We start from the raw sequence: 121,645 nt of genomic DNA, 5'->3' as shown, positions 1-121,645 counted from the left end.
GTCAGGCTGGTCTTGAACTCCTGACCTCAGGTGATCCACCCGCCTCGGCCTCCCAAAGTGCTGGGATTACAGGCCAGCTTCGCCCTTTTCAAAAGAAAAAATTGAGTCTGTGGGAGACAAGGCAACACAGCCTGTGAATGGAAGTCAAGACTAGAACCCAGGGGCCAGGTGCGGTGGCTCATGTCTGTAATCCCAGCACTTTGGGAGGCCGAGGCAGGTGGATCACCTGAGGTCAGGAGTTTGAGACCAGCCTGGCCAACATGGTGAAACCCCAGCTCCACTAAAATTACAAAAATTAGCTGGGTGTGGTGGCATGCAGCTTTAATCCCAGCTTCTCAGGAGGCTGAGGCAGGAGAATCAGTTCAACCTGGGAGACAGAGTTTGCAGTGAGCTGAGATTTAGTCACTGCACTCCAGCGTGGGCAACAGACTGAGACTCCGTCTCAAAAAAAAAAGACTAAGGGCCCAGCACGATGACTCACACCTGTAATCCCAGCACTTTGGGAGGCCGAGGCCGGTGGATCACGAGGTCAGGATATATCAACATCATCCTAGCCAAAATGGTGAAACCTCATCTCTACTAAAAATATAAAAATGAGCTGGGCATGGTGGTGTGTGCCTGTAATCCCAGCTACTCAGGAGGCTGAGGCAGGAGAATTGCTTGAACCTGGGAGGCGGAGGTTGCAGTAAACTGAGATTGCACCACTACACCCCAGCCTGGGTGACAGAGAGAGACTCTTTCTCAGCCAGGTGTGGTGGCTCACGCCTGTAATAAGCACTTTGGAGGCCAAGGCGGGCAGATCACCTGAGGTCGGGAGTTCAAGACCAGCCTGACCAGCATGGTGAAACCCGGTCTTAAAAAAAAAAAGAGAGAGAGAGAGACTCTTTCCAAACAAACAAACAAACAAAAAGACTAGAACCCAGGGAGATCAGAAATCCTGTCCAATGTACTTTGTACCACACCACATTGCCTCTTGCAATCTTATTAGATTTGTCACTTCCTTTTCACCACTGTTGCCACCTCCCTAGATTAAACCTTCGTCATCTCACGCCTGGATTGTTGACACAGCATCCTACCTCCCTTTGCAGGCTCTAGTCTACCCAGTCCCCAGTGCATCCTGCCAAGTTAATCACCCTAAAGCATTATTTCCACCTTGTCATTCTCACTGAAAAGCTTTTAGTGGTTCCTCACTGCCTACAAAATAAAATTCAAATTTCCAAGCCAGGCACTAAAACGCCTCCAAAATCTGGTGCCAGCCCACCTTCCCATGCCTCATTACCCACACTACCCTTTTATACCCTATGGCTCAGCCATACCCAATACTCTGTGTTCCTTGAACAGCTTATGCACTTTCATGCCCTGTGCCTTTTTACACACTGTCCTCCCAACTTCAAGCGTTCTTCCTTTGATTTTCTCCTGATCCAATGCCTACTACTCACCTTCCAAGGCTCAACTCAAGTGTCCTACTGCATGAAATCTTTTCAGATTCCCCTAGTCAGAATTAATCTCTGTGAAAACATGTGTGACAGGACTTGCTGTCATAGGTCTTTAGTAAACGTGCCTTCCCATCCCCTTTCCCCTTTTCACCTGTGTTCCCACAGCATATTGCTAATACCTCTGTTTAACACTGATTTCACTTACCTTGTAGTAGAGTTACTTATTTAAACAACCAGTGAGACTCATCTCATTCATTTTGCATCCTGTACAGCCCCTAACAGAGTTCCTGGTACACAAGAGGTACCAGGAACATAACATAACAAACAGTTATTGAAATTAAAATTGTGGTGCCAAGTCTCATTAGTAATTCTGCAGTACCCACTCCTGTTGCTGAACATGGAGTGATATGTTGAGAGAAGAGAATCTGGGAAACCTTGTTGGCAAATTGCTAACAATTTGCTTCAGAGCAGCCTTGGTAACTTTCAACCTGACAGTTTGCTTGAGGGCGATGAGGTAGGAAGGGTGACAGCTCAGATAAGGTTCTTGTCCACGAATTCTTTAAAATCAGCTGAGGTCAATGCAGGTCCATCACCGCGAGCCAGTGGGTTACAAGTAGCTGGAGACAGCAGTGACTGGTGCTGAAGAGGTGAGGAAGTAGAAGCAGAAGCTCTTTGGAACCATTTGGAAAAAGAGGCTATCACAATCCAGAAGTTAATCTTTCCGTGGAAAGGGATTCTTGACCTTGGAAGAGTGGGTAACCATGATGGGCGATGCAGGTCAAGTAGGTTGGCATGTGTGACACACCTTTATGGTCTCTCCAGGCCATTCTGGACACAACTTTTATAATAGCTAAGGCTGCTGTGCAGATCATTCCAGTTCTGGAAGTGCTGCCTGGGATGTGGCCAAGATAAAAAGACAACTGGATTCTCATGCTGACAGCTGAAGGACAGCTTGAAGGCCTCAAGTCATTTCTCTGTTGATCACTTTCATTCATTCATTCAATTATCATCAAACATATTCTAAACACCTACTATGTGCCAGGCACATAAGTGCTGATACAGAGATGAATGGTGCCCTGCCCTTAAAAAGAATTTTGTCTAGGCCAGGTGCAGGAGCTCATGCCTGTAATCCCAGTACTTTGGGAGGCCAAGGCGGATGGATCACTTGAGGTCATGAGTTCAAGACCAACCTGGCCAACGTGGTGAAATCCCATCTCTACTAAAAATACAAAAATTAGCCAGGCTTGCTGGCACATGCCTGTAATCCCACCTACTGGGAACGCTGAGGCAAGAGAATTGCTTGAACCAGGGAGGTGGAGGTTGCAGTGAGCCAAGATTGTGCCGCTGCACTCCAGCTTGGGCCACAGAGCCAGATCCTGAAAAAAAAGAAAAAGAAAGAAAGAAAGAGAGAGAGAGAAAGAAAGAAAGAAAGAAAGAAAGAAAGAAAGAAAGAAAGAAAGAAAGAAAGAAAAGAAAAGAAAAGAAAGAGAAAAGTAAGAACAGAGGATGGAACTCTGAGTAACATCAACATTTAAGGGGCACAGTAAGAAGAAAGCATGAAGCAGTCACAGATATAAGAGAGAGATCAGTAGAGAAAATTGTAACAAAAGTCAAATGAGAGCTGGGGGCAGCAATACTGTAGTCCCTGTAGTCTCAGCTACTTGTGAGGGTGAGGCAGGAGGATCACTTGAGCCCAGGAATTCAAGACTGCAGTGAGCTATGCTCGTGCCTGTGAAAAGCCACTTCACTCCAGCCTGGACAAGATAGAAAAACCTCATCTCAAAAAAAAAAAAAAAAAAATCAAAGGATTGGGAGGCTGAGGCAGGTGGATCACCTGAGGTCAGGAGTTCGAGACCAGTCTAGCCAACATGGTGAAACCCCATCTCTACTAAAAATACAAAAATTAGCCAGGTGTGTTGGTAGGTGCCTGTAATCCCAGCTACTCGGGGTGGCTGAGGTAGGAGAATCGCTTGAGCCCGGGAGGCAGAGGTTGCAGTGAGTGGAGATGCTGCCACTGCTCTCCAGCCTGGGACAGAGCAAGACTCCATCTCAAAAACAAACAAACAAACAAATTTAAAAAAATCTCATATGATGACAATTTTATTTTAAAAGCATATGAATATATTTCTTATTGAAAAATGAATTTAAGGGGCTGGGAGCAGCGGCTCACTCGTGTAATTACCAACATTTTGGGAGGCCAAAGTGGAAGAAATGCTTGAGCCCAGGAATTTGAGACCAGCCTGGGCAACAAGGTGAGACCTTATCTCCACAAAAAATTAAAAAGTTAGCTGGGCATGGTGGTGCATGCCTCTAGGCTCAGGTACTCAGGAGGCTGAGATAGGAGGATCACTGGAGCCAGGAAAGTCGAGGCTGTAGTGAGCTGTGATCATGCCACTGCACTCCAGCCTGGAAGACAGAATGAGACTCTGTCTAAAAAAAAAAAGAAGGCTGGGCGCGGTGCCTCAAGCCTGTAATCCCAGCACTTTGGGAGGCCGAGGCGGGCGGATCACCAGGTCAAGAGATCGAGACCATCCTGGCCAACATGGTGAAACCCCGTCTCTACTAAAAATACAAAAATTAGCTGGGTGTGGTGGTGCACGCCTGTAGTCCCAGCTACTCGGGAGGCTGAGGCAGGAGAATTGCTTGAACGCAGGAAGCAGAGGTTGCAGTGAGCCGAGATTGTGCCACTGCACTCCAGCCTGGCACCTGGCGATAGAGCGAGACTCTGTCTCAAAAAAAAAAAAAAAAAAAAGCCAGGCACAGTGGCTCAAGCCTGTAATCCCAGCACTTTGGGAGGCTGAGGGCGGTGGATCACGAGGTCAGGTCTTCAAGACCAGCCTGGCCAACATGGTGAAACCCCGTCTCTACTAAAAATACAAAAATTAGCAGGGTGTGGTGGTGCGCGCCTGTAATCCCAGCTACTTAGGAGGCTGAGGCAGGAGAATCTCTTGAACTTGGGCAGTGGAGGTTGCAGTGAGCCAAGATCACACCACTGCACTCCAGCCCGGGCGACAGCGTGAGACTCCATCTCAAAAAGAAAAAAAAGAAAAGTGACTTTAAGGTTTCACATCTGTTAGTAATGTTGTTTTTTGTTTTTTGTTGTTTTTTCGCTCTGTCTCTCGGGCTGGAGCGCAGTGGCGCAATCTTGGCTCACTGCAACCTCCGCCTCCCGGGTTCCAGTGATTCTTGCGCCTCAGCCTCTGGAGTAGCTGGGATTATATGCATGCACCACTATGCCCAGCTAATTTCTATATTTTTAGTGGAAACAGGGTTTCACCATGTTGGCCAGGCTGGTCTCAAACTCCTGGCCTCAAGTGATCCGCCTACCTCAGCCTCCCAAAAGGTAGGGATTATAGGAGTGAGCCACTGCACCCAGCAACTATTTTTATTTTCATCCTTATGGTTTTCTTTTTTCTTTTTCTTTTTTTTTTTTTTTTGAGACAGAGTCTCACTCTGTCACCAAGCTGGAGTGCAGCAACACAATCTCATCTCAGTGCAACCTCCACCTCCAGGGTTCAAGAGATTCTCCTGTCTCAGCCTCCAGAGTAGCTAGAATTACAGATGCGCGCCACCATGCCCAGCTAATTTTTTGTATTTTTAGTAGAGACAGGGTTTCACATGTTGGCCAGGCTGATCTCAAACTCCTGACCTCAGGTGATCCACCTGCCTCAGCCTCCCAAAGTGCTGGGATTACAGGTGTGAGCCACCATGCTCTGTTTGTTTTCCTTTTTTTATTTTCAATTTCTTATTTTATTATAAACCATTTTAAGTTCTTTATTTTTCAACTTTTATTTTAAGTTCAGAGATACATATGCAGGTTTGTTACATAGGTAAACTTGTGTTACGGAGTTTGTTGTGCACATTAAACCTAGTACCCATTAGTTATTGTTCCTGATCCTCTCCCTCCTCCCACTCTCTGCCCTCCGATAGGCCCCAGCATGTGTTTTTCCCCTCTGTGTCCATGTGATTTTCTTTGTACTTCCCAGTTTTTCTGTAAAGAACAGGCATTATGGCCAGGCAAGGTGGCTCACGCCTGCAATCCTAGCACTTTGGGAGGCCAAGGCAGGCAGATTGCCTGAGTTTAGGAGTTCGAGACCAGCCTGGGTAGCATGGTGAAGCCTTGTCTCTACCACAAATCCAAAAAATTAGGCAGGCATGCTGGCATGGGCCTGTAGACTCAGCGACTGGGGAGGCTGAGGCACAAGAATCACTTGAACCCAGGAGGCAGAGGTTGCAGTGAGCCGAGATTGTACCACTGCATTCCAGCCTGGGCAACACAGTGAGACTCTGCCTCAAAAAAAAAAAGAGTAGGCATCACTTGTGTAATCAACATACGCAAAAATGAAGATAAAAAGGAGAAAAATAGGCCGGGTGCAGTGGCTCATGCCTGTAATCCTAGCACTTTGGGAGGCCAAGGCAGGCGGATTGCCTGAGATCAGGAGTTCCAGACCACCCTGGACAACACGGTGAAACCCTGTCTCTACTGAAATACAAAAAATTAGCCAGTCGTGGTGGCAGGCACCTGTAATCCCAGCTACTTGGAAGGCTGAGGCAAGAGAGTTGCTAGAACCCAGGAGGCGGAGGTTGCTAGAATTGCCTGTAATTCTAGCAGCTTGGGAGGCTGAGGTTGGCAAATCACTTGAGGTCAGGCACTCGAGACCTGCCTGGCCAATTGGTGAAACCCTATCTCTACTAAAAATACAAAAATTAGCCGGGCGTGGTGGCAGGTGCCTGTAATCCCAGCTACTTGGGAGGATGAGGCAGGAGAATCATTTGAACCCAGGAGGTGGAGGCTGCAGTTAGCTGGGATCGTGCCACTGCACTCCAGCCTAGTGACAGAGGGAGATTCCGTCTCAAAAAAAAAAAAAATCTTCCCCTCCACCTCTAACCCTGTCTGCAAGCTTGAGATGAGTATGAACTAGTTATGGAAGGTCTTATGACTCATGTGACAACAATAAGGGCTTATCAATATGTGTAGCTCATTTGCATAGACAATATTGTTTCTCTAGGAATACACCAAACCCCAGTGTATTCTATCGCTCGACCCAGCCCCAACACTGTGAAGTGGAATGTCAGCAGTGAGAAAAAGCTGTTTACGTTGATTGGAAAGCAGTAGCTCAGATTCAGAAATCGGAAACTGTTTGACATTCTGCAAAGTGCCCTCATGCTGGCAAATGCAATGCCACTGAACACCCATTTCCTAGGAGACAATCAAGTAGCTCAATTATCCTTGTCTTTTGTAGGAAGAAAACAACCAAAACGGAGGCATCTTCACAGAATCCACAGCCCTTACTTTATATCTGAAGCAGGGGCTCCAGAGACTGTGGAATCCTTATTCTGGATGTATCTGCTTCTGGGATGAGCAGAGGGAGGAGGATCCTACAGGCATCCAGGTAGAAGAGCTTTTCACCCGAGGACATCCAGGGTGGCAAAGGCATAGAGGAAAACCGTAGTCGTCAATCAAAAGGAAAGGCAAAGATGAAAATAAAAGGGAGGCCAGGCATGTTGGCTCACGCCTATCATCCCAGCACTTCGGGAAGCCGAGGTGAGATGATTGCTTGAGTCCAGGAATTTGAGGCCAGCCTGGGAAACATGGCAAGACCCCCTCTATACAAAAATAAAAATAAAAAATCAGCTGGACATAGTGGCATGCACCTGTGGTCCCAGCTACTCAGGAGTCTGAGGTGGGAGGATGGCAGGAGGTCGAGACTGTAGTGATCTGTATTTAGGCTGCTGCACTCTAGAGCCAGAGTGATAGTGAGATGCCCTCTCCAAAAAAAAAAAAAAAAGATAAAGAAAAAAAAAAATTGCTGACACCTGTAATCCCCAACACTTTGGGAGGCCAAGGCAGGTGGATGGCTTTGGCCCAGAAGTTTGAAACCAGCCTGGGCAACATGGTGAAAACCCAACTCCACTGGAAATACAAAAGTCATCTGAGTGTGGTGGCGCCCACCTGTAGCCCCAGCTACCCAGAAGGCTGAGACAGGAGAGCCATTGCACTCCAGCCTGGATGACAGAGCAAGACCCTGTCTCAAAAAGACAAAGAAAAAAGAAATAGGGAGACAAAATCTTCGGCTGGAAAACTTGGGAGCAAGATTGTTCTGTTCAAGTGCAAGACACAAACTAAGGCCAGGCACAGTGGCTGACGCCTGTAATCCCAACAATTTGGAAAGCAGAGGTGGGAGGACCACTTGAGCCCAGGAGTTTGAAACCAGCCTGGCCAGCTTGGGTGACATAGCAAGACCCCGTCTTCAAAAACAAAAACAAAATAACAGTTTGAGGAGAGTAGGTTAGTTAGAAGATGAATGTAAAGTCCTGAGTCAGGCACAAGAGGGGAGAAAAAAGATGGATGTAAAAAATGAAAGGCCAGGCGCCGTGGCTCACACCTGTAATCCCAGCACTTTGGGAGGCTGAGGCAGACAGATCACCTGAGGTCAGGAGTTCGAGACCAGCCTGACCAACATGGTGAAACCCTGTTGTAGGGAAGTGGAGGGGGAAGAAAAAAAAAACCCTGTTGTAGGAAGAAAACAATCAAAATGGAGGCGTCTTCAGAGAAGATGCCTGTTGTAGGGACCAATATCACAGTTTAAATAAAGTATACAAGGGCTAGACACAGTGGCTCACGCCTGTACTCCCAGCACTTTCGGAGGCTGAGGTGAGTGGCTCACTCTACAAAAATACAAAAATTAGCTGGGCATGATAGTGGATGCCTATAATCCCAGCTACTCAGAAGGCTGAGGCAGGAGAATCACTTGAACCCAGGAGGCGGCGGTTGCAGTGAGCCGAGATCCCACCATTGCACTCTAGCCTGGGTGACAGAGTGAGACTCCATCTAAAAAAAAAAAAAAAAAAAAAGCCGGGTGCGGTGGCTCACGCCTGTAATCCCAGCACTTTGGGAGACCGAGGCGGGTGGATCATGAGGTCAAGAGATCAAGACCATCCTGGTCAACATGGTGAAACCCTGTCTCTACTAAAAATACAAAAATTTAGCTGGGCATGGTAGCGCACGCCTGTAATCCCAGCTACTCAGGAGGCTGAGGCAGGAGAATTGCCTGAACCCAGGAGGTAGAGGTTGTGGTGAGCCAAGATCGCGACATTGCACTCCAGCCTGGGTAACAAGAGCGAAACTCCGTCTCAAAAAAAGAAGAAGAAGAAGAAGAAGAAGAAGAAGAATGAAGATGGGCCGGGCTCAGTGGCTCACACCTGTAATCTCAACACTTTGGGAAACCAAGGCAGGAGGAGCACTTGAGCCCAAGAAGTCAAGGCTGCCATGAGCCATGATCACTGCTCCACTGTACTCCAGCCTGGTTGACAGAATGAGACCCTGTCTCAAAAACAAAAACAAAAAAGAATGAAGATGTATTAGAGCTCCCAGTTTATATGGTGCTCAAAGCCTGTTGTAGGGACCAATATTACAGTTTAAAGAAAGCATACATAGGCTGGACACAGTGGCTCACGCCTGTACTCCCAGCACTTTCAGAGGCTGAGGCGAGTGGATCACTTGAGGTCAGGAGTTTGAGACCAGCCTGGCCAACATGATGAAACCCCATCTCTACTTTAAAAAAAAAAAAAATTAGCTGGGCATGGTGGCTCATGCCTGTAATCCCAGCTACTTGGGAGGCTGAGGCAGGAGAATCGCTTGAACCTGGGAGACAGAGGCTGCAGTGAGCCGAGATTGTGCCACTGCACTCCAGCCTGGGCGACAGAGGAAGACTCCATCTCAAAAATATTAAATAAATAAAAAACAAAGAAAGATAGAAATTTTAAAAAGAAAAAAAAAAGGCCAGGTATGGTGGCTTACGCCTGTAATCCTAACACTTTGGGAGGCTGAGGCGGGTGGATCATCTGAGGTCAGGTGTTTGAGACCAGCCTGGCCAACATGGTGAAACACCGTCTCTACTAAAAATACAAAAAAAGAGTAGCCAGGTGTGGTGGCGTGTGCCTATAATCCCAACTACTAGAGAGGCTGAGGCAGGAGAATTGCTTGAGACTGGGGCACAGAGGTTGCAGTGAGCCGAGGTCGTACCACTGCACTCCAGTATGGGTGACAGAGTGAGACTCTGTCTCAAAAAATATATCTATCTATCTATTTGTCTATCTATCTATCTATATATAGATAGATAGATATATGTGACAGGAACCCAAAAATTTCAATTTCACTTTTTTCTTTTTCTTTATTTTTTTTTTTTGACAGTCTTGCTCTGTCACCCAGGCTAGAGTGCAGTGGTGCGATGTTGGCTCGTGGCAACCAGGCTCAAGCAATCCCGCCACCTCAGCCTCCCAAGTAGCAGGGACCACAGATGCACACCAGCACGCCCGGCTAATTTTTGTATTTTTAGTACAGACAGGGTTTTACCATGTTGGCCAGGCTGGCCTCGAACTCCTGACCTCAGGTGATCTGCCTGCCGTGGCATCCCAAAGTGCTGGGATTACAGGCATGAGCCACTGCGCCCAGCCTATTTCACATTTTTCACTTGATTATCTAGTCTAGCAAAATGATGTGGAACTTTCTGGAGTCTTTTGCAAGCACAGCTTCTGTTGGTCCAATAATCAGACATCAGTGAAATATAATACCATTTCTTAAATCCAAAATTAGGGCCTTCATAAAACACAGTAACAGGGGCAAAATGAATTCCAAGTTGCAGTGAGTAGATATGGTGCTTAAGGCCCTCATTCCCAGGAAATCTATAGGCTCCAGGCAGCACCACCTCACTTGTAGACCTTACTGCTGGCTGAATGAGCGTACCATCTTGACTATGTGGGGCTGGTTTTAGAATATTTCACACAATTAGGTTTTAGAAGGAGGGAAACGGAATCAACTTTGCTTTTGTTCTCCACTCCAAACTGTCCTTAGAGCAAATGGTATATGTCTAACCCTCAAGTGAATTGGGGCACTATCTGGTACAATTCTTTGGAAACCTCTTTGGGAAAATATTGATAACACCCTCTAGCTGGCTTCTTCAAAGAATATGAATTTCTGGGGCATAGATTCATTCATCTAATCATGTGATTTTTGAAAAGGATTTGTGAGATACAGTATCAGTTATGAATCCAGGACCACTTCCATATTTCCCTTGCAGCTCTCACTGGGAACAGTTCGCATGACCTTCCACAGCCTGAGCTGGGCTGGGATTTGGGAAACATTCTGCAGCTTCTCAGGGTTAGCCATCTCCTTAAGCCTGTGGACCCACTTGGGAAGAGTTTTTGCCTGTGTGTCATGAACAACATTTACATTGGAAGCTGTCCCTTTGATTTCTGAGCTATACAGCTATGCTGTCTCATTGATCAAAGCCATACAAAATGCCATATTTTGTTCGGTAATGAGGCCCAGGGACGAGCTGGATGATGGACTCCACATGCGAGGCTGTGCTGCTGCCTGCCATCCCAGAAAGCCTCAAGATTGCTGTTGCTGAGGCAGCCGCCACAACTCCCTGATGTAATGAGCAGAGCTCTCACCAGGCTGCCGATTCTGTTTATGAGGCCTGAAGCTCTGAACTATGACGATGTCAGTGGTAAGATGTGCTTTTAAATAATGTGATCAGTTTGCTCCATCGACTCTCTCGGTCTTGGTGGAACAGGAATGAGGACAGCCCTTGTTTGCGCTGATATTTGAGCCATGCTGGAGACAGCAGGCTTGTGTTTAGGGTCTCTTACCTTGAATGTCTCAAGATTTAATGAAGATTTCCCCGAGAGAATCTCAGAAAATAAGCAGGCTGAGGTAAAGCTTTTAAATATTCCCCCAAAACATTCATTGTAAGGAGAAAGTCTGGGCGGAGCACCTGTAATCTCAGCACTTTGGGAGGCCAAGGTGGTCAGATCGCTTGAGTTCAGGAGTTCGAGACCAGCCTGGTTAACATGGCGAGATCCCCATCTCTTAAAAAAAAAAATAAAAGTTAGCCAGGTGTTGTGGCACACACCTGTAGTCCCAGCTACTTGGGAGACTGAGATGGGATGATCGCTTGAGCCCAGGAGGTCAAGGCTGCAGTGAGCTGTGACAGTGCCACTGCATTCCAACCTGGGTGACAGACCAAGACCCTGTCGCAAAAAAAGAAGAAAGTCTACTTAGGATTCCGGGTAGCAGCTCAATTCAGCTGCATCACAGGAGCAAATGGATTTACATTGTTGAGTGTAGTCATTTTCCACCTCTCCTCTTTAATTTCCCTTTGCCCTTCCCTCTTTTCCCTCCCTTCTCTCTCCTTGCCTTTCCTCTCTCTAGCAGCTGCACTCCATCCAGAAGATATGCTCAGGTAACAATAAACAGGCAGCAGACAGGCCAATTCTAGCAACAGTATACTTTATACAACTACGAAATATCCAAATATCCTTCTATACCTTAAAACTATAAGCATTGCAAAGAAATCCTGCCAGAACTCCAAGGAACAATGAGTACACACTAATATTAACATGTAGTTTCCCTTCCTAGGAACCCCACTATATATAGGAGCTCTCTCTTCCGGTCAAACAGGTCTGCCCACCATTCCCTAAACACATCTCACAGCTTCCTGTCACCTAGAATGTTTGTCCCTCCATCTCCTTTATGACCCACGTCCAACTGTGCCTTTCTGTTAAACCTACCCTTTTCTTCTGTGTCTGAACTTCTGGCATCTCATATCTTCATATGGCATTTAGGAGAAACTCCCTTGTAGTTACTCAGGTGTGTGTCTCACCTGTCCTGTTAGCTTAGGATCTTCTGCAGTCAGGGACCACCTCTAACTCAGATTCTCAGTGGGACCTTGTAGAGCTCACCAGTTGTGATATAGTGGCCAAGTGAACAAGTTCTGGAGCCAGACTGCCTGGGTTCAAATCCAGCTTTGTTAGTTACCAGTAGCTGGCTAACCTCAATTATGTCACTTAACCTCTGTGTGCCTTAATTCCCCTGTAACATGAGAATATTAATAGTGCCTACTTTGTAGGGTTATTTTGAGGATCAAACAAGGTAATACTCACGAAGCACTTTGAACATTGCCTTTTATACATTAAGTACTCAGGAAACGCTAGTCCTCTTTATCCACTCCAACCTGTACGCTCAGCGGGAAGAATGGCATTCAGCCTGGCCCCCACCCACCATGGTGTCCAGCTCAGTTTTGCCTTTACCAACTTTACCAGGCACGCACTAAAGGAATTCCCTATCTGGCTTTAAATGTCCTCCACACTCTAAGCCTCTTAACTGACAGTTTCCTCCATAGCCCCTCAACACAGTCCTGCCTCCTTACTGGCTCCCAGACATGCTTTGCTCGTTCCTACTCTGTGCGTTCACTCACACTGTTCCTTCTAGCCCTGTCTTTCCCCTTCCATCTCCTACCTCTTATACTTTTCCACTCAAACCTCACCTCCTGTAGGAAGCCTTCCCTGATTACTTCAGTTTACTCTCATCATTCCCTTCTCTGGATTCTCTCAGCAGTCAAAGTTAGAACCACACAATTGAATACACACTGATATTTTTCACAGCAATTTCTTGGGTCTTGGTCCCCTCTCCTCAAGAAGTTTGGCAGGGCAGGATGGCTCACGCTTGTAATCCCAGTGCTTTGGGAGGCTGAGGCAGGTGGATCACTTGAGCCCAGGAGTTCAAGACCAGCCTGGCCAACGTGGTGAAACTCCATCTCTACTAAAAATACAAAAATTAGCCTGGCACCTGTAATCCCAGCTACTCGGGAGGCTGAGGCAGGAGAATCGCTTGAACCCAGGAGGCAGAGGTTGCAGTGAGCCAAGATTGCACCACTACATTCTAGCCTGGGCAACAGAGCAAGACTGCATCTCGAAAAAAAAAAGAAAGAAAGAAAGAAAAGGAAGTTGATACATCTTTTATGAACAGTTGGGATGATTTCACCTTCTTTGCCACCTGCCCCCCAGCACATAGCCCTATGCTGGGTTCCTAGTAGGTGTCCAGTACTCATGGATTGATGTATCCATATGCTCAGGTTTGGCTAAGGGAAGCTGAGGCCCCGGCTCCGTTTCTAGCAGTGAGCTCAAGCTGGAGTGAAGAACGGAAGGCAGGGGACCACTTTCTCTGCTGACTTCCCTTATTTGTCCACTGCCATTCAGGTCACAGAACCCAACAGGGTCTTCAGATAAGTCATCAGTGGTGCAGACCTTGAAACCGGACTGATCTCTCAGTTAATGGTTGGCATTCTCTGTTTATCTTCATGATTGCCAAGATTCATTGCTGCACATGATACACTTTGCAGTTCAACTGCCTAGGCCTTGAGGGTAGAAAGCAATTTCTGAGGTTTTAGGGTTCTGGGATAGGATTAGAGATACTTGGGTGCGTCCCCAGCCACTCAGGATGTGGACAATAAGCAAGTGATGAAAGGGCACCCTGGGACTGCCATATGGGTGGGAAGCACTGCCGGCTGCCACCTTGACCTCAGGTGCCAGTAGGCATTACCCATGGTTTTTTCCTCCCCATTGTCATATAATGTGTTTATTTATTTATACTTTTTGTAGGGATGAGGCCTTACTATGTTGCCAAGGCTGGTCTCAAACTCCTGGCTTCAAGTGATCCTCCTGCCTTGGCCAAAGTGCTGGGATTACAGGCCTGAGCCACCATGCCCAGCCCTGTCATATCGTTTTAGATGCTGGGAGCTAGAAGGAGTGACCAGGATGGCAGCCAGTACAGGATCCCTCTCTGCAACTTGCCCGCACTGTGGATCTCGCTAAGGCCAGGGTGTGGGGGAAGACTGAGGGATGCTGAGGAGCAAAGGTCCAGCTCAGTCTCCCAGAGAGACTAAACCTGGGTGGGTGACAATGATGCCTGTCTTCCTCCGGGTCAGGGCAGTGACTCCAGGCTATGTGATCTGTCTCTCCAAATCCATTGGGAGCTCAGAGGATCAATCCTGTTTAATGATTCTGTGTGTGAGGAGGTGGGGCTGGTTAATGTTTGTCTGGTTCCTCCTGGGCTGTGGGCCATTTCTGGCTCCGGCCCTGGGCTCATTGTCCCTCCCCTGGGCTGGGCTGACAGTACCTGGTGGCATAGGGCAGACACGCCTGCCGACATTCTCTGGGAAAGGGCAGCAGCAGCCAGGTGTGGCAGTGACAGGGAGGTGAGGAGACTGGGGGCTGAGGGAGGTGAGGAGACTGGGGGCTGAGGGAGGTGGGCCAGGGAGGGCTGATGTGGCTCAGGGGACTGGAAATGGGGTTGGGTCTTGCCTTCTCTTGACCTCCACCTTCAACCACCTAGGTCCCTTCCATGCTTCCCTCTGAAGCTGGGGTGAGGCCCGTCCTGCCAGGTGCCAGGCTTGCTTAGCCTCTCTCTGCAGCCTCTTTCCAGGTTCAAAGTTGCTTCTCCTCTCACTCTTTTTCTTCCAGCCAAAGATTCCCCTCATTCCCATAGGGACAGATTTGCAGGAAGACTTGAGGGACCCCCTAGGTGCAAGGTGGCCAAGTTTGTCTCTCTGAGACATTTCCTGCCACACAGGGTTAGGGTTTGGTGCGAATGTTGGGCACTGCCAGGTGCTGTTTTCCTTCCCTGATTACAAGGCAAACCAGGCATGCACCCAACACGGGGCTGCGGGTGGATGAATAGAGGAGCGTGCTCAGCAGGCTGCAGAGGGTTAGCCAACAGGGCCAAGGATTTGGGAGCATGTGTTTCAATTTTCTTGAAGGAGGCAGACTGACTCAAGCTGAACTTGGAGTAATTGATGGTTTGGAGATCTAAAGGAGGGATGTCCCCCAGCTGTTTGAAAGTTGTTGCACCTGTTGGGAATGGCACAGCAGAATGTGTGGACTTAGAAAATGAGATAAGGAGAGGAGAATATAGACAAGAGGGGTTTTAACGGAGAGAAGTATAGATGAGAATGCAGCCTGGCAATGGAAAAGGGACCCAGGCTTGTGTGAGGGGCGAATACGATTCCTACGCCGAGCTCCAGCACTTGCTTACCACCTGTGTAATAAGTTAATCAGCTTCTGTGAGCCTTCATTGCCTCACCTGTGAGTTGCAGACAATAGCTCGTGGCTCACAGGGTTGTTGTGAGCATGAGAGTCTGTGAACATACACGCAGGGCACTCCATCAATGGCAGCTGTTATAATAACCCAAGCAGAGAGCAACAGCAAGTCAGGTGGGTGATGGAGGAGTAAGAGAGTAGTGTCCAAACAATGGGGAAGGGAGCTGGCATGAGCAGAAGCTCTCTGAAAAGACCGCAGCAGAGAGGGGGAAAGAACAAATTGGAATGAGTTAGACTGGACCTGACCCAAGCCTGGCCACAGAATACGTATGGCAGGGTGGAGAGGCTAAGTCCAGTGACTGAGATACTGTAGAACCGCAGGGCAGAGGCAGGAGAGAGAAGCAGGGGAAGGGGAAGAGGACTGGAGGAGTTTGGCCTTAGCCACATCAAACTGATGAAGGCAGCCAGAAATTCCTAAGGAAATCTCAAAGAAAGCCCCATGTCCCTTCTTGACCAGTGACTGCCCGTGAAATGGGGAAGGGAGCATGGGACCGAGGCTGAATGCAACCTCATCCAGCCCAGCCCATTCCTCTTCCCCAAACCCCCAAATACAAGCATATTCCTGTAGTTGGAAGGAAGGATAAGGAGGAGGTGGGGGCAGAAAGAGAGACAGAGACAGACTAGACGAATGTGTGTGTGTGTGCGCGTGCGCACGTGCCAGCACACGCAGGAAAGTGTATAGGTTTTTGAATAGTAGGCCTGGTCTCAGAATGCAAACTTCTTAAAGGAAGAGAGGCTACCATAAGCAGTGCTGTATACAAAGACTTTAAGGTAAGAAAATAAATTTGGAATTTAATTCTACCACTTAGCAGCAGTGCAATTGCCATTGAAGGAAGTTACTTAACCTCTCTGAGTCTCAACTTCTTTGTCTGAAAAATGGGGATAATATTACAGGACTGCTGTAAAGACTAAGTGAGATCACCTGATTTTGAACTGTGCTTGAGTGCTAGGACAAATCTAAATTTGGGGACCGGGCCAGAGACTGACAAGGCCAGAGAAGTCCTGTCTAATTAAACATGAGAGGAGCAAAACACGCCTGGAGCAACACGGAGTACATCAATACCTGGACTTTAACCCAAAGTCACAAAAACAGTTTGGATTTCAAAATCAGGTCACTCCCCTGGATGTTTTTAGAATGAAATCCTTGAGGTATCAATGTTGACATAGGGATCAGTTCTCCTTCCAAAGGGAACAGCAAAAATTGAGATCACAGCACCCAAACAAGGGTCCTTAAAGGCCCCACGGGGAGCTACTGGCTATGTCCCAGAAGTCTCGAGAAGAAAAGAGGCGGAGAGCTACAAGAACCTAGAAACTCAGGGGTGGCCAGGATGTCCGTGGCACACCCCTGAAGGGCAGAGAAAAGAGAACAGCTAAGGTTTGCTTTAGAGTTTGAGGAAACACCTCAAGAAAAGTAAGGAAAGGAAAAGCAGACCAACTCAAGAGGCAGCAGAAAATTCTGGGGCAGAAGGAGAGGAAGAGAATTGTCAATTGCTACAACAAAAGCACCTTAGGAAAAAAAGCTGGGCCAGGCACAGTGGCTCAAGCCTGTAATCCCAGCACTTTGGGAGGCCAAAGCAGGTGGATCACCTGAGGTCGGGAGTTCAAGACCAGCCTGACCAACATGGAGAAAACCTGTCTTTATTAAAAATACAAAATTAGGTGGGTGTGGTGGCACATGCCTGTAATCCCAGCTACTCCGGAAGCTGAGGCAGGAGAATCGCTTGAACCCAGGAAGCAGACATTGTGGTGAGCCGAGATCACACCATTGCACTCCAGCCTGGGCAACAAGAGCGAAACTCTGTCTCAAAAAAAAAAAAAAAACAAGTGCTGGGATTACAGGCATGAGTCACCACACCTGGCCAGGTTATTCTTTTATTATTTATTTCTTCTATTTTTTTTTTTTTTGAGACAGAGTCTTGCTCTGTCACCAGGCTGGAGTACAGTGGCACCATCTCGACTCACTGCAAGCTTCGCCTCCCCAGTTCAAGCAATTCTCCTGCCTCAGGCTTCCCAGTTGCTGGGACTACAGAGGTGCACCACCTCAGCTAATTTTTGTATTTTTAGTAGAGACAGGGTTTCACCATGTTGGTTAGGATGGTCTTGATCTCTTGACCTCATGATCTGCCCACCTTGGCCTCTCAAAGTGCTGGGATTACAGGCGTGAGCCACTGCACCCAGCCTTTTTTCTTTTTTTTTGAGACAGAGTCTCATTCTGTCACCCAGGCTGGAGTGCAGTGGCACAATCTTGGCTCACTACAACTTCTGCCTCCTGAGTTCAAGTGATTCTCCTGCCTCAGCCTCCCAAGTAGCTGGAACTACAGGCATGTGCCACTACATCCAGGTAATTTTTGTATTTTCGGTAGAGATGAGGTTTCACCATGTTGGTCAGGCTGGTCTCGAACCCCTGACCTCAGGTGATCCACCTGCCTCAGCCTCCCAAAGTGTTGGGATTACAGGTGTGAGACCCTGCACTGGCCATTTCTTTTCTTTTCTTTTCTTTTTTTTTTTTTAATATAACAGAGACGGGGGTCTCACTATGTGGCCCAGGATGGTCTCCAACTCCTGGACTCAAGCAATCCACTTACCTCACCCTCCCAAAGTGCCAGGATTCCAGGTGTGAACCACTGCACCTGGCCTACGTTATTTTTATTTTTTATTTTTATTTTTTGAGATAGAGTCTCACTCTTTCCCCCAGGCTGGAATGCAGTGGCACAATCTTGGCTCACTGTAACCTCTACCTCCCGGATTCAAGAAATTCTCTGCCTCAGCCTCCCGAGTAGCTGGGATTACAGGCGCCCACCACCACACCCAGCTAATTTTTTGTTTGTATTTTTAGTAGAGATGGGGTTTTACCATCTTAGCCAGGCTAGTCTTGAACTCCTGACCTCTTGATCCATCCACCTCGACCTTCCAAAGTGCTGGGATTACAGGTGTGAGCCACCACACCCGACCCAGTTATTCTTAATAATTCTCTTTGGCCACTTGTTTTAGAGTGTAACACATCTCACCACCTGAAGCATTTCTTCATGGCTAACTGTGGTGCCTAGTGCAGCAGCTTTGCATGTAGACTCCGAGGCTTGGGAGAAAGGGCACCCATACATACCCCTGCTTCCCCATGCTAGTTGGCACATGACATGAACTTACTAAGCCTTTTAATTAATTTATTTATTTTAGCTAAATGAAGAAACCTTGTTTTGAGAAGTAATCTATGTCCTGTGAACTGTCCTTCTTTCCCCAGATTCTTTCATCTCATTTCCCAACTTTTGCAGTTGTTGGTTTTTTTGTTGTTCTTGTTGTTGTTGTTGTTTTTTAATAAAGACAGGGTTTCACCATGTTGGCCAGACTGGTCTCGAACTTCTGACCTCAGGTGATCTGCTCGCCTCGGCCTCCCAAAGTGCTGGGATTACAGGCGTGAGCCACCGCGCCCAGCCAATGCAGTTGCTGTTACCCTACCCCTTTCCTCTGTAGCACAGAGGACCACCCAGGGCTGAATATGAGGCTGCTTCCACAATCACTTGCCCTACTGTGGAGCAGGCTCTGGGGTCAGGAAATGACTCCAGGGACCATTGCATTTCCTGTGGTCCAGGGCTTCAAGTCCCCTTCACATCCAGTTTCCTGCTTCTAGCATGATCTCCTTGCAACTTCATGGCAGAAGTGACAGGAGGTGGGAGAAGCCTTCTTAGCCTGCCTAAGGGATGGAGGAGAATTTCCTCTTTAGAGCAACTGGCAAGCTCCTGAAACCACGAGGTTGCAATATGCACTTGGGGCTGGGGGATGGGCAGCAATGGGGTGTCAGACAGACCCTATGAGTCAACAACAGGATTGGGGGCTGCTCAAGGTGGCTCACGCCTGTAATTCCAACACTTTGGGAGGCAAAGGTGGGAGGATCGCTTGAGCCCAGGAGTTCAAGACCAGCCTGGGCAATATAGCGAGCCCTCCATCTCTACAAAAAAAAAAAAAAAGAAAGAAAGAAAGAAAAATTAACTAAGCATGGTGACACATGCCTGTGGTCCCAGCTAATTGCTCTGTCTCCCAGGCTAGAGTGCAGTAGTGGGATCGTGGCTCACCGCAACCTCCGCCTCCCGGGTTCAAGCGATTCTGCCACCTCAGCCTCCTGAGTAGCTGGGATTACAGGCAAGTGCCACCACACCTGGCTAATTTTTTTGTATTTTTAGTAGCGACGAGATTTCACCATGTTGGCCAGGTTGGTCTTGAACTCCTGACCTGAAGTGATCCACCTGCCTCGGCCTCCCAAAGTGCTGGGATTACAGGTGTGAGCCACTGCACCTGGCCCCTGAGAAGATCCTTAACCCCTTTGGTCACCAACTATGATCCTGGAACTGGGCTAAGAACTTTGGCAGGTTGTCTCATTGAACTTCACAATAATCCTGGGTATTAACCACATTTATAGATGAACAAGCAGGCTCGGAGCAGTTCAGTAGCTAGCCCAAGGTCACATTAAGTGAAGAACCAGGATCCTAAACCTAAAGCTATGTGACTGTAGGTAAGAGTCACAGCCTGATTCCTGACCGTCTGTTTGCTCAGTGACCTTTTGCTTTCTCCTTCTGGCTTATGCTCACCATGTGCCCAACTGACCACCCCCTGCATGAGTTCCCTTTCCTGAAACTCAAAGAGACGGTCAAGGTTTGCTCTGTGACACTGGAGTTGGAATGTGCTCACAGATTCGCCTTTGCTTTTTTTTTTTTTTTTTTTGAGAAGGAGTGTCTTGCTCTGTCACCCAGACTGGCATGCAGTGACTCAGTCTCGGCTCACTGCAACCTCCACCTCCCAGGTTCAAGTGATTCTCCTGCCTCTCAGCCACTCAAGTAGCTGGGACTAGAGGCGCGTGTCGCCACGCCTGGCTAATTTTTTTGTATTTTTAGTAGAGACGGGGTTTCACCTTGTTAGCCAGGATGGTCTCGATCTTCTGACCTCATGATCCGCCTGCCTCAGCCTCCCAAAGTGGTGGGATTACAGGTGTGAGCCACCACGCCCAGCGTTTTTTTTTTTTTTTTTTTTTTAATGGCTAGCCTTTGCCTTTTGCAGACACTACCTGCAAAGCCACAAGGAGCCTGCTGTAGAAAGACTTTTGTCTCAGATACATTGTTTCATCCTACCTATCCTACTGCTTTATAACAGTATGACCTTGAGGAGTTACTTATCTGAGCTTCATCTTCCTCATCTGGAAAATGGGATAACAGGCTTGCTAAATGAGTCGAAAGAAAAATGTATGGAACAATGCTCAGCGCAGTTCCTGACTTGATAAATATGAGCTCTCTTTCCTCTCCATATTCTGGAGGGGATCTAAGCCTCAGGGAAAATCCTGCTGACCTTAAGTTTCTGATGGGACCATGGGGGAGGGACTCAGCCCAGAGCCTCCCGATCCCCTGGGGTCCCCTCTTCACATGCACCTGCCTGTGTTTCAGCTCCCTCCCCCCATGGCCATTCTTCTGGTGGGGCTATGGGGCGGGTGCGGCGATGGACCGGGCGGGCACAGAACAGGTGGGTGCAGGCTGGGTGTCCGGCTCTGGGACACAAGTGCTCTGTGTGTAGGGTGGGCGGAAGTCAGGGCGTTTGATCTGAATTCTAAAGGGCGTTGTTCAGAGCCCCACAAAGGTCTCATTGTGCAGACACTGGGTATAAAGCAGCATATGACTCCCCAGCACCGGGCGGTGATGAATTGGGACGCAGGCGCGGAGCCCAGGGACCACTCGCCCTGCACAGACATGAGACCATAGGGGACCTGTCTGGGTGGCCTCAGGGATAGGCGCTCCCCAAGGTAAGAGGGCTTTGTTGAGTTTGCCCCAGATCTGGAGTTAAGGAGCTAGGGGACAGCCATAGGGAATGGCTGATATCGGAACAAGATGGGCTTGGCAAAGAGAGGGGCTGGTGAGGAAAGAATGTTGGATGAAAGAAAAGAAGGGGGATGGGGCTCAGGGAGGTCAAGTCAAGTGAGTGAGGAGGAGGAGAGGCTGGCAAGGGAGATGGGGTGATGAGAAAGTCATGACCATCCTTCCTTTCCTGCAACTGGCTATTGGAAGAGTTGCGGGGCAGGCAGTGCTATGATGCCCGGCTTTCTGCCCCAGCTTTCTGACAGCTTGCTTCATGGCTGGTGTTTTGCAGGTGTGAATGAGGCAGGATGAACTGGACAGGTTTATACACCTTGCTCAGTGGCGTGAACCGGCATTCTACTGCCATTGGCCGAGTATGGCTCTCCGTCATCTTCATCTTCAGAATCATGGTGCTGGTGGTGGCTGCAGAGAGTGTGTGGGGTGATGAGAAGTCTTCCTTCATCTGCAACACCCTCCAGCCTGGCTGCAACAGCGTCTGCTATGACCAGTTCTTCCCCATCTCCCATGTGCGGCTGTGGTCCCTGCAGCTCATCCTAGTTTCTACCCCAGCTCTCCTTGTGGCCATGCACGTGGCTCACCAGCAACATATAGAGAAGAAAATGCTGCGGCTTGAGGGCCATGGGGACCCCCTACACCTGGAGGAGGTGAAGAGGCACAAGGTCCACATCTCAGGGACACTGTGGTGGACCTATGTCATCAGCGTGGTGTTCCGGCTGCTGTTCGAGGCTGTCTTCATGTATGTCTTTTATCTGCTCTACCCTGGCTATGCCATGGTGCGGCTAGTCAAGTGTGACGTCTACCCATGCCCCAACACAGTGGACTGCTTCGTGTCCCGCCCCACCGAGAAAACCGTCTTCACCGTCTTCATGCTAGCCGCCTCCGGCATCTGCATCATCCTCAATGTGGCCGAGGTGGTGTACCTCATCATCCGGGCCTGTGCCCGCCGAGCCCAGCGCCGCTCCAATCCGCCCTCCCGCAAGGGCTCGGGCTTCGGCCACCGCCTCTCACCTGAATACAAGCAGAATGAGATCAACAAGCTGCTGAGCGAGCAGGATGGTTCCCTGAAAGACATACTGCGGCGCAGCCCTGGCACCGGGGCCGGGCTGGCTGAGAAGAGCGACCGCTGCTCGGCCTGCTGATGCCACATACCAGGCAACCTCCCATCCTGCCCCCGCCCCTGCCCTGGGCGAGCCCCTCCTTCTCCCCTGCCGGTGCACAGGCCTCTGCCTGCTGGGGATTACTCGATCAAAACCTTCCTTCCCTGGCTACTTCCCTTCCTCCCAGAGCCTTTCATTTGAGGAGCTGGAGGGCTGGGGAGCTGGAGGCCACCTATGCCAGTGCTCAAGGTTACTGGGGGTGTGGGCTGCCCTTATTGCCTGCACCCTTCCCTCTCCCTCTCCCTGGGATCACTGGGGACAAGAGACGGGATGCTCCGACAGCGTCTCCAGTTATGAAACTAATCTTAACCCTGTGCTGTCAGATACCCTGTTTCTGGAGTCACATCAGTGGGGAGGGATGTGGGCAAGCAGAGTGGAGGGCGGGGGTGCTGTGAACATGTGGGTGGAGAAGGGAGGGTGGCGAGCACTAGTAAACGAGGAACAGTGCTTGCTGGCCACAAGGAAAAGGAGGAGGTGTCTGGGGTGAGGGAGTCAGGGAGGGAGAAGCAGGCGGATAAGTTGGAGTGGGGGTTGCTCAGGGCCGCCTCTGCCTCTAGTCCCCAAGGCCTCTCTCTGCCTGAAATGTTACACATTAAACAGGATTTTACAGTAAATGAAGAGGTGGCTTGTGTGTTTGTCAAGTTCTTTCTCCTGCAACGTCTGACCTCCCCCAGGATGAGCTGGCCTTGGTTTCTTACTGATTAAGAAAGGAACAGGGCAAAATAAGTAGTTACTTGAGTAGCTGAAGCTGCAAATGAGGAACCGCTGCACTTGGAGCCGCAGAGCCAGCCCACGAGCCATTCCGCCTGTTGATTTTGTTGTGGTGGTTCTTGTCTTTTTCGTTGTCTGATAACAGATTTATTGGGATTTCATTTACATACCTCCTTCCTCTGATTTTAGAAAGATTAAAAATGACAATTCTCTCTGGAGAAACAAGAAATGATCGGGAAATTTCTCACGCCCCAGAAGGTGGCACACATTCCCTGGGTACCTTGGCAAGAACCCCTCCTCTACACACCTGGAGATCTATCTCCTTACTCCCTCTAAACTCAGCATCCTCTACAAGCTGATGCCCCACAGACCACCTGTTGGGTTGCATGATGACCCTGACCCCTTTCCTCTGGACATAGCCCCTAATTCCATCCACTTTCCCCGTTTCCTTCTCTCAGGAATTAATGCCTCCCACCCCAGAGATGCCTCCACCACAGGTCAAACACTTCACAGCAGCAGTTTTCTCACCAGCATCACCCTCCCCTGTCAGCTGTGGTCGGAAAAGCCCCAGGCTGAGACTTGGAAAAGCTGCACTTCCATCCTGGTGCTGTCAATTAGCAGCAAGGCATTCCCTTCCCCTAGCCTCAGCTTCCTTATGAGCAAAGGAGAACTGCCCCAGCACCTCTCCCAGCTCCCTTCAACACTTTGTGCTTCTGGGATTCCTAAAAGACTTCCCCAAGTAACAAGGCCTTGCAGGGGTTTCCTCAGAGTCACTGCCCCCACAAATAGCCCATCAGAGTAAAAGTTTCCCCCCAAGTTTCCCTCCTCAGCTTCCTCACCTCTGAACAGGAGAAAATTTTTTTTCTTTTCTTTTTTTTTTTTTTTTTTTTTTTAGTTTTGAATGGGAGAAATCATTTGCCACTTCCTCTCAGAGTATGTGGACTCCATGTAGGAAGTACTGGATATCAGAAAGGAAGAGAAAATCAGACACAATCTCATCTGAATTGTTCTCCCTTGAAACAGTTTGTCTTCTTCAGAGAGAAAAGCATGGAAGTTTTCCTTATTTGAGATTTCTCCTTTAGAAAAAAAAAAAAGGAAGGCTGGATGTGGTGGCTCATGCCTGTAGTCCCAGTACTTTGGAAGGCCAAGGGGAGAGGATCACTTGAGCCCAAGAGTTTGAGACCAGTCTGGGCAACATAGGGAAACCCCATCTCTTAAAAAAAAAAAAAAAAAAATTAGGTGTGGTGGCATGTCCCTGTAGTCCCAAGCTATTTCGGAGGCTGAGGTGGGAGGATAACTTGAGCCTAGGAGGAGGTTGAGGCTGCAGTGAGCCATGATCATGCCACTGCACTCTATCCTGGGCCAGAGAGTGAGACCCTGTCAAGAAAGATAAGGAAGGGAGGGAGGGAGAGAGAGTAAGGAGACTTTGGGAGACCAAGGCAAGAGGAATTCTTGAGGCCAGGAGTTTGAGACTAGCCTGGACAGGATAGCAAGACCGTATCTCTATTTGTTTTTAAATTGAAAGAAAGGAGAGAGGCTGGGTGTGGTGGCTCACACCTGTAATCCAAGCACTTTGGAGGCCAAGGTGGGTGGATCACCTGAGGTCGGGAGTTCAAGACCAGCCTGACCAACATGGTGAAACCCTGTCTTTAAATTAAAAAAAAAAAAAAAGGAAGGAGAGTATTCCTTTCCACCACACTTAGCAATCCCTGAGAGAGAGCTTCCTCTCCCTTAAAAGAGGAACATTCCTTTCCTGAAAGAAATTTCCTTTCCCCTTAGAAGCTGACATTATGTTCCATCAGAGGAGAAGTTCCCACCCCCTCACAGTGGGAGAGATTCCTTTTGTTATTGAAATCCATCCTCTTCACCCACAACAACACAACAAACACAGAGCATCCCCTCTCCATATAATATGCCATCAAGAGAAAGATTTTCTTTTTAAAAATCTATCCTGGTCCTGGGCGGAAGCAGGGAACTTCATGCCCTCTCCACATTAAGAAATGCTAACCCCATCATCATGTCAGAAATGTAGTTTCTCTTAAAAGATTCTACCAATCCTCCTTGGAAAGAGGCTCCAACTTCAAATCAAGGCTTTCCTCTCCAGGGGGCAGTGGTGGGACAATAAAGCTGTCAGGCTGGGTGTTACAGCCCAAGTCGGGGACACAGGATTCCTGGGTTCCGTGAACCAGGTAGGAGCAGGTCCAAGGAACTTTGAGGGAAGCTTCTGGACACAATGTCTCAGGGAGGTAGGAGGCAGAGTTAGACTGACGTCAAGCCTGACTTTTCAAATCTGAGGCTCTGTCACAAGAGTATGAGAGAGAGACAGCTGGGCGCAGTGACTCATGCCTGTAATCCTAGCATTTTGGGAGGCCAAGGCAGGCAGATCACAAGGTTAGGAGTTCCAGACCAGCCTGGCCAATGTGTTGAAGCCAGATCTCTACTAAAAATACGAAAATTAGCTGGGCATGGTGGTGCGTGCCTGTAGTCCCAGCTACTCAGGAGGCTGAGGCAGGACAATCACTTGAACCTGAGAGGCAGAGGTTGCAGTGAGCCAAGACCCCACTACTGCACTCCAGCCTGGGTGACAGAGTAAGATTCCATCTCAAAATAAATAAATAAATAAAACAAAATTGGCCGGGGGCCGTGGCTCATGCCTGTAATCCCAACACTTTGGGAGGCTGAGGCAGTCGGATCATGAGGTCAGGAGTTCGAGACCAGCCTGAACATGGTGAAACCCCGTCTCTACTAAAAAATATAAAAATTAGCTGGGTGCGGTGGCAGGTGCCTATAATCCCAGCTACTCGGGAGACTGAGGCAGGAGAATCGCTTGAACCCACAAGGCAGAGGTTGCAGTGAGCCAAGATTCCGCCATTGCACTTCAGCCTCAGAGACAGAGCAAGACTCTGTCTCAAAAAAAAAAAAATGAGATAGAGAGACAGAGAAACATCGAGGCTAATGGCAAATCAGGCATGCTCTCTGTCACGCAGTAGAAATTCAATGTACTGAGTGACCTGGGTTGTGGAGAGGGCACTGGAATTAGGAGACCTCGTTCTTCAGTGATGAGCTCTGTCCCCTCCCCTTGGACACATGATATTTACCCTCTCCAGATCAGTTTCCTCATCTCCAATAGATAGTTAATAATAACCCTCTACCTCCTTCACAGAACATTGTGAGAATCAGACAAGATGGGTTCAAAAGCTGGTTATGAACTAACTGTAAAGTAAGGTAAGATAGTATCATAAGCACTGAGACCATGGCCTTAAGCTAGAATTCTCAATGAGCCAGAAGGGAGTGAGGCTGGTTCAGGTAGGCTGAAGCTAGTGGAAACAATTTGGCAATAGTAGTGTTGGCTCCCCCAGGGAGTGGACAGCAGTCCAAACAGCAAAGTCCAAGAGAGGTTGCAAACCTGAGCATGATTCATTTAAGGGTCAATATTCAAGGGGTCTGATTGGGAGCAGAAAAGGCCTAGTAACAGGAAGTTCTTGCATACTGTGGCTCATGGAACTGGTCCTTTTAGGAATATCTATGATCTTTTAGAGGTGTCTATGTGCAGAGATGCCAGGAGCTGGGGGGCAAGGGAACAGAGGCAGATGAGCTAGGATAGTAGTCAAGGCCTCCAGCCAGCTGAGCTGGGATTTCAAAGCAAGCTGCGGTATCCATAGAGAATTGGCATGGCAACCACAAACTGGTTCAGATGCTCAATCAGATAGCCTGGGTGCACACAGTGGGGGCTAGAGGGGAATGCTTGCTCCATTTACTGATTCCACAGTACTTAAATGCCAGACCTGGCCTATGGTGCAGAAGGGGCTACACAATCGTACCAAGCTGAACTCCTCTTGATTCCTGGACTAGGCCAGGGGGAATGTACAGGATCAAGTGGAGAAAGGATTGAGGACATTCCAGCAAGGGGCAAATAAAAGAGGCAAAAATACCCTACAGATATGACAGGAGTTGCTGGGTGCAGTGGCTCATGCCTGTAATCCCAGCAAGTTGGGAAGCCAAGGCAGGCAGATCACTTGAAGCCAGGAGTTCAAGATCAGCCTGGCCAACATGGTGAAACACTGTCTCTACTAAAAATACAAAAATTAGCCAGACGTGGTGGCACACGCCTGTACTCCCAGCTACTCAGGAGGCTGAGGCAGAAGAATTGCTTGAACCCGGGAGGTGGAGGTTGCAGGGAGACAAGATCACGCCACTGCTCTCCAGCCTAGGCGACAGAGTGAGTGAGACTCCGTCACCAAAAAAAAAAAAAAAAAAAAGGCCAGGCACGGTGGCTGACGTCTGTAATCCCAGTAATCCCAGCACTTTGGGAGGCCGAGGCAGGTAGATCCCCTGAGGTCCAGAGGTTGAGACCAGCCTGGCCAACATGGTGAAACCCCGTCTTTACTAAAAATATAAAAATTAGCTGGGCGTGGTGGTGGGCACCTGTAATCCTAGCTACTTGGAAGGTGGAGGCATGAGAATTGCTTGAACAGGGGAGGCAGAGGTTGCAGTGAGCCGAGATCACGCCACTGCACTCCAGCCTGGGCAACAGAGCAAGATGTTTTCTCAAAAAAAAAAAAAAAAGTATGATGGGGTGATACTTTCAAACTTGTATGTTTGGAAGCTTAGCCACCAGCTGCATGGAGACTGAATTGGGGATTGAAGACAGATTGACCAGATACTGCCAGGCTCAGTGGCACACCTGTAGTCCCACCTACTTGAGGTGGGAGGATTCCTTGAGCCCAGGAGTTTAAGACCAATCTGGGCAACATAGCGAGATTCTGTCTCTTTTTGTTTGTTTGTTTTCTGAGACGGAGTTTTGCTCTTGTTGCCGAGGCTGGAGTGCAGTGGCATGATCTTGGCTCACTACAACCTCCGCCTCCCAGGTTCAAGTGATTCTCCTGCCTCAGCCTTCCAAGCAGCTGGGGTTACAGGCATGCACCACCATGCCCAGCTAATTTTGTATTTTTAGTAGAGACGGGGTTTTGCCATGTTGAATAGACTGGTTTCGAACTCCTGACCTCAAGTGATCCACCCGCCTCCGCCTCCCAAAGTGCTGGGATTACAGGCGTGGGCCACCAAGCCTGGCCGCTGTCTCTTAAAAAAAAAAAAAAAGACCTGTTATTATTGAGCTGCTGCAATAGCCCAAGTGGGACCTGTAGGACTAGGGCTGTGGCAGAGGAATATGAAGGAGACAGGTGTGAGAGACATTTTGGATGCAGAACCTACAAGAGGACTTCACGTCTGAGTTGCAGGGTGTGGAAGAGCCAAAGGTAATTTGGAGGTTTCCTTTTCTTACTTTGACTGGCAAACTCCTAATCATTAAAAACTCATCTCAAAGCTTGTTTCCTCTGTGAAGGCATCAACTCTTCTCTCCCCACTGACCAAGTCCCTCGGAGAGAATGAGTCTTCCCCTCCACTCAATTCCCACAACATGATTGTGGAGTATGTGATAAGAGCGCCTATCACATTATGTGGTGCCAGGTGCAGTGACATGCATTGTAACCCCAGCTGCTCAGGAGGGTGAGGTGGGAGGATCCCTTGAAGAGCAGCATGGGCTACACAGTGAGACCTCATCTCTAAAAAATACCGCCACGACCAACACACACACACACACACACACACACACACACACACGAATAACACGCAGGCCAGGCGTGGTGGGTCACTCCTGTAATCCCAGCACTTTTGGAGCCTAAGGCAGGCGGATCTCTTGAGGCCTGGAGTTCAAGACCAACCTGGTCAACATGGCAAAACCCTGTCTCTACTAAAAATATAAAAATTAGCTGGGCTTGGTGTCAGGCACCTGTAGTCCCAGCTACTCAGGAGGCTGAGGCAGGAGAATCGCTTGAACCCAGGAGGCAGAGGTTGCAGTGAGCTCAGATCATGGCATTGTGCTCCAGCCTGGGTGACAGAGCAAGACTCTATATCCAAAAAAAGAAATAAAAGAAAGAAAGAAGCCATAGTGTGGTAATCACTTGCATAAGCTTAACACATAGTAGGTGCTTAGTAATCTGTGAAATTCAGGGCAGCTGGGAAGAAAACATAGGCATGTGCACAGGTTCAGAGTCTTGAGAGAGTAGAGTGTGTTCACTGTGACTAGAGCCGAAAATGCATGGGATGGGGAGTGGGGTGGTTTCAGTAGGAGGTGAGACTGGCAAAGCAGGTCGGGGCTGGTCAGTGAAGATGCTCATAGAAATGCATGCAGGTTTGCATAGGAGTCTGGACTCCAGTACCACGTGTAGAAGCCCTTCTGACATAAAAGCTAGGGCCCTACTAGACTAACAGGCAATTCTGTACTCATGATCATAGACAGACTGTAGAGGTCTTCAGGAGATCCAGATTAGGGCCGGCCTTTGCACAAACAGATGTGTTAAGGTTGACAGTGAAGTACGGAAGAAAGGCCAGAATGATTTCAAAGTGGACTTCAAGGAGAAAGGGTAATTTACACAGAATGGTGACCAACTGTTCTCCATTTTTTTCACCACAACTGAAGCCCCTGTGCAGTCAGTGTAACACAGTGACTAAGAGCATTGTTGGCCGGGCGCGGTGGCTCACGCCTGTAATCCCGGCACTTTGGGTGACCGAGGCGGGTGATCACCTGAAGTCAGGAGTGCCAGGCCAGCCTGAGCAACATAGAGAAACCCCATCTCTACTAAAAATACAAAATTAGCGGGGCGTGGTGGCGCATGCCTGTAATCCCAGCTACCCAGGAAGGCTGAAGCAGGAGAATCACTTGAACCTAGCAGGCGGAGATTGTGATGAGCCAAGATTGCACCATTGTACCCCAGCCTGGGCAACAAGAGCAAAACTCCGTCTCAAAAAAAAACCAAAATCATTCTACTATAAGGACACATGCACACGAATGTTCATTGCAGCACTGTTTACAATAGCAAAGACCTGGAACCAACCCAAATGCCCATCGATGATAGACTGGACAGGAAAAATGTGGCACATATACACCATGGAATATTATGCAGCCATCAAAAACGATGAGTTCGCGTCCTTTGTAGGGACATGGATGAACCTGGAAACCATCATTCTCAGCAAACTGACACAAGAACACAAAATCAAACATCACATGTTCTCACTCATAGGTGGGTGTTGAACAATGGGAACACATGGACACAGGGAGGGGAGCACTACACACTGGGGTCTGTTGGGGGAAATAGGGGAGGGACAGCAGGGGATGGGGAGTTGGGGAGAGATAGCATGAGGGGAAATGCCAGATATAGGTGAAGGGGAGGAAGGCAGCAAATCACACTGCCATGTGTGTACCTATGCAACAATCTTGCATGTCCTTCACATGTACTCCAAAACCTAAAATGCAATTTAAAAAAAAGAGCATTGTTTACTTCCTACCTGTGTGAGTTTGACCATGTTACTTGGCCACTCTAGACCTTAGTTTCCTCATCTGTAAAACATGAATACTTGTGCCACAGGGCTATAGTGAGGATGAAATGTGTCCATTATATATAAAGCGCTTCAAACATGGCCTGGTCAATATTGAGCTCTACACAAGGGTGTGCTGTTACTATTTCATCTCACCATCTTCGCCATTTCTCCAGCTATTCACCAACTCTCTCAAACACTGAGTTAAACTCTGTCTCACCTAATTAACATGCTTGCTTTTTTTTTTAGACAGTGTCTCACTCTGTTGCCCAGGCTGGAGTGCAGTGGTGCCATCATAGCTCACTGGTACCCCAAACTCCTAGCTCCAGTGATCCTCCCTCCTCAGTTTCCCAAAGTGCTGGGATTACAGGCATGAGCCACTGTGCCTGGCCTAACATATCTTCTTGACTGTCTAACTATCCACTGTCATGTGCGTGTGCTTAAGCAAGCAAGTCTGTATGTTTGCATGCATATGTATTATTGTATTGGTACATATGACCACATTCGCATGTATGTGGAAGGATGGCAGTGAGGGGAGTGCCTTTTTTTTTTTTTTTTTTTGAGAAGGAGTCTCTCTCTGTTGCCCAGGCTAGGGTGCTATGGTGTGATCTCGTCTCACTGCAACCTCCGCCTCTCTGGTTCAAGCGATTCTCCTGCTTCAGCGTCCTGAGTAGCTGGGATTACAGGTGCTTGCCACCACACCCGGCTAAATTTTTTGTATTTTTAATAGAGATGGGGTTTCACCATGTTGGCCAGGGTGGTCTTGAACTCCTGACCTCATGATCCACCTGCCTCTGCCTCCCAAAGTGCTGGGATTACAGGTATGAACCACTGCACCAGCTGTGCCTTAACTCTTAATGTAGTTTTAATGAAAAGGATGTGTCCCAATCATAATATGGTCTGAAACCTTATTATCAGACTTAGAAATGACTTAGGCGGGTCAAGCACTGTGGCTCATGCCTGCAATCCCAGTACTTTGGGAGGCCGAGGCAGACAGATTACCTGAGGTCAGGAGTTTGACACCAGCCTGGGCAACAAGGTGAAACCCCATCTCTACTAAAAATACAAAATTTAGCCAGGCTTTGTGGCAGGTGCCTATAATCCCAGCTACTTGGGAGGCTGAGACAGGAAAATCTCTTAAACCCCGGAGGTGGAGGTTGCAGTGAGCTGAGATCATACCAGCGCACTCCAGCCTGGGCAACAGAGCAAGACTCTGTTTCAAAAAAAAAAAAAAAGAGAGAGGAAAGAAAAGAAAGAAATGGCTTAGGTGGACGAAAGGAAAGGAGACTAAGGAGACTGTGTTTATGGAGCACCTAGTACGTGCCAGATTTGGTGCTAAATTAAGCACTGACATGTATAATCTTAGTACTGGCAGGGTAGTTATTATTATCCCCATACTTGCAGATGAGGAAATGGAGACTCAGAGAGGTGAAGTAATATGTCCAAAGGTTGCACTGCAGAGCTAGAATTAAAACCTAGTCCCGTTCTAATCCAAAACCTGTGCTGTTTCCACTAATCCAAAGTAACCACTCTGGCCGGGCACAGTGACTCACGTCTGTAATCTCCGCATTTTGGGAGGTCGAGGTCAGTGGATCACTTGAGGTCAGGAGTTCCAGACCGGCCTGGCCAACATGGCGAAAGCTCGTCCCTACTAAAAATACAAAAATTAGCCAGGTGGTGGGCACATGTAATCCCAGCTACTCAGGAGGCTGAGACACAAGAATCACTTGAACTCGGGTATGCCTGTAATTCCAGCACTTTGGGAGGTTGCAGTGAGCCAAGATCGTGCCAGTGCACTCCAGCCTGGGTAACAGAGTGAGATTCCCTCTCAAAAAAAAGTAAACACAACAACAAACAAACAAGGCTGGGCGCGGTGGCTCACGCCTATAATCCCAACCCTTTGGGAGGCGGAGGCGGGCAGATTACGAGGTCAAGAGATGGAGACCATCCTGGCCAACATGGTGAAACCCTATCTCTACTACAAATACAAAAACCTGGGCATGGTGGCGCATGCCTGTAGTCACAACTATTTGGGAGGCTGAGGCAGGAGAATTGCTTGAACCCAGGAGGCAGAGGTTGCAGTGAGCCTAGATCGCGCCATTGCACTCCAGCTTGGCGACAGAGCGAGACTCCACCTCAAACAAACAAGCAAAAAAGCCAAAGTAACCACTGTATGCTGCTTTAGGAAGTGTTTCAGGATGTAGGGGGTAGGGTGGAGGTGAGGAGCTCAGTATGATGTGAAAATATCCCTAAGTACTAATACGCTGGAAAACAAAATGTTTGTACAGGACCCCTAAGGTTAAGAGAGAGAAATGGTGAAAGTTGAGGAAGGGGCTGCTCTGCATTCAGGCAGGGAAGGGCGCTTTTGCGGGGAAAGGGCCCTTCCTGGGATGTCTACCTGAAGCAGGATCCAGAAATTGTCCTTCCCCGGGAAGGAAGGGAGGCAACTTGGGGAGTGCAGGGAAGATGGGGAGAGGCAGTTATTCAGAATCCCTTACCCTTGTTTGGCCTAAGTTAAGATAAGCTTTTGAAACTGTCACCCTTTCTCTCCCTTCACTTTAGGGGTCCCAAACACATACTTTGTTTTCCTGCAGTCTCCCTAATCCCTTTCGGTTTCTGCTCCAGCTTTCTTCAAAGGACAAAGCCTTTCATTCTTCAGTTAGAGATAATTGTCTTGAAACGCAGATACCTGGGAGAACTCATTTACACTAAACTATAATCCACTAACTGATAAACAAGTTCTGGTAATTCTGCTTTTCAAATCTTTCTCCAATCCCTTTCCTCCTCAGCGTCCCCGTTGCCACTGCCACTTTCCTTCAGGCCTTGCCAGAATCTAACTGATAACGTGGATGAGAGTGAACTTGGATTAAAACACTTGCTCCATGCCCGGCACTGTGCTACATTACCTCCTTTAATCCTCACTATCGCTGAGGCAAGATCCATATTGTTCCCATTTTACAGATGAGGAAACGAAGGCTCAAGTAGGTTAAGTAACTTGCCTTGGTCACATAGGAAAGAAAGGGCTGAGCCAGGGAGGTGGAATTCACATCTGGCAGATGCCAAAGGTGAAGCACTAACCATTTGTCTTTTGTTGCTGTTTTTTTGTTTTTTTTTTTTTTTGAGATGGAGTCTTGTTTTGTTGCCCAGGCTGGAGTGCATTGGCTTGATCTCTGTTCACTGCAACCTCCGCTTCCCAGGTTCAAGGGATTCTCTTGCCTCAGCCTTCTGAGTAGCTGGGATTACAGGCGCTTGCCACCACGCCCGGCTAAAGTTTTTCTATTTTTTAGTAGAGATAGGGTTTCACCATGTTGGCCAGGCTGGTCTTGAACTCCTGACTTCGTGATCCGCCTCCCTTGGCCTCCCAAAGTTCTGGGATTACAGGTGTGAGCCACCACACCCAGCCAGCACTAACCATTTCTATACCATACTTCATCCCTGTAACTGGCCCCTCAAGTTTCTTCAGCACCCAGTTCTACATCTCCCCTAGACATGCTAGAGTCACCTTAAAACATGAAGCATATCCTGCCAATTCTTAGTGAAAGTCTTTCATAGCTTTCCACTGCTTCTAGGAGAAAGTGTAACAGGAAGACTATCTAGGATAAAGTATGGCCATCCCAGCTTGCCAGGACCGAGGGGTTCTCAGGATGCTGAACTTTCATTGCTAAAACTGGGGAAGTCCTGGGCAAACAGAGATGGTTGGTCACTCTAGCAGGGTGTGGCATGGCACAGCATTCAATGCTTTTCACAACCTGACCTCTATTTTCTCAGCAACACCTCCCATCACCCTCAGCCTTTCCACTATGTCCTCTCTACCGCCTTTGCAGCCCAGCCACCCTTTCCTGCAGACACTTGGTACTGTTACACCTCTGTGCCTTTGTTCACACTGATCCTTGCAGCTCTACTCTGCCTGACGAGCTATTGCCCACTCTTCATGAAACCCCAGCTCCCATGTCACCTCTGTAATCTTTCTCTTTTTTTTTTTTTTTGAGATGGAGTCACATTTTGCTGCCTAGGCTGGAGTGAGTAGTGCCATCTCAGCTCACTGCAACCTCCACCTCCTAGGGTTCAAGCGATTCTCCTGCCTCAGCCTCCCCAGTAACTGAGATTACAGGTACCCACCATCATGCCCAGCTAATTTTTATATTTTTAGTAGAGACAGAGTTTCACCATGTTGGCCAGGCTAGTCTCAAACTCCTGACCTCAAATGACCTGTCCACCTTGGCCTCCTAAAGTGTTGGGATTACAGGCATGAGCCACCGCACCTGGCCACCTCTGTAATCTTTCTTGATTTCCTGGGAGAGAGTGAGAAACAATTACATTGTACCTTGGCTATTTTATTGATATGTGAGTCTTTTCCAGGGTCAGGACTAGGGTGAGGCAATTGAGGCACTTAGAATGCAACTGTAAGGAGGCACTCCCTCTCAGGGTCATGCAAATGCCAACCCCATACTTGTGTGACCCCGAGAGCAAGTGCCCTCTTATATTTTTCACCGTAGGTGCCTCAATTGCCTCACCCAGTGCCAGCCCTGGTCTTTCCTGTCAGACTAGGGACTTCTCAAGAGTAGACCCCAGGTTCTTTTTTTCTTTTTCTTTTTTTTTTTTTTTTGAGCTAGAGTCTCACTCTGCTACCCAGATTGGAGTGCAGTGGTGCGATCATGATTCATTGCAACCTCCGCCTCCTGGGTTCAAGCGATTCTCCTGCCTCAGCCTCCCGAGTAGCTGGGACTACAGGCACCATGCCCGGCTAATTTTTGTATTTTTAGTACAGGCGGAGTTTCACCATGTTGACCAGGCTGGTCTCGAACTCCTGACCTCAAATGATCCACCCACTTTGGCCTCCCAAAGTGCTGGGATTACAGGCATGAGCCACCACGCCTGGCCGACCCCAGGTTCTTATTCATCTTTGTATTCATAGTGAGTAAGACGAGGCTCAGCACAGAGTACATATCTAGTTGAACAAATGACATCAGGCCCTTCTCTGTTTCAACAGGGAGGGAGGTAAGAGGAAGAGGATGGTTTGGCACCCTGTTGTGAATGCAAGAAGAAGGTAAATTTAAGACTTCATCTTGGCCTGGACTGGAAGGACAGTTTTTCATCAGGTAGCTTTTGGGGCTCCTCCAACTTCTCTGGTCTCTCCCTCTCAGTGCCTTTCTTTGGTTAACTACAGACATTCTCCAAAGTACTGTGGGTTTTTTGTCTTCTTCTCTCTTCACTCTATTTTCCCAAGTGACCTTGTGTACTCCCAGAGCTTCAGCAAGGAGCTCTGCAGATGACTTCTAAATTAACACCTCATCTCTCCTAAGCCTCAGACTTGAATTTCTAACTGCCTAGTACATACGGTAACATGTAGCATCAATATTTGCTCTTTTGTGTTCGTTGTCTCATCTGACCTTCCCAACACTTCTGTGAGAAAGTCAGGGCGGAATATGAACTCTTTTTTTTCTTTTTATTTTTGAGATTGAGATTCACATCATTGCAAATATGAACTCATTTTTTAGGTGAAGCTCAAAAAGGTTGTCTTGCCCAAGATTTTATGGCAGACCTATAGAAACTCAAGTCTGGGTGTTCTCTCTGCTGTGCCATGTTGCATGGTGCACCACAAAGTTGTTTCAATGGAGTCTCGAAACCAATGTGATAAAAATTTCAACTTATTACTGACCTTCTCCTATCCCTGACAGAAAACACACACACACACACACACACACACACACACACACACACACACACACACAAACAACCTTTAAGAAAACAACCGGGCACGGTGGCTCACGCCTGTAATCCTAGCACTTTGAGAGGCTGAGGTGGGCGGATCACAAGATCAAGAGATCGAGACCATCATCCTGATCTTGAAAAGAAAATTTAAATTTAAAAAAAAAAAAAAAAGAGTTCAAGATCATTCTGACCAACATGGTGAAATGCCATCTCTACTAAAAATATGAAAATTAGCTGGATGTGGTGGCACACATCTGTAGTCCCAGCTACTCAGGAGGCTGAGGCAGGAGAATCGCTTGAACCTAGGAGGCGGAGTTTGCAGTGAGCCGAGATCACACCACTGCACTCCAGCGTGGTGACAGAGTGAGACTCCATCTCAAAAAAAAAAACAAAAAACAGAAAACTTGTCCCTGTGCTACCCATCTTGGTTAAAGGCATCTCACTCTCCCAGTCATCAAGGCTAGCAACCTGGGGTTCATGCTCAATTCTTCCCTTTTCCTTAACTGTTTTTGTTTTTTTTTTTTGAGATAGAGTCTCACTCAGTCTGTCACCCAGGCTGGAGTACAGTGGCATAGTCTCAGCTCACTACAACCTCCGCCTCCCAGGTTCAAGCAATTCTCCTGCCTAAGCCTCCTGAGTAGCTGGGATTACAGGCACCCACCATCATACCTGGCTAATTTTTGTATTTCTGGTAGAGATGGGGTTTCACCATGTTGGCCAGGCTGGTCTCGAACTCCTGACCTCAAGTGACTCACCTGCCTCTGCCTCTCAAAGTGCTGAGATTCTAGGTGTGAACCCCTTCTTTTTTTGGGGGGGCATTCTTGATCGAATCTTTTTTTCTTTTTTGAGATGGAGTTTTGCTCTGTTGCCAGGCTGGAGTGCAGTGGCATGATCTTGGCTCACTTCAGCCTCCGCCTCCCAGGTTCAAGCGATTCTCCTGCCTCAGCCTCCCGAATAGCTGGGATTACAGACACCCACCCACTCCCTGTTCTTCATATTGTTCTGGGGATTGTCTCTCTAAACAGATCTGAGCCTACTGCCCCTTGGTTGGAAAAATCTCAGCCTTGCACTTCCCACCCCTATCTCTGTGACCTCCCAACCCTTTCCACTTTGTCTTTGAGGCCCAGGTCTAATGCCATCTCCCTTAGTAAACCCTCACATAGCCTCCCTATAAACGTGTTTTGTCTTTTTTTGAGACAGTTTCACTCTGTTGCCCAGAATGGGTGCAGTGGGGTGATTTCGGCTCATTGCAACCTCTCTGCCTCCTAGGCTCAAACCATCCTCCCCAGCCTCAGCTTCCTCAATAGCTGCAACTACTGGTGTGCACCACCACACCCAGCTTAATTCTTGTACTTTTGTTAGAGATGGGGTTTTGCCATGTTGCCCAGGCTAATCTTGAACTCCTGGGCTCAAGGGATCTTCCCACCTTGGTCTCCCAAAGTTCTGGGATTACAGGTGTGAGCCATGGCACCCAGCCTCCCTGTAAACCTGAAGTGAGTGCTTTATTCCTCTGTTCTCCCATAGCACTATTTATTTTATTCTGCCTGTATTCGGACTAACTGTGTACTATTTGGTCTCCCCTATAGGCTGGGACCCTGCTGGGGATTGGATCCTGGTCTAACCAGTCTGTCTTTTTTGAAGCATGTAATCTAGGTCTTTAAACATAATAGTTTCTTAATACATGGCTAGTGAATATTTTTTTTCCTTAAGTGTTTGGAAACTTGTTATAAAAAAGACCACATCCCCAGTAGATTCATTCAGTAAAGTAAGAACAATTCTCAAACACCACCTGACTTCTTTATACTTGGAGAGATTTGAAGTTCCAGCGTTGCTCCTCTATATCCATCACCCAGAAAAGACAAAAGACAATTTTAACTCTTTATTTGAAACAAACAATTTCAGAGACAGGTTAGTCGTGACAACAGCTTCTCACTACAACACAAGGGTGGGCATGGCTCACTGAAGGGACAGGCCAGGCGCCTCAGAACAATATATACAATTTAAACAGTCGCTAACTGGTGACAGTTATAAAAACACAAAAAGGAGCCTGGGAAACAGCAAAGTCAACAGGGAAAGAACTGGGTACCCCCTTTGCCAGAAGCTAATCATTTTCTGGGACCTCAAAGGCAAGATGGGGAAGAGAAAAGATGTAGGCAGTGGGGGCAGGCCCCGCGCCCACAGATCCTCACCTGTCCTTCGACCACAGATCCCATCCTGCATGACTCAAGCCCCCACAGGCTTGGCCTGGCTCTTATGATGGGGGTGAGGGAAACAAAAGAGGGGAACCCAGCCTCAACCCAAGTCAGAATGTAGTTTTTGCCTTGGGAGCTCTGTCCATTGAGCTAAAGGGAGGCAGTTACAGAGGGGGCTAAGCATGTTGACACCATGGCTCATGGCAACCTAAGATGGCAGAGAGACAAACACAGAAACCAAGGGGACAGGAGTCTGCACAACAGGAGTCTGCTCTCCGTACTTAGTCATTCTCTGCCTCTGAGGAAAAGAAGGCATTTGGAAAATTTTTTAAACGGCAGCACCAAGGGTCAGTACTTGCCGGGGTGGGTATGCAGTGGTGAGAGGGTGCCAACAACCAATTATTTCATGGAAGGGGAAAAGTGTCTAAGCTTTGTGTTTTAGGTAAATGGTCCCCTCATCACTTTCATAGTTTATTTCAGACCTTTCAGATAAGACCGTTTTGCATGGTTCTGGGGAAGAGAAGGGAGTGGGCGCAGGGCAGAGAAGGCAGCTGGGTTTTTCCCTAGGTCATACCGAGGAACAAGAGGCTTTACCTATGTGGGATGGGTCAGGAAACCCAAAGCCAATAGGATCACCAGAGCTATTAACACTCCACCCAGAGTATGGACCCAGAAGGAGGGGTTTACTCTGACGCATAAAGAAAACGGGCGAGCTGGCTTTTGCCCATCACTGGGAGACCAGCCCCTGAGTACAGAAGACCGGGGCCCCGTGGTTGTCAAGTGGTATGGAAGAAGGTAAAAGCCAGGGGTTCCTAGAGAAGGCAGGGAATGGGTGAGCGGAAGGGGGCAGTCAGGGCCCTTCAGAATGAGTAGCATTGGTTCCTGGGCCTGTCACCCTGAGGGGACATGGCCGCAGGACAGACATTGATGTGAAAGATGGATATGGATGGCACATGAGCTCAGTCCAGGTCTTCTTCCCCAGGACGACCCAGTTCCTCATAAATCTCACGCACAGCGAGGATGCGATTGAGCATGCTCTCCAACATGCTGCGGTCCATGGGGATCACAGAATACCAGAGAGGTGACTCGGCGATGCAGGACCGTTCGGGTTGCAGATAGAACACGTCGTTGCGAGTCCGGAGGCTTTCAGGACTGCAACATCAGGGGTGGGGTGGGGGTGGCAGGACAGAAGATCAGTACCGAGGCCAAGTAGATCCCTCGGGTCCCCATGCTAATGCTCTTCCTGCCAACTCACCAACTCACCATTTTGAGAGATAGAATTCATAGAACTTGACAGGGCAGCGGAGGGGATTCATGCGGTTCTCACGCTGCTCTAAGATAGGGGCTTCATCTTCTCTCTTCCGTTTTCCAGGACCCGTGTCTGTAGGGGAGGGAAATGACTCAGACTCGTTAAGAGCAGAGGCTCCATGAGCCACATCCAAGAGCACTGTCCAAGGTACAGGGAGATGGTGTCATGACACAAAATACAGTCTCATCAAGTCTCATCAAGACTGAGGTGGAAGAAGAGGTCAGTCTCTCCCACGCCAGCCCCACATCCTGTCAGGCTGTTATTACTCGGCCCTCCCCAGTTCCCACTGCCAAACTCTCTCATTAAAAACTCTCCCAAGTTGCTCTCTTGAAAAGGTGATCTCTGAAGTTATTTAAAAAAAAACAACTAGGCCGGGCGCGGTGGCTCACGCCTGTAATCTCAGCACTTTGGGAGGCCGAGGCGGGTGGATCACGAGGTCAAGAGATGACCATCCTGGTCAACATGGTGAAACCCCGTCTCTACTAAAAATACAAAAAATTAGCTCGGCGTGGTGGCGCGTGCCTGTAATCCCAGCTACTCAGGAGGCTGAGGCAGGAGAATTGCCTGAACCCAGGAGGCGGAGGTTGCAGTGAGCCGAGATCGTGCCATTGCACTCCAGCCTGGGTAACAAGAGTGAAACTCTGTCTCAAAAAAAAAAAAAAAAAAAAAAGAGATCGAGACCATCCTGGTCAACATGGTGAAACCCCGTCTCTACTAAAAATACAAAAAATTAGCTGGGCATGGTGGCACGTGCCTGTAATCCCAGCTACTCAGGAGGGTGAGGCAGGAGAATTGCCTGAACCCAGGAGGCGGAGGTTGCGGTGAGCTGAGATCACGCTATTGCACTCCAGCCTGGGTAACAAGAGCGAAACTCCGTCTCAAAAAAAAAAAAAAAAAAACAACCGATAAAACAGACCCTGTTGCAAGGGTGAGCTTGCCTTCTGGGATAGAGAAACAGCAATGACCCCAACCCCTTGTGCATTAGTCCAGTAGAAGCATGGATCCAGAGAAGGGACCTTGGGAACTATACTCAGACAGGACAGAATTCCAGGGACAGAAAAAAATGGAAACCAAGGTGCAGTTGTTGTTAGGCTCGATAGCAAAGAATCACAGAAAGCCTGTCATTCATTCAGTCTACCGTCCCCTACAGCCAAACACACCCAACGGCTTCCTCCTTGTCCACCACCCAGAAAAAGCAGCAAGCAAGTAGTGTCTTAAACTAGGAAAGGCGGGAATCAGGCCACAGGGTGACCTCCTATTTATGCGACAGCCATTGCCCATCAGGTAGGAAGACTGGCCGTTTCTACCCTTTCTGCACACAGGAACGGAAGGAGAAGGAAGCTAGGGGCCAAGGAGAGGGCCGATCTGGCAGGTATGGTGGGTTATAGCGGGTCATGGAAAGGGAAGGCAGAGAAGGGGCAAAAGCACAGGGGAGGGGGCAGCCTCGTACCTCGCCCTTTCCTCTGGCGGACTGGGGCATAGTAGCGGATGCTCACCACCTTGGTGGTGCCCCGAGGGGTGGTACACTTGCGGGACTGCCGCACCACATTGGTGAAGGAGAGCTGCATGTGTTCCTCAGCTGTCTGCAGCCCAAAAAACTTAGTGTTGAAGAACATGAGGGTGTTGAGGAGGACAAAGGGTGAGTAGACCCCCAGTTGCTTACACTCCCAGAGGTGCTCCTCCTCCACTCGAGAGAACACCGTATCTATAATGGTCAAGGGGGAGAGGCCAGTTAGGAGGGTGTGGCTACCCAAACCCAACCACTTCCCATCCCACATGATTCCATTTGGTGAGTAACCTTTGTATAGAAAACGCTGTCACTCTGCTACACTTGCTACACTACACAGTGGGACTGGGCTTTTAAAAATATATACTTTCCACACCTGCATTTGGAACATCTCTCACCACCCTCAAGTTGCAGACAGGTAAATGTAAACCTTGAGGAGTCCCACGATTTCTTACTTTCTTTCTTTACTTACCACCCAAACCCAGGCCATCTTTTTCTGGTCCTAGAGATAGCTCTTCAGACCTAAGTCTTGATCCCCTCCTCATGTTCAAGTACAGGTGCTCCTGTGCTCCTTTAACTCTAAACCCTGAGGCATCCAGCTACACGCTCCTGCCCTCGGGCCCTTTGTGAAGAGTGGCACATCAAACAGCACAGGACTCTCGGGATGGTGAATTGGAAGAATGGAGAAAGGGTGTAGGGGTTGCTACGTCCCTGTCCCTTACTGTTGGGGAGGAGTGTAGGCTGCCAGGTACTCAGAGACTTATTGAGTTCTTGAACAAAAGTCAGGTAGTAAAGGTCCGTGAAAATGTTCACCATCCGGTTATTTTCCAGCAAGTACTGTGGAAAGAAAAGCAGACACACACAAGGCTGGACTGTAGGTCCTAGAAGAAAGATAATGATGCTGAAGCTCCCAGGTATGGTGTCCTTGATCATTAAGAGATGATGGGAAACAGCTGCTTGATTAGGTAGCCTCGAGCGCTTTCCCCCAGGTCTACCTACAGCTCTCAGCTACTCAGGGTTTGCTGGAAGAGGAGGAGGCTTGGAGATGTTCTTCAGAAGCCCATACCTCCTTGTCAGGTAACATGTGGCTGACTTCTCCTAGTGGGAACTAAACATTACCCCAGCACTCAAGGAGCCCGGCTCTACCTATCCCTCCCCTTCTAGAATGGGCTTAAGGATTACAAAGGGGACCTGAAGAGCAATGAAGACTGCTCCTTGGCCAACAGTCCTGGAATGCAGTTTTGATTTTAGAAGAACATTGATATTTCATGTTCTATTTGGAGTAGGAGATTAAAGGCAAGCTGCCTACTTGAGGCAGGGAACAAGATGAGGAACAGGGAGTGCAACAGAATATATATTTTTTTTCATTAAAAAATATGTTTTGAGTAGAGATGGGGTATCACTTGGTTGCCCAGGCTGGTCTCAAACTCCTAGCTTGAAGCAATCCTCCTGCCTCAGCCTCCCAAAGTGTTGGGATTACAGGCATAAGCCACCATGCCCAACCCAGAATCATTTCTGGTTAGACCCCGCTTGCTGTGTTAACAGTGACAGGAAGTGAGGCGGTACACAAGGGGTACCTGCTGGATGCCAAGACACAGATAGTAGATACTGTCAGGTTCATATCGTTCACCATTGGGCCGAGTGATTTCTCTCACAAACTGGGCCAGACCGTAGTTGAGCTCAGCAGCTGAGCAGGCGAGAATATCCTCTTTGATACGCATGGGTTTGGCTGCAGTGATATGTAGTACAGGTGGACAGGATTAAGAAAAACTCTATATGGAGAATTTCACTTAGCTCCACCACCATTAACCCCTTCATCCCTTAGTCATGCCTAGCTCCTGAATAATTACAGAAAAAGCCCCTAACCTGGAACCTAGACAGCATTTCCCTTTTAATCTACAACTCCTCCCTTTCTTCACAGGGCATCCTTAAGTGATCACACCCTTATCACTCCTAGACATCTTCAGCTGAATCACAGGCCCAGCCCCTCTTCCCCTTTACCTCCTCCTCCTCCCTGCCCCTGTCTCCCCCCACCCCCACCCCAACCCCCAGGTACTTACGGCCAAAGCGCAGCTCATCACCTTTGCTGGTTTCTCCATTGGCATATTTTGACTGCACCCAGCACTTCCAAGCATTGACACCGTAAGAATAGTTGAGTCCAGTACAACTAGGCTGACTGCTCATGGAGTCCCGGGAACAGCTTTCGGAAAGCACCAGCCGCTTTTGACCCTGGAGGGGAAGAGAAAGCAGGGGCATGGCAGAGGTAAGGCCAGAGGCAAGGTGAAAGCTAGTCAACACCATATTTACTGCTGGCTGGGGCAGGGGCTGATATAAGCACACAGCAAGCTTCCATAGCACAGAGTCCCAGGAACAGCTTTGATGACCTTGTGAAATGGGAGGAGGGCAAAGTTTGGCTTTATCTCAGTACTTCTAGTGTTGGAGAAAGGAGTAGGGAAGGTCAAACTATGGTTGCTGGCTTGGCTCTCGCGTCCTCTCCCCTTTGGGCCGCCATTCTTCTTTGGTACATACAGTAACCCCAGCCCTACCTTCCTCATGGTTCGGGGAAGGTCTTGTTCAGTAGACACGTCCTCAGGCCCTACCAGGCCACAATCAAAGAGGAAGTCTACACTGGGATTAATGTCCAAAGGATCTAATATAAGGGAAAGAAAGAAAAAATCAATTTCTTAAGATCTCAACCCTGCAGACCTCCCACCCCACCCCTGCTACTTGCCAACTTTATAACTAGATGAGCCAAAGGAACTAGTAAAGCTATACCAAAAAGCATGCTCAGAGGCACAAAAACAAAACACAGCAACGGGAAGATCTTCAGCACTACTGAACTGTAAACATGTTGTACATGGTGAAATTTTATGTTCCTTTACAGTTTAAAAATTAAAGGGGAAAAAAAAAACCATGACTCAGAAGTCTAAAAGAGTGCACCTGTCCTGGTATCTCTGGCACTGCTCCCTGTGAGAACCTTCTGTCTTAGAATCACAATGAACACTTTTCAGGGTCATGCTCAGAGACACAAGGAACACTACCTTCCTGATGGCACAAATGCTACCGTACTCAGTGGGCACAGCTCCAACCTTACTCACTCTTAGGAAAGTCTGCCTCCAAGTCTTGCCCAGGCTCATCCAAGACGTTGGCCATCTTGACTGCCATGGCCAGGACATCATCTCGAGCAGGCCCAAACAGGTCACAGTCTTCCAGGAGTCCCTCTGCACTCTGGTTGCTCACAAGATCTGGGAAGCAGAGAAGTTGGCTCAGTGGCTACAAGCTCCTGCTAGTACCCTCACAAACTTTCAGGGGCTGATCCCAGCTATCCTCCCATTCTAGTAGGCACCAAGATCACCCATACCACCCCCTCAGGCAGTGACACGCTGGTAACACCCTGTCTCCCTTGTTGCCACCATCTATGGCATACCACAAAGGTCAGATGAGGCCTTGTCTAACTCCTCAGCCTCTGCAATCATTTCTGCCATAGCCAGGATGTCAGCCTCCAAGGGGTTGGAAGGGATCTTCACCTTCAGCTCCTCAATGGTCTCTACAATCTTGTCTGTGCTCTCCAAGGTAGTGGGCAAGAACATGGGCACAGGCACCTGGAGGCATGAATCCCAACTAAATGCCAAGAACCATACCAGCAGACGAGGAGGAGATTATGAGAGAGAGGGGACAGTTGATGAGAGTAAGGGGAAAGGGTGGATCTCAAACTTGGAAGAGGAAAGGAGGACCCAGCCAGGAAGGGCAGGGAAACTTACCGGGATAGGCATGGAGAAAGGCACCGGGACTTTCTGGCAGTACAGATGCATAGGCACTGGCACAAAGATGGGCACTGGGATGGGCAGCACAATCACCTGTGGCTTCCACTCTTCTGTGGATAAGAAAGGGGTCTTCTCAGAGACCCTGCTGAACTGGTCACATGTGACCCACCAAAAGCTCTAACATGTGCTCAGTGTCACAAAACTGCCCTTGAACCAAAGACTGAAAGACACCTCTGTGATTCCAGGACAATCATATGCATGAGGCTTCAGCCACCCAAGAAATCCCCTTGTCCAGTTCCCGGATATAGAGCTGGCAGGCCTAGGACTCTGGAATACAGCCTGTGGCATCGAGGTACCCTGGCTCACCTGTCTGACTCCCTTTGGACTTCATCTCCACCTTGCAGGAGACGCCCCGATTCTGCATCAGCGGCTTACACATGGCAGCTTTGTTTTTGCGGGGTGTTGCTGGGGGCGGTGGGGGTGGAGGAGGGGTGGGAGCGGTGGGAGCTGATCGGGTCTTCACAGGGATCTGCAGAGATAAAGGAACGTTTGTGCCCCCAACCACCGTACCCTCCTCTGAGATTATCCTCCCCCTTGGCTTTTGCTCCGACCTTGCCCAAATTCCCATTTTCCTCTGGGGTCCTCACTGTGTTGCTGTTCTCCACTTTGGTTTGAGAGGGTGTCTGGGGTTTTGCCTCAGGAGACTGACCTGTAGATCAAAACAAATGAATGCTGTCATCCAAGGGACTAGCTGTCCATTTTCCTTACGCCTGTTCCAGGAAAGCTTCATTAACAGGTACACCAAATACAGATGGGAAGCTCTAGGATCTGTCCCCCTTGCCATCCCAGATCTAGTCTCCTATATGCCCCAGCAACAGCAGCCAAGAAGATTCTTTGCTCCTGGAGAATGAAACATTACTCTTTCCCCCACAACCCACATTTGAAACCTTCCATTTAGATAGCCTGAAGAGTTTGGTATCCCTGGAGTTGTAGAGGGGAGGGGTAACATTCAAGAAATAGCAGTCTTCAGTCTCACTAAAGGTAGAGTTTATGCTGAGATCTCCTTATCTCAAAAAACTAACCATAATCCCTACATGCTCCATCGTACCTGGATAAGCACCCACTCCCTAAAAATACACACTTCATAGAAAATCAGTAGATGCTAACTCCAAGAAGCTTTATTAAGACTCACCCTGGTACCTGCAGGGTCCGGAAGCTAAAAGAGAATACAGTTCACAGTACCACACCCTATCTGGCCAGGGATGAGGTGAACCCAAGAGGAAGGAGAAAGAGGCCAGGCTTAGGATTAGGAGAGTCCAGGCCCCCTCTAACAGAGTGTGCCCTCTGCCCGGGACTCACTGTTCAGGAGGCTCTCGGGCCCACTCTGGGTATCCAGATTGGGTTGGTTCTGCTGGCTATAGAAGCGCAGCAGACACTGCTGGTTGCAGAAATGACGGATTTGCCCACGCCAGTGGATGGTCTCCAGCAGCTTCCCCTGGCGCTTACAGGCATGGCACCGGGCAGCCTGAGGATGTCAACAGGATGGTCAGACCTGCCTCCCGAAAATGTGTCGGGCACTTTCTTTCCCCTGGGATAAGCCATGCTCCTCCCCTCAGAGATCAGGCCGCTTAGAGATGGAAGGCTGGCTGCCCTCCCTGGAGATCTGCCCACACCCAAGCTCAGTACCACAGCCCATACTCCCCGCCACCCTCTTTCCTGGCTCGCTAGTGTGCTGACCCTCCTTACCTTGCAGTACCACAGCAGGTACTTGCTCTTACAGTCTTCACTGCAGAAGTCCCAAGTGCTGCCATCCAGTTGCTCAGTGACTCCGCGCTGGCAGGTCTGGGAGCAGTAAGTACAAGTGATACAGCACAAGCCCAGCTTCTTAGTGAAGTCCTGTTTGTACAGCAGCACACAGCCTGGAAAGAGCGGAAGAGGAAAGAGCGTCCAGAGACACAGATACCCAAGGGCACAAGACCCAATCTTTTCAAGGCACGACACCTGAAACCTCTCTCTAAGCAGCCCCTTGTGCCCAAAGCCTTAGAGGAGACGGCGGTAGAGTATCACGGGCAGAAGGCTCTGCCTCATGGACCACTTTCCCAGCCTCCCTCCCTTTCCCTCCATTCTTCCTGGCTGGGAGTTACAGTGTCTTCTGCCCTTCCTAATCTCCTTACCTTCACTGCAGAAGCTTTTCTCCACTCCGCTGAATCGGAGTTTCTCATGCAAGAGTTTCTCCTGCCGACAGTGCTCACACTGGGACACCACACCCCGAAGCCGCTTGAAGTCCTCACAGCAATCACGGCAGCAGAACTGGAACACCTGGTCCTGAGGTGGGGGAACAGGGCGAGGAGGACAAGCTGTAACGTCTGGCCCAGCAGGGGCCAAGTGGAAGGACCCCTTCAGACACTCTGGTCATGTGGCAAGATGTGGGTGGGGGTGGGGCTCTTACCTGCCAGTCCAAGACCTCAGGCTTGCCACTGAAGAGGCTGTGGCAGTAGTGACAGCTCAGGTGAATGCCCCCCTCGGGGCTTGTGCGCTGGAGGGAAGGAAGACAAGTAAGGAGGGAGGGGCAAGATGTGTGCAGCAGTGGAGAAGGGGAGTCAGGCTTGTTCTCTGCTCTGCCCAGGCCTGCCTACCCCAATCCTCTGACCCTCTTTATGTTGCCACACCCTTCTATCCCTGGTCCAGGGTCTGAGTACCTGGAACTTGGTCCAGCAGCTGGGGCTGCAGAACTGGTAGACTGTGCGGTCCACCTTGTTGTAGTAACAGGGGTCAGAGAGGCTTCGGCGGCAGAAGCTGCAGGGTCGGGGAGGGCCTGGGGCATAGAGAGAATGAGAGAGAGGAAAAGAGAAAGATAGAAAGAGAGAGAGAGGGAGAGAGAGAGAGCACACGGAAGGTGTAAGGTAGTGCAGAGACGGAACAGAAAATCCACGGGGAGATGTGGTTGGGGCTGAGGTCGGGCAGCAGGGATTACTCTGGAAGAGGGGAGTATGGGAAGTAGAGAGAAGGCCAGCAGGGGACTCAGAGAAGAGGGCTTTGCACCTACCAGTGAGCCCTGCCTGCTTCACTTTGTAAGAAGTGGTACAGCACAGGGAACAGAACAAGCTGGTCTTGCCATTACGATCCACATGTGATAGCATCTCAAAGTTCTTACACAGGGTCTTGCACCAGACACATGGGTACACACGTGTGTTTTTCTGTGAGGATGGGGAAGGAGAGGCTGAGGCTGGATTTGTCCCTTCACTTTTATTTTTTAAATGTTTTAAACATGAAATATTTCAGGCATACAAAAAAAGTATAGATGATGATATAACAAAGACCTGTGTATCCACCAGCCAGCTTCAAAAATAAAACATAACAGATACAGTTGAAACCCCCTTTATTTGTTTTATTTCTCCCAGCCCTTGACCCATCAGCCACCTTTATTTATCACCCAAGAACCACACCCCCTTCCACAGCCCTCTAATGCACTACTCCCTCGGCCCCACCTTCTTGTATGCCCCCAAGCAGGTTGTGTTGCAGAACCGCTTTTGTTGGCCCTCATGGAAGAGGAGCTCGGGGCCAGGGCTCCCGGTCTTGGTGTAGATGTAAGCCCCGCACTGGTCACAACAGTTGGTTTTCAGTCCCTTGTTGGCCCGGAATTTGGAGAAGCAAGAATCGCTGCAGAGCCGGTGCACCACACTGCCATTGCTGACCTCATGCAGGACCTGCCACACACACACACACACCCTGAGCCTAAGGCCTGGCCACCACCGCCCACCCCAATGCAAGGACAGCCCCCCCACCTCACCCTAGACCTTCACAGCAGACAGTGGACCCAGGGACCCCCCAACCTGCGCCTCAGGCTGCCGACTTGATGGTGAGGTCCTGGGAGGTAAGGAAGGCCAGCTGCGCACATCCTGGAGAAGCTCTGTCCTTGAATATGCTCCCTCATGGTGGCCGCCTTTCCTCCCCACTCCCCTTTCCACAGGGCCTGGCCCCTGCAGTCCCAGGATGGGAGGGGCAGGTCAGGGCTAGCCAGGCTCTGTTAATCAGCCCCCACTGAGTGTCCTCACCTCTCCAGTCTTCTGGCATATGCTGCAGCGAGTGGCATCGGCAGGATCCCCAGACTGGGGGATCGGGCGCTGCTGTTGGGCCTCATACAGGGAGAGACAGACAGACGTGCAGAACTCATGGAAGGAGCCTCCGGAACCAGTCTGCGCCACGACTGAGTCCTTGGTGTTCCAGATCTCCCTAGAGGTGGGAACAGGTTTGAATATTCACTCGGGACCACTCTCTCATTTCCTCAGCTTCCACCCCTCCTCCAGGATCAGTGACCACAGACTCCCTCCCTATATCCCTCACTTGCCCAGCTCCAGCCTGCTAGGTTCTTACCAACAGTCTCTGTCTTACTCATACTCCTGCCCAGATCCCTGCCCTCTGCACAGCCCCCAAGACCCTCACGCACTTCTTGCAGAAGGTACAGGTCTTTTTGCCCGAAGGCTTCTTGGAGAAAGTAGTGAGGCAGGATGACGAGCAGAAGAGCTGAGGCAGCCCCTTGCGCTGATAGGCAGTCTGCCCCTTCTGCAGTGGTGTCCGGCAATGTGCACAAGTCATCTTGGTGCCCACTGCAGAGCGCCCAGCCCTTTGTGACACACTTGAACGTAGGGACATTCGAGGAGAGCGCCGGGGCCGGAATGGCACAAAGTCCTCATCATTGGGGTCATCTACCATGGCATCAGAATCCTCATCTGACACTGGAACTGAGGAAGTGGGGAGGTGGACGTGAGAAAGGCCACCAAACCAGGTCTCCAACCATCCCTGGATCAACAGTTCAGTCCCTCTCCTGGAATCCCAGTTGTTGCAGCCTTTACACCCTGGCCCTTGTTACGTTAGTGTAAGACCTTGGTGTCTCTCTCCCTTGGTTACTCTGTAACCTCCCAGGGAGAGAAAGAGAGAGGCTCTAAATGAGTAGATTTGGAGACAGAGATGGCATAGATGAAACAGGAAACTCACCATTCTCACTGCTCTTGTTTTCAATTTCCCCCACTGCCCCTGGTTCCCATGCCAACCCATAGCGGAGACAGGTACTTCTCGAACTGCATAGAGCAGGACTACAGGAGCTAGAAGATCCATGCCCTGCCACATGCCACTTTCGGCTCTCTTCCACACCCAGAACTCCCAGGTCACACTTCCTCAAATCCTACTTACTGCTCTCAGTGGAATCCACAACCTCAGGTTTTGGAGGTTCTGCTCTCCTAACGCGCTCGCTTCTCTTCTGTACCTTGGAAAGATGGGAGGGGTGGAAAACTGACACCCTGGCCAGGCTAACACTAGTACAGGGTTTGAGGTGGGGATAGGAGATGGGAGGGGGAAGGGAGAGTAGGGACCCTTGGCCCAGCCCTTAGGAGGAGGGGAGAAAAGGAGGCTGGACTTTCTCCCCAACAAGCAGTAGACAGTAGTGCTCCCTCCCTCCTCCTAACTCTCCTTACACACACTCTCTACAGAACAACATCTGGGAGGGAAAATGAAGGGTCTGTCCTTCCCAGAGCTAAGGGGGAACCAGACTCCTTCCAATCCCCTCCCCCTCACCCGTTCAGGCGGCTTCTCACTCGCCTTCGCAGTCAGGCCATCTCCTGCAAAGGAAGCAGAAGGCAGCCTAAATGTTGAGCCTGCCCTCACCACCCCCTCCCGGGCCCAACCCCCGCCTCCATTCCTGGGGAAGAACTTACTCAAAACTGAAAGGGAAAACTCAAGTGCCTGTGGCTTCTTGGGGCCCCTCTCAGGGTTACCTCAGGCACTGTACAAGGGGGGGGTGGGCACGTGCAGCTATTCCATAAAAAAAATTCTATCCTTCCCACCAGCTTTCTGTCCCAATCCTTGAGGGTTAAGGAAATACAGGTAATATACCTTACATTAAGAATTTATATTTTACCAATGAAAAACACACAACCAACCACCCAAAGGTAGCAAAAGGAAAAGGACGCATCAATGTCTGGGTAGGTTTCCCTGGATTTGGGTGGTTATATAAACCCCAAGACCCTCACCACAGCCTGACAGAGGCACACCACTAGGCAGAAGACGGGAGAAACTAGAGCCTCTCAAATCAAGGCTGTCCCTCCCCTATCAGAGATTCAATCCTAGACCCTGCATTTCTACCACTCTGCCTAAATCCTTATGCTATTAGGGGCTCTAGAACCTAGTTACCATTCATCAAACCCAGAAACCCCACTCCCATTTAGAACCAAAAAGCTGTAAAAGTCTTAGAACCAAGAAGCCTGGTGTACTTCCCTAAATCCTGAAGGAAGGACTCTGGCACCAAAAGCAAACTGGGGTAAGAAAAAAGGAACCTTTCCCACCAAATCCACTCCCTGCAACCTACACTCCCTGAAATCTTACCCCATTCCTCCCCCACAGCCTGCGCCCACCCCTACTTTCCTTAATCTTCCTCTCCACACCACCCTACTCCTCCCTCCTAAACCCCAAGTCTATCCCCACACACATCCCTACTCTTATCTCTCCACCCTCCTCCTCCCCACTACTTCGCAAAGCACACGGCCACCCTTCCTTACCACCCATCTCCTAGCCCTGATTCTCCAGATAATTAGGAAACCTACCTGGCAAGGAAGGATGTGCAGCCGGGCTAGAGCCCCCAGGTTTGGTCTGAGAAGTGTTGATTCCATCCCCCAGAGTCTCTCCCACTGAAGGGCTAGGGGGGGCATTTGGGCTCTGTGGCTGCCCTTGGGGAAGCTCCTCCTCCTGCCCAGGGGAGCCCCTTCTCGCAGTAGCCATGGAGGTGGTCTCCTCTTCTTCAATATGTGGGGACTGCAGGGTTATTGGAGAATCTGGAGCCAAAGGCTCTAGCAGCCCCTCGGGTGAAGAGGAATTTGCCCCAGCCCCTGGGTCAGGTGGTACCACCTCAGGGGTCTGGCCCCCTGGTCCAGGCTCTAGGGTCTGATCCCCCGCATCCCATGCCAGGGTCCCCTCAGGACCGTGGTCCACCTCCGGGGGAGAGGGAGCTTTATAGAGCAGCCCCTCCAGCCCCAGCAACTCAGTGGCTCCATCCAGGACTCCAGGGTCTTTTTCCAAGCCAGCAGGGGTATCAAGCAGGTCCAGGGCTCCCGAGGATGGAGAAGGGCCAGGGGGGGCCCATCCTCGAGTTGGGGCAGTCTGGGATTCCAGCAGATCCTCTCCAAATTCCATGTCTACTGGTAGATCTCCAGCCAGGGGCTTCTCTGGCAGGGTCAATGGGTCAAATGGACTGGGGAAATCACTGGGGTCCATGAGTATGGCTAGATATGGGCTGCAGAGTAGGAGTGGAAGAGGGGGCAATAGAGGTGGTCTTAGCCAGAATTCCTTCTTATATAGGCTCTGAGACACACCCCATCATCCACTTGGATTTCTCTTGAACAGCCCCACCACCACAATCTACAACCATTTCCGAAGGCTTCAGTCCTAATGACCACTCCCCCCCATACAGCGCCCCCAGTGGGGAGAGGCGTTCCCCGCCCTGGCCCCGTGCCCACACTGGCCAGGCAGTCGGTCTTTCCACCCGCCCACCCCCCCACACTCGACTGCAACTCCCATTCCCTTCCCCCCTTACCTTTCACCCCCCCAACTCAGGCTGAACGCCCCCTTAGAGTCTCCTAAGGCCGTCGCCACCAGGAGCCTTTCCCGCCCCCGCGATCTCAGTTTCCATTCCCTCCCCACTCTGCTGGAGCCCCCCAGCTCCACAGTCTTTACCCACCCTGTCTGGCCCCACCCCCCCTCCCCGCGTTGCTAGGTCCTCCCTCGGCCCTTCCCCCGCCCCCACAAACTGCCCTACGTAACCCCTTCCCCCCAGTTACCTTTCAGGTCTTCCACTTCTTCAGCCCCGTCCCCCTTTCCCATTGCTCCTCCAGTCCTCCCTTCTCCTGTTGCCCACCCCCAACCTCAGGCATTTACAGGGAGACATTTTGGAGCTGCGATTTCTCCTTAGACCCCCCCTCCCGGCTACCGCAAAATACCGCTTGCAGGTTCGGTTCGGCTTGAGTAGGCCCGACCCCTACCTGCGGCAGGGTTAGTGTAAAGGCTACAAGCCTAGAACTGCAGACAGCGACGGCCCCGCGCTCCTTCTCCACCTCCCTCCCTAGCAGCCGGGACAGGGGTCGCGGCCCCTTTAAATGGCAGCGCCGCTCGCAGCGCCCAGCGCTCTGCACCAGGCGGGCGGGCGGTGCCAGCAACCAACCCCATTGGCTGGCTCGAGGAGGGGGCTCGCGAGACAGCGCCGGCCCCCGGCGCGAGACTCCCAGTCCAGTGGCCGCCTGGAAATTGCGGAGTGGAGTACAGCCACTGGAGACGGCGCTTGAGCCCCCGCCCGGGGCCCCGTTAGTTGAGAAGCAAAAGATAGCCTCTGGAGCTTTGAAGCTGGCCCCCCGGGAAAGGCGGCGTCCCCTTTCCACCCAAGGGCCGAGTGCGCTCACCCACAAAAAACACAGATCTACGCACCTGCTTCCCTTACCTGGCTCAAGAGTCTGGCCCCCGTCACACCCTGCCCGCCCTACCTCCTGGAGCCCACTCTACCCGTGATCCCCTCCTCTCATTCAAATGGTTCCCGGTCCCCTCCCCCTCCCCGTGTCTCTCTTCGCTTCCCACTCGTGTTCAATCCCCTCAGCGTCCGCCCCCCTCAATAGTCCCTACCTACGCCATGCAGCAGGCGCCTGCCAAGATTACCCTCCCCCATCCCCACCTCTCCGGGGCCCGCCCCCTGGGCGACTGTTGGGGTAGTGAGTGACAGCGGAGGATGGGGGGAGGTAGGGACCCAGCCCTCACGTGCCCCTCCTCCCCTTGTCTGCAGCTCTGGGGCCCCCTAAACAGTCGGAGATTGAGAGTTATGGGGTGTCTGAAGCCTGATCCCCAGCCACACAGGTCGGGTTAAATGGCTCTGGCTGAGTGACAACGCCTATGCAGTAACCGTTACTGCTTGATGACCCCCAAACCAGGTCCTGCAAAGCCACCCCCTACTCTCTCAACAGTCTTAGGGTAAGTTGGGATCTTCTCCCTGAGTCTTCCTGCAGGAGCTCCCCGCATTATCTCTGGAGTTTTCCTCCCTCACCAAGGCTGACCGATCGCTCCCTCTCTCTCTCTCGCACACACTCTCTCACTCTCTCTCTGCCTCTCTCCTCCCGCCCCCTTTCAGTCCTTGTCTGTCTCTCTCTTCTCGCTCTCTTTCTCTCTCTCCCCCTGTCTCTTTTTGTCTCCGTCTCTGTCTCTCTGCTTTTCTCGTGCGCACGAGCACGCAGGCGCGCTAACACGCTCACGCTCCCCCCTCCTGGATGGTCCTTAGCCTGTGGGTGTGGCTGAGGTTAGGCTAGAGAAGTGGAGTAGGGGTAGGTGGCACTGGCGTTAAGCCTACTGCCTTTACAAAATGTATGCCAGGATCCATTCTCAGTCCGCATTATATTAATAGTTAGAACACTTTACAATCCCCGCTCCCCACTTCCCAATCCAGCCCCTAAGGGCTGAGAGCATTTAGTAGCTGAGCTACTAGAGGAGGCTCAGTCTGGAAGGAAGTCTCCTTAGGAACAGGAAGGTTTGGTGTCCAGTGCCTATTCTATCCTGCCTTGTTGACTTCTGGCCTCTCCTCCTTCCCTCCTTCCCACACAAAGCCTCTCCTGGCCTTGTAGTCCTCGGGAGTTTACCCTCGCTTTTCTCATTCCTTTTCCCAGAAGCCTTATCCTTCCTAGCTCCCCACATGGCCTTGAGGTTATCTTTGCTCCCTCCTACAAACAGATAAAAGCCAGAGTTTCTTACTTTTAGGTTTCCCAAATCCAGGTTTCTCTTTATCTCAACCAGCATTCTGTGTACCCATCTCCTACCTCCTGTTTATTTCTATTCTTGGACCTCCCCTTTGCATTTTCTGCTTGTTCCATCTCAGGCCACCTAGTTTTTTTGTATTGCCTGTCCTCCTCAACATATACTTGAATCCTTGGCTGCTCTGCTTGTGGAGGTGCCTGGTCACTGTCTTTCAAGTTGAGGGGAGCTGATCTAACGGGGTTAAGTGGCATATTATTAATTCTAGATGCAGTGTGGTGCCCCAAGAATGGGTTCTGAAGTCACATCAGATTTCTAATCTCAGCTCTGCCACATTTTAGCCAGGTGACTTTGGACAAGTGACTTGTCAAGTGAAGGGCCTTAGTTTTCTCATCTTTAAAACAGATAAGGAAACAGTCTAAATGTCCAATAATAGGGGATTTTGGTTATACAACGGATGTAGTCATTAACAACCACGTTTTAGGCCGGGCACAGTGACTCACGCCTTTAATCCTGGCACTTTTGGGATGCCGAGGCAGATGGATCCCTTGACCCCAGGAGTTCCAGACCAGCCTGAGCAACATGGTGAAACCCGTTCTCTACAGAAAATAAAAAAAATTAGCAAGGTGTGGTGCTACACACCTGTAGTTCCAGCTACTCGGGAGGCGGAGGTGTGAGGATCATTTGAGCTGGAAGGCAGAAATTGCAGTGAGCTAAGATGGCCCAACTGCACTCCAGCCCAGGGCGACAGAAGAGCACTCTGTTTCTTTGATTGATGAAAAAAAAGTTCATCAACATTGAACTTTTCAGCTCAATGTTGCAGTGAAGCCAAAACTGCTCTAAAAAATAAAGTGGGCCGAGTGCCGTAGCTCCTGTAATCCCAGCACTTTGGGAAGCCGAGGCGGGTAGATTACTTGAGCCCAGGAGTTCAGGACCAACCTGGGCAAGCCCGTCTCTACAAAAAATACAAAACAATTGTCCCGGCATGGTGTCCTGCACCTGTATTCCCAGCTATTCTGAAGGCTGCGGTGGGAGGGTCCCTTAAGCCAGGAGGCAGAGATTGCAGTGAGCCACAGTTGCATCACTCCACCACTGCAGCCTGGGTGACAGAGCAGGACGCTATCTGAAAACAAAAACAAAAACAAGGCTGGGCGAGGTGGCTCACGCCTGTAATCCCAGCACTTTGGGAAGCCAGGCGGGCAGATCGCCTGAGACCAGGAGTTCGAGACCAGCCTGACCAACATGGTGAAACCCCATCTCTACTAAAATAACAAAAATTAGCCAGGCGTGGTGGCACATGCCTGTAATCCCAGCTACTCGGGAGGTCAAGGCAGGAGAATCGCTCCAACCCGGGAGGCAGAGGTTGCAGTGAGCCGAGATCGCGCCGCTGCACTCCAGCCTGGGTGACAGAGACACTGCATCTAAAAAACAAAACAGGCCAGGCGCGGTGGCTCACGCCTGTAATCCCAGCACTTTGGGAGGCCAAGGCGGGTGGATCACGAGGTCAAGAGATCGAGACCCTGTAATCCCAGCACTTTGGGAGGCCGAGGCGGGTGGATCACGAGGTCAAGAGATCGAGACCATCCTGGTCAACATGGTGAAACCCCGTCTCTACTAATACAAAAAATTAGCTGGGCACGGTGGCGCGTGTCTGTAATCCCAGCTACTCAGGAGGCTGAGGCAGGAGAATTGCCTGAACCCAGGAGGCGGAGATTGCGGTGAGCCGAGATCGCGCCATTGCACTCCAGCCTGGGTATCAAGAGCGAAACTCCGTCTCAAAAAAAAAAAAAAAAAAAAAAAGAGATCGAGACCATCCTGGTCAACATGGTGAAACCCCGTCTCTACTAAAAATACAAAAAATTAGCTGGGCATGGTGGTGCGTGCCAGTGATCCCAGCTACTCAGGAGGCTGAGGCAGGAGAATTGCCTGAACCCAGGAGGCGGAGGTTGCAGTGAGCCGAGATCGCGCCATTGCACTCCAGCCTGGGTAACAAGAGCAAAACTCCGTCTCAAAAAAAAAAAATAAAATGAAATAAAAATAAATAAAGAAATAAATAACAAAACAAAACAAAAACTAATGGAGTGAGGTACAGAGGATTTTTAGAATAGCAAAAATAATTTTCATGATATTTTAATCATGGATACACGTAGGTATACATTTGTAAACCGCAAGCTTTCGTTAGCAACAATGTCTGTTTTTTGTTTTTTTTTAATCTGATGTGTCAATGTAGGTTCATCCATTGTAACTAATTTACCACTCTGGTCAGGATATTGGTAGTCACAGAAGCTGTGCATGCATGGGGGAAGGAACTATATGGGAATCTGTACCTACCTGTCAGAAAAATACTGTTTTGTTTTTTTTTTTTGAGACAGAGTGAGACTCTGTCTTCCAGGCTGGACTGTAGCGGCTGTGTATTGCCTTGCTGCAACTTCTGCCCCTTGGGTTCAAGCAATTCTCAAACCTCAGCCTTCCCAGTAGCTGGGAATACAGGCATGTGCCACCATGCCCAGCTAATTTTTGTATTTCTAGTAGAGACCATGTTTCACTATGTTGGCCAGGCTGGTCTTGAACTCCTGACCTCAAGTGATCTGCCCATCTCAGCCTCTCAAAGTGCTAGGATTACTAAAGGCGTGAGCCATCACTCCCGGCCTTGTATTTTCTAAACTATTCTACTGAGTACCTATTGTTTTTATAATCAGGAAAAAAATATTAGCCCTTAAAAATAAGGGCTGGGCTAGGCATTGTAGCTCACACCTATAATCTCAGTGGCTCACGCCTATGATCCCAGCACTTTGGGAGGCCGAGACAGGCGAATCACAAAGTAGATAGAGAAACCCCATCTCTACTAAAAATACAAAAAATTAGCTGGGTGTGGTGACAGGTGCCTGTAATCCCCGCTACTTGGGAGGCTAAGGCAGGAGAATCACGTGAACCTGGGAGGCGTAGGTTATGGTGAGCCAAGATCTCTCCACTGCACTCCAGCCTGAGCCACAGTGTGAGACTCCGTCTCAAAAAAAATAAAAAATAAGGGCTGGCCAGGCACCGTGGCTCACACCTGTAATCCCAGCACTTTGGGAGGCTGAGGGGGATGGATCATTTGAGGTCAGGAGTTCAAGATCAGCTTGACCAACGTGGTGAAACCCCATCTCTACTAAAAAATAAAAAAATTAGCCAGGCGTGGTGGCAGACTCCTGTAATCCCAGCTACTCAGAAGGCTGAGGTAGGAGAATCCCTTGAACTCGCCAGGCGGAGGCTGCAGTGAGCCAAGATCGCAACTGCACTCCAGCCTGGGCAACAAATCGAGACTCTGCCTCAAAAAAAAAAAAAAAGAAAAGAAAAAAGAAAAAAAGAAGGGCTAGACCCTGGCACCGTGGCTCATGCCTGCAATCCTAGCACGCTGGCAGGCCGAGGCGTGTGGATCATGTCAGCCCAGGAGTTCGAGACCAACTTGGGCAACATGTCTCTACAAAAAACACAAAAATGAGGCTGGAGAATCGCTTGATCCCAGGAGGTCAAGGCTGGGAGGATCTCTTGAGCCTAGGAGGCAGAGGTTGCATTGAACTCAGATTGTGCCACTGCACTCCAGCCTGAGCAACAGAGCTAGTTCTTGTCAATTAAAAAAAATAAAATACCATCCTGGCTAACATAGTGAAACCCTGTCTCTACTGAAATACAAAAATTAGCTGAGTGTGGTGGCACGCGCCTGTAGTCCCAGCTACTTGGGAGGCTGAGGCAGGAGAATTGCTTGAACCCTGGAGGCAGTGGTTGCAGTGAGCCAAGATCGCACCACTGCACTCCAGCCTGGCACCTGGTGACAGAGCAAGACTCTGTCTCAAAAAATAAATAAATAAAATAAAATAATAAAATAAAGGGCCCACTGCAATATAATCCCAACACTGGAAGGGCGAGATGGGTGGCTTGCTGAAACCCAGAAGTTTGAGACTAGCCTGGGCAACATGGAGAAACCCCAGCTCTACAAAAAAAAAAAAAAATACAAGAATCAGCAGGACATGGTGGCCCATGCCTGTAGTCCTAGCTACTCGGGAGGTTGTGGTGGAAATATGGCTTGAGCCTAGGAGGTGAGGCTGCAGTGAGCTGAGATCGCACCACTGCACTCCAGCCTGGGCTACAGAGTGAAACCCTGTTTCAATACATAAATAAATAAAATAAAATATTCCAGGCAGACAATAGCCTTTCAACATCGTTTTAACTTTTTTTTTTTTTTTTTTTTGAGACAGAGTCTCACTCTGTTGCCCAGGCTGGAATGCAGTGGCTCCATCACAGGTCATTGCAGCCTTGACCTCCTGGGCTCAGGTGATCCTCCTGACTCAGCCTCCTGAGTAGCTGGAACTATGGGTGCACACCATCACGTCCAGCTAATATTTGTATTTCTTGTTGAGATGCAGTTTTGCGGCCAGGCACGGTGGCTCACGCCTGTAATCCCAGCACTTTAGGAGGCCGAGGTGGGCAGATCACCTAAGGTCAGGAGTTCACCATGTTGGCCAGGCTGGTCTCAAACTCCTGACCTCAGATGATCCAACCACCTCGGCCTCCCAAAGTGCTGTGATTACAGGGAGGTAATGTGATCATCACTGGGAGATGACCACTGCTATTTTCGCTCTGTTGCCCAGGCTGGAGTGCAGTGGTGTGATCTCAGCTTACTACAACCTCTGCCTCCTGGGTTCAATCGATTCTCCTACTTTAGCCTTCCAGGTAGCTGGGACTATGGGCACATGCCACCATGCCCAGCTAATTTTTACATTTTTAGTAGAGACGGTGTTTTACTATGTTGGTCAGGCTGGTTTCGAACTCCTGACCTCAAGTGATCCGCCCGTCTCAGCTTCCCAGAGTGCTGGTTACAGGTGGGAGTTACCTCACCCAGCCCTGTTTGTTTTTGAGACAGGGTTTCTGTCACCCAGGCTGGAGTGCAGTGGCATGATCATGGCTAACTTCAATCTTGACCTTCCAGGCTCAAGTCATCCTCCCATCTCAGCCTCCCAAGTAGTTGGGAGGACAGGTACACGCCATCATTCCCAGCTATTTTTTGTTTTTCATTTAGTAGAGATATAGTCTTACTGTATTCCAACTTGACCTCCCAAGAATTTGGGATTACAGGTGTCAGCCACTGCTCCTGGCCATGGATTCTTTTTTTTTTTTTTCGAGATGGAGTCTCGCTCTGTCATCCAGGCTGGAGTGCTGTGGCACAATCTCGGCTCACTGCAACCTCTGCCACACAGGTTCAAGTGATTCTCCAGCCTCAGCCTCCCAAGCACCTGGAATTACAGGCCTGCACAACTATGCCGGGTACTTTTTGTATTTTTTGTAGAGACAGGGTTTCACTATGTTGGCCAGGTTGGTCTCAAACTCCTGACCTCAGGTTATCCGCCCACCTCAGCCTCCCAAAGTGCTGGGATTATAGGCATGAGCCACCGTACCCAGCCGGATTCTTACTCTTATTCTTTTTTTTTTTTTTTTTTGAGACAGAGTTTCTATTGCCCCCAGGCTGGAGTGCAATGGCGTGATCTTGGCTCACCGCAACCTCCGCCTCTTGGGTTCAAGCGATTCTCCTGCCTCAGCCTCAGCCTCCCCAGTAGCAGGGATTACAGGCATGCACCCCCATGCCTGGCTAATTTTGTATTTTTAGTAGAGATAGGGTTTCACCATGTTGCCCAGGCTGGTCTCAAACTCCTGAGCTCAGGCAATCTGTTCACCTCAGCCTCCCAAAGAGCAATGACTACAGGCGTGAGCCACCACGCCCGGCCCCCCAGGGTACTTTGGAATGCTACAAAACACTAACACTAAGAATAAGAGTGGCTGGTTTCACCATGTTGGCCAGGTTGGTCTCGAACTCCAGGCCTCAAGTGATCTGCCTGCCTCGGCCTCCCAAAGTGCAAGGATTACAGGAGTAATCCTTGAGAGAACCACCATGTTGGCCCTGAAACACTGTTAAAAGAAATTAGGGCCGGGTGCGGTGGCTCACACCTGCAATCCCAGCACTTTGGGAGGCTGAGGAGGGCTGATAACCTGAAGTCGGAAGTTCAACACCAGCCTGACCAACATGGAAAAACCCTGTCCCTACTAAAAATACAAAATTCGCTAGGTGTGGTTGCAGTGAGCTCAGATCCTCCCACTGCACTCCAGCCTGGGTGACAGAGCAAGACTCTCTCTCAAAAAAAAAAAAAGGCTGGGTACGTTGGCTCATGCCTCTAATCCCAGCACTTTGGGAGGCCGAGGTGGGTGGGTAGCTTGAGACCAGGAGTTCAAAACCAGCCTGGCCAACATGGCCTAACCCTATCTCTACTAAAAATACAAAAATCAGCTGGGTGTGGTCATGCAGGCCTGTAATCCCAGCTGCTCAGGAGGGTGGGGCAGAGAATTGCTTGAACCAGGAAGGCAGAGGTTGCAGTGAACAATTGTGCCACTGCACTCCAGCCTGGGTGACAGAGCAAGATTCTGCCTAAAAAGAAAAAAAGTTCTGGGCGCGGTGGCTCACGCCTGTAATCCCAGTACTTTGGGAGGCCAAGGCAGGTGGATCACCTGAGGTCAGGAGTTCGAGAACAGCTTGGCCAACATGGTGAAATCTCGCTCTACAAAAATACAAAAGTTGGCCTTCCAAAGTGCTGGGATTACAGGCGTGAGCCACCGTGCCCGGCCTTTATTTTTTTTAATTAATTTTTTTTTTAAGACGGAGTTTCATTCTTGTTGTCCAGGCTGGACAATGGTGTAATCTCCACTGTGCAATGGTGTAATCTCCACTCACTGCAACCTCTGTCTCCCAATGATGTGATTCCCTTGCCTCAGGTGTCCAAGTAGCTGGGATTACAGGTGCCCGCCACCACGCCCAGCTTTTTTTTTTTTTTTTTTTTTTTTGGTATTTTTAGTAGAGACAGGGTTTCGCATGTTGGCCAGGCTGATCTCGAACTCCTGGCCTCAAGTGATCCACCTGTCTCGGCCTCCCAAAGTGCTGGGATTACAGGTATGAGCCACCACGCCGGGCCAATTTTTGTATTTTTTAAAAATCTTATGTATTTATTTATTTTCCTCCCAGCCTTAAACAACCACCATGCTACTTTCTGTCTCCATAGATTTGCCTACTTGGGACATTTTACGTAAATGGAATCATATAATATGTGGATTTTTGTGGTTGCCTTTGTTCACTTAGCATTTTTTTTTTTTTTTTTGAGATGGAGTCTTGCTCCATTGCCCAGGCTGGAGTGTAGTGGCATGATCTCGACTCACTGCAATCTTGCCTCTTGGGTTCAAGCAATTCTCCTGTCTCAGCCTCCCGAGTAGCTGGGACTATAGGCGCCTGCCACCTTGTCCAGCTAATTTTTGTATTTTTAGTAGAGATGGAGTTTCACCTTGTTGGTCAGGCTGGTGTCAAACTCCTGACCTCAGGTGATCCACCTGCCTCAGCCTCCCAAAGTGCTGGAATTACAGGCATGAGCCACCATGCCCGGCCACTTCACATATTTTCAAGGTTCATCCACATTGTAGAATGTATCATAGTTCATTCTTTTTGTGGCTGAATTATATTCCATTGTATGGAATATGGTCATATTTTATTTATCCATTTATCAGTTATACATTTGGGTTTTTTCCACATTTTGGCTATTATTAATAATGCTGTTATAAACATTTGTGTACAAGTTTTTGTGTGATCATACATTTTCAATTTTCTTGGGTGGATAACTGGCAGTGGAAATGCTGGGTCACATGGCAACTCTATGTTTAATTTGAGGAACTGCCAGACTGTCTTCCAAAATAGCTGTACCATTTTACATTCCCACTAGGAAGGTTCCAGTTTCTTCACATCCTCGTCCACACTTGTTACTATCTGACTTTGATTCTAGCCATCCTAGTGGTTAAGTGGTATCTCATTGTGGGTTTGATTTGCATTTCTCTGATAACTAATAATGTTGAGCATCCTTTCATGTACTTTGAGCCTTTTGTATATCTTCCTTGGAGAAATGTCTATTTATAATTTTGTCCATTTTTGAATTGGGCTATTTGTCTTTTTTTTTTTTCTTTTGAGATGGAGTTTCACTCTTGTTGCCAGGCTGGAGTGCAACGGCATGATCTCAGCTCACTTCAACCTCCACCTCCTAGGTTCAGGAGATTCTCCTGCCTCAGTCTCCTGAATAGCTGGGACTACAGGCATATGCCACCACGTCTGACTAATTTTTGTATTTTTAGTAGAGACAGGGTTTCACCATGTTGGCTAGGCTGGTCTCGAACTTCTGACCTCAGGTAATTCACCCACCTCGGCCTCCCAAAGTGCTGAGATTACAGGCGTGAGCCACCGCACCTGGTTTATTTGTCTTTTTATTATTGAGTTGTAAGAGTTCTTCGTATATCCTGAATACAAGCCCCTTATCAGATGTATGATTTACAAATATTTTTTCCCATTCCGTGAGGAATTTTTTTCATTTTCTTAATAATGTAATTTGAAGCATCAAAGTTTCAATTTTTTTTTGCCCTCACCCCCACCCACCAAGTTTTGATTTTTTTTTTTTTTTTTTGAGACAGAGTTTCGCTCTTGTTACCCAGGCTGGAGTGCAATGGCGTGATCTCGGCTCACCGCAACCTCCGCCTCCTGGGTTCAGGCAATTCTCCTGCCTCAGCCTCCTGAGTAGCTGGGATTACAGGCACGCGCCACCATGCCCAGCTAATTTTTTGTATTTTTAGAAGAGACGGGGTTTCACCATGTTGACCAGGATGGTCTCGATCTCTTGACCTCGTGATCCACCCGCCTCGGCCTCACAAAGTGCTGGGATTACAGGCGTGAGCCACCGCGCCCGGCCTTTTTTTTTTTTTTTTTTGAGATGGAGTTTCGCTCTTGTTACCAGACTGGAGTGCAATGGCGCGATCTTGGCTCACCGCAACCTCCGCCTCCTGGGTTCAGGCAATTCTCCTGCCTCAGCCTCCTGAGTAGCTGGGATTACAGGCACGCGCCACCATGCCCAGCTAATTTTTTGTATTTTTAGTTGAGACGGGGTTTCACCATGTTGACCAGGATGGTCTTGATCCTTGACCTCGTGATCCACCCGCCTCGGCCTCCCAAAGTGCTGGGATTACAGGCGTGAGCCACAGCGCCCGGCTTCAAGTTTTGATTTTTTAAAGACATCCCCGCCACAAAGTTTCAATTTTGATGTGGTCCAAGTTATCTATTTTTTTCTTTTGATGTCTTTGCTTTGGGTGTTATATCTAAGAATTCACTGTCAAATTCAAAGTCATGAAGATTTATCCCTATGTTTTCTTTTTATTTTATTTTATTTTATTTATTTATTTATTGCATTTTAGGTTTTGGGGTACATGTGAAAAACATGCAAGATTGTTGCATAGGTGCATACGTGGCAGTGTGATTTGCTGCCTTCCTCCCCTTCACCTATATGTGGCATTTCTCCCCATGCTATCCCTCCCCAACTCCCCACCCCCTGCTGTCCCCCCCACTCCCCCCAACAGACCCCAGTGTATAGTGCTCCCCTCCCTGTGTCCATGTGTTCCCATTGTTCAACACCCGTCTATGAGTGAGAACATGCGATGTTTGATTTTGTGTTCTTGTGTCAGTTTGCTGAGAATGATGGTTTCCAGGTTCATCCATGTCCCTACAGAGGATGCGAACTCATCGTTTTTGATGGCTGCATGATATTCCATGGTGTATATGTGCCACATTTTTCCTGTCCAGTCTATCATCGATGGGCATTTGGGTTGGTTCCAGGTCTTTGCTATTGTAAACTGTGCTGCAATGAACATTCGTGTGCATGTGTCCTTATAGTAGAACGATTTATAATCCTTTGGATATATACCCAGTAATGGGATTGCTGGGTCAAATGGAATTTCTATTTCTAGGTCCTTGAGGAATCGCCACACTGTCTTCCACAATGGTTGAACTAATTTACACTCCCACCAACAGTGTCAAAGTGTTCCTATTTCTCCACATCCTCTCCAGCATCTGTTGTCTCCAGATTTTTTAATGATTGCTGTTCTAACTGGCGTGAGATGATATCTCAATGTAGCTTTGATTTGCATTTCTCTAACGACCAGTGATGATGAGCATTTTTTCATATGCTTGTTGGCTTCATGTATGTCTTCTTTTGTAAAGTATCTGTTCATATCCTTCGCCCATTTTTGAATGGGCTTGTTTGTTTTTTTCTTGTAAATCTGTTTTAGTTCGTTGTAAATTCTGGATATCAGCCCTTTGTCAGATGGGTAGGCTGCAAAAATTTTTTCCCATTCTGTTGGTTGCCGATTCACTCTAATGACTGTTTCTTTTGCCGTGCAGAAGCTGTGGAGTTTGATCAGGTCCCATTTGTCTATTTTGGCTTTTGTTGCCAATGCTTTTGGTGTTTTGGTCATGAAGTCCTTGCCTACGCCTATGTCCTGAATGGTGTTGCCTAGGTTTTCTTCTAGGGTTTTTATGGTGTTAGGTCTTATGTTTAAGTCTTTAATCCATATGGAGTTAATTTTAGTGTAAGGTGTCAGGAAGGGGTCCAGTTTCTGCTTTCTGCATATGGCTAGCCAGTTTTCCCAACACCACTTATTAAACAGGGAATCCTTTCCCCATTGCTTGTTTTTATCAGGTTTGTCAAAGATCGGATGGTTGTAGATATGTTGTGTTGCCTCCGACGCCTCTGTTCTATATCTCTGTTTAAAAATATGGAACGCTTCACGAATTTGCGTGTCATCCTTGCGCAGGGGCCATGCTAATCTTCTCTGTATCGTTCCAATTTTAGTATATGTGCTGCCGAAGTGAGCACCCCTATGTTTTCTTCTAAGAGTTGTATAGACCAGGTTCGGTGGCTCAGGCCTCTAATCCCAGCATTTTGGGAGACGGATGTGGGTGGATCACTTGAGGTCAAGAGTTCGAGACCAGCCTGGCCAACATAGTGAAACCCTGTCTCTACTAAAAATACAAAAATTAGCCGGGCATCGTGGCACATGCCTGTAATCTCAGCTACTCGGGACTCCATCTCAAGAAAAAAAAAAAAGAAAGAAATTAGAAAATGTGAGTCCTTGGCCTGATAAGAGCTTGTTAAAAAAAAAAAAGAAAGAAATAAAAGAAAAAAAGAAAGTGTGAGTCCTCCAATTTTGCTCTTGTTTTATTTATCAAAGTTGTTTTGGCTAAATGTCCCTGGCAATTCCATATGAATTTTAGAATCAGCTTGTCAAATTCTACAGATAACCTAGGATTCTGATAGGGATTGCACTGAATTTGTTGGTTAACTTGGGGAATATTGCCATTTTAACAACATTAGGCCTTCTGATTCACAATCACCAGATGTTTTTCCATTTATTTAGATCCCCTTCCTTCCTTCCTTCCTTCCTTCCTTCCTACCTTCCTACCTTCCTACCTTCCTCTCTCTCTCTGTCTCTCTCCTTTTCTTTCTTTTTCTGAGTTTTGCTCTTGTTGCCCAGGCTACAGTGCAGCAGCATTATCTCAGCTCACTGCAACCTCCTACTCCCAGGTTCAAGTGATTCTCCTGCCTCAGGCTCCTGAGTAGCTGGGATTACAAGCATCCGTACCACGCCTGGCTGTTTTTTTGTATTTTTAGTAGAGAAGGGGGTTTCACCATGTTGGCCAGGCTGGTCTTGAACTCCTGACCTCAGGTGATCCACCCACCTCGGCCTCCCAAAGTGCTAGGAGTACAAGCGTGAGCCACTGCACCTAGCCCTAATTTATTTATTTATTTATTTCTCAAGACAGAGTCTTGTTCTGTCACCCAGGCTGGAGTGCAATGGTGCAATCTCAGCTCACTGCGACCTCTGCCTCCTGGGTCCAAGCAATTCTCCTGCCTCAGCCTCCTGAGTTGCTGGGATTACAGGCGCACTCCACCACGTCCAGCTAATTCTTTTTGTGTGTGTGTGTGTATTTTTAGTAGAGACTGGGTTTCTCCATGTTGACCAGGCTCGAACTCCTGACATTGTGGTCTGCCTTCCTCAGCTTCCCAACGTGCTAGGATTACAGGCGTGAGCCCCCCCACCCGGCCCTAATATCTTTTAACAGTGTTTTGAGGCCAGGCACAGTGGTTCACTCCTGTAATCCTTGCACTTTGGGAGGCCGAGGCAGGTGGATCACTTGAGGCCAGGAGTTCAAGACCAGCCTGGCCAACATGGTGAAACCCTGTCTCTACTAAAAATACAACAACAACAAAAAAAAAATTAGCTAGGCATAGTGGCTTGCATCAATAATTCCAGCTACTCTGGCGGCTGAGGCTTCAATGATTCCCAAGGAGAATCGCTTGAACCTGGGAGGCAGAGGCTGCAGTGAGCTGAGATTAAGCCACTGCACTCTAGCTTCGGTGGCATAGTGAGACTGTATCAAAAGCAAAACAAAACAAAACAAAATTCTGTAGTATTCAGAGTATAAGTTTTGTACTTCTGCTGTTACGTTTATTCCTAAGCATTTTATTATTTCTGATGCTATTATAAATGAAATTCTTTCCTTAATTTTTTTCTTTTTGTAGTACATGTCATGGCTGTGGTGTTTCCTTAATTTCATTTTTTTTTTTTTTTTTTTTTTTTTTGAGACAGAGTTTCGCTCTTGATACCCAGGCTGGAGCGCAATGGCGCGATCTCGGCTCACCGCAACCTCCGCCTCCTGGGTTCAAGCAATTCTCCTGCCTCCGCCTCCTGAGTAGTTGGGACTACAGGCTGAGCCACCATGCCCAGCTAATTTTTTTTCCATTTTTAGTAGAGACGGGGTTTCACAATGTTGACCAGGATGGTCTCGATCTCTCGACCTCGTGATCCACCCGCCTCGGCCTCCCAAAGTGCTGGGATTACAGGCTTGAGCCACCGCGCCCGGCCAATTTCATTTTCAAATTGTTCACTGCAAGTGTATAGACATATACTTGACTTTTGTATGTTGACTTCTGTATATCCTGAAACCTTGCTGAATTCATTTCTTTGTTCTAATAGGGTTGTTTTAGTATGTTCCCTATGATTTTCTATATACAACATTATATCATCCGCAAATAGATACAATTTGACTTCTTCCTTTACATTCTGGATACTCTTTATTTCTTTTTTTGTCAATTGCTCTGGCTAGCATCTCTAAGTACAATATTGAATACAAGTGTCTCTTCCTTTACATTCTGGATACCTTTTATTTCTTATTTTTGTCAATTGCTCTGGCTAGCATCTCTAAGTACAATATTGAATACAAGTGTCATTCACTATAATCCTTAAAGCAGAGTGTTGCACACTGAGCCATTCACTTTTTCTTGATTGATATTTCTTGTGTATCTAGTTACTCATTATTTATCGACGACAGAAATCCTTAGTATTGATAAATCCCAATTATCATGTTCAGTACCTTGAAAGTATTCAAATAGTATGTAATTGATAATGATACATAGAAAAAAATGGCCTCTCAGCTGGGAGAGGTGGCTCAGGCCTGTTATCCCAGCACTTTGGGAGGCTGAGGCGGGTGGATCACCTGAGGTTAGCGGTTCAAGACCAGCCTGGCCAACATGGCGAAACCCCATCTCTACTAAATATACAAAAATTAGCCAAGCGTGGTGGTGCACGCCTGTAATCCCAGCTACTTGGTAGGCTGAGGCAGGAGAATCGCTTGAACCCAGGAGGTGGAGATTGCAGTGAGCTGAGATCAAGCCACTGCACTCCAGTCTGGGCAACAGAGCAAGACTCTGTCTCAGGAAAAAAAAAAAAAAAAAAAAAGAAAAGAAAAGAAAAGAAAAAAGTGGCCTCTCAAAACCTTGCTTGAGGGCCGGGCGCGGTGGCTCAAGCCTGTAATCCCAGCACTTTGGGAGGCCGAGGCGGGTGAATCACGAGGTCAAAAGATCGAGACCATTCTGGTCAATATGGTGAAACCCCGTCTCTACTAATACAAAAAATTAGCCGGGCATGGTGGCGCGTGCCTGTAATCCCAGCTACTCAGGAGGCTGAGGCAGGAGAATCGCCTGAACCCAGGAGGCGGAGGTTGCGGTGAGCCGAGATCATGCTATTGCACTCCAACCTGGGTAACGAGCGAAACTCCGTCTCAAAAAAAAAAAAAAAAAAAAAAAAAAAAAGAAGGACTTTGCAGATATGATTAAGTTAAGGATCTTGAGATGGGGAGATTATCCAGGTGGGCCCTAAATGCAATGACAAATGTCCTGATAAGAGAGAGAGAAATTTGATACACACAGACAAGGAGAAGGCCATGTGATGACGGAGGCAGAGATTGGAGTGAAAGGGACACAAGCCAAGGAATGCCGGCGGCCACCAGAAGCTGGAAGAGACAAGAAACAGATTCTCTGCTAGAGCCTCCGGAAGGAGTGTGCCCCTATCAACACCGTGATTTCATCTCAGTGATAATGATTTCAGAATTCTGTCCTTCAGAACTGTGAGAAAATAAGTTTCTCTTGTTTTAAGCCACCAAATTTGTGGTAATTTGTACAACCGCCCAGGAAACTAATAAATTGATTTTCTAAAATTCAATCCTATCATAAATGGAAAAAAAATTATTTTCTCTGTCTCTATATATCATTCCATCTATGTATTTATGTGTCTACGTATGTAACGTATGTATGTATCTATCTATGTGTGTGTATATCTGGAAGAAAAAAATACCAAAATGTTAACAATTATTTCTGGACAGTGGGATAATTTTATTCTTCGGTGCATTTTCCAATTTTTCCCTCAAAAAGCATATATTACTTTTATAATCAGAAAAAGCAATATGGTGGGGCGCAGTGACTCATGCCTGTAATCCCAGCACTTTGGGAGGCCGAGGCGGGTGGATCACGAGGTCAGGAGATCGAGACCATCCTGGTCAACATGGTGAAACCCCGTCTCCACTAAAAATACAAAAAATTAACTGGGCATGGTGGCGCGTGCCTGTAGTCCCAGCTACTCGGGAGGCTGAGGCAGGAGAATTGCCTGAACCCAGGAGGCGGAGGTTGCGATGAGCCGAGATCGTGCTATTGCACTCCAGCCTGCGTAACAAGAGCGAAACTGCGTCTCAAAAAAAAAGTGGTCTTACGTTGTGTGGCTCATGCCTGTAATCCCTGCACTTCGCCAAGTAGAGGCGGGAGGATTGCTTACACCCAGGAATTTAATATCAACCTGGGCAACGTGGTGAAACCCTGTCTCTACAAAAAATACAAAAATTAGCCGGGTGTAGTTGTGCCCGCCTGTAGTCCCAGCTACTCAGGAAGCTGAATCGGGAGAATTGCTGGAACATGAAAGGCAGAGGTTGCAGTGAGCTGTGTTTGTGCCACTGCACTCCAGCCTGGATGACAGAGGAAGACTCTGTCTCTAAATAAATAAATAAATAAATAAAAACATTTCTGTTTGGCCAGGACAGTACATACATAGAAAATAGAAATGCAAGGAAGTGGTCATAATTGCTACCTCTAGAGAATGAGTAGAGGGGGAGACTGTTCTCTCTTTTTTTTTTTTTTTTTGAGACAGAGTTTCGCTCTTGTCACCCAGGCTGGAGTGCAATGGCGCGACCTCGGCTCACCGCAACCTCCACCTCCCGGGTTCAGGCAATTCTCCTGCCTCAGCCTCCTGAGTAGCTGGGATTACAGGTACGCGCCACCACGCCCAGCTAATTTTTTGTATTTTTAGTAGAGACAGGGTTTCACCATGTTGACCAGGATGGTCTCGATCTCTTGACCTCGTGATCCACCCGCCTCGGCCTCCCAAAGTGCTGGGATTACAGGAGTGAGCCACCGCACCCGGCCGGGGAGACTTTTCTGTTTATACGGTTGGGTATTGTTTGATTTTTTTTTTCCCGATGAGTAAGTATTAGTTTCCTTCTTCTTTTTAATTGAGACGGGGTCTCACTTTGTAACGCAGGCTGGAGCGCGATCTCCACTCACTGTAGCTTCTGCTTCCCACGCTCAAGCTATCCTCCCACATTAACCTTAACCTCCTGAGTAGGTGGGACTACAGGGACACTCCACCACGACCGGCTAATTTTTGCTTTTTTTTTTTTTTTTGAAGATGGGGTTTTGCCATGTTACCCAGGCTGGTCTCAAACTCCTGGGCTCAGGTGATCTGCCCGTCTCGGCCTCTCAAGGTGCTGGGATTACAGGCATGAGACCTGCACCCAGCCAGAATTAAAAATTCAGGTCCTCAGTTGCATTCGTCGTATTTCATTTTTTTAAAATTTTTATTATTTTTTTTGAGATGGAATTTGGCTCTTGTTTCCCATGTTGGAGTGTAATGGCGCGATCTTGGCTCACCACAACCTCTGCCTCCTGGGTTCAAGCGATTCTCCTACCTCAGCCTCCCGAATAGTTGGGATTACAGGCATGCACCACCACGCCCGGCTAATTATTTTTTGTATTTTTAGTAGAGACGAGGTTTCTCCATGTTGGTCAGGTTGGTCTCGAACTCCCGACCTCAGGTTATCCGCCTGCCTCGACCTCCCAACGTGCTGGGATTACAGGCCTAAACCACTGCGCCCGGCCACATTAGTCATATATCAATGGCCACTTATCTTTAGTAGCTGCCATACTGAACACAGCAGACATAGGACCTTTCCATCATTGCAGACAGCAAGTCTAGATCATTGTGCACAATATATCCATGGCAATGATGACACCTGTTGAAGCTCTCTGTAAATCATAGGAACAATAGTGATGTTTGGACTGCTAGGTTTTCTGGTTACCATGGAAATGAGGGTGCTGGTTACAATTCTGTGTAATCAGGCAGAGACTAAGGTGTGATGCTCCCTCTCCTCCCCCACCTCCTGTCTGTAACCATGACCAAAGAGTGGACTATTTCAGTTGCGTTTCCCAAGTAGCCCCAGCAACAGGAGAAGCACCTAGAAATCTGATTATGAGGTGTCAAGATGCAAGCCCTAACGAGGAAGTGTGAAAAAAGAAACAGGGCGAGGCCAAATCTATTACACTGAATACAATGACATTGTTACTCTTGCATCTTGCACAGGCGCAGTGCAGAAATGCTCCGAGCACGCCTACGCGCACATTTTCTCCCCTTCCTCTCCCTCTTTCCACTTTACTCTCTCTCCCATTTTCTCCTCTCCTTTCCCCCTCCCACCACTTGGTCTTTCAGTCTTTCAGTTAGTGCGTTTCTGTCTCTCCTTCCGACCCCCACCCCCAGCTCCTCTCCCTTTCCTTTTCCCCCTCCCCCTTTCCTTTTCCGTCTCACGCGCCAGGCCGCTTGCACATGCGCATTAGGTACAAAGCCTCGCTCTTTGTCCCCATCTGTCGTTCACACCAACTCAAGCCTTTGGCATTCGGCAGCCAATAGAATCTAAGAAATGGCGGAAAAATGATTCCGCCTCGGGAGATAAACCTTGATTAGCAGTTCAGCTAACCAATCGAGAACACCACTTTGTACCCCTTGGGAGGCACCGAGCTCCATCGTCTCGTTTCCGGCGGTCGCGCGCTCTTTTCTCGGGACGGTAGAGGCCGTGTAGCGTCGCCGTTACTCCGAGGAGAGATCAGTCGGTAGAGGGTGAGTTTTGGGACGGCTTGTTCTTATTTGGGAGGGTAGTGGGATTTCTTGGAACAATTAGCGAAGGAAGAGGCTCGGGCGAGGCTAGGTTTGGAAGAGGGGATGGCGGTTCCGAGGGCCCTTGAGGCCTTGTCTCCGCAGCCGCACTGCCTTCTCTGCCCACCCGCGGGGGCTCACCTCTCTCTACTCGCTTCGCCTCGGGCTTTCCCCGTTTTCGCTCCCGCCCTGTTTCTTTGTGCAACTCGTCTCCGAATCTTGCCCGTGTCAGTAAGTTGCTGGCCTCTGAGCCGCCACGGGCCCGACCGTGTGGGGTCTATTATGAGAGATCGCTGAAGTCGTGGTTGGTTGGAGGAGGAGGCGCTTTGTTGGGCGCTCCTCCTCTCGGCCCCGCGAGGCCATTAATTCAGAATGGGCAAGTGAGGCCCCTCCAGCGATATTTCTTTGTCAAAAATCTTAGCTGGAAAGTTCCTCTGCACGTCCAGAGCCCACCGCTTTCGTAGTCAGATTTCTGTATGCCCTTTTTTTAGTCTACCGCCTAGCTCCTTGACGCATTTATATAGCATCACTTTTTAAAATGAAACTTAAATTTATGGATTTTGCATCGAGTATTTTATTTTCCTGTTTGAGAAACTCTTACCATAAGCTGACACCTTTCTTTGCGTTTTTTAACAGAGAAGTCGAGGTTAGAGAGGACTGGGAGGCACTTGGCTGTCTTCAGTCGAAGTTGAGGTAGGTGTAAGGGATAGGGTTGCCAGACAAAACACGGGGCACCCAGTTGAATTAGAATTTCACGTACACAACCAATTATTTTTAAGTATACGTTGCATAGTTTCAATTAAATTTGAAATTCCAATTGTGGGTTGTGTATTTTATTTGCGAAATCTGGCAACTCTAGTTGGGGGGGGGCACTGGCTCTATTTATACTGTATCTTTGTCCACCTTCCTTTTTATTAAGTGAAAAGTCCTAAGAAACCCTTACAAAAGGACCTTAGTTCATTTCACAGCTTTCAGGCTGGCCATTCCAGGCGGCCATCTCAGTCTGGTAAATTTATATCAGATTTTCCCCGAAGTTACCTAAAAAGTTGACCCTTCTGCTGAAAATCGAGGGAACATTTAGGTTTCATATATGTGTGATATAGTGTTTGGTCTTGTACCTAAACATTTGTCTAACTGTAGCATGCCCAGTAAGTAGTCTTTCTCAACCAGCAATGCATATTTTCTCTCAAAATTCTTCATCAGGATTATTAGTCTTGGGGACAAGTAAGTAGACAGAAGTCTTTGCTGCTGATCTTTGCGCTATGTTCTCTTCTCAGAGGCCCAGTATTTAGGCGACCATGAATTTATTATTCTGAAGAAGGTTCTGCACATATTTCCAAATTATATTGGTGGTCATCAGAAATAGGTGGTAGGAAGAAATATTTCTCTAGGTACTTGCTACTTGACAGTCTTCACTAGTGCATTCCATCTTTGGCCTCTCTGGGGCCTTGGGAAGAGAGATGTTTTAACACCTGGAACCCAAATAGGAAAATAATTGATTTTGATGCCCCCAACTGTTTCCAGAGTGGATTTTAGATTTTGTATGTTTTAACTTCTTTTATATCTTATTTTTTAAAACATGATTTCCTTTTTTTAAGGTATCTCATTTGCCATGAAACTGCCACACCTGCTCATGGTATTTAAAATCCTTACAACTTTTTGAGAAAACAGTGTTGTACTTTGTGGCAGGAGTCACAGGATAGATTCTATTTTTAAGAATATATCCTATGGAAATAATTAAATGGAAATAAAGCCAGAAGACATTTACTGCAGCATTATAATAGGAAAAGCCCAAAACAACAACCTAAATGTCTTATTGTAGGGAGTAGTTTAGTAAATTAGTGTACATCCTGGTGGACTTTATATATAGGCATTAAAAATTATAATTATGTTGACATTAGCAGAAATGAGGAATATACAAGAGTGCGGTATCAGTCACCGAAATGATAATGTATGTTTAAATAAGCAAGAATGGAAAACTGTGGGAGGAATATTTACATGGGTATGTCAAAAGATTTAGCTATGAGCATTGATTATAATGGTGAAAAAGTAGAAACAACGCAGGTGTCCAATACAATAGGGACTTGGTTGACAACTGAATACTGTGTTCATTAATGTAAAATATTTAATGACATGAAATATTTAATGACATGAAAAAACAGGTTACAGAATAGTTGTATCTCATTTCAAATACATAAATTAATGACTAGAATGGTATACAAACATGTTAACAGTATTATTAGTGTTAGATCTATGGATTTTTATTTCTTTTTGTTTTTCTAAATTTTCTATATTAAAATGCATTTTGTAATAAGTATGTAATTGTAATTTCTGTTTAAAATTTTTTAAATAAAATTTTAGCTTGTAATTTCTGATACCTTAGAACATTAATGAGAAACATAAGATTGATTAAATGATATAAATGAAAATTTAAGTCTTGGCTTAAAAGTCAAATGTTGAGTGAGGTTTACCATCTGCCTCCTTCCATTCCCTATCCACTTTACCCTCCTCCCCCATTTTTATTTATTTTCCCATAGCACTTACCTCTTCTTAATTACTATATAAATTACTTACATAGTCTCTCACTAGAAGTAAGCTCTGTAGGCAAGAATCTGCTTTTTTCACTGATCACTCCAAGCACCTAGAATAGTGCCTAGCAGATAGTAGGCATTCACTGAATATTTTTTGAATGAAATAGTGAATTGAAAAATCGTTAGTAACCTACAAGCAATGCAGTTGTTTTCATTTTTGCCTACCTTCTGTTCCTTCTCTATATTCACATTTAAAAAAAAAACAAAAAAACCTTTCTCCACATGTTTATGTGGTCTACATAATTTTTAATGCTGTGAACATTTTGTTGTATAGATGTACCATAATTTAATGAAAACCATTCTCCTAATTTTGGAAATTTAAGTCATTTTTATTGTTTTGTGTACCATAAAGGCCATTACAATGAACACTTTCATGGGTGTAGTTTTTAATTTTAAAATTATTAGGATAAATTTCCAGGAGTAGAATTTCTCAACTAAAGACTGAATGGATATCTTGATAGCTCTAGTTACCTATTGTCTTACTAAACAACTTTTGGATACAGAATTTGGTAATTGCATTGCCGTTTTCAGTTTTGATGGGATGTGACATAAAATGGATTAGGTTTTTTTTTTTTTGGAATGTTTTTATACACATGAAAGTATTCCCGTACACACACCATCAAAATCAATAGTTATCAAGCCTTTGTCGCATTTCTTTCATCTGAGAAATGTAATTTTCTGTATTATTATTATTTTTTTTTTGAGATAGACTCTCTGTTGCCCAGGCTGGAGCCTCCTGAATAGCTGGGATTACAGACACCCGCCACCACGCCCAGCTAATTTTTATGTTTTTAGTAGAGACAGGGTTTCACCACGTTGGTCAGGCTGGTCTTGTACTCCTGACCTCAAGCAATCCACCTGCCTGAGCCTCCCAAAGTGCTAGGATTATAGGCATGAGCCACAGCAATTTTGTTTTGTTTTGTTTTGTTTTGAGACAGAGTCTTCATCTGTTGCCCAGGCTGGAGTGCAGTGGCGTGATTTCGGCTCATTACAGCCTCTGTCTCCTGGGTTCAAACAACTCTCCTGCCTCAGCTTCCCAAGTAGCTGGGACTACAGGTGCCACCCCTGGCTAATTTTTGGATTTTTAGTAGAGGATGGGGTATCACCGTATTGGACAGGCTGGTCTCGAACTCCTCACCTTTATGATCCACCAGCCTTGGCTTCCCAAAGTGCTGGGATCACAGGTGTGAGCCACCATGCCTGGGCCAATTTTCTCTTTTTTTTTTTTTGAGACGGGGTTTCACCATACTGGCCAGGATGGTCTCGAACTCCTGACCATGTGATCCTCCCACCTTGGCCTCCCAAAGTGCTGGGATTACAGGTGTGAGCTACTGAGCCTGGCCTAATTTTCTCTATTTTAAAGGGAACATATAGTATTAATAATACGATGCTCATAAAAAGGTCCTTTTCTGCATTTTTCCTTCAGCTAAATTCTTATTAGATGGTCTTGTGTTTGAGGGAAAGGATTTAGGATTGACATTGTCCTTTTAATTCCTGGAGAACTGTCCTTGAACAAGGAAGACTGTCCTCAGTTTGTTAACCTGATAAAGTTAAAAATTTTCATTTTAAAATTCAACTTTTGAATTCAGTCTGGATTATACCAGTAATCTTTTTTTCTTACAAAATCTCGCTCTATCACCCAGGCTGGAGTGTAGTGGTGCCATCTCAGCTCACTGCAACCTCTGCCTCCCGGGTTCAAGCGATTCTTCTGCCTCAGCCTCCCGAGTAGCTGGGACTGCAGGTGTGTGCCAGCATGCCCAGCTAATTTTTTTGTATTTTTAGTAGAGACAGGGTTTCACCGTGTTAGCCAGGATGGTCTTGATCTCCAGACCTTGTGATCTGCCCGCCTCAGCCTCCCAAAGTGCTGGGATTACAGGCGTGAGCCACCGTGCCCAGCTCTTCTTTTTTCTTTTCTTTTTATTTCTGAGACCAAGTCTCACTCTGTCGCCCAGGCTGGACTGCAATGGCAGCATCTCAACTCACTGCAACCTCTGCCACCTGGGTTCAAGCAATTCTCCTGCCTCAGCCTCCCAGTAGCTGGGACTACAAGTGCATGCTGCCACACCATGTTGGCCAGGCTGGTCTCTAACTCCTGACCTCAGGTGATCTGCCTGCCTTGGCCTCCCAAAGTGCTGGGATTAGAGACATGAGCCACCGCGCCCAGCCTATTTGTTTCTTTATTTTTTTGAGACAGGGTCTCTCATTCTGTTGGCTAGGCTGGAGTGCAGTGGCATGATTTCGCCTCACTGTAACCTCCTCTTCCTGGGCTCAAGTTAATTCTCCAGCCTCAGCCTCCCAAGTAGCTGGGACTACAGGCATGGGCCACTGGAGGACTGCTTGAGCCCAGTAAAAACAGAGACTGAATCTTGCTATGTTGCCCAGGCTGGTCTCAAACTCCTCCTGGGTTCAAGCCATCTTCCCACCTCAACCTCCCAAAGTGCTGGGATTACGGGCCAGAACCACCATGCTGACCTCATTTTTTTTTTTCTTTTCAATGTTTGGGAGCACAGAGCACTTGTTTTCTTTTTAATCTTATGTTGATTTTTAAATGATAGAATTTAATGTTTTATTATTATTATTTTGTTTTTTTGAGACAGAATCTCATTCTGCCTGCCCAGGCTAGAATACAATGGCATGATCACAGCTCACTGCAACCTCAGCCTCCCAAGTAGCTGGGACTGCAGGCATTTGCTGTCATGCCTGGCTAATTTTTTTATACACATTTTTTTGTAGAGATGGGGCTCACTATGTTGCCAGGGCTGTTCTCTAACTACTGGGCTCAAGCAGTCCTCCTGCCTAGACTTCCCAAATTGCTGGGATTACAGTTTGCTTTTTTTTTTTGAGACGGAGTTTCGCTCTTGATACCCAGGCTGGAGCGCAATGGCGCGATCTCGGCTCACCGCAACCTCCGCCTCCTGGGTTCAGGCAATTCTCCTGCCTCAGCCTCCTGAGTAGCTGGGATTACAGGCACGCGCCACCGTGCCCAGCTAATTTTTTGTATTAGTAGAGACGGGGTTTCACCATGTTGACCAGGATGGTCTCGATCTCTTGACCTCGTGATCCACCCGCCTCGGCCTCCCAAAGTGCTGGGATTACAGGCTTGAGCCACTGCGCCCGGCCCAGTTTGCTTTTTTTTTTTGAGACGGAGTTTCGCTCTTGTTACTCAGGCTGGAGTGCAATGGCGCCATCTCGGCTCACCGCAACCTCTGCCTCCTGGGTTCAGGCAGTTCTCCTGCCTCAGCCTCCTGAGTAGCTGGGATTACAGGCACGCACCACCATGCCCAGCTAATTTTTTGCATTTTAGTAGAGACGGGGTTTCACCATGTTGACCAGGATGGTCTCGATCTCTTGACCTCGTGATCCACCCGCCTCGGCCTCCCAAAGTGCTAGGATTACAGGTGTGAGCCACCGCGCCCGGCCCAATTAGTTTGTTTTTAAAATGTGCTTTTAATGTGTGATAGGGCCAGTTTTTAAGAGTGGGTTCTTTTGGAAAAGTAGTTTCCTATTAATGTATAGTATTGAACTGGAAAGTTCCTTAAGCCATTCTAGTGCAAGCCGTTCTCATCCAGTACTCATTTAGTTTCTATGTGCAGTGTAACTGCTGATGCTTGGTTGTTTTTAGATTTTTATTTAATTTTTTTGAGACAAGATCTCTCTCGGTTGCCCAGGCTGGAGTGCAGTGGCACAATCATGGCTCACTATAGCCTCTAACTCCCGGCCTCAAGTGATCTTGCAGCCCCAGCTTCCTGAGTAGCTGGGACTACAGGTGTGTGTCACTATGCCTGGGTAATTTTTATTTTTTTTTGTAAAGATGAGGTCTCACTGTATTGTCTAGGCTGGCTGATCTTGAACTCCTGGGCTCAAGTGATCCTCTCACCTCAACCTCCCAAGTAGCTGGAACCACAGGTGCATGCCACCACACCCAGCTAATTTTTGTATTTTTTGCTAGAGATGGGGTTTCACCATGATGCCCAGCCACTGCATTGGCCTTTTAATTTATTTTTTCTTTATTTTTTCCTTTTTTGTTTGATTTTTACTATATTTTGTAACTTCCAGAATGCAAGATTTTTTTTTTAGCATGGTTTTCATGTATAACACTGATAGATTTTTTTTTTTTTTTTTTTTTTGAGACGGAGTTTCACTCTTGTTACCCAGGCTGGAGTGCAATGGCACGATCTCAACTCACCGCAACCTCCGCCTCCTGGGTTCAAGCAATTCTTCCGCCTCAGCCTCTCAAGTAGCTGGGGCTACAGGCATGCGCCACCATGCTCAGCTAATTTTTGTATTTTTATTAGAGACGGGGTTTCACCATGTTGACCAGGATAGTCTCAATCTTTTGACCTCATGATCCACCCGCCTCCACCTCCCAAAGTGCTGGGATTATAGGTGTGAGCCACCGTGCCCAGCCACACTGATAGACTTTTGAATTGTTCTCCTTTGTCGTGGTTGTTCAAAGTAACCAGTTGTTTGCCTCTGGCAAAAGCCAGAGTACCAAAGCTGATTAATGACATACAAGTCATCAGGAAGGTGAATGGTTGTGTTATTAGTATTGAATTTATTTAATAGTCTGCTTTTTCTTTATAGGGTGCAAAAATGCAGAGTAATAAAACTTTTAACTTGGAGAAGCAAAACCATACTCCAAGAAAGCATCATCAACATCACCACCAGCAGCAGCACCACCAGCAGCAACAGCAGCAGCCACCACCACCGCCAATACCTGCAAATGGGCAACAGGCCAGCAGCCAAAGTGTGTATATGCTAGGTGATGGAGTAGAAATAGATTCCCACTGGGAATGGTTTCTTGGTTTTTAGATTCGTTTCTCGGGATTATAAGGGAATAGCCTTTATGGCACACCTTTGTTCTTTTCCCTCTTTACCTTTTAATACTTCTTATGATGGAAAAGGCTAATTATTCTCTGGAACCAAGGAGCAAACATGTATGACAGCAGTTGAATATAGGTTGCTCTGCTGTGTTGGCACATTCTACTGCTAAACAGACGTCTGCATGTTTTATCTCAGCTTGGTTCTTAGAGGTAGTCATCAGATGACTGGTAGTTAAAAAGAATATAGAATAAGACTTTTTTTTTTTTTTAATCACCTCCCCCGCCCCCTCCCCGCCTCCCCTGCAGCCAGAATAAGTCTTTAGGCTTAAGTGGAGAAGTCTGGTACTGAGTATTATACGGTTAGCCTTGAGCCTGTACCAGCTCATTGGAAAAAAGTCTTTGGTACTGAGTATTATACGGTTAGCCTTGAGCCTGTACCAGCTCATTGGAAAAAAGTCTTTGGTACTGAGTATTATACGGTTAGCCTTGAGCCTGTACCAGCTCATTGGAAAAAAGTCTTTAAGTATATGTTCCCGTTCAGTCAGTAAACTTTGAGTACCATTTGTATGCCTCTAAGACTAGAACCAATCCCAGCTTTATTTCCAGAGATTACTATAAAGAATTGCTCTTTCCTAACTCTTCATTCCATTGCTCCCAGGCTGAAAGAATGGGAACTGTTAAGGTTATGAAAATTGGTGAGAGATTAGGAAAATGGAACAGTTATTTAAAAAAATTTTTTTAAATTCTCATCTGAAGTTACATTTTGAATGTTAAAATCTGATCCCTTGTAACATAGGTCTCCTTGAATTGCTTAATTTTTCTCTTTGGCCGGTAGCTTCTATATTTTTCTCTCCCTTGCTTAGTCCAGCTTGGCTTCTGGCCCATCATAGAGCTGTTCAGATGTCCTTGAAGATCTCTGCATACTGCTTTCACATTCTAAGGCACAATTTACTAATAAGTGGTTAGGTTGCCTTGGGAAATGATGTTTGCATTCTCTACAAGTTATGTTTCCTAGTCTAGCAGTGGTTATAGGTCTTTGAGGATTCGACTGTGATAATCTTTCCCCAGTCTTTTAAGTGGTTATGTGTCTTCTCTCAGATGAAGGCTTGACTATTGACCTGAAGAATTTTAGGAAACCAGGAGAGAAGACCTTCACCCAACGAAGCCGTCTTTTTGTGGGAAATCTTCCTCCCGACATCACTGAGGAAGAAATGAGGAAACTATTTGAGAAATATGGAAAGGCAGGCGAAGTCTTCATTCATAAGGATAAAGGATTTGGCTTTATCCGCTTGGTGAGCAACGGTTGGCTTTTGAGGCATGTGCTCTAAAGGTGGGGAAGTTGGGGAATAATGGATATGGAAAAATAGGCACTGGAAATAATTAGCAGATGATTTGTTCATTAAAAGCTTATTGATGAAACAACTGCAAAAATGCAGATTTTAATTTTTCCTCACAGTTTTGTTTCAAAGATAACAGGTTTTTTTTGCCTAGGATACTGGAGCTAAAGTATGCCCTTAGGAACTTTTTTTTTTTTTTGAGACAGAGTTTTGCTCTTGTTGCCCAGGCTGGCGTGCAATGGTGCTTTCTTCGCTCACTGCAACCTCCACTTCCTTGGTTCAAACAATTCTCCTGCCTCAGCCTTCCAGGTAGCTGGGTTTATAGGCATCTACCACCACACTCGGCAAATTTTTGTATTTTAGTAGAGATGGGGTTTGATCATGTTGGCCAGGCTGGTCTCGAGCCCCTGACCTCAGGTGATCCTCCTGCCTCCGCCTCCCAAAGTGCCGGGATTACAGATGTTAGCCACTGTGCCTGGCCGAAACTTTAATTGGGAAATTTCAAACATACAGAAGTAGGCAGAATAGTATAATAATGAACCTGCACATGTGTATTGCTCAGCTTCAGTAATTATCCAGTTGGTGGTTAATTTTGTTTTATCTATACCCTTCCCCTATTTGGTCCCCCCATGATCTTTTTGTTTTCCTCCAGAAAAAGTGAAAAAATTTATTAATGATAAAGGTTTATATAATTTATTTCCCAAGCTTCTACACATATATTGTCTTAAGACTTTTCATAACCATTAAGAGACAGTTTTATTTGTATCTTGCTTTAAAATAGATAGGTATCTCACTGTGTTGCCCTGGCTGGACTTGAATTCTTGGGCTTAAGCAGTTCTCTGTCCACCGCCTCCTGAGTAGCTGGGACAGCAGACATGCACCACTATGCCTGATCTATTTGTATCTTTAAAAAAAATTTTTTAAATTGGATTAACCAGGCATGGTGTGTGCCTGTAGTCCTAACTACTTAACTAGGCTGAGATGAGAGGGTTGCTTGAGCCTAGGAGTTTGAGGTTACAGTGAGCTATGACCATAGGACTGTACTCCAGCCTGGGCGATAGAGAAAATTAATGATGGTGGCCGGGCATGGTGGCTCATGCCTGTAGTTCCAGCACTTTGGGAGGCTGAGGCAGGCGGATCATGAGATCAAGAGATCGAGGCCATCCTGGCCAACATAGTGAAACCCCTTCTCTAAAAATTAGCCGGGCGTGGTGGCGCACACCTGTAGTCCCAGCTACTTGGGAGGCTGAGGCAGGAGAATCTCTTGAACCCGGGAGGCGGAGATTGTGGTAAGCCAAGATCACGCCATTGCACTCCAGCCTGGCCACAGAGTAAGACTCCGTCTCAAAAAAAAAAAGGGCCGGGTGTGGTGGCTCACGCCTGTAATCTCAGCACTTTGGGAGGCCAAGGGGGGTAGATCACGAGGTCAAGAGATCGAGACCATCCTGGTCAACATGGTGAAACCCTGTCTCTACTAAAAATACAAAAATTAGCTGGGCATGGTGGTGCACGCCTGTAGTCCCAGCTACTTGGGAGGCTGAGGCAGGAGAATTGCTTGAACCCAGGAGACGGAGGTTGCGGTGAGCCGAGATTGCGCCATTGCACTCCAGCCTGGGTAACAAGAGTGAAACTCCGTCTCAAAAAAAAAAAAAAAGGAAATTAATGATGGTAAAACATACATAACATAAAATTTACCATCTTAACCATTTGTAAGTGTAGACCTTATTTTAAAATCTGGTTTAATTTAGGGAATTATGTGAGAGGAAAACATTTCTAGATAGTATCTACCTTCATAGATGGGCGAGAATAATGTGACAGCATGATCACTAGATGGGGTGGTCAGAACTGGTTTTCATTCCAATCTGCTGCTAACTGTAGACTATAAAGGCAAGTCATTTTTTCTGGGTATCAGGTTTCTCTTTAGTAATATGAAAGGGATCCCATCAAGGTTTATGGTTCCGAAGAGGCTTCTTGGATGGTATACATGATTCTGGTACATAGCTGGCAAAAGTTAGGCCATGTGCGGTGGCTCATGCCTGTAATCCCAGCATTTTGGGAGGCCAAGGCAGGCGGATCACTTGAGGTCAGGAGTTTGAGATCAGCCTGGCCAACATGCTGAAACCCATCTCTACTAAAAATACAAAAATTAGCTGGGCGTAGTTGTGTGCGCCTTTAGTCCCACCTGCTCGGGAGGCTGAGGCAGGAGAATCGCCTAAACCTGGGAGGTGGAGTTTGCACCACTGCATTCCAGCATGGGTGCCAGAGCAAGACTCTGTCTCAAAAAAAGAAAACAAAGACCACCCTAAAATCCACCACCCAGAATATTTTATTTTATTTATTTATTTCTGAGATGGAGTCATGCTCTGTCGCCCAGGCTGGAGTGCAGTGTTGTGATCTCAGCTCACTGCAACCTCCACCTCCCGGATTCAGGCAATTCTCCTGCCTCAGCCTCCCAAGTAGCTGGAACTACAGGTGTGTGCCACCATGCCCAGCAAATATTTTGTGTTTTTAATAGAGACGGGATTTCACTGTGTTAGCCAGGATGGTCTCAATCTCCTGACCTTGTGAGCCACAGTGCCCGGCCAATGGTCTTTGTTTATTGGATGATGTGTTGTCAGTTGGGAGAATAATACCTATGAAATTGATGACCACCTAAGTGTTACTAACTTGTAGAATTACATGTGATTTATTGCAAGGCCATCAGAAGTAACTAGGGTGGCCAAAGAGCTGAAGCACACCATTAATTCTTCCGCTTGTTTCTTTGTATGCTTGTCAAGTTTTTAGGCGGGAGATATTTTGTTACTGATCTATACTTCTTTAGAGTGTTGATGGCTGCTAAGGTATTCTTTGTCAAACTGAGTTATTCTAATTTTCCTCTGCTTCCTAGGAAACACGAACCCTAGCGGAGATTGCCAAAGTGGAGCTGGACAATATGCCACTCCGTGGAAAGCAGCTGCGTGTGCGCTTTGCCTGCCATAGTGCATCCCTTACAGTTCGAAACCTTCCTCAGTATGTGTCCAACGAACTGCTGGAAGAAGCCTTTTCCGTGTTTGGCCAGGTGGAGAGGGCTGTAGTGATTGTGGATGATCGAGGAAGGCCCTCCGGAAAAGGCATTGTTGAGTTCTCAGGGAAGCCAGCTGCTCGGAAAGCTCTGGACAGATGCAGTGAAGGCTCCTTCCTGCTAACCACGTAAGTGAGGGTCATTTTCAGACATAGACCTTAGATTGTTGATTCCTTCCATGGTCTGGAGAGTTGGCCTTTAGTAACCATGTTTCTATGTTATTTAAAGACTTGGTACTAGGCCATGCACGGTGGCTCATGCCTGTAATCCCAGCACTTTGGGAGGCCGAGGTGGGTGGATCATGAGGTCAGGAGTTTGAGACCAGCCTGGCCAAGATGGTGAAACCTCATCTCTACTAAGAATAACAAAATTAGTGTTACTGTACGGAATACTACAATTAAAAAAAAAGAAAAGAAAAGAAAAATAAAAAAATTAGGTGCGGTGGTGGGTGCCTGTAATCCCAGCTACTCAGGAGGCTGAGGCAGGAGAAACTGTTGAACCCAGGAGGCAGAGGTTTGCAGTGAGCTGAGATCGCACAATTGTACTCTAGCCTGGGCAACAGAGCAAGCCTCTGTCTCCAAAAAAAAAAAAAGCCTTTTGGTACTAATTGAGCTTTCTCATATGATTTTTACTATAATCTTAGATTAATAGAAGTAGGATGACAATTATGAAAAATACCTTTTTAGTCATTCATTAGGTTGTCATTTAATCAGTGTTAAGTCTATTTACTTTGAAGTTTTAGAGCTCTGAAAAGTTGATTTGTGCATATAGTAGTATCTCTTAGTGTTTACCACAAGTCATTTCTCAGAGTTCTGTAGATAATCAGATGTTTAGGCTGTACTTAAGTACTGTACCTACCTACTTGGAACGTCTTTTTGAGGCTGTATTCAGAGATCTGAAGCCTGATTTTTGTCCTATGAACCCCCATTTTCTATAATGCTATTAGGTATAAAAAATTCCTTCAGAAGTGTTTGTCCAATTCTGAGCCCTAGCTAATTCATTGTGCCAGCAGCATGTGTAGAGAAGAAGCCTGGTGGAGTATGATTTGATTAACACTGAACTTTGTTCTTTCTCCCAGATTTCCTCGTCCTGTGACTGTGGAGCCCATGGACCAGTTAGATGATGAAGAGGGACTTCCAGAGAAGCTGGTTATAAAGAACCAGCAATTTCACAAGTAGGTGAAATTTCACATGTGGTCTTGATGGATTTCCCTATTAGGTGTTTGCTTCTTAAGGAAGCTTATAAGGGCATATATAAAAGAGGCAGGTCTTTGCTGCACATGTTCACTGGCAACCATTGTCTTGGTCCTCAGAAGGAATGCAATAGTTAGTTGGGGTAATCCTGGACAAAGTTAGTAACCTAGGAACCTTGCCTATAGGGAACGAGAACAGCCACCCAGATTTGCACAGCCTGGCTCCTTCGAGTACGAGTATGCCATGCGCTGGAAGGCACTCATTGAGATGGAGAAGCAGCAGCAGGACCAAGTGGACCGCAACATCAAGGAGGCTCGTGAGAAGCTAGAGATGGAGATGGAGGCTGCACGCCATGAGCACCAGGTCATGCTAATGAGACAGGGTGAGTCTAGGCCTAAAAGTCTTAAAGCTGAAAGGACAAAATGACTTTTTAAAATGAGTTTATTTGTATCAATTAGCAGAAAAGCCTAGATCTCTGCTTTTATACTCAGAAGTATTCTGTGTTGATTTTGGTACATAAATAGGGTTGGAGATGTGGCAGAGATACTGGATTCTGTGGAGAAGGAAATGATAGGTTTGACTTCATTTTGGAATCTGGACACCACAGGTGGCACCAAAGGAATTACGTCCTCTTTGCCTTCTGGATCTTTATTGATAGAAAGTCATTAGATCTATGTGAAGGCAATGAGAAATGTTCTCGGTCTGTTGTTTCTTTAGATTTGATGAGGCGCCAAGAAGAACTTCGGAGGATGGAAGAGCTGCATAACCAAGAGGTGCAAAAACGAAAGCAGCTGGAGCTCAGGTAACTTTTCTCGAACTCTTTTTCCCTGACAGCTCTAAAAGGTAATGTCTCATTCCTCTTTCCTACTGCCATGCTACCTCATGCATTTGTAAACATGTTGGCAAATATTTCCTGGCTGCTTCTCGGGTTCTCTATTTGGATTGGAGATGTTTAGCTGCCCATGGTTCTGGGAGTTACCTGCTAAAAAGAAAGCAGCTGAGTGCTGGTCTCATAAGGTTCCTTTGGGGGTTGCCTCAGGGCTAGGCACACTTAACAGTGAGTTTCCTGGTGAACTGTGATAGTTTTCAGTAGGCTGTCTCCTTGGCTGAGTCCCCTATTAATCTGCTCAAGTTCTGAAATGCCTCTGTCTTAAATGCCTTGATGACTCTCTGTAGGCAGGAGGAAGAGCGCAGGCGCCGTGAAGAAGAGATGCGGCGACAGCAAGAAGAAATGATGCGGCGACAGCAGGAAGGATTCAAGGGAACCTTCCCTGATGCGGTATATCTCCCATGTACCTATGATGTACCAGGCCAGTCGTGATAAGCCTGACTCACCATGAATTGTCTGCTAGGATACCGGTTATAACCAATTTTCCTGTGTTGTGAAATAGCACTTTAGAAAAAAGAATTCATGAGAAGGAGAGGTAAGGTTTGAAGAGGAGTTCTTTTTGTTGTTGTTGTTGTTGTTGTTGTTGTTTTGAGATAGAGTTTCACTCTTGTTGCCCAGGCTGGAGTGCAGTGGCGCGATCTTGGCTCACTGCAGCCACTGCCTCCTGGGTTCAAGTGATTCTCCTGCCTCAGCGTCAGCTGAGTAGCTGGGACTACAGGCACGCCATACCCAGCTAATTTTGTATTTTAGAGGCAAGGTTTCACCATGTTGGTCAGGCTGGTCTCGAACTCCTGACCTCAAATGATCCACCCACCTCAGCCTCCAAAAGTGCTGGGATTATAGATGTAGGCCACTGCGCCTGGCCCAGATAGCAGTCTTTAGGACTGCTGATATCCATTAAATGTAACCTCAAGATCTTTATTTTTGAATCTTGAGCAAACTCTGTCTCTATACTTAATCTAGGAGTTAAGTAAATGCCACTGTCTGACTGGCCAGTCTGACTATGTAGTTGCTACCATGGGTAACAGGTTGTGTTTTGGAGGGAAGTCAATGCAGGGTAGGCATTATCACATAAAATAGTTGTGAATCCAAATACTTCATGGCTCATGCAATCCTGAGGTTGTTTTGGTTGTAGTGTTAAAAATTGATCATGCCCGTTTCCCAGTCAGGGAACCAAAAAGAAAAAAATTGATAATGCCAAAACTGGATAGTTTTTTGTTTGTTTGTTTTTTGAGACGGAGTTTTCATTCGAGTCGCTCAGGCTAGAGTATAGTGGTGCAATCTCAGCTCACTGCAACCTCTGTCTCCCAGGTTCAAGTGATTCTCCTGCCTCAGCCTCCCAAGTAGCTGAGATTACAGGCATGTGCCACCATGCCCAGCTAATTTTGTATTTTTAGTAGAGATGGAGTTTCTCCATGTTGGCCGGGCTGGTCTCGAACTCTCGACCTCAGGTGATCCACCTGCCTCGGCCTCCCAAAGTTCTGGGACTACAGGCGTGAGCCACCGTGCCTGGCCTGAAGAGGAGTTCTTGCCTCACAGGCAATTTAGGATGAAAAGCTGAGTCCTGCTGTATTCTCTTTAGACTCAGTGACTATAGGAAGAGATATGCAACCTTGGCTACTCCTCTGCTGTGATTGCAATTGTACAGGTTGGAACTTTTAGAAGAAATCTCTTCCCCCTTCCTTTCACCTCTCTGTTCCTAATAGGAGACTGACTTGTGTCCTATTAGCTCCGTGACCTTGAATTTGTTGCACAACTATCAAGGGTTGTGCTCCACAGCTTGATCTCAGTGCTCTTGGGATGGGTTATCCATGTGTGGTCTTTGATGGATTGTGGTAGAATGCACTGCTGTCTTGGACTGTCTTGAGTATTTTTTGTTTTTCAGAGAGAGCAGGAGATTCGGATGGGTCAGATGGCTATGGGAGGTAAGGACTTAGGAGGTTAATGGCTCTAATTTCCTTTTTTGTTTGGTCCCTGGTGAACTATGTAGCTTCTGCTACCTACTTTAAGGGAGTGATGTGCATGTCTTAGCCCAGAAGTCTTGTTGAATTGTTTCCTTTGGCATGGAAAGAGACTTAACAGTCTCTCTCCCTTGTACTGATCACACTACTCTGCTTTAGGTGCTATGGGCATAAACAACAGAGGTGCCATGCCCCCTGCTCCTGTGCCAGCTGGTACCCCAGCTCCTCCAGGACCTGCCACTATGATGCCGGACGGAACTTTGGGATTGGTAATAAACTGCGGGGCCCTACAGTAACTCTAAATGGTGGTAGGAGAACAGGCATTGTTTTCACAGCCCCTAGGCCTACCTCAATTTGCTACAGATAGCAGTCTTTTTTTTTTTTTGGAGATAGCGTTTTGCTCTTGTTGCCCAGGCTGGAGTGCAATGACGCAATCTTGGCTCACTGCAACTGCCACCTCCCGGGTTCAAGTGATTCTCCTGTAGCTGGGATTGTAGGCGCATGCCACCATGTCCAGCTAATTTTGTATTTTAGAGGCAAAGTTTCACCATGTTGGTCAGGCTGGTCTCGAACTCCTGACCTCAAATGATCCACCCACCTCAGCCTCCGAAGGTGCTGGGATTACAGGCGTAAGCCACTGTTCCTGGCCCAGATAGCAGTCTTTAGGACTGCTGATATCCATTAAATGTAACCTCAAGATCTTTATTTTTGAATCTTGAGCAAACTCTGTCTCTATACTTAATCTAGGAGTTAAGTAAATGCCACTGTCTGACTGGCCAGTCTGACTATGTAGTTGCTACCATGGGTAACAGGTTGTGTTTTGGAGGGAAGTCAATGCAGGGTAGGCATTATCACATAAAATAGTTGTGAATCCAAATACTTCATGGCTCATGCAATCCTGAGGTTGTTTTGGTTGTAGTGTTAAAAATTGATCATGCCCGTTTCCCGGTCAGGGAACCTAAAAGAAAAAAATTGATAATGCCAAAACTGAATAGTTTGTGGTTTTTTTTTTTTGAGACGGAGTTTTCATTCTTGTCACTCAGGCCAGAGTACAGTGGTGCAATCTTGGCTCACTGCAACCTCCGCCTCTGGGTTCAAGTGATTCTCCTGCCTTAGCCTACTGAGTAGCTGAGATTACAGGCATGTGCCACCATACCCGGCCAAAACTGGATATTTTAAGATAGCCTGCCCTTGTGCAGATACCTAGCTCAGGAAAAAGGATTTGGCTGTAACAACTAACCTAGGAATTTAGGATTGTATGTGATGTTGCTTAGTCATTAGTGGCTAAAAAGTTAAAGGTAAGATGATTGGTTAAGTCCCTAATTCAGACAACCTTTTGGGGTTATCCTCTAAACAGACTTGATCACTCACTCCTGCCATCAGGATCCTTGAATAGTTGAATGGAAATGGCCTCCAATGGAGGTACTATAGATAAGTGGGAAGCTTAGAACAATGACTCTGTTACAATATTGCTCTTTTTTTCTCTTTAAGACCCCACCAACAACTGAACGCTTTGGTCAGGCTGCTACAATGGAAGGAATTGGGGCAATTGGTGGAACTCCTCCTGCATTCAACCGTGCAGCTCCTGGAGCTGAATTCGCTCCAAACAAACGTCGCCGATACTAATAAAGTTGCAGTGTCTAGTTTCTTAAAACCCTTAAAAGAAGGACCCTTTTTGGACTAGCCAGAATTCTACCCTGGAAAAGTGTTAGGGATTCCTTCCAATAGTTAGATCTACCCTACCTGTACTATAGGGAGTATGCTGGGGCAGAGGGCAAGGGAGGGGTGGTATAAACAAATTGTGTGGTATAATGTTTAATCAGTTCTGTGTGGTGCATTCCTGACGTCTCAAATGTGATTGTTGAGCGCCTGGGGAAATTATGGCAAAGTGGATCCAGTTAGAGCTCATTAATCTTGATCATTCCGGGTTTTTTGTTTTTTTTTTTGTCCATCTTGTTTCATTTGCTTGATTCCCGCCCACCCGGAGACAGAGTCTCTCTGTCACCCAGGCTGGAGTGCAGTGGTGCGATCTTGGCTTACTGCAACCTCTGCCTCCCGAGTTCGTTTGTCCAGGCTGGTCTTGAACTCCTGACCTCGTGATCCACCTTCCTTAGCCTCCCAAAGTGCTGGGATTACAGGTGCAAGCTACTGTGCCCAGCCTCATTTGCTTTCTTACTCTTAACACTCCCCTAGCCCCAGAGAAACTGCCACATACACCACAAAAACCAAACAAACATCCTCCAATGACCTTAGCCCCATTGCTCCATTCACTCCCAGGTGAAAATTCAGGCAGTCCACAAAGGTCACAGGCAACGAACATACGGTTGTGTTATATCCCATATATTACCCCTTCATGTCCTAAAGAAGACATTTTCTCTTAGAGATTTTCATTTTAGTATATCTTTAAAAAAAAAAAAAATCTTGTGTTAACTTGCCTCCCATCTTTTTCTTGGGTAAGGATGCCCAGGAATGACCCTTTTGTGTCTATGATGTTACTGTTCACAGCTTTTCTTGATAGGCCTAGTACAATCTTGGGAACAGGGTTGCTGTATACTGAAAGTCTGACAGTAGCTCTTAGATTTGCCTATCTTAGGTAGTCACGCTGTGTATTTTTTTCATCAGTGTACCGTGTTTGATTTGTCTGATAAATTTGGAGTTTTTCTGAGAAATGGAGCAGTAATGCAGCATCAACTTATTAAAATACATTTTAAGCCTTTTAATTTTCTGTGCTGTTTTTGAAGGGGAAAGGAGGGAGGGGAGTTACCTTAGGTGATGAGCAGTAGGCTCTGTAATGGGAATCCTTTATGACTGCAGTATTAAACTAGACAAACATGAGGAGGTAGGGATGAGATGTGTAAAATGACTGAAGTGGTTGGCAGGGACTAGTGCTGTTGACACTACATAGAAGTAATGATGGAGGAAAGTTGCCCCTTTGAAAGAAAATGGGCTCAACTCTCATTGAGCTGGGGGTGGGGGAGGTCTCCAAATTGGTATTTGTTTATGAGCAGCTGCTGCTATGTCCAAGGCTTGGAATTGGCATGGTGAATCTAAAACTGTCTCAGTAGTGGTGAGCTGACCTCACCCAAGTTGCAAGCCCTACTCTGCCTGATCCTTTTTTCCTGAGCCTCAGAGCTAAAATGCTCCTGAGCTCTTTCCTATTGGCTGGGAAGACCAATTGAAGTTCCCTTGCCCATGTTAGGAGGTGTACGCCTCCTGAACTAAAGATAGAAACAGCTGGCCCTTTAGGCAGCTAAAAGCCTCCAGACTAAGAGGTGTTCCCCATTCGGCAGCCAGACTCCTTGAAATACCCTTTCAGTAATCCTACCAACGCTTCCATGTCTCTACTCTGCCGTAACAAAGGCTGTGGGCAGCACTTTGACCCTAATACCAACCTTCCTGGTGAGTAAATAATCCTGACCTGGCCAGGGACTCTATGTGGGTATTGGGGAGTGGTCAGCTGGGGGGCAGTATGTTTGAGGAGCAGGGAAAGAAACTACCTGCCCTAGTTTAATTGGTCTGAGTGGTCTTCAGCCTTTGCTGGTTTTTTTTTTCCACATTATATGGAAAGAAACCATAAACATAAACCCAGGGAAGAGGTGAGAAATGATACTTTGTATAGTTATCTTCCCTTCCTTGATAACTTGTACTGATGTCCACAGATTCCTGTTGCCATCACCCTGGGGTCCCAATCTTCCATGATGCACTTAAGGTGAGGAATAGGTGACGGGGGTTAGCAAGAGCATTTCCCAGAAGAGATACCTAGGAAGCTAAGCTGATCTGGGTCTCTTGTTATCAGGGTTGGTCCTGCTGCCGAAAGCGAACTGTAGATTTCTCTGAGTTCTTAAACATCAAGGTAAATTATTTACGTACTTGGATTCTGCCCCCAATAGAAGGATTCTGTTCCTAATCCTTATCTCCTTATCTATACTAGGGCTGTACTATGGGACCACACTGTGCTGAGAAGCTTCCTGAGGCCCCTCAACCTGAAGGCCCTGCTACAAGTAGTTCATTTCAGGAGCAAAAACCTCTGAATGTGATTCCAAAGTCAGCAGAGACCTTGCGCCGGGAGAGGCCCAAGTAAAGAGGAGGAGGCCCCTGGACTTTTCCTATTTTCATGCAGCTTCCTAGGAGTGATTAATGGGTCATTGGGTCATTGAGGACTGGGAACTAGAGACTAGGGATGTGAGGAGGGCCAGTTGTCAGGGTTTGGATGGTGTATATCCTGTGCCTTAGGGGACATTTGTGTCTGGAAATAATGCCCTTTCCTCTAAGGTGGTATGGGATGATGGGATAGAGATCTGAATCAACAGAGTAGATAGCCCCTCACAAATACATCCTTAGTGTATAACAAAAGGGATTGTTGAGAATGACTTTTTTCTTTTTCTAGAAAAGAACTTTAAGATAAATCTCATATCAAGAAAAGGATGTATTATTGGCAGCCAGGAGACTGCAGAGAAAAATTTTGTGGGAATAATATGAGCAACTTCTGGAAGTCATATTAGGTCCACAATTAGATAAAAAGGAAGAGGATATGACTCAGTTCTGCAGAGAAGTGGTTAGATTTAGAGCAACTGAGTAGATGGGCAAGAGAAATGCTGGGGATTTCTCTAGGGTTCAGGTATTTGAGAGGTCCACAGAGATGAAAATTGGCAATGGGGTTACTACCCAACCTCTCCAACTCTGCCTCACTTCAATTCCATTACCATCGGTGGGAGTGTTGGAGTTGGCAATCATAGCTAATAGGTCAGAACTAAATCACCACCCATAATCCTTAGGTCAGAGTTGCCTCTGAAGCTGCTGCCGCTAAATATATCCCAAGCCCTGGAAATGGCATTGGAACAGAAGGAATTAGACCAGGAACCTGGGGCAGGTAGGTGGGTCTTTAGTAGGATCAACTTCATAGACTGGAATTTAGTGGGATCAACTTCATAGACTGGAATTTAGTGGAAGTGGCAATTGAGTGGGAGGATGGATAAGTTCCTGACTCTGTTTCCCTTGCCCAGGACTTGACAGTAATCTGATTCGAACTGGTTCCAGCTGCCAGAACCCAGGATGTGATGCTGTGAGTGAGAGTTTTGAGGGGCTCAAGCACATGGCTGAGAGATGACTGGGTATAGATACAAGGCTAAGTAGGGTATACCTTAGAATGACCTGGTTCTCCTTTATCCTTCTTAGGTTTACCAAGGCCCTGAGAGTGATGCTACTCCATGTACCTACCACCCAGGAGCACCCCGATTCCATGAGGGGTGAGGGAGGGGACTGGGTGGGCTATGAGACAGATTTCTCCTAATATTTGGTCATAAGATGGGATTGGGGTGAGAGAATTCAGTTGAATTATCTTCCTACTTCAGGATGAAGTCTTGGAGCTGTTGTGGCATCCAGACCCTGGATTTTGGGGCATTCTTGGCACAGCCAGGGTGCAGAGTTGGTAGACATGACTGGGGGAAGCAGGTGAGCCCCAGCTTTCCTGAACTCTTGATTAGAACCCAATCTCAGAGGTAAATTCTCCCTCTCTGTACTACATGGCCAAGCTCCCTATCGTCTCCCTTTAGTACAGACTAAATAAGATTCTGCTCCTTATCCCTCAACAGCCCAGAGTCTTTGCAATATGAGGTTGTGTTAATCTTTTTGAGACTCTCTGTTTCTTCTCCATATGCATCGTGAGAACTCCCCTTGGGTTAAGAATTTATTCTTACCACCTTCATTTTACATGTTCTCTTTAGCTGCCAGCATCTTGCCGCCATGATTGGCACCAGACAGATTCCTTAGTAGTAGTGACTGTATATGGCCAGATTCCGCTTCCTGCGTTTAACTGGGTGAAGGCCAGTCAAACTGAGGTGAGCAATGATCTGATGTTGGATGGGATAGTGAATTGGGTGATACTGCAATCTCACAGGCAGAGTTGTCATATGCTGTTAACCTGTAGGCTCTATAGTCGCCTATAGAAAGGAGAGCTATTAGGTCAGGGCTGTCTGGCTGACCTGTGGATCACACCTCTGACCTGGTTATCTGTTGTAATGACCTGTTCTGACCTTCTGGGTTTGTTACTACCCCTGTAATTCTTTTCTCTCAGCTTCATGTCCACATCGTCTTTGATGGTAACCGTGTGTTCCAAACACAGATGAAGCTCTGGGGGGTAAGTGAAGACCAGGGGGCACAGGAGGGGGAGGCAGATGGGGTGAAAGAGAGGCTACACTGGAATAGAGGGTGTCTTGAGAGAAGGAGTTGTAGTGGGAAAATTGAGGTTTTCTCTTCATTTGCTTTCATTTTCTCTCTCCTGCTCTTCCCACTTCCCTCTCTTTGCCTCCTTTCTGCCTTCTCCCTTTTCTTCGCTCATTTCTTTCCTTTCTTCCCCTTATTATATTGTCTTTGTCCTCCCTTATCTTTTTTCTCACCTTATTTTATTTATTTATTCATTTATTTTTAGAGACGGGGTTTCTCCATGTTGGCCAGGCTGGTCTCGAACTCTGGACCTCAGGTGATCCGCCCGCCTTGGCCTCCCAAAGTGCTGGGATTATGGACATGAGCCACCACGCCCGGCATCGCCTTATTTTTTAATTATTTTTTTAAAAATTATACTTTTAAGTTCTGAGGTACATGTGCAGATCTTGCAGGATTGTTGCATAGGTACACACATGCCATGGTGGTTTGCTGCCTCCATCCCCTCGTCACCTACATCAGGCATTTCTCCCAATGTTATCCCTCCTCACCCCCAACGCTGTCCCTCCCCTAACCCCCCATCCCCCAACAGACCCCAGTGTGTGATGTTCCCCTCCCTGTGCCCATGTGTTCTCATTGTTCAACACCTGTCTATGAGTGAGAACATTTGGTGTTTGATTTTCTGTTCTTGTGTCTGTTTGCTGAGAATGACAGTTTCCAGATTCATCCATATCCCTACAAAGGACATGAACTCATCCTTTTTTATGGCTACGTAATATTCCATGGTATATATGTGCCACATTTTCTTTATCCAGTCTATCATTGATTCTTGCCTTATTTTAAGAAAAAATTTCTCTCTCATTTGTCACCACTCCACCCTGACCCTTTGATTTCCTCATTCTCTCTTCTGTTTTCCTTTGCTCCTCCTCAGGTCATAAACGTGGAGCAGAGCTCTGTCTCCTTGATGCCATCTCGAGTTGAGATCTCCCTGGTCAAGGCTGACCCAGGATCCTGGGCCCAGCTGGAGCACCCTGATGCACTAGCTGAGAAGGCTAGGGCAGGGGTTGTGTTAGAGATGGATGAGGAAGAATCTGACGATTCAGATGATGATCTGAGCTGGACAGAGGAGGAGGAAGAGGAGGAAGCAATGGGGGAATAGTGACACCAGACAGTTCAGTGCCTAGATAGGACCTCAATGATTCCCTTAGAATCTTAGAGACCAGGATATTGTTGGCCATGTGGTATCATTGAGCAGCAGGAGGCTGAAGGAGGAGAGAACAAAACTGTGCAAACCATGCTGTTTTTTCCCTTAAATAAATCTTGTATTCTTCAGTTTCACATAGTGTCATTCTCTCACCTCACTATCGAAGATTGTATTTATTACCCCCACTGTGTGTTCAATATACATTGTGAAAACAAGCACATGCATGTTCAATCTATTCCTCACGACCACCAGGTATTTACTGAGTACTTCCTATGTGCCCAGTTATGTGTTAGGTGGTTTATAAATACCTGAGAAACAGAGGACTTACTCATTTCTTTCAACAAAGTAATAACCTGGCTGACAAGTCAAGGCCAATTTACACGAAATAATGATAAACATTATCAGATAGTTTAACTGAGTGCTAAATTGTGCAGTACAGTTTTTAAGAGCTGTGGGAGTTGAAGGAATGGAAAGGTTAATGTGGACAGTAGTAAAAAGGGAAGACTCCATGGAAGAAGTACATTTTTTTTTTTTTTTGAGATGAAGTCTTGCTCTGTTACCCAGGGTGTAGTGCAGTGGCATGATCTCAGCTCACTGCAGCCTCCACCTCCCAGGTTCAAGTGATTATCCTGCCTCAGCTTCCTGAGTAGGTGGGATTACAGGCACCTGCCACCACACAGACTAATTTTTTGTATTTTTAGTAGAGACAGGGTTTCCCCATGTTGGCCAGGCTGGTCTTGAACTCCTGAACTCAGGTGATTCACCTGCCTCGGCTTCTCAAACTGCTGGGATTACAGGTGTGAGCTACCACTTCCGGTGGTACATTACTATTATTATTACTTTTCTGAGACAGAGTTTCGCTTTGTTGTCCAGGCTGGGGTGCAGTGGTGCGATCTTGGCTCACTGTAACCTCTGCCTCCCAGGTTCAGGCAATTCTCGTGCCTCAGCTTCCTGAGTAGCTGGGATTACAGGCACCCTCCAGCACACCCAACTGATTTTTTGTATTTTAGTAGAGACAGAGTTTCACCATCTTGCCTAGGCTGGTCTCGAACTCCTGAGCTCAGGCAGTCCACCTGTCTTGGCCTCCCAAAGTGCTGGGATTAGAGGTGTGAGCCCTCATGCCCAGCCTGGTACATTATTTTTTACTGCTTTGTTGAGATACAATTCACATACCACACAATTTATCCATTTAAACGTAAAATGGGTGTTATTATTTTTGAGATGAGGTCTGTAGTGCAGTGGCGCCATTTCAGCTCACTGCAACCTCCACCCCACAGGTTCAAGAGATCCTCCTACCCCAGCTACCCTAGCAGCTGGGACCACAGGTGTGTGTTACCACCACACTTAGTTAATTTTTTGTATTTTTCGTAGAAACAGGATTTCCCCATGTTGCCCAGGCTGTTTTCAAACTGAGCTCAAACGATCTGCCTGCCTCAACCTCCCAAATGGCTGGGATTACAGGTATGAGCCACCATGCCTGGCCTGTTATTTTTAATATACACACAGAGTTGTGAACCACATCAATTTTAGGACACTGTTATCACTCCACAAAAAACTCCATACCCATTAGCAGTCATTCTATATTTCCTCTCAAATGTACAGTCCTAGGCAACCAATAATCTACTACTTTCTTCTGTTATGAATTTACATATTCTGGACATTACACATAAATGCAATCACACAATATATGGTCTTTGTTTTTTTTGAGATAGTGTCTCACTGTATTGCCCAGATTGGGGTGCAGTGGCGCTATCTCGGCTCACTGCAACCTCTGCCTCCTGAGTTCAAGTGATTCTCATGTCTCAGCCTCTTGAGGAGCTGGGATTACAAGTAGCTGGGATTACAAGTAGCTAGGTTTACAAGCATGTGCCAACATGCTGGGCTAATTTTTGTATTTTTTGTAAAGACGGAGTTTTGCCACAGTGGCCAGGATGGTCTCGAACTTCTGAGCTCAAGTGATATGCTTCCCAAAGTACTGGGATTACAGGCGTGAGCCACCGCACCTGGCCTATATGGTCTTTTGTGACTGGTTTCTTTCACTTAGCATAATATTTTCAAGGTTAATCCATGTTGTAGCATGTATCAGTACTGCATTTCAGTTTTTTGTTTTTCTTTTGAGACAGAGTCTCCCTCTGTTGCCCAGGCTGGAGTGCAGTGGCACTATCTCAGCTCACTGCAACCTCCACCTCCTGGGTTCAACTGATTCTTCTGCCTCAGCTTCCCAAGAAGCTGGGATTACAGGTATGTGCCATCACACCTGGCTAAATTTGTTTTTGTTTTGAAACGGAGTGGCTCTCTGTTGCCCAGGCTGGAGTGCAATGGTGCCATCTCGGCTCACTGCAACCTCCACCTCCAGGGTTCAAACAATTCTCTTGCCTCGGCCTCCTGAGTAGTTGGGGTTACAGGTGCCTGCTACCCCACTCAGCTAATTTTTGTATTTTTAGTAGAGATGAGGTTTCATCATGTTGGTTAGATTGGTCTCTAACTCCTGACTTTAGGTGATCCACCCACCTCGGTCTCTCAAAGTGTTGGGATTACAGGCGTGAGCCACCGCACCTGGCCTAATTTTTATATTTTTCGTAGAGACAGGGTTTTGTCATGTTGGCCAGGCTGGTCTTGAACTTCTGACCTCAGGTGATCTGTCCCCCTGTAATCCCAGCACTCTGGGAGGCTGAGTGATCAGCACTCAGCCTCCCAGAGTGCTGGGATTATAGGCGTGAGCCACCATGCTCAGCTTCATTCTATTTTTATGGCCAAATAATTCTTGTGTCAATATACCACACTTCATTTATCTGTTCACCAGTTAAGGGACATTTGGGTTGTTTCTACCTTTTGGTGATTTTTTTTTTTTTTTTTTTTGAGACAGAGTCTTGCTCTGTCACCCAGGCTGGAGTGCAGCGACGTGATCTCGCCTCACTGAAACCCCCACTTCCCAGGTTCAAGCAATTCTCCCGCCTCAGTCTCCCAAGTAGCTGGGATTATAGGCACCCACCACTATGCCCGGATAATTTTTATATTTTTAGCAGAGATGGGGTTTTACCATGTTGGCCAGGCTGGTCTCGAACTCCTGGCCTCAAGTGATCCACCTGCCTCAGCCTCCCAAAGTGCTGGTATTATAGGTGTGAGCCACCTCACCTGGCTTTTCTTTTTTTTTTTTTTTTTTTTTTTTTTTTTGAGACGGAGTCTCGCTCTTGTTACCCAGGCTGGAGTGCAATGGCGCGATCTCAGCTCACCGCAACCTCCGCCTCCTGGGTTCAGGCAATTCTCCTGCCTCAGCCTCCTGAGTAGCTGGGATTACAGGCACGCACCACCGTGCCCAGCTAATTTTTTTTTGTATTAATAGAGACGGGGTTTCACAATGTTGACCAGGATGGTCTCGATCTCTCGACCTCGTGATCCACCCGCCTCGGCCTCCCAAAGTGCTGGGATTACAGGCTTGAGCCACCGCGCCCGGCCTCACCTGGCTTTTCTTTTTCCTTTTTTTTGAGACGGAGTCTTGCTCTGTTGCCAGGCTGGAGTGCACTGGCGTGATCTCAGCTCACATCAACCTCCATCTCTCGGGTTTAGGTGATTCTCCTGTCTCAGCCTCCTGAGTAGCTGGTAATACAGGCACGCACCACCATGCCCAGCTAATTTTTGTATTTTTAGTAGAGACAGGTTTCACCATGTTGGCCAGGCTGGTCTCAAACACCTGACTTCAGGTGATACGCCCGTCTCAGTCTCCCAAAGTGCTGGGATTACAGGTGTGAGCCACCACCCCTGATCTTTTTTTTTTTTTTTTTTGAGACAGGGTCTTACTCTGTTGCCCAGGCTGGAGTGCAGTGGTGCAATCATGGCTCACTGTAGCCTTGACCTCCTGGGCTCAATTGATTTTTCCACCTCAGCCTTTCAAGCAGCTGGGACTACAGGCATGTGCCACCATGCCCGGCTAATTTTTGTATTTCTTGTAGAGACAGGTTTTCACCATGTTGCCCAGGCTGGTCTCAAACTCCTGGGTTCAAGCAATCTGCCCACCTTGACCTCCCAAAGTGCTGGAATTACAGGAGTGAGCCACTGCCCTTTTGGCTATTTTGCTATTTTGAATAACACTGTATAACAGTCATGTGCAAGTTTTTCTGTGTACATATGTTTTTGTTTCTCTTGGATGTATACCTAGGAGTATAATCTCTGCGTCAAATGGTTAACCTTAACCTTTTGAGGAACTGCCAGACTGTTTTTAAAGTAGGCCACACCATTTTACCTTCCCACCAGCAGTGTAAGAGGTTCCAATTTCTCCATATTCTCACCAGCACTTGTTATTGTCTTTTTTATTTGTTTACTGTAGCCATCTTCAGGGGTATGAAGTGAAATCTCAATGTAGTTTTGATTTGGGTTTCCCTAATGGTGAATGATGTTGAGCATCTTTTTTTTTTTTTTTTTGAGACAGGGTCTCACTCTGTCACCCAGGCTGGAGTGCAGTGGCGCAATCTCTGCTCTCCGCAACCTCCCCCTCCTGGGTTCAAGCGATTCTCCTGCCTCAGCCTCCCAATAGCTGGAATTACAGGCATGTACCACCATGCCTAGCTAATTTTTATATTTTTAGTAGAGACAGGTTTTCACCATGTTGGCCAGGCTGGTCTCAAACTCCCGACCTCAAATGATCCACCTGCCTTGGCCTCCCAAAGTGCTGGGATTACAGGCGTGAGCCATTACACCTGACCGATGTTTAGCATTTTTACATGTGTTTATTGGCCATTTAGGTACTTTATTTTGAGAAATGTGTATTCAAATCCGTTGTCCATTTGTTAATTGACTAATACATCTTTTTGTTATTGAGTTGTAACAGTTCTTAATATATTCTGGAGATAAGTCTCTTTTCAGATATGTGGTTTGCAAATACCTTCTTTCATTTTGTGGATTGTCTTCCTTTGGTATCCTTTGATACACAAAAGTTTAATTTCTTTTTAATTTTTTTTGTTTCAAAACTTTAATGAAGTACAGTTTTTTAAAATTTAATTTCAATATTAATTTAATTTAATTTTTTTTGAGATGGAGTCTCGCTCTGTCACCAGGCTGGAGTGTAGTGGCACGATCTCGGCTCACTGCAACCTCCGCCTCCTGGGTTCAAGTGATTCTCCTGCCTCAGCCTCCCGAGTAGCTAGGACTACAGGCGTGTGCCGCCATGCCCAGCTAATCTGAACTACAGTTTACTTTTTTCTTTGGTTGCTTATGCTTTTGATGTCCTATCTAAGAAACCATTACCTAATCCAATGTCATGAACTTTTGTTCCTATGTTTTCTTCTAAGAGTTACATAGTTTTAGCTCTTACATTTAGGTCATTGATTCATTTTGAATTAATGTTTGTATGCGATGTGAAGTAGGGGTCCAACCTTATGCTTTTGCTTAGGGATGTCCAGTTGTCTCAGCACCAGTTGTTGAAAAGACTATTCTTTCCCCATTGAATTGTCTTGGTACCCTAGCTGAAAATTAACTGACAATAACTGTGAAGGTTAAGAAGTCCAAGGCCAGGTGCAGTGGCACACACCTGTAATCTCAGCACTTTGGGAAGCTGAGAGGGGTGGATCACCTGAGGTCAGAAGTTCAAGACCAGCCTGACTAACATGGTGAAACCCTGTCTCTACTAAATACAAAAAAAAAAAAAATAGCTGGTCATGGTGGCACATGCCTGTAATCCGAGCTACTTGGGAGGCTGAGACAGAAGAATTGCTTGATCCCGGGAGGCAGAGGTTGCAGTGAGCTGAAATTGCACCATTGCACTCCAGCCTGGGCAACGAAAGCAAAAAAAAGAAGTCCAGTTGACCCTTGAACAATGCAAGATTGGGGCACTGACTCCCCATGCATTCAACTTCTTTTTTAAATTATTTATTTATTTATAGACAGGGTCTCACTCTGTTGCCCAGGTTGGAATGCAGTGGCATGATCTCGGCTCACTGCAACCTCCACCTCCTAAATTCCAGCGATTTGCATGCCTCCCTCAGCCTTCCAAGTAGCTGGGTTTACAGGCATGCGCCACCACGCCTGGCTAATTTTTTGTATTTTTAGTAGAGGCTGGGTTTCACAATGTTTCCCAGGCTGGTCTCAAACTCCTGACCTCAAGTGAGCCTCCCACCTCAGCCTGCCAAAGTGCTGCGATTACAGGTATGAGCTACCACACCTAGCCACCACATAGTCGACTATTTTTTTTTTTTTTTAGACAGTCTTTCTCTGTCGCCTAAGCTACAGTGCGGTGGTGCGGTCTCCGCTCACTGCAACCTCTGCCTCCCGGGTTCAAGTGATTCTCCTGCCTCAGCCTCCTGAGTAGCTGGGATTACAGGTGCCCACTATCATGCCCAGCTAATTTTTGTTTTTTTTTTAGTAGAGATAGGGTTTCACTGTGTTGGCCAGGCTGGTCTCAAACTCCCGATCTCGTGATCCACCCACCTTGGCCTCCCAAAGTGCTGGGATACAAGCGTGAGTTGCTGTGCCCAGCCCATAGTTGACTTTTGACTTCCCAAAAACTTAACAACTAATAGCCTACTGTTGACCAGAAGCCTTATCGATAATATACAGAGTCAATTAACACATATGTTGAATGTTATATGTATTATGTACTGTACTGCATTCTTACAATAAAGTAGGCTAGAGAAAAGAAAATGTTATTAAGAAAATCATTAGGGGAAAAAAAGGCCGGGCATGGTGGTTCAAGCCTGTAATTCCAGCACTTTGGGAGGCCAAGGCGGGTGAATCACCTGAAGTCAGGAAATCGAGACCATCCTGGCTAACACGGTGAAACCTTGACTCTACTAAAAAAATACAAAAAATTGGCATGGTGGCACATGCCACAGTCCATCTCAAAAAAAAAGAAAAAAGAAAAAGTCATAAGGGGCTGGGTTGAAATTCTAGCACTTTGGGTGGCCGAGGTGGACAGATCACTTGTGATTAGTTCAAGACCGGCCTGGGCAACATGGTGAAATCCTGTCTCTACAAAAACATACAAAAAAAATTAGTCAGGCATGGTAGCTCACACCTATAGTCCCAGCTACTTGGGAAGGTAAGGTGGGAGGATCACCTGAGCCCAGGAGATTGAAGCTGCAGTAAGTCATGATTACAGCACTGCACTCCAGCCTGGGCAACAGAGTGAGGCCTTGTCTCAAAAAAAAAAAAAAAAAAAAAAAGCCCAGGGTGGTGGCTGACGCCTGTAATCTCAGCACTTTGGGAGGCTGAGGTGGGTGTATCACGAGGTCAGGAGTTCAAGACTAGCCTGGCCAAGATGGTGAAACACCATCTCTACTAAAATACAAAAATTAGCTGGGCAGGGTGGCAGGCACCTGTAATCCCAGCTATTGGCTGAGGCAGAGACTTACCTGTACCTGGGAGGCTGAGGTTGCCGAGATCGTTCCAATCTACTCCAGCCTGGGTGACAGAGCCAGACTCCTCTCAAAAAAAAAAAAAAAAAATCATAAGGAAGAGAAAATATATTTATTATTCATTAAGTGGAAGTGGGTTATCATAAAGTTCTTCATCCTCATTCACTTCATATTGAGTAGGCTGAGGAGGAGGAGGAAGATATGGGGTTGATCTTGCTATCTCAGGGGTAGCAGAGGCAGAAGAAACTCCACATATAAGTGGATCCGTGCAGTGACCCTTGTTCAAGTGTCAACTGTGCATTTGAATGGAAATCTGAAGAATGAGAAATTAATTTTGATGGGTGTGGAAGATTAGAGAGAGCCATACTAGGGCGAAAGTTGTTTTAATTTATTTATTATGTTTCATTTTACATTCCAAAAGTAGTACATTGTCACTGTAAAAAAATTAAATGCAGAAGTATATAGACTAAAACGTAAATGCTTTTCTTCAGAGTCTCTCCAAGCTTAGTCCCTTGCTGTTTGTAAGCACTGGTAACATATCAGAGGTTATGTTGAAGGAAGAAGATGAGAAAGTTAAGTGGAGTGTGGCTACATTAACAGGAGCCTAAAATTCTAGGTCAAGGATTTTGAAAATGATTTAAAAGAGAGTTAAAAAGGCATTATAGGCCAGGAGCAGCGGCTCACGCCTGTAATCCCAGCACTTTGGGAGGCCAAGATGGGCGGATCACCTGAGGTTGGGAGTTCGAGACCAGCCTGATCAACATGGAGAAACCCCATCTATACTAAAAATACAAAATTGGCTGGGCGTGGTGGTGCATGCCTGTAGTCCCAGCTACAGGGGAGGCTGAGGCAGGAGAATCGCTTGAACCTGGGAGGCGGAAGTTGCGGTGAGCCATTGCACTTCAGCCTGGGCAGCAAGAGAGAAACTCCATCTAAAAAAAAAAAAAAGGCATTATAGGCCTTTAAAAAAAAAATGTAATTCTTTTTTTTTTTGAGACAGGGTCTTGCTCTGTCACCCAGGTGCACAGTGGTGCAATCACTGCAACTGCTGCCTCCCAGGCCCAAGTGATTCTCTGCCTCATCCTCACGATTAGCTGGGACTACAGGCATGTGGCACCATGCCTGGCTAATTTTTGTATTTTTAGTAGAGACAGGGTATTGCCATGTTGGCCAGGCTAGTCTTGAACTCCTAGCCTCAAGTGATCTGCCCACCTTGGCCTCCCAAAGTATTGGGATTACAGGCATGAACCACCATTCTCAGCCAATTCTTTTTCTTTTGAGACAGAGTTTTACTCTGTCACCAGGCTGGAGTGTAGTAGCATGATCATGGCTCCCTGCAACTGTGACCTCCCCAGCTAAAGCAATGTACCCACCTAAGCCTCCTGAGAAGCTGGAACTACAGGCGTGTGCCACCATGCCTGGCTTAATTTTTGTATTTTTAGTAGAGGCGGGATTTTGCCATGTTTCTCCCAGGCTGGTCTCAAACTCCTGACCTCAAGAAATTCTCCCGCTTTAGCTTCCCAAAGTGCTGGGATTACAGGTATGAGCCATTGCACCTGGACAAATGTAGATTCTTAATAAGAGGAGGAGTGAGGAATGATCTCTCTCTCTCTCTCTCTCTCTTTTTTGTTGTTAAATGGTGTCTTGCTCTGCCATCCAGGCTGGAGTGCAGTGGGTGCCATCATGGCTCAATGCAACCTTCGCCTCCCAGGCTCAAGTGATCCTCCCACCTCAGCCTCCCAAGTAGCTGCGACCACAGGCACACACCACCACACCTCGCTAATTTTTGTATTTTTTGTAGAGATGAGGTTTTGCCATGTTGCCCAGGCTGGTCTTGAACTCCTGGACTTAAGAGATCTGCTCAGTTTAGCATCCCAAAGTGCTGGAATTACAGGCACATGCAGCAACGCCCAGCTAATTTTTGTATTTTTAGTAGAGACGGGGTTTCACCAAGTTGGCCAGGATGGTCTCAATCTCCTGATCTCGTGATCTACCTGCCTCAGCCTCTCAAAGTGCTGGGATTACAGGCGTGAGCCACCGCGCCCAGTCTTAATTTTTGTATTTTTTAGTAGAGATGGGTTTTCACAATGTTGGCCGGGCTGGTATCTAACTCCTGACCTCATGATCTGCCCAACTCAGCCTCCCAAAATGCTGGGATTACAGGCGTGAGCCACTGCGCCCGGCCAATGTTTGCTTTTTTCATTCTACCAAATAACTTGTTTATTGCCCTGGTATAGTTTTGTGCAGTCTTTATCCAAAAATAAAATAAATGCAACCCCTTTACTCTTCCTGATATCTTTATCTTTCATTACGGTAACCTTTACAACTTTGCCATACTTGGAAAATATCTGGTATAAGTCATTGTTTGTCAGGGAAAAGGGCAAGCTGGATACATACACTGTGCTCTTACTTGGAGCTAATCCACCACTGATTTCTTCAGATGGGGCGGGCCTGGGAGACCAGAAGAGTGCGAGCCCTCGGCTCAGCTGGGGCTCAACCTCAACTCTTCATAGCCGCTCGCAGTGGCCTTGGCATCACGAGTCCTGGGACTCGTTTTTACACTCCTTTTCTACCTGACCATTCAGTGATTCAGTTCCGTAGGACTCAGTCCTAGGATTACTCTCTTCTCATATAACTCTTCCAGACACTCTCAGTTATGTACATGACTTCAAATATCACCCCCATGCAGATGACTCACATTTTAATCTCTAGGCCATATCATTCCTCTGAGGCTCAAATCCAGTAAGCACGTGTTTGCTATTATTATTACTGCTGCTACTACTGTTTTTCTTCACTGAAAGTTTTTTACCTCAGCGTGTTAGGAAAGTTGGATGATTTTTTTATTAAAGCGGGGCAGACACATCTACAATATCCAATTTTATAATGTTTCAGTAAGAAAGTAGGATTTTCTTGACAGTCAGGTTTTGCTCCTCTACAAAGTGGTAACATGTTTACCACACAGTTGCTTCAGCTTTAGGATTAAAGGAGACTGTATTCACCAGCTGAGGGAGTACAGTATTCTGTATAGAATGCTACTGTGCTAGGCACTTCTACCCACATTATTTTATTTAATCCTCACACTAGCTCTGTGAGGTAGGTATTGTTATCACAACTGCTTATAGATGAGGAAACTAGGGACCAAAATAAAAATAGCTTGCCTGGGGTCATACAGCTACTGATTAAAACCTCAGGTATTGTTAAGAGCTGTCCTAGAGTCATTTGAAAACATCTAAAACCTAAACACCTAAAAGGGATCTTAGAAGAGGAGCTTGATATGGCACCCCTCTAGCCTAGCAGAGTATCTTTGACAAGCCTAACTGAGGAACAGGGAGGCTCTTGGTTAATCAGTGAGATCTTACATTAATGTAAGACTTTTCCAAATAACTCTTACATCTCTGATCACCTGTTCTCTAACCTCTGTGAGATGCCCAGGTATTCCACCTCTCAATTCATCCAGATCAAGTAATTATCTCCCAGTTACACTAGATTTCTCTCCCTCACGCCATGAGCAGCCACTCCAACATTACAGTCTGAGACCCCTGCCTCCATTATCCTCTTTTTTCCTTTCTGCTCCCAAAGTCCCAGAAACTGCTAGAGGGAGAACCAAGTAGACAAATAGAAATTCGTGCCGTCCAATTTCAACTTGGCCCTTGCAGCTGCTCAGCAACTCTTTTATTTGTCTCATACATTCCCTGGCACTCTCCCACAGAGGCTGTTCCAGACTGTCCTCTTTCGTTTCAAACTACAAATTCCAGTCTCCCTCTTTTACTTCCAAAAACTTCATATTAGACACCTTCATTACATTAACTATCCCTCCTGCAACAAATCAATAATATCTTTCTCCCTCCCAGCTCAATCCTCTAGCCATTCAGTTTCATTCCTGGGAAAGCAATAAATATTATTTATCTCTTACTTATCTTTCCAGAGATATTTTATGACTCTATAAGCAAAAATATGGAAAAGAAGGAATTTGCCCTGCTCATTAAAGATAAGAAGGATTGGGCAAGCATAGTGGCTCACACCTGTAACTCCAGCACTTTGGGAAGCTGAAATGGGAGGATCACTTGAGCTCAGGTGTTTGAGATAACCCTGGGTTCAAGCGATTCTCCCAGCGCTTTGGGAGGAGAAGGCAGGAAGATTGCTTGAGTCCAGAAGTTTGAGATCAGCCTGGACAACATACTAAGACCTTGTCTCTACAAAAAATTTAAAAATTGGCTGGGTGCGGTGGCTCACGCTTGTAATCCCAGCACTTTGGGAGGCCAAGGCGGACAGATCACGAGGTCAGGAAACCAAGACCATCCTGTATAACATAGTGAAACCCCATCTCGACTAAAAATACAAAAAAATTATCCGGGTGTGGTGGCACGCGCCTGTAGTCCCAGCTACTTGGGAGGCTGAGACAGGAGAATCGCTTGAACCCGGGAGGCAGAGGTTGCAGTGAGCCGAGATTGCGCCGCTGCACTATAGCCTGGGCGAAGAAGAGACACTCTGTCTCAAAAAAAAAAATTAAAAATTAGCTGGACATGGTGGTGCGTGCCTGTAGTCCCCACTACTCAAGAGGCTGAGGCTGAGATGGGAGGATCACTTGAGCCCAGAAGGTTGAGGCTTCGGTGGGCCATGGTCACGCCACTGCACTCCAGCCTGGATGACAGAGCAGACTCTGTCTCAAAAAAAAAAAAAAAAAAAAGCTGGGCTAGGTGGCTCACACCTGTAATCCCAGCACTTTGGGAGGCTGAGGTGGGTGGATCACCTGAGGTCAGGAGTTTGGGACCAGCCTGGCCAAGATGGTGAAACCCCGTCTCAACTAAAAATACAAAAAATTTTACAGGTGTGGTGGCACGCACCTGTAATCCCAGTTACATGGGAGGCTGAGGCAGGAGAATCACTTGAACCCAGGAGGCAGAGGTTGCAGTGAGCTGAGATCGCACCACTGCACCACTCCAGCCTGGGCAACAGAGCTAGACTCCATCTCCAAAAAAAAAAAAAACAAAGGTAAGTAGGATTTGGATAGGTGAAGAGAAAGGAGATGATATTCCAACCAGAACAAACATCCCAGGCAAAGGCACAGAGGTGCGAATTAGTAAAATATATTTAGAAAACAGGGCATAGTGTAGAGTAATCTCCTGAGAAATAATCCTAGCTGCTTCCTCAACTGCTACCTCTCCTTTTCCAGCTCTGACTTCAGCCCAATTGCTTCCCTGCCTGTCCTGTTCTACATACCAACTGAGTGGAAATCTGACACTACATGGCCCCTTACCCGTCCTATCTTGCCTGGACCTTTGTTACTATCTATTGAGCTTTGACCCCAACCATGTGTTTCAGTCTTGTGAAAGAGGTCCCAGGTCCTTTCTGAGTCATTTTCCAAGCCAGACACCTTCCATTTCCTTGCTTACACCATTAAAAACAGGACAATGAATATAAAAGATGCAATGTAGGCCGGCACGGTGGCTCATGCCTGTAATCTCAGCACTTTGGGAGGCTGAAGCAGCTGGATCACAAGGTCAAGAGTTCAAGACCATCCTGGCCAACATGGTGAAACCCCGCCTCTACTAAAACAAAACTTAGCTGGGTCTGGTGGCGGAGACTTGTAATCCCAGCTACTCGAGAGGCTGAGGCGGGAGAATTGCTTGAACCCGGGAGGCAGAGGTTGCGGTGAGCTGAGATCCTGCCACTGCGCTGCAGCCTGGGTGACAGAGTGAGACCCCAATTCAAAAAAAAAAAAATGCAATGTAAAGATGTTACTGATTTTTATCAATATATACAACATACAAGTCAAGGAAACATATTAAACTATTCAACAGAGTTGCAATTAGCAAAACTCAGACTGTGTGAAACTCTACTGAAAAATAATTCCTTAAAAAGTTGCAGGAAAAGAATAAGATAAAGGGAAGCTTTTTTTTTTTTTGAGATGGAGTTTTGCTGTCACTCAGGCAGGAGTACAGTAGTACGATCTTGGCTCACTGCAACCTCCATACCCGCCGCCCCACTTTTCAAGCGATTCTCCTGCCTCAGCCTCCCGAGTAGCTGAGACTCCAGGCGCCTCCACACCCAGGTAATTTTTGTGATTTTAGTGGAAACAGGGTTTCACCATGTTGGTTGGGCTGGTCTTGAACTCCTGACCTAAACTGATCTGCCCGCCTTGGCCTCCCAAAGTGCTGGGATCACAGGTGTGAGCCATTGCACCCAATCTCTTTTTTGAATTGGAGTCTCACTCTGTCGTCGAGGCTGGAGTGCAGTGGTGCAATCTCAGCTCACTGCAACCTCTGCCTCCTGAGTTCAAGCAATTCTCGTGCCTCAGTCTCCCGAGTAGCTGGGACTGCAGGCACATGCCACCACATCCACCTAATTTTTTTCTTTTTTTGAGACAGAGTCTCGTTCTGTCGCCCAGGCTGGAGTGCAGTAGGGCAATCTCAGTTCACTGCAACCTTCACCTCCTGATTCAAGCAATTCTCCTGCTTCAGCCTCCCGAGTAACTGGGACTACAGGCATGTACCACCATGCCTAGCTAATTTTTGTATTTTTAGTAAAGATGGGGTTTCATCATGTTGGCCAGGCTTGTCCCGAACTCCTGACCTCAAATGATCTGCCTGCCTCGGCCTCCCAAAGTGCTGGGATTACAGGTGTGAGCCACCACACCCAGCCAATTATTGTGTTTTTAGTAGAGACAGGGTTTCACCATGTTGGTCAGGTTGGTCTCAAACTCCTGACCTCAAGTGATCTGCCTGCCTTGGCCTCCCAAAGTGCTGGGATTACAGGCGTGAGCCACCATGCTCAGCTCAGGAACCCTTAATTTGAAAGTGACATATATTGGGGCCAGATGCAGTGGCTCATGCCTGTAATCACAATACTTTAGGAGACCGAGGTGGGTGGATCACTTGAAGTCAGTAGTATGAGACCAGCCTGGCCAACATGGTGAAACCCCGTCTCTACTAGAAATATAAAAATTAGCCGGGTGCGGTGGCCCCTGCCTGTAATCCCAGTTACTAGGGAGGCTGAAGCATGAGAATCCCTTGAACCCAGGAGGCAGAGGTTGCAGTGAGATGAGATCACGCCACTGCACTCCATCCTGGGCAACGGAGTGAGACTCCATCCCCTGCCTTCCTTAACAAAAATGACATATATTGGCATGCAGTTCTAGGCTTTAAAAAAAAGTGATATAAGGCCAGGCACAGTGGCTCACGCCTACAATTCCAGCACTTTGGGAGGCCAAGGTGGGTGGATCACGACGTCAGGGGTTTGAGACCAGTCTGGCCAATATGGTGAAACCCCATATCTACTAAAAATAGAAAAAATTAGCCAGGCATGGTGCTTCGCACCTGTAGTCCCAGCTACTCGGAAGACTGAGGCAGAAGAATGGCTAGAACCCAGGAGGCAGAGGTTGCAGTGAGCTGAGATCATGCCACTGCACTCCAGCCTGGGCGACAGAGTAAGACTCTGTCTCAAAAAAATTTTGATATATAATACATAGCCATCAATAACAAAGTGTAGACTTTATTTGGATACCAACTCAAATAAAAACTTGTAAAAAAATTTTTTTGACACTTACGAAACTATTGGAATTTAAATACTTGGGCCAGGTGCAGTGGCTCATGCCTGATCCCAGCACCTTGGGAGGCCAAGGTGGGCTGATCACCTGAGGTCAGGAGTTCAAGACCAGCCTGGCCAATGTGAAACCCTGTCTCTACTAAAAATACAAAATTAGCCAGGCTTGGTGGTGCTCACCTGTAATCCCAGCTACTGAGGAGGCTGAGGCAGGAGAATCACTTGAACTCGGGAGGCAGAGGTTGCAGTGAGCAGAGATCGCGCCACTGCACTCCAGCCTGGGTGACAGAGTGAGACTCTGTCTCATATATTTATATATATATGAATACTAAGTATTCATATATATATAAATTTATATATATATTTATATATTATATTAAATACCAAGTATTTATATATATTACTTAGTGTTTAATATATATATTTATATATAAATTAAATACTTAGTATTTGACGATACGAAGGTATCTTCTTGGTATCTGATGATATAAAGGAGTTGTTTATATCTGCTAATAGTATGACAATTATGATTTTTTAAAAGAGTTCTTACCTTTTAGAGATATATACTGAAATATTTTCATTATACTATTCTACTTTTATAAATGTTGTAAATTCTTCATTTAAAAGTTTTAAAACAATGATATTGAATTCTCAAACATCTGATGAAAGTGTGCAGATTAGTCTGAAGGAGTGGAACAGGAGGAGCTGGAATTTAAGAAGAGGACAGTCTGGAACAGCCTCTGTGGGAGAGTGCCAGGGAATGTATGAGACAAATAAAAGAGTTGCTGAGCAGCTGCAAGGGCCAAGTTGAAATTGGACGGCACGAATTTCTATTTGTCTACTTGGTTCTCCCTCTAGCAGTTTCTGGGACTTTGGGAGCAGAAAGGAAAAAAGAGGATAATGGAGGCAGGGGTCTCAGACTGTAATGTTGGAGTGGCTGCTCATGGCGTGAGGGAGAGAAATCTAGTGTAACTGGGAGATAATTACTTGATCTGGATGAATTGAGAGGTGGAATACCTGGGCATCTCACAGAGGTTAGAGAACAGGTGATCAGAGATGTAAGAGTTTTCCTGGGGATACATTGATTTAAAAAAAAGAAAAAGAAAAAAAAAGATGTAAGTTATTTGGGGCTCGGCATGGTGGCTTACACCTGTAATCCCAGCACTTTGGGAGGCCAAGGCGGGTGTATCACCTGAGGTCAGGAGTTCAAAACCAGCCTGGCCAACATGGCGAAACGTGTCTCTACTAAAAATACAAAAATTAGACAAGATGTGGTGGTGCACACCTGTGGTCCCAGCTACTTCGGAGGCCGAGGCAGGAAAATCACTTGAACCTGGGAGATGGAAGTTTTAGTAAGCCATGATCGCACCACTGCACTCCAACCTGGGCAACAGAATGAGAGTCCATATAAATGATAAATAAATAAATAAATAAATAAATAAATAAATAAATGCTATTTGGAAAAGCCTTACATCAATGTAAGATATCACTATCAACCAAGAGCCTGTCTGGTTCCCAGTTAGGCTTGTCAAAGGGACTCTGCTAGGCTAGAGGGGCATGATATCAAGCTCCTCTTCCAAGATCCCTTTTAGGTTTTAGGTTTTGGATGTTTTCAAATGACTCTAGGACAGCTCTTAGCAATGCCTGAGGTTTTTAAGCAGGTTGATTTCATCACTGAACCTGGATCTTCTGCAAGAGGCATGGTGGGAATACTAAAAAAATTAAACTACTGGCTGGGCGCGGTGGCTCACGCCTGTAATCCTAGCACTTTGGGAGGCTGAGATGGGTGGATCACCTGAGGTCAGGAGTTCAAGACCAGCCTGGCCATCATGGTGAAACCCCATCTTAAAAAAATATATATATATAAAAGTAAATAAAAAAGAAGAAAAAAAATTAAACTACGATTTATTGAGCCATTATTATGATCTAGACATTGTAACAAAGATATATATACACATACATACATATGTATATCCTCTGTTCTCTCTTTTTGTTTCTTTCTGTGTATTCTCATTTAATTATCACAAAATGTATATAAAAGCATTTTTACGGCTAGGTGCAGTGGCTCATGCCTATAATCCCAGCACTTTGGGAGGCCGAGGCAGGTGGATCACGAGGTCAAGAGATCAAGACTATCCTGGCCAACATGGTGAAACCCCATCTCTACTAAAAATACAAAAATTAGCCGGGCATGGTGGCACATGCCTGTAGTCCCAGCTACGTGGGAGGCTGAGGCAGGAGAATCGTTTGAACCCGGGAGGAGGAGGTTGCAGTGAGCTGAGATAGCATCACTGCACTCCAGCCTGGTGACAGAGTGAGACTCTCTCTCAAAAAAAGCATTATTACTTTTTCTTTTTTTTTTGAGATGGAGTCTCGCTCTGTCGCCCAGGCTGGATTGTAGTAGCACAATGTCAGCTCACTACAACCTAGGCTTTCTGGGTTCAAGTGATTCTCTTGCCTCAGCCTCCTGAGTAGCTGGGACTGCAGGCATGTGCCACCGTGACTGGTTAATTTTTGTAATTTTTAGTAGAGACATGTAATTTTTGTAATTTTTAGTTTTACCATGTTGGCCAGGCTAGTCTCGAACTCTTGATCTCAGGTGATCCACCCGCTTCAGCCTCCCAAAGTGCTCAGATTACAGGTGTGAGCCACTGCGCCTGGCCTATTACTTTTTTTTTTTTTTTTGAGATGGAGTCTTGCTCTGTTGTCCAGGCAGAAGTGCAGTGGCGTGATCTCGGCTCACTGCAACCTCTGCCTCCCGGGTTCAAGTGATTCTCTTCCTCAGCCTCCCGAGTAGCTGGGACTACAGGTGTGCACCACCACGCCCAGCTAATTTTTGTATTTTTAGTAGAGACGGGGTTTCACCATGTTGGTCAGACTGGTCTCGAACCCCCGGCCTCGTGATCCACCCACCTTAGTCTCCTAAAGTGCTGGAATTACAGGTGTGAGCCACCGGGCCTGGCCACTATTTTTCTTTAATAGATGAGGAAACAATTGCAGGGACATTATGTGATTTTCCTTAGGTCACACAGCTGGCAAGTGTCAGAGCAGGGAGTTAAATCCAGGTCTGACTACAAAACCTGTATTTTTGTTTTTTTTACTTCATGCCATGAAAATTCAAAGCCTATACTCTCTGGTGTCCAGCAATACCTTTTCAGCAAACACTCCTCTCCGTTAAATGAATCTTATTTTGTCGGTGACATCTGTTGTAAAATTATAAATGCATTCTCATCAAAGAAACTATACAGAGTTCAAAGCTTTCAGTGACAAAGGAGTTAACTGGGTAGGGTGGGAGAGAAGCTCAGAGGCACTGAAATGAGTTAAAGGTAATTGCGGTGGTCCAAGGGAGAAAGATGAGACTCTAGATTAACAGTATAGTAGGAAGAATGGAAGAGAGGGTAATGGATTTAAAAGATAGTTCCAAAGGTAGGAGTGAAAGTAATGTGGCCACGCTGGTCTTCTGTATTTCCTGAACGTATACAGTTCACTCCTTCCTCAGTTCGTCTGTACTATCTGATACTCCTTGGAATTCTCTGGTTTTTTTGTTTTTTGTTTTTTTTTTTTTTTAAGACAGGTTCTTGCTCTGTTGCCCTGGCTGGAGTACAGTGGCGATCTCAGCTCACTGCAGCCTCACCTCTTGGACTCAGGTGATCCTCCTACCTCAGCCTCCCAAGTAGCTGAGACCACAGGCACATGCCACTATGCCCAGCTAATTTTTTGTAGAGACATGGTTTCGCCATGTTGGCCAGACTGGTCTTGAAACTCCAGGGCTCAAGCGATTTGCCCACCTCAGCCTCTCAAAGTGTTGGGATTACAGGTGTGAGCCACTGCGCCCAGCTGGAATTCTCTCTCTCTCTCTGTCTCTCTGTCTCTCTTTCTCTCTCTCTCTCTCGTTCTCTCTCTCTCTGTCTTTTTGAGACGGAGTTTTGCTCTTGTTGCCCAGGCTGGAGTGCAATGGCGCTATCTCGGCTTGCCGCAACCTCCGCCTCCCCGGTTCAAGCGACTCTCTTGCCTCAGCCTCCCGAGTAGCTGGGATTACAGGCGCCTGCCACTATGCCCAGCTAATTTTTTGTATTTTTAGTAGAGATAGGAGTTCATCATGTTGGCCAGGCTGGTCTTGAACTCCTGACCTCAGGTGATCCGCCCACCTTGGCCTCCCAAGGTGCTGGGATCAGGCATGAGCCACTGCACCCGGCCCAAGTATTTAAATTCCAATAGTTTCAGAAGTGTCAAAAAATTTTTTTACAAATTTTTCTTTGAGTTGGTATCCAAATAAAGTCTACACTTTGTTATTGATGGCTATGTATTATATATCAAAATTTTTTTGAGACAGAGTCTCACTCTGTCGCCCAGGCTGGAGTGCAGTAATTCCCTGTCTGTAAATAAATAAATAAATAAAACCTCTCAGAGATGCCTTTTTTGACCATCTTCTCTAAATTAGCACCTACTGTCTTAGTGACTATCATATTACCCTGTTTTATATTTCCCATAGCCCTTATCAACTGAAGTTTGATTACATAAGAAGCAATAAAACATGACTGTTAAAAGGGCAAACTAACATCAGGCTGCCTGGGTTCAAATTTAGTTTCTCTACTTACTAGCTATATGATCTTCAACTACTCAAAAGCTATATGTGTCAGTTTCCTGAATTGTAAAATGAGGATAATAACAGTGCTTATATCATGGAATTATTAGGAGTATTAAATGCATTAACATATCCAAAGCCCTTAGCCCAGTGCCTGGTACAGGGTAAACATATGTTAGCAATTATATTACATAATTACTTGTTTACATGTACATTATTTCTCTTTCACTAGAATGTAAGTCTATCTTAGTGCACTCTTCCCAGCAACTAAAACTAGCACATATGATTAATAAATATTTGTTGAATGCAGGACCTAAATTGGAATGGCAAAGAATAGATAGGAGAGAGGCTGGGCGCAGTGGCTCACACACGTAATCCCAGCACTTTGGGAGGCCGAAGCAAGTGGATTGCCTGAGCTCAGGAGTTCGAGACCAGCCTGACCAACATGGGGAATCTCCGTCTCTACTGAAAATACAAAAAATTAGCTGGGCGTGGTAGTGGGCGCCTGTAGTTTCAGCTACTCAGGAGGCTGAGGCAAGAGAATCACTTGAACCAGGCAAGTGGAGGTTGCAGTGAGCCGAGATCATGCCACTGCATGCCAGCCTGGGTGACAGAGCGAGACTCTGTCTCAAAAAAACCCAAAAAACAAAAATCAAAGAAACAAACAAAAAAATAGACAGGAGAGAGACATGTAAAATATTATTTTAAAAAAGAAGATAATTCAAAAAGGAGATGTTAAAAAAAAAGATAAAAGAATAGAAAAAAAGAAGAAAACCCTGAACTTAATTTTTATTTCTGATGAGGAGGGAAGGGTATAAGATAACTCCAAGGCTTCAAGCTTAAGTAATAAGTGGAAAGCTAGTGCTTTTAATTAATGAACTTCCTTCATCTCTAAAAAGCAACAGACTTGGAGAAGTGAATATAATGAAAAATAAAACATTTGAACCCTCCAATTTATTCTTCAGAGAAAGTCACTATTAGCAGTTTGGCATATATCTTTTCAAGCATTTTTCTATACACTTGCAAATATATGATGGCATACAACATGTGGAGACAGAAAAAGTCTGACTAGATACCTAGATACATATGGAGAAGTTTGTTTTTTTCTTTCTGGATAACTTGGAACCAGTATTATTCTATAACTTCTGTAATAATTAAATATATCACTTTATAGGCTGGATGTGGTGGCTCACGCCAGCACTTTGGGAGGCTGAGGCAGGCAGATCACCTGAGGTCTTGAGATATATTTTGAGGTAAATTTCTAAAAGCGAGATTGCTGGTAAAGAAGGCATACACATCCTTCTACATCTAAAATGTTAACAGTTACTGCCTGGGTGAGGTGGCTCATGCATGTAATCCTAGCACTTTGGGAGGCCGAGGCATGAGGATTCCTTGAGGCCAGAAGTTTGAGACCATCTTGGGTAACATAGCAAGACCTTGTCTCTACAAAAAATTTAAAAATTAGCCAGGTGTAGCGGCACATGCCTGTAGTCATGGCTACTCATAAGACTGAGGCAGAAAGATTGCTTGAGCTCAGGAGTTCAAGGCTACAGTGAGCTATGATGGTGCCACTGCACTCCAGCCTGGGTGACAGATACCCTGTCTCAAAAAAATAATAAGTCCAGGCATGGTTACTCATGCCTGTAATCTCAGCACTTTGGGAGGCCAAGGTGGGTGGATCACCCGAGGTCAGGAGTTTGAGACCAGCCTGACCAAAATGGTGAAACCCAGTCTCTACTAAAAACACAAAAAATTCACCAGCATTGTGATGGGCACCTGTAATCCCAGCTACTCTGGAGGCTGAGGCAGGAGAATCACTTGAACCTGGGAGGCAGAGTTTGTGGTGAGCCGAGATCGCACCACTGCACTCCAGCCTGGGCAACAAGAGCGAAACTCCGTCTCAAAAAAAAAAAAAAAAAAAAAAAAAAGAAAAGAAAGAAAGAAATGGGGTTTTGCCATGTTGTCCAGGCTGGTCTTGAACTCCTGAGCTCATTATCCACCCGCCTCAGCCTCCTAAAATGCTGGAATTATAAATGTAAGCCACAGTGCCCAGCTATAACTTTTATATTCTTTTGTCTTAATGTTTTGAGTAGAATCTGCATAGTAATAGTAATAGTTTTAAGACAGGTGAATATTCTTATCTTGTTCTAACTTTAAAGAGATGACACTAGTATTTCACTATTGAGTATGATGACTGCAATTGTTTTCTCATAGATAACTCTTTATCAAATTGTGGATTTCTACAGTTTCTAGCCTATTGAGAATTTTTTTTGGAAACAGGGTCTCGCTCTGTCACCCAGGCTAGAGTGCAATGGTGCAATTATGGCTCAACTCACTGCAGCTTTGACCTCCCAGATTCAAGTGATCCTCCCACTTCAGCCTCCCAAGTAGCTGGGACTACAAGAACGCACCACCACACCCCACTAATTTATTTTTATTATTTGTAGAGATGGAGTCTTCCTATGTTGCCTAGGCTGGTGTCGAACTCCTAGGCTCAAGCAATCCTCCTGCCTTGGCCTCCCAAAGTACTGGGATTATAGGCATGAGCCACGGTGCCTGGCCAAAAAAAAATGTTTTTAAGGTACTATAAGCACAAAGTAAATAATTCAAATAGTAGAAAAAGGTATGTGAAGAGTTGTCCATCTCTGTTCCCCAGTTTCCAAATTTCCTTGTTGGCAGGTAATTCCTATTCATTTTTATGTCTCCTACCAAAGATCAGTTGATGCAAATATAAGCATATATGTGAATGGTATTTTTTACACAAATAGTAGGATACTATAGACACTGTTCTAAGCTCTGATTTTTTAAGTCAAGCTGTGAGTCATTTCTTTTCTTTTCTTGAGACGGAGTCTCACCCTGTCACCCAGGATGGAGTGCAGTGGTGTGATTTCAGCTCATTGCAATCTCCACCTCCCTAATTACAGTGATTATCCTGCCTCAGCCTCCAGAGTAGCTGGAATTACAGGTGCCCGCCACCAAGCCTGGCTAATTTTTATATTTTTAGTAGAAACGGGGTTTACCATGTTGGCCAGGCTGGTCTCGAACTCCTGACCTCGTGATCCGCCCACCTTGGCTTCCCAAAGTACTGGGATCAGAGGTGTGAGCAACCATGCCTGGCTGAGTCATTTCTTTATAGGTAATTTGTCTTTTCTCTTTGGTTCTTTTTCCCCCTCTACTTTTTATTATGGAAAAATTTCCAAACATACAAAAGTAAGAGAATAGTATATTGAATTTCCATGTGACCACTGAAGCTGGGTGACAGGTACAGGGAAATTATGTTCCATGTATTATTGCCAAACTTGTTTAATCTGTATTCTCCTAATCCCCACTCCCCTACCCACACATCAAGGTCATTCTGAAGCAAATATAAAATATCATATCATTTCATATCATCCATAAATATTTTGGTATGTATCACAAAAATATAAGGAGTCTTTTTTTGTTTTTTTTTTTGAGACAGAGTCTTGTTCTGTCAGTCAGGCTGGAGTAGAGTGGTGTGATCTTACTGCAACCTCCACCTCCCAGGTTCAAGTGATTCTCTTGCATCAGTGCCCTGAGTAGCTGGGATTACAGGCTCACGCCACTATATTCAGCTAATTGTTGTATTTTTAGTAGAGATAGGGTTTGCCATGTTGGTCAGGGTGGTCCCAAACTCCTGAGCTCAAGCGATCTGCCCACCTCGGCCTCCCAAAGTGCTGGGATTACAGGCAAGAACCACCGCTCGGCCCAGGACTCTTCTTAAACATTACAACGAAGTCACCACTCAAAAAAAATTAACAATTCTTTAATATCATCAAATATACAATGACAGTTCAGATTTTACCTATTGTCTCAAGAATGATTGTGTTTATTTTTAGTTTGTTTGAATCAGGATCCAAATAAGGACTATATACGCTGATTTGTAGATGTTTCTCAAATCTCTTAATCTATAGGTACCCTTTCCATTCACCCTTTTTTAAAAATTCTTCTGTGGGATTTATTTGTTAAGAAACTGGATTGTTTGTGCTATAAAGCTCCTCAAAGAATGGATCTTAGCTGTTGCATCCCTGTGATGGTATTCTTCTGTATTTCCTGAATATTAGATGTAGATGCTTGATTAAATTTAGAATCGGGTCCTGTTTTTTCCTTTTTTTGGCAAGAATATTTCATAGATAGTGTTATATACTTCCTTAAGCAGATACAAAGTCCCTTACTCCTTTTAGGATCTTCTCTTTGATGTTCTGAAGTTTTACTACAATGTGTCTGGGTTAGGATTTCTTTCTTTCGTTTTCCTTCACATTTAGGATTCCTGAATCTTGAAGATTGGCATCTTTCATGAGTTCTCAGCTATTTTCTGTTTAACTCTGCTGCTTCACTGTTTTCTCTGTTTGTCACTTGAACTCTAATTAGACATCACCTAAAAGCATGGGAGCTTTAAACAACAGACTGTAGGTCAGGCTCGGTGGCTCACGCCTGTCATCCCAGCACTTTGGGAGGCTGAGGCAAGAGGATCTCTTGAGCCCGGAAAGTTGAGGCTGCAGTGAACCATGATCATGTCACTGAATTCCAGCCTGGGTGACAGAGCAAGACCCTGTCTCAAAACAACAACAACAACAACAAACAATAACTTAGGCTATAGGCCATGAGGGATCAGATGACCTCAGACTCACAGCAAAGGTCTGCTTCAGCACTTACCCCAATGCTCATTGTTTCCTGACTGTTTCCTATACTTAACTGCCACTGTACCATATATATGTGTACTGACTGTATGTATGGATGTGTGTATACATGTGTGTGTATGTATATATATGTGTGCGTGTGTGTGTGTATATATATATGTATATATATATAATAAAAATGTATCTTGTGGTTGGGTGCAGTGGCTCACACCTGTAATTCCAGCACTTTGGGAGGCTGAGGAGGGCAGATCACCTGAGGTCAGGAGTTCAAGACCAGCCTGGTCAACATGGTGAAACCCCCTCTCTAGTAAAAATACAAAAATTAGCCAGGTGTGGTGGCAGGTGCCTGTAATCCCAGCTACTCTGGAGGCTGAGGCAGGACAATCACTTGAACCCTGAAGGCAGAGGTTGTAGTGAGCTCATTCCACTGCACTCCAGCCTGAGCGACAGAGCAATACCGTGTCTCCAAAAAATAAATAAATAAATAAAATAAAATAAAAAATACTGAAATTCATTTCATAACACTACATGGTCTAACTCATTCATTTTTTTCATTTATTGCATTTAACTTAACACATGGTAAAAAGCAAAAATCTTAATTATACATTTTTTACATATGTATATGTATAAAATACATATACATATGTAAAAATACTTTGGGAGGCCGAGGCGGGCGGATCAACTGAGGTCGGGAGTTCAAGACCAGCCTGACCAATATGGAGAAACCCTGTCTCTACTAAAAAATACAAAATTAGCTGGACATGGTGGTGCATCTCTGTAATCCCAGCTACTCGGGAGGCCGAGGCAGGAGAATTGCTTGAACCCAGGAGGTGGAGGTTTCGGTGAGCCGAGATTGTGCCATTGCACTCCAGCTTGGGCAACAAGAGCAAAACTCCATCTAAACAAAACAAAATATCACACCTGTAATCTCAGCACTTTGGGAGGCCGAGGTGGGCAGATCACAAGGTCAGGGGTTCAAGACCAGCCTGGCCAACATGGTGAAACCCTGCTTCTACTAAAAACTACAAAAATTAGCTGGGCGCAGTGCTGCATGTCTGTAATCCAAGCTACTCAGGAGGCTGAGGCAAGAGAATCGCTTGAACCCGGGTGGCAGAGGTTGCAGTGAGCTGAGATCACGCCACTGCACTCTAGCCTGGGCAACAGAATGAGACTCCATCTCAAAACAACAAACAAACACACAAGCAAAACCCAGAATATTTCCAGCTCCACCAAATGCTGGCTGCTTGTGCTCCGAATCAGGTATTACCCATTCCCAAGATTAACCACATTCTGACCTCTATAATCATAGATCAGTTTTGCCTATATTTAAATTTTATATACATGGACTCATACAGAGTATGTACTCTTTTGCATCTGACGTTTATTGATTCAGCATTGTCTGTGAGCTTCACCTATGATGTAGCTGTTGTGGTTGCTGTTATTTGAGACAAGGTCTTGCTCTGTTGCCCAGGCTGGAGACAGTGGTATGCTCATGGCTTACTGCAGCCTCAACCTCCCAAGCTCAAGTAATCCACCTCAGTCTCCCGAGTAGCTGGAACCACAGGCGCTTGCAACCATGCCTGGCTCATTTTTGTATTTTTTATAGAGACAGGGTTTTGCCATGTCACCCAGGCTGGTGTGGAACTCCTGAGCTCAAGCCATCCACCTGCCTCGGCCTCCCGAAGTGCTAGGATTACAGGTATGAGTCACCGCACCCAGCTCCCATTCATCTGTTGACACCTGGGTCATTTCTACATGTGAGTACTGTGAATAATGCTGCTGTGTACAAGTATAGCCATGTACTGCATAATGATGTTTCAGTCATTGATGGATCACATATACAATGGAAGCCCCATAAAATTATAGTAGTATTTTTACTTTACCTTTTCTGTATTTAGATATGTTTAGATATACAAATACGGACAAGTGCTGTGGCTTACGCCGGTAATCCCAGCACTTTGGGAGGCTGAGGCGGGCGAATCACCTGAGGTCAGGAGTTTGTGACCAGCCTGGCCAATGTAGTAAAACCCTGTCTCTATTAAAAATACAAACATTAGCTCGGCATAATGGAAGATACCTGTAATCCCAGTTACTC

At 46.8% G+C, this 121,645-nt stretch overlaps 4 protein-coding genes and 1 non-coding gene across 16 annotated transcripts; 3 read left to right on the top strand and 2 right to left on the bottom strand.

The window, feature by feature from the left end:
- Positions 1-14,393: 14,393 nt before the first annotated feature.
- GJB1 (gap junction protein beta 1) lies at positions 14,394-23,000 on the top strand. Of its 6 annotated transcripts, XM_012475059.3 has the most exons (3): positions 14,457-14,476; positions 19,003-19,103; positions 21,501-23,000. In XM_012475059.3, the coding sequence occupies exon 3, from the start codon at positions 21,517-21,519 to the stop codon at positions 22,366-22,368; it is 852 nt and encodes a 283-aa protein (XP_012330482.1). In that variant the 5' UTR covers positions 14,457-14,476; positions 19,003-19,103; positions 21,501-21,516; the 3' UTR covers positions 22,369-23,000. The 6 variants fall into 6 exon arrangements, with proteins under 6 accessions (XP_012330480.1, XP_012330482.1, XP_012330483.1 ...); XM_012475057.2 differs by lacking the exon at positions 19,003-19,103 and having other exon boundaries at positions 14,394-14,476; XM_012475060.3 differs by lacking the exons at positions 14,457-14,476; positions 19,003-19,103 and adding an exon at positions 14,479-14,501.
- A 15,047-nt stretch (positions 23,001-38,047) lies between these two features.
- Positions 38,048-53,654, bottom strand: ZMYM3 (zinc finger MYM-type containing 3). 6 transcript variants are annotated; one of them, XM_012475023.2, is made up of 25 exons: positions 53,614-53,654; positions 51,552-52,237; positions 50,527-50,570; positions 50,146-50,218; positions 49,403-49,697; positions 49,011-49,188; positions 48,444-48,662; positions 48,002-48,152; positions 47,655-47,770; positions 47,405-47,491; positions 47,130-47,280; positions 46,702-46,874; positions 46,315-46,480; positions 45,567-45,664; positions 45,322-45,484; positions 44,953-45,065; positions 44,619-44,793; positions 44,290-44,436; positions 43,738-43,841; positions 43,252-43,420; positions 42,769-42,920; positions 41,914-42,028; positions 41,135-41,389; positions 39,639-39,756; positions 38,048-39,527 (listed from the first exon to the last, which is right to left on the bottom strand). In XM_012475023.2, the coding sequence occupies exons 2-25, from the start codon at positions 52,216-52,218 to the stop codon at positions 39,335-39,337; spliced, it is 4,122 nt and encodes a 1,373-aa protein (XP_012330446.1). In that variant the 5' UTR covers positions 52,219-52,237; positions 53,614-53,654; the 3' UTR covers positions 38,048-39,334. The 6 variants fall into 6 exon arrangements, with proteins under 6 accessions (XP_012330446.1, XP_012330449.1, XP_012330447.1 ...); XM_012475026.2 differs by lacking the exon at positions 53,614-53,654 and adding an exon at positions 53,435-53,604 and having other exon boundaries at positions 50,146-50,212; XM_012475024.2 differs by lacking the exon at positions 53,614-53,654 and adding an exon at positions 53,435-53,525.
- Positions 53,655-65,379: 11,725 nt separating this feature from the next.
- LOC135271563 (U6 spliceosomal RNA) lies at positions 65,380-65,486 on the bottom strand. The gene has a single exon (XR_010339688.1). It is a non-coding gene; the product is annotated as a U6 spliceosomal RNA (small nuclear RNA).
- A 6,572-nt stretch (positions 65,487-72,058) lies between these two features.
- Positions 72,059-90,776, top strand: NONO (non-POU domain containing octamer binding). Of its 2 annotated transcripts, XM_012475029.2 has the most exons (12): positions 72,059-72,165; positions 72,838-72,894; positions 79,377-79,539; positions 80,714-80,907; positions 83,840-84,141; positions 85,092-85,187; positions 85,392-85,588; positions 85,924-86,008; positions 86,383-86,485; positions 87,981-88,020; positions 88,216-88,325; positions 89,548-90,776. In XM_012475029.2, exons 3-12 carry the CDS (start codon positions 79,386-79,388, stop codon positions 89,680-89,682), a joined length of 1,416 nt encoding a protein of 471 aa, XP_012330452.1. In that variant the 5' UTR covers positions 72,059-72,165; positions 72,838-72,894; positions 79,377-79,385; the 3' UTR covers positions 89,683-90,776. The 2 variants fall into 2 exon arrangements, with proteins under 2 accessions (XP_012330452.1, XP_012330453.1); XM_012475030.2 differs by lacking the exon at positions 72,838-72,894 and having other exon boundaries at positions 72,060-72,165.
- Positions 90,777-90,871: 95 nt separating this feature from the next.
- ITGB1BP2 (integrin subunit beta 1 binding protein 2) lies at positions 90,872-95,553 on the top strand. Its single transcript, XM_012475032.3, has 11 exons — positions 90,872-91,455; positions 91,716-91,765; positions 91,853-91,909; positions 91,988-92,133; positions 92,832-92,926; positions 93,060-93,118; positions 93,232-93,302; positions 93,408-93,507; positions 93,780-93,893; positions 94,130-94,192; positions 95,147-95,553. The coding sequence occupies exons 1-11, from the start codon at positions 91,392-91,394 to the stop codon at positions 95,372-95,374; spliced, it is 1,047 nt and encodes a 348-aa protein (XP_012330455.1). The 5' UTR covers positions 90,872-91,391; the 3' UTR covers positions 95,375-95,553.
- Positions 95,554-121,645: the final 26,092 nt, after the last annotated feature.

Source organism: Aotus nancymaae, unplaced genomic scaffold (genome assembly GCF_030222135.1).
Source record: "Aotus nancymaae isolate 86718 unplaced genomic scaffold, 86718_ANA_hifiasm-v0.15.2.pri h1tg000081l, whole genome shotgun sequence".
Taxonomy (NCBI): Eukaryota; Metazoa; Chordata; class Mammalia; order Primates; family Aotidae; genus Aotus; species Aotus nancymaae.
Note: the sequence above shows the minus strand (reverse complement) of the source record. Positions and strands in the feature narration are given on the sequence as shown.

What these genes read in the sequence shown, in the direction of transcription:
- GJB1 (XM_012475057.2), top strand. Translation starts at nt 21,517, where the DNA reads ATGAACTGGACAGGTTTATACACCTTGCTCAGTGGCGTGAACCGGCAT.
- ZMYM3 (XM_012475023.2), bottom strand. Translation starts at nt 52,218, where the DNA reads ATGGACCCCAGTGATTTCCCCAGTCCATTTGACCCATTGACCCTGCCA. An exon ending in ACCTGCTGTGGTACTGCAAG is followed by an intron (nt 46,481 to 46,701) that starts GTAAGGAGGGTC and finishes TGACATCCTCAG; the next exon opens with GCTGCCCGGTGCCATGCCTG. An exon ending in CCGCCAGAGGAAAGGGCGAG is followed by an intron (nt 39,757 to 41,134) that starts GTACGAGGCTGC and finishes CCTCCCCTACAG; the next exon opens with ACACGGGTCCTGGAAAACGG.
- NONO (XM_012475029.2), top strand. Translation starts at nt 79,386, where the DNA reads ATGCAGAGTAATAAAACTTTTAACTTGGAGAAGCAAAACCATACTCCA. An exon ending in GATTTGGCTTTATCCGCTTG is followed by an intron (nt 80,908 to 83,839) that starts GTGAGCAACGGT and finishes TCTGCTTCCTAG; the next exon opens with GAAACACGAACCCTAGCGGA. An exon ending in AGGGAACCTTCCCTGATGCG is followed by an intron (nt 86,486 to 87,980) that starts GTATATCTCCCA and finishes TTTGTTTTTCAG; the next exon opens with AGAGAGCAGGAGATTCGGAT.
- ITGB1BP2 (XM_012475032.3), top strand. Translation starts at nt 91,392, where the DNA reads ATGTCTCTACTCTGCCGTAACAAAGGCTGTGGGCAGCACTTTGACCCT. An exon ending in TCTTCCATGATGCACTTAAG is followed by an intron (nt 91,766 to 91,852) that starts GTGAGGAATAGG and finishes TCTTGTTATCAG; the next exon opens with GGTTGGTCCTGCTGCCGAAA. An exon ending in CACAGATGAAGCTCTGGGGG is followed by an intron (nt 94,193 to 95,146) that starts GTAAGTGAAGAC and finishes GCTCCTCCTCAG; the next exon opens with GTCATAAACGTGGAGCAGAG.